This window comes from Carassius gibelio, chromosome B16 (assembly GCF_023724105.1).
Source record: "Carassius gibelio isolate Cgi1373 ecotype wild population from Czech Republic chromosome B16, carGib1.2-hapl.c, whole genome shotgun sequence".
Taxonomy (NCBI): Eukaryota; Metazoa; Chordata; class Actinopteri; order Cypriniformes; family Cyprinidae; genus Carassius; species Carassius gibelio.
In genome coordinates this window covers 16,904,527-17,030,578 of record NC_068411.1, presented here as the reverse complement: position 1 = coordinate 17,030,578, position 126,052 = coordinate 16,904,527, and the positions used below count along the sequence as shown (strand labels likewise).

Below are 126,052 nucleotides of genomic sequence, written 5' to 3'. Positions count from 1 at the left end.
CTCCATCCTAACCTTCCATCCCGTGTATCATGTCTAGACTTCATTTTCTCCAAACCCGGCCTACTTTTGGTGAAAAAGCAATTCCTGATTTCAAATGAAAATTGTTTATTTTATTCTTTAGAATGAGATATTTGTCATCCATGTAGATTGTAATGCATTTTCTATGATGGCAAACATCAACCACCGATTCTTTCAATTCATTATTTAAGGTACAGGCTAGGTCTTTCAGAACCATTGTTGAGAGAGTCGGTGTAAGTGGGCAGCCTTTTCTAAGCTCTTTATATTGGCCAGTGTTTGGGAGCAGGTTTTCCACAATCCTGAAGTCACGTGGAGGTGATGGATGGATGTGCTTCAGTGATTTCAAAGCTTGTTTTAAAAAATCCTTTTTTATTTTTTTTGGCATCTTGCAAAGGCTAATAACAACGAAGAGTTTGTAACTCCTTTTGATTGGTTTAGTTTTAAATGAAGGCTGAAGAAATTTTTCCAATCTCCTAACAAGTATAGTAGCAAGTATAATGTATTCTGCTCTGAAGAGGTGCCTTCCATTTTCTAGCACACTGTCAGTGAAGCCCTCTGGAATTCCTGCTATAACCATTTGGTTAAAAAGCTTTTTAAGTTCTTGTGTTTTTTGCTCTTTGTTAATCTTAAAGGTTTCCATATTGTCCCCAAGTGGGGTTTCATATTCTACAAGAGACATTAAAGCTTTCAATACTTCAGCCTCACTGATTTCACCTGCTGTCCTCGTATAAGGCCTCTTGTGGAAGTCCATATTTCGAAGGCTAGAACATGCCACCGGGTCTGTGGCTGTAGTGCACAAACACAGACTCAGAACTACAGGGAGGTGATCTGAAATATCTCTTTGAACTTTGTATATTTCACAGCTCTCGGCAAGCCACACATCATTTCGTGTCATGAAAACCATGTCTAGTCTTGATGCACCTATCCTCTTTTTCTTCTGACTTGATGTTTTTTGTTTGTTTTGTTGGGATGGTTTCCACGGAAAACGAGTAAATTAATCTCGTTTACAAGAATTCTTAAGTCCCCAGATGTCTACAAGCATTAAAGATGAGATGAATTCCTCCAGATAAGGTCTAAGGGGCTCTGTATGTCCTGTTGGATACTGCCGGTCAAGATCTGTGTTTAGAACTGTATTGAAATCCCCTGCAACTATCAAGACACCTCTGGCAGTCTGACGAAGATATTCAGAAAGACGCTGCAAGACTTTGAGTTCTTTCGCATGGTTATATACATTCACAAGAGTGAAGCATTTACCGTATAATTTACAGATAAGTACAATGTAGCTGCCTGTGGGTTCTATATCATGTTTTATATGCTCAAAATGCAATTCATTTTTTATCAGTATTGCAACACCTTTGCTACGTGGATGATGAACACTGAAAAATGATTTCCAACCATGAATGTCTTCAGCATGGCTCCAATCATTGATGCCTATATGTGTCTCTTGAAGAAATACAACAGATGCTTGTAGTTCATTCAGCCTTTGTAGAATCTTTGTTCTTTTGTCAGGGATATCAGTTGTGTCTCTAATTCCACAAGTGTTCCATGTGATAAGTTTAAAAGATCTGCCCATAGTCTCTACAAGACTGAAAAGATCTGAGGAGGAAAAAAAGTTGAATGATAAAATGTTTTAGGGTCACATGAAGTGGACTATAAGCGGAAATATAGTAGACAGAATTATGAGTTTGTGAACAATATAAACGAATGTCCAGCATAATACCAACATAATGTACTCAAGCTACCCAAAATACTGATTAATTTAAAAACAAAAAGTGAACACTTTAAAGGGGGGGGTGAAATGCTATTTCATGCATACTGAGTTTTTTACACTGTTAAAGAGTTGGATTCCCATGCTAAACATGGACAAAGTTTCAAAAATTAAGTTGTACGTTTGAAGGAGTATTTTTGTTCCCAAAATACTCCTTCCGGTTTGTCACAAGTTTCGGAAAGTTTTTTTCGAGTATGGCTCTGTGTGACGTTAGATGGAGCAGAATTTCCTTATATGGGTCCTGACGCACTTCTGCCGGAAGAGCACGCACTCCCGTATAGCGAGGCTGAGCAGCACAGACATTTGACTGATCAGAGCGATTCAATGATCAGAGCGAGAGCGTCGCGAAAAGTCACAAAAGAAGTGTGTTTTTGGTTGCCAGGGCAAGACAACCCTGCACAGATTACCAAAAAAAAACAGCATTAAGGGACCAGTGGATGGAGTTTATTTTTACAGCGCATCAACGGAGTTGTGCAAGTGTTTTTGTTTGTTCCCTGCATTTCGAAGATGCTTGTTTTACAAACAAGGCCCAGTTTGACGACGGATTTGCGTATCGTTTATTTCTTAAGGATAATGCAGTCCCAACGAAAAAGGGTCACGATCGTGTGTTGGAACCGCAGGCGGTGAGTAAAACTGCTTCAAATATCTCTGCCTCCTTGTTAGTGCGTCCCCTCCCATGCCAGAGACCCGGGTTCGAGCCCCGCTCGGAGCGAGTCGTTGCTGCTGCTGTTTTCGTTCAGTTTCAGCCTCTGGATCTGATTCTGGATCATAAATAAACGGCTGAATCTGACTGTAAGCCATGGTTTGTTTTGGATGATGGGTTTTCCCTCACGGTAATGTCACAGCTTCCACATGCTCTCAACGCAAAAGCTCGGGCGTAGACGTTATCGAATGGTGCATTGTGGGTAACGGCGGCCATTTTAGAGGCATCGCAAAGCAGGTTTGTAATAAGATAATAGCCGGTCTCCAAAAAAAGTTGCCTATACCTATACGGACAAACTTAATAATGAAGCCAAACAACGCTACTTAAAAAAAAACGAGGTTGTAGGCGGAATCGATCCCTATGAACACATGAAAGTTTACCAAGCCTCATTTTCCCTGATAATTTCTCCTACCGGGTCTGTGGAGTGAGCGCTTACACCACCGATCAATTAAAACATTTAAAGTCACTGGAGGCTCACCTGCAGATCACAAATGGATCTGCAAATTAAACGTGGAGAAAACAATCGTTCTCACTAAGGAAATGTTAACATTAACCAAGCATCAGTGGTGACACACACACATACATACATACACACACTTATCAGATTTTGCGAGCTATGAAGCTTGTCTATGCGGGTTTGTTACACTTCAGGAGTAATTACTCACCTATCATACTTGCAAAAATCCACTGTTTTCATCCGGTAGTTCTGTAATCCGGTATAATATTGACGAACATTCACCTCAGACACAACCCACCATTCACCAAAACAAGACGCTTAACTTCTTATTTTGAAGTTCGTTCCAGTTTTTTTATTTATTTTTTTTAAACAAGTTGTTCAAATTTGTTAAATACAGTCAGCACAAAAATATCAAAAAGCGATCAGAGACCATACACAACATGTCTTACCATAACTATGTATTATAATATTATCGAAGGTGATGGTTTCCCTCCGTACAGCGGCGACCCAAGCCATCTGACGCCTCTTGGTGATTTCAGACACCTTGTGTTTTTTTTTCCAAGTAGGAAAATGTTGAAAACCAATATGATTCACGATGCGTTTGCCCTGTCGATCATGAAACCGATTACAGCAGTTCACAATACAGCAATACTGAACCATTTTCCAAAAAATAATCAAAATTAATGACCAAATGAAACAACGTTACCTAATGCCTACTATACAGTACATCTACTTCTGTACCGCGATTCCCACAATGCATTGCGACGTGACGCAACGATCCCGACCTCTATTCGCGCTCGTGATTCTTTAGCTCTGCCCACACTGCACGCCTTCAGTCGGTTGTGTTTTTCCGGGAAAAATCAGTACAGACTATCTTTCTCTTATGAATATAATAAAACTAAAGACTTTTTGGAGTTATGAAGGATGCAGTACTACTCTATATGTACTCAAGATTAACAGGATATTGAGTGAAAACGAGCATTTCACCCCCCTTTAAATACATTTTTAAAAAGCTGTGGGCCACTTAATTTGGTCTGAACAATAAATTCCCCATCCAACAGAGACAATTCAGCAGTTGGATAAAAATATTTAAAAAGTTTCTACAAGATGGAAGGTGTTTTCCTTGCATGGTTACATACATGTGTTTCTATTATTTGATGAAAAGTACAATAAAACTGCCTGTGGAGGGTGTGTTTAACTTATCAGTAAAGTCTATTGCAGCACCTTTGTTAACTACAATTTTTGTAACATTTTCCCCATATGCATCTCTTGAAGTAAAACTGCAACTTATGATTGTAATATAGTAAGTATGATTAGAATCTTTTGTCCTTTTTCTGAGATAAAATTCAGAATGTTTTTTGATCAGTTTCAGGCATTGTCACTATGGTCAGCTAATTTTAAATAAAGAGAATCCTTAAAAAACACCAAAGAGTAAAAGTTGAGATCAGGTCACATCCGCATTTCCAGCATACAATAAAGAATTAATTGCTCTTTTGATTTAAATATAAATGAAAAATAAATACATGACTTTGAACTCTGAAAACATGTAACATTTGCCATCACTGATACCAATTATCTGATTATCTACTATGTATTTTTTTCAGTGCAGTTTTTAGAAGCTCTTGCTCTCAATAAATAAATAAATATTTACATCACTCACCTTTAGTGATTAAAAAAAATACAACAAGATGTTGATGTAATTGATTAAATAACAATCAGATGCACAACCTCTGGAAACATGCGTTGCTGCAAGTATTTTCTCTCTTTTTAAAAGCATTTAAAATAGATGCTCTTAAATGTGATGTGTACAGAAATTTTCCATGCAAATGAGTGTCCATGCCTTTTCCCTTTTTTGGTTCTATAGGTGGAAGACAAACCGGTTGAACTTAATCACAACCACAAAGGTTACTGTCACATGCACGCAAAGGATAAGGTGAGAATCTAAGTGCAGCGATGTTCGTTAGACAAACAATAGACAAATCAACAAAAACAAGACAGAGAACTCATGCACAGGAACACATAACAGTATACATACAGTAAAGCCACAAACAAGAATGAAGGACTGAGTTACAGGAGTAAAAATACAGACCAGAGGACAAAACGCCAATGGGTAACCATAGAAACTAAGAAGTGGTTGTAGTCAAATGAGTGTCCATGTCAACAAACAAGCAAACAGAGAAGCATAGAAACATGAGAAGAACTACAAAATAGGAGCACATGACAGAGAAACGGGAAACCCAGGCAGGGATTGTGAACAAGGCTAGCAATAGTAAGCTAGCATTAAAAGCAAGACCCTCTTCCCTGCATAATCCCTTTCCAAAGCCACACCTCCTTTAAAACACATGAATGCACTCCAGCGAAACAATGATAGATAGCATTAGTGGGGGGGTGAATGCTGTCCTATTACCTCATGTGTCATTCACTGGTGAAAAAAAAAAACATTATAGTACAAAGCACATAATTTTAAAACAATAATGCTTTCCATGGTTGAATAGGTCTGCACTAGCCTGGTAATACCAGACTCTGCTACTTCACTTTGCTTCGTAGACAGAGTCTGGAATGGCATAATAGAGAAGTGTTTTCTCTCTCGCTAGGGGGCGCTTGTCTGAAGTTTAAAATCATTGGTTACCCGTAAGCCAATCAGATACGTTTAGTTATGACGTATGTTATGCGCCTGTACAGCCGCATCGAAGCACAGACATCATGCATCGAACTCAAATCTATGATTGAACTTCCACTGTAAACCTGTTGTAAACACATGATGATGCGAGCGAAATACCGGAGTGAACATGGCTGTAAACGACTTTTGCGGTTTGAAAAAGAGTTGAATGTTCTCCATAACCGAGCGAATTGCATCCCGTGTCTCGTTTTCCATTTCTGCGGTCGTTTCGGTTTTCGATTTCTCTAACCTACAATGTAAAACTCGGCGCTTAGCATCTACGTCACGGCTCTCGGCCCGCCCTCTGTTCGTTGATTGGCCCGGCTGTTTCCAGACTGGTGGCAAACAGAAAGCTCTGACGCTGTATCAGACTGAGTACAGTAGCGAAATGAAATTGAGCGGAAGTAGGAAGTCTGACGTAGTCAGGCTAGGTCTGCACATGTTTCCCTATCATAGGTCACTTCGATGCTGCGGTGACGTCACCACGTATGGGAACACCTCCGGTGTGACGAATGTCTGAAGCCCTATACCATCCCGCCAATCCTATTGGCCAAATGGCGCATAGCACCACCCTACGCATGCGCACGCATGATATACCTGGGTGCAGGGCGCCATTTCGCTCAGATTTCATTCCTTCAGGAATAGCGAATCATCTGTGCCCTATCATCTCGCGTTCTCCAGCGATTTTCTTCGAGCAGTGTTAACTCCTCTTTCGCGGACGCGATGAGTCAACGAAAGGTAAGAGCCGTATATGGGTTTATCACAGGGAGGCACTCATGAGAGATTCGTTTGCAGCCTCTCTCATGTTCTCTCTGTGATAGCCTACGGCTATGGTAAAATAAGAAAGTATCCGCGCTCTGGAGTCTATTTCTTCAGTCGCCTCGCGTCTAACCCCCACCGTTCGCTTCTGCGGTCGCCGAGGCCCCGCACGAGGTGTTGGTTAGGGGCGATATGTGCGGCTTGACTATGAGTACAGTGATGCACTGGAGTTTTCCACTTGCTCGCTCTCCCCTACTCGAGCGCGTTGATCAGATCAGTTTTGCTTTATACTATGTTGTCTAACCGCAGCTTCTACTCAGAGTAGGCTCTGACCTGCATAAGCGGTTCTCTCCCTCCGAGCGGACAGGAGAAACGCGCTTCCCCTTCCTCAGTGTGCTACATGGCGGACTGCTATTATATAGCGATGCCGTTTGACTACCTCTCTAGCCGAACGGATCGCGCCAAACTCCGCCGCGACCTAGTTTCGTCTAGACGTATCGAGTCGTGTCTATTTCGGCAAATTTTATTCTCTTATTACGGTTCTTTACGAGAAGCCTCTTGTTCTTTCCCCACACTCTATCATTGACCGTCTCGCAGCACAAGCACTTCGAGCGTCACTGAACTGAGCTGTTATTTGAGCGCCCCTCAGACACTGCACAATTCAGTCTTCAGAGTTTGAGGGACGGCACAAGAGACTGGCGAATTTGGCCAGTTTATGATGGCTCACACAGCTGCCGCGTTCTCGCTAGCGGCGTGGCCCTATGTTTATCTTGTTGGATTAAATCCTGCCGTGGACACGCTTCAGGATTATACACAACGAAACACAGCGAGTTTGACGCATGCATTTCCTTCTATGTTTGCCGGGGTCTGTGCCCTCCACTGAAGAGTGCTGTTGGACTGCTAATGCACATCCAACCCTCTCACTGCAGTCCCCACGCTCTAACATTGACTGTCTCGCAGCACAAGCACTTCGAGCGTCACTGAACTGAGCTGTTATTTGAGCGCCCCCTCAGACACTCTGCACTATTCAGCCTTCAGAGTCTGAGGGACGCCACAAGAGGCTGGCAAATATGGCCAGTTTATGACGGCTCACACAGCTGCCGCGTTCTCGCTAGCGGCGTGGCCTATTGTTTTCTTGTTGGATTAAATCCTGCCGTGAACACGCTTCAGGATTATATACAACGAAACGCAGCGAGTTTGACGCATGCGCTTTACTTCATGTTTGCCAGGGTCTGTGCCCTCCACTAGAGAGTGCTGTTGGACTGCTAATGCACATCCAACCCTTTCACTGCAGTCCCCACGCTCTAACATTGACTGTCTCGCAGCAAAGGCACCTCGAGCATCATTGGATTGAGCTATCATTTGAGCGCCCCCTCAGACACTCTGCACAATCCAGCCTTCAGAGTCTGAGGGATGCCACGAGAGACTGGCGAATATGGCCAGTTATGACGGCTCACACAGCTGCCGCGTTCTCGCTAGCGGCGTGGCCTAATGTTATCTTGTTGGATTAAATCCTGCCGTGAACACGCTTCAGGATTATACACAACGAAACGCGGCTAGTTTGACGCTTGCGCTTTCCTTCTATGTTTGCCAGGGTCTGTGCCCTCCACTAGAGAGTGCTGTTGGACTGCTAATGCACATCCAACCCTTTCACTGCAGTCCCCACGCTCTAACATTGACTGTCTCGCAGCAAAGCCACCTCGAGCATCATTGGATTGAGCTATCATTTGAGCGCCCCCTCAGACACTCTGCACAATCCAGCCTTCAGAGTTTGAGGGACGGCACAAAAGGCTGGCAGAGATGGCCAGTTTATGACTGCTCATACAGCCGCCACGTTCTCGCAATGGCGACGTGGCCCGATTTTTATCTTGGTGAATTAAATCCTGCCGTGGATACGTTTCAGGATTATACACAACGAAACGCAGCAAGTTTATGCATGCGCTTTACTTCATGTTCGCCAGGGACTGTGCCCTCCACTATAGAGTGCTGTTGGACCGCTAATGCGCATCCAACACTCTCACTGCAGTCCCTACGCTCTAACATTGACTGTCTCGCAGCAAACAGCGCTTCGAGCAGCATTGGATCGGGCTGTAACGCCAGGCGTAAATAATAAATAATAATCCCTCAGACACTGCGCAATCCAGCTTTCAGATCTTGAGGGGCGATTCAAGGGTCTTACAAAACAGACGACCCGTTTATGACGGCTCGCACAGCCGCCGTTTTAGTTAGCGGCAGAGCCTGATGTTCAATTCGTTGGTCTAATTCCTGCCGTGGACACGTTCAGGAATATACACAACGGGACGCAATAGCTCTTATGCATACACTTCCCCTGTGCATGAATGCCGCAGGCTTTTCCGTGCACGGACATTATGTGTATGACAGCGTTGCAGAAAGCGGAAATTTGAGACTGCTAGTATCGTTTTGGGTCGCGTGGAACGCTTGCCCGGCATTTCTCAATGGGTGTTACGCACAATTGTCACGGATACACCAATTCGTTTTTTAGAGGCCCGCCTCTTTCCGCTGAATTCTTTCCACGGTGGTAGACTGATGGTAATAGCAGTGTTGTGACAGGAGATGTCAACTCTGCTGTGCAAAGGGGCTATAGAAGTCGTAGACCCCGTACTTCTCAATGCATGGATGTAGCTCTGGCCCCGTTGTGGCTCCAGGGCGTCCGTCTGTTAACCACTTGGACGATTGGCAGCGGCATTCCCCGTAATTTGTCTGGGGTTACTTCACATGCGCCCTTTTCAGTGAAAAGTGGGCGGAAAGACGGAATATTTCACCCCGTTGTCTTCCACATCCGACGATTTCGGTGACACGGAGTTGTGTGATGTCATTAAAGCTATGGATGCCAACCGAGTTTCTCCTACCGGGGTTCGGCTGGGGATTTGAGCTTTCCCAGAGACCGTCACGACGGATGCGTCTTTGACCGGTTGGGGAGCTGTTTGTCAAGGGCTACCAGCCCATGGAGTGTGGACAGCTGCACAACGCAGTTGGTATATAAACCGGTTGGAATTACTGGCAGTTTTCTGGCTCTCCAGTAATTCGCGAATCTGCTGATCGGCCGTCTTGTGCTGCTCAGATCAGACAACACAGCGTTTGTCTCATACCTGAATCATTAGGAAGGATTACGCTCTCGCCCCCTGTGCAGGCTGGCGAGACATGTTCTTCTCTGGTCTCAGAGAAAATTTCTGTCGATCCGAGTTGTTCATGTCCCCGGACGTTTGAACTTCGGAGCAGATATGCTATCCAGACGGGCTCTGGAACAGGGAGAATGGAGATTATACCTCCAGACGGTGAATCTTTTATGGCGGATATTCGGCAAGCAAAAGTGGATTTATTCGCGTCAAACATGACTACGCATTGCCCGCTATGGTTCTCCCTATGCCCCCCATCGCCCCTGGGCGTGGATGCATTAGCTCACAGCTAGCCCACGACCAGTCTGTATGCTTTTCCTCCGATTCGTTTTATCCCAGCGGTATTATGCAGAATACGGTGGGACAGAGTGGATCAGCTGCTGCTGGTGGCTCCGCGATGGCACACGCAGCCGTGGTTTGCGGATCTGATCAGTCTGCTAGCGGGCTCTCCTTGGAGATTCCCCTCAGACAGGATTTATTATCACAAGCACAGGGGCTGATTTGGCACCCGAGGCCGGATCTGTGGAAACTGTGGGCGTGGCCACTGAGCGGAGTGCATTAGTATGTCCCAGTCTTTCTGTTGAAACCACTGAGACTGTATTGAATTCTAGAGCAGCTTCTACGAGACGCTTATATGCTTTCAAGTGGAGACTGATTACAGCCTGGTGTGGCAATCGTAATGTGGATCCAGTTTACTGCCCAGTGGCTTCAGTGCTGGAGTTCCTCCAGGATTGTTTTTCGGATGGCGTAACACCAGCCACTTTTAGGTTTACGTGGCAGCCATTTCAGCTTACCACGAATACATAGGCGGTGCCTCTATGAGGCGTCATCCACTAGTTTCTCGTTTCGTACAGCGTGCGCGACGGCTGAGGCCTTTCCGCCCTGTGCGAGTTCCTTCATGGGGTTTATCCATTGTGTTGCTAGGTTTATCAGGGCATCCGTTTGAGCCCTTGGAGACCGTATCGGATAAATTCTTGACACTGAAGACACTTCTTCTCATGGCTTTATCCTCCCTCAAGAGAGTTGGGGATTTACAGGCTCTTTCTGTTTCACCCTCATGCATGGAATTTGCACCGGGCTCTGTGAAGGTGCTGCTGCGGCCCAGGCCTAACTATGTTCCTAAGGTCGCATTTAACCTCTTTCGCTTTCAGCAAGTGTTCCTGGAAGCTTTTTCACCTGCTGAGGCTGGATCAGAAGATCTAAGTCTTTGCCCTGTGAGAGCTTTAAAGACTTATGTGGATCGTACAGCCCCTTGGCGTGAATCTGACCAGCTGTTTGTCTGTCTTGGATATAAAAGTAAGGGCCATGCGGTTCCAAAACAGCGCATGTCCCATTGGCTGGTGGAGGCAATTTCTTTGGCCTATGAGGCGCGCGGACTCGCTTCGCCCTTAGGAATTAAGGCTCATTCCACTTGAGCTGTGGCTTCTTCTCAAGCTTTTCTCAGTGGATCTTCTATGGATGATATCTGTGCTGCGGCAGGATGGTCCTCACCGAGCACTTTTATCAAGTCCTACAGTCTGGATGTGAGGATGGCTCCTGGCTCCCGGGTTCTCTCCGCTTGAGCAGATGCTTCCTCGGATCTCAGTTATCAGGTACGTCAGGCGTTTTGGTATATCGTTCCCATACGTGGTGACGTCACCGCAGCATCGAAGTGACCTATGATAGGGAACATCTCGGTTACGTATGTAACCTTGGTTCCCTGAATAGGGAACGAGATGCTGCGGTTCTGGCCGTTCCGTACCTTGATAACTTCTTCATCTTCAGTCATGAAATCTGAGCGAAATGGCGCGCTGCACCCAGGTATATCATGCGTGCGCATGCGTAGGGTGGTGCTATGCGCCATTTGGCCAATAGGATTGGCGGGATGGTATAGGGCTTCAGACATTCGTCACACCGGAGGTGTTCCCATACGTGGTGACGTCACCGCAGCATCTCGTTCCCTATTCAGGGAACCAAGGTTACATACGTAACCGAGATGTTCTCTATACAAAGTACGTAAATTTGGGATTTGCATCCTCTGTAATTCGGTCTTTGCAAGTTTGTCTCGGGAGTGTGAACACTAAATAAATAAATAATACTGCAGATTTGAGTTTTAAACAATAACATTCTCATCTGAAATACTTTTAAAACTAAATTTAATGACACAATAACAGTAATATTTTGAAAGGTATCCAAATAAATGGTGGTTGAAATCCCAATGCTGCGTTAACTCGACCAATTATCATGCTTAGCACCCAAGTCCCACCCACAAATGTTCCAGACCTTTGAAAAAGTACTACCTCACGAGCAGGGACTTTATTTAGATCCTGGTTTCTGCAGTGGAAACACACTGAGTACCAGCCCAAAGTCTATAGTTCCTGGGTAAAGTTCCAGTGGTGAGAACACGGCTTAAGGGATTGCTATCGAGATGTTAACACACTTTCAACCAGCATAACAAAAAATGTTTTTTAACCAAATCACCTACACTTCTTTAAACTAATCTCTTACTATAATCATACTATTTCAAAATAGTATAAAACAGTGAAATAGTTTACCTTTTTCAAAGGTAAAACAACAATATATACCTCAATTTGTATATACAGGTGCTGGTCATTTAATTAGAATATCATCAAAAAGTTGACTTATTTCACTAATTCCATTCAAAAAGTGAAACTTGTATATTATATTCATTCATTACTCACAAACGGATATATTTTAAATGTTATCTCTTTTCATTTTGATGATTATAACTGAAAACGAATAACTTAAGACCAATACAAAGAGAGTATTTTTAGAAATCTTTGCCAACTAAAAAGTATAAAAATGAAAAGTATGAGCATGTACAGCACTCAATACTTAGTTGGGGCTCCTTTTGCCTGTATTACTGCAGCAATGCGGTGTGGCATGGAGTCGATCAGTGTGCTCAGGTGTTATGAGAGCCCAGGTTGCTCTGATAGTGGCCTTCAGTTCTTCTGCATTGTTGGGTCTGGCATATTACTCTGTGAGGGACCGAGAAGCCAAGAACAAGGAACACAAGCGTTGCACAAACAAATGGGTCTTTATTTGAACCCCAAACAAAATAACTTTACACACTTACAACAAAAATAAACAAACAGAAACCGAAATCAAAACAATTGGACAAAAACCAAACAAACAAACTAAAACTGACCTGCTCAAATGAACAAAGCAACAGTTTATAAAGGAAGGGATGGGCCCATTACAAATTAAGAGGGGAAACAATTTAACTTTACATACAACATATAACCTTACATAAATCAAAATCAAATCAAACGGAGATACATTGTAAATAAAGATAAGGAAAGCAAAATGTAATCAAATATCATAAATGTACAACTAAATAAATCAATTAATAAACACATCAACGTTCCTTCCTCCCCCCGGAAACTCCCAGTGAATGGTACGTCCAGACGGAACCAATAAGCTTAAATATGGTGTTCCTGCCGGACTCTTGTTTTTCGTCACACCAGGATGCGGCTGCAACGGACCATGGCTGAAGTTGATCACCGTTAAACTTAAACTCAAAATAGAAACAAATATAAATAACAGATACAACATAACTAATTTGTGTGCACTTCAAATCAGTCACAATGTATTGTGAATGTAAATGTAAACTTATGCAAACCTAACAATAAATAGAGAATGAATGAATGAATTGTGTTTCCTGTGGTTACTTATGCGATCATACTGAAACAAATGAAAATGAATAAGAAGTTTAAATAAAGCTCATTCTGAAACTAATGTCCTTCGTGTAAATATATGTATGCATGTGTGTGTGCGCTGGATACATCCACTTCACCGCTCTTGTGCGGCCACCACTCGGGCCGTCACATACTCCTTTGCCTTGTTCATGTTGAGGGTAAGATTGTTATCACACCATGTCACAAGACTGGCCACCTCACCCCTGTGGTCCGCTTCATCCCCGCCAGTGATCCGTCCTGTCACTGTGGTGTCATCAGTGAACTTTAGTATGATGTCCTCGTGGGAGGCAACACAGTCATGTGTAAAAAAAAGTGTGTAGAGAATGGGACAGAGAACACACCCTTGTGGGGTGCCAATGTTTGTAATGACAGTGTCTGAGGTCCTATTTCCAATCCTAAATCAGGAGCTAGTCACAACGTGTGGGGTGTAGTCCAAGTACAATAATGTTTTGGTTGAGTTTTTGAGGGGTTTGATCCTTTTGAAGGTGGACTTATAATCAATAAAGAGCATCCTGATGTAAGTGTCTTTATCTTCCAGGTTAGAAAGGGAAATATGGAGGGCAGCAGCAATGGCATCTGAGGTGGACCTGTTGGGCCAATATGCGTACTGCAGTAGCCAGGTCTAATATGTCTGGCATACTGCTCTGAATGTGAGTTAGTACCACACTCTCAAAACACTTCATGATGATCGGAGTGAGTGCTTCTGGCCTATAGTCATTCAGGCAGGTCTGGGGGCTCTTCTTGGGAAGGGGGACAATATTTGTGGTCTTGAAACAGGCGGGACGATGCTCTGACTGAGGGAGAGGTTGAAGATGGAAGTGAGTACATCAGCCAGCTCCGTAGCACAGGATCTGAGAGCCCATCCCGGGATGTTGTCTGGCCCTGCTGCTTTGCGGGGGTTGATTTTCCTCAGCTCTTAGAACAAAACAAGAACTTGACCTTGGCCCATTGGTACACCCATATAAAAAACAGGGACAGGGACAATGACTAAAGAGGGTTTTGGAGAGTATTTTTTGAAAGCAATGGGTTAGATTTTGAGATTGTAACTGTTTATAAATCATCGCTGACTTGAAAAAAAAAATGCACCCACAAAATGACATTACAGTGAATGACATGTCGGCTCTTCTGTCATTATAAGTCAGTCAATCACCCATTCAATCAGTTGGTGATTTTCAACATTTCAATAAATGCAGTTTCACTCATGTATGCTGCCTGCTTTTTACAGGGCTATCACACTACAGTTTGTTTGTTTGTTTTGTTTGCAACAAAAAAGTTGCATTCCAACAAGAAACATCTTTTGAACTAAACAGCTTCTGAATTTGTGTTTTTTAAGTACACACAAAAGGGTCTATATTAGGCTCATATTGTTTTTTTCTTATTATTTTCTTTTCTGTTGAACTGTTGCGTAAAACCCAAATTACATTCACACTCCTGGTCATATGATATTGCTTTAACACTGTATATGAGTAGTGTGGAGTGGTACTAAGTGTCAACCAATACTTCATACCACGTGAGTAAGTACAAGAACCAGATAAACTTGTTGTGTCAAAGCAGACTGAGATTATCAACCTTTGAAGGCAATAATAACTGCACATGGACAGGAACGAAATTCCACATAGATGACTGTATTAGAATATTTATTTAGTTTCACTAAATGATACACAAATGATACAGCAAGAAGAACAATAGAGTGGGAGCCGTGTGGTACAAGACACATTCAGGTATTATAGACATAACAGTAATGCAAGCAGTAGTGATACTGTACATACAAAATGAAACCAAATAAATGGCTGTAACGATATTAAAAACTCCATACTCATCGGGAAGAAGGAGGCGGGAACCGGCACACAATCAAAATGAAACTTTAATTATTCAAAATAAACACAAAACAGCGCGTCAGCCCCTCACGGCGACTGACGCGCACAAATAAAAGCCAAAACATAAAATAATGTCCCAGGCCTGGTCCTCTCTCGTCCTTCATGGTCGTCGCTCCAGTTTTATATCCTTCCATCTCCTACGTGGGACTCGATACTGGCGGTGGGGTTCAGGTGCAGCTCATCTCCAATCACTACACCTGGCCTCACTCCTCGTTCCCACGCCTCTCGGCCCCGCCCCACTCGCCACAATGGCCTACTGAACAAGGATCTAAAAGACAACATTGTATTTGTTATGTAAGTAATAATTATACAGTTTTTGGCTTATACTTTTACCAAAATAATATTTCAACTATGTAAAATAATTGTAATTGTATCAAATATACTTGTATTTCATCAAATACATTTTTATACTTATATTTCATCAAATATACAGACAACAGTTAGGTAATAATAGGTGCATTTGAATTTAAATCCAGAATTGCTGTCTTATTACTATTTTTGAGCAGTTGCACAGTTGGATTTTTTTTTAGTTAAAATAGTTAGGTTTAGTTTTTTTTTTTTTTTCATTGTTAATTCAAGAGTCTTAACTAAACTCCTCCCAAATATCATCTGAAGATATTAGTTAATATTAGCACGGAACTGAGAATGGCTCTAGTAAGGGACAATCCTTTTGTAACTCTTTGAGATCTTAAGAAGAATTACTGGTAGTAGGAGAATGTTCTCTAAAAATGGAGAAAACCCAGCCTGGTCATATTGTTTGCACGTAGGTATAAGTGTGTAACACATAAAACATACATTTTTGTATGTTTTCATTGATGCTATAATTTGTACATTTTGAAATATTTAAAAACAAACATCAATATCTATTTAGAGCTAAATAGTAAAATATTTAACAATCATTATATCATTAAAAAAAAGATTTGATTTGATTTGATACACTTTTCTCGATAAAAAGTGATAAAAGTGTACAGCCAGCATATATAAAACATAATAGACCAAAATTTTTAGTAACAATATATCATTTAAAATATATCTTGAATCACTAATCCCACTCCTACTTTTAAACCTAACCATAATCATTTCATAAAAAAATGTACAAGATAAGTGCAATCACAATTTATTTATTGCAAAATGACAAAAGTGGCATTTCTTTCAGCTTTTGAACAAACAAGAACATGTTTGAAGAATGATGACAATCATACACAGTAGACATTGACTTCCATAGTATTTGGGGGTATGTTTGAACAATCAACTGTATAACATAAGGCTGTAAAACAACATCATAAGATACATTTCAGTTAGATTGGTAATCATCGATGGGCCATTGGAATTTGTACCCAATGACTGCAGCTTGCAGCTATATTTATATCTTGTTTATGGATGTACTCAAAATGAGGTTATGTCACATTTAGCTACTTAAAGGAAATCCTTAAAAAAAGGAAATCCTTAAAGTCTATGGCTGATGATAAACAGGGCAATTATTTTTGCAATGTTGCAACTTGCTTGGGCAATTTCCCGTTAAGAAGAGTAACAAATTTATATTTGAATATTCAGATTGTGGGCCCTGTGTCTCACCTGGTTATCTGTTGACAGCAACATTGGTCAACATTGCCCCGTGTATCATCAGCTTGTAATTTTCCTCTTTGCATCTGCTGCAATTTCATATGTACATAGTAGAACAGACTGAGCAAATGCTAAAATTTACTTCATGTGTACTGTGCCAGAGACATAGCAGTCAGCAGGTAACTCAAGAACATTTGGGGTTTGATACTTTAACTTTAGACTTCAAGTTTTTTTTCAAACTTGAGTTTTATACCTGAACATTTCACAAATTTTTCCAACAATTCAAAAATACTGTCAATTTTGAGATTATCCGTATAAATCAGCAGAGTCTGTCTGGTATTGCTGAGACTAGTGTTGCCAGTGCTTTTGCTGGTGTCTATTATGTCATTTTCCAGTCGTTTCAAGGCCAGTATGAGAATGGGAGTGGTGAGTGGGCAGCCTTGACGCAGAGTTCTGTAGTCAGGACCGGAGTGGCTGGACCTGGGGAGGAGATTCTCCAGAATGCTGAAGTCTTTCGGTGGTGTAGGGCTAATATGCTTAAGAGACAAGAGACTTTGATTTAGGAAAGACATCTTGATATGTTGGGGGCATTTTGCAACAGTCACACAAAAGCAAACACCGCGTGCAACCCTTTTTCTTCCCCTAAAAGATGGCGTTAAAAACACCTTAAGGCGTTTGGATAAAATGTTAGTGAAAATCAAATAGACAGCTGTGAAATAATACATATTTTCAGGAGCAGACAATGATTTTACAAAAGAATGAGAAACACGTTTAGACTTCAATATCCTGTTGTATTTTAACTTTAGGAGTTCAGTGTATGGAAGGGCTCTCCTCTTCAAGTGATAGACACTGCGTTTATCAGAAACGTATAGTGTCGAATCATTCAGAGATCTGATAGCATTCAGTATTTCTGCACCATTTATTTTGCCGGCTCTTCTATCTGGATCATCACGGTATTTTAATTTTATTAACTTTGAGGCAACTTCTGGGAATTTACATTCCTGCAGTGATGGGACATTGATATCTAAAACTAGAGGATCATGATCAGAGATTTTCTTCTGTCCAGTTGGAAATTTGGGATTCACACAGTTCATGACATGTTCCTTGTTTTGCATGAAAAACATATCCAACCTTGAGTGACTTTGATTCTGAGATCGTGTGAAGCCTTCTTCCATTGGATGCATTAATGCAAATATATCTTCGAGACTCAGAGATTCTGTGAAATCTTCTAGAATTCTTCTAAGTCTTGAATGGAACGTTTGATCTCCTGCTGATTTCCTGTCAAAAAGTGGGTCCAGTACTGTGTTGAAATCCCCACCAACCACAAGCTCACCTTTAGTGTTAATAGCTGTCAAATAGTCTCTCAATCTGTACAGCATTTGTATATCTTCCTTGTGGTTGTACACATTAACAAGGGTATACAGCTGACCATAGAGATGACAGAAGAGGACAATATACCCTCCACTGTAATCTTCATCATGGCATATGTAATTAAATGTCACTTCATTCTTTATTAAGATCGCGACTCCTTTGCTGCGGGGGTGATAGACAGTGAAGAAACTCCTCCAGCCTTTTATGCTCTCTAGTGCTTCATAAGATTGTGGTCCAATGTGTGTTTCTTGTAAAAAGACAACATCAGCCTTCAGTCTGATGAGTTCGTCCAACACAAGTTGAAGCTTGGAGCTTCTTTCTTTTGTGAACCTAACTCCCATAGTGTTCCAAGAGATGAAACGAAGCAACTGGTGTTTTGGTGGTTCCATTATTTATGATGCTTTAGAGAAGGAATAATAAAAAAAGTCAATTCAGACGATTTCATTTCAATAGCAATGAAATATCATTTTAAGATACTAATACTGTAAATAACTTATAGAGCACTCATTCTATTGTTTAAACTTGTGTAGAAATTATCCATCAAAGTGTATTGAGTTTACATTATACAGCTTTGAAATAGCTTTCATGAAACACATTTTTGTGCATGTTTTCCGTTCCATTAAACGTATATATCAAACTCACCTATTTGTAGCTGGGCCGTTATAAGAATTCCAAGATTACTATATTATCGATACATAGACAAAATACTTTTATTTTTCGGACCCCCTTACTTATTAATATATAATATTACCACCCCAGCAAATAGATAATATTTAAAACTCACTAAAGAGTACAATTTATGAGACAGTATATAAATGCTCTATCAAATGCCAAAAGCAATCAACAGCTGGAGCACATAGTGCTCTCTATGTATTAATAAGACAATAAAATTTTCCTCTAATCTCATAAAATAATTATATTTAAACTGGAGCAAACACTGCAACAAAGTTGTATGTTTAAAAGCTTGTAAATTAAAATAATAATAATAATAATTACAAAGAAACTGCAAGTAACATTGAATTAAACTTTACATTTTTAAGAGTATTTACTTAAAACATACTCTAATAATCTTAATTGTATTTACTTAATTTACAATAATTTTTTAGTCTAATCTATAGTTTGCATAAAGGTACCCACAAAAATTTAATGAAAAGTCAAGTACTTCTCTTGAATACTGAATATCTTTAAATTCTGCATACAATATCGCTATCAATTGCCTATGTATACATACACGCAAAACAACACAATATAACATTTATCAAGCTCACCTTTCTGATGTTGGGTAGTTGTGAGAAACTCAAAATTATTTCTGTAGTATATATATGGTGCTATTGTCAGTTGATGACAGCAGTGAGTGATGATTCAGCCTTTGTAACGACAGGTAAAAGAGGAGGAAGCAATTGCAGGCAATCAGATGATGTTTATTAGAAAGAGAGTCCAGAATGTTGGCAATGGCAAGGAAGGTCTACGGTGGCGTGAGAAGAGCTGGCTGGTGAAGTCGTTGGTGCAGGTGAAGGTGGTCAATGGTTGAAACCAGGAACAGACCGGAACACTGACACGAGGACGACAACACGAACCCAATCCAGCACACGAACACGGAAGACGGTAATCCAACTAGGACACGGAGACATGAGAGAGGATCTGACAACAGAGAGAGAGCGAGGTGAGTATAAGTAGCTGAGGTGTGATGAGGATCAGCTGGAGCGAGACAATCAACACCCAGGTGATGACAATCAACTAAACGAGCACATGGAGACAACGTAAGTACAAAAACAAACACAAAACATGACACGGAGGAAACACTGGATTTCCTACCGTGACAGTACCCTCTCCCCTAGGACGTCACCTGACGTTCCCAGCCTGCTTTACCTGTAGATTGTAATCATCTATAAGGTGGTGATCCAATATGTCCCGAGCAGGAACCCAGCTTCTCTCCTCCGGACCGTAACCTTCCCAATCCACCAAGTACTGAAAACCGCGTCCCCTCCGTCTAGAGTCCAGAATACGATTAACCGAATAGGTGGTTTCCCCATTAACGAGACGAGGCGGGGGGGGAACCGGGGCAGGCGGATTAAGACGGGAAGAAATCACCGATTTAATTTTGGACACATGGAACACGGGGTGAATCCTCCTGTACGCCGGAGGAAGGCTAAGACGCACGGTTACCGGATTAATAATCTTGGTAATAGAAAACGGGCCAATAAATTTGGGAGCAAGTTTGTTAGAAACGGAACGCATAGGAATATTCTGGGTAGAAAGCCACACTCTTTGACCGACGACGTAACGGGGAGGCTTCGACCGGTGGCGATCGGCCTTAGCCTTGGTGCGCGACCTAGCCTGGAGCAGAGCTCTGCGAGCTCTGGTCCAGGTGCGGTGACACCTCTGGACTAGTGCGTGTGCGGAGGGGACCGAAACCTCGGATTCCGTACTGACAAAATTAGGTGGTTGGTACCCTAAACTACACTTAAATGGAGACATGCCCGTAGATGACACTGGCAAAGAATTGTGTGCGTACTCCACAACTGAGAGTTGCTGACACCAGGACGAAGGATTATTGGAAGCCAAACATCGCAAAACCCTCTCGACATCCTGATTGGCTCGCTCGGTTTGACCATTGCTCTGGGGATGGAACCCGGAAGAAAGACTAACAGTCGCTCCTAACAATTTACAAAATTCTCGCCAAAATTTGGACACAAATTGGGGACCCCTGTCAGAAACCACGTCTGTCGGAAGGCCATGTATACGGAAGACGTGGTCAATGACAGCTACCGCTGTTTCCTTGGCTGAAGGTAATTTGGGCAAGGGAATAAAATGAGTCGCCTTCGAGAACCGGTCCACTACGGTTAAAATCACCGTATTGCCTTTAGAGGGCGGGAGGGCGGTAATAAAATCTAGCGAAATGTGGGACCAGGGTCTCGAAGGGACAGACAGCGGTAAGAGTAACCCATCTGGAGGTCGATTGGAAGTCTTACCAATAGCGCAAACTGAACAAGCCAAGACGAAATCGTGGACGTCACGAGCCATACCAGGCCACCAAAATCGTTGCTTGACTAGAAATCTAGTTCTACTAACCCCTGGGTGACAAGCAACACTGGAACAATGACCCCACTGGAGAACGTCTGACCGTAACCCTTCCGGCACAAACAATCGGTTCGGTGGGCAACGAGCCGGGGGCGTTACCCCTTCTAAGGCAGTCAACACCTTCGATTCGACCTCCCATCTGAGCGCGGAGATAATGATGGTCCCCGGTAAAATGGGCTCGGGAGTAGCAGTACGATCGGAACGCTCAAAAAGACGGGATAAAGCATCGGGTTTGATGTTTTTGGAACCCGGCCGGTAAGAAAGTGTAAAATCGAAACGACCGAAAAACAATGCCCACCGAGCCTGCCTGGAGTTAAGTCTTTTGGCGGTTCTAATGTATTCGAGATTCTTATGGTCCGTCCATACAATGAAAGGTACACCCGACCCCTCAAGCCAGTGACGCCATTCTTCCAGTGCAAGTTTGACTGCCAACAACTCTCGATTGCCAATGTCATAATTAACTTCTGCAGGAGATAAACGGTGAGAATAATACGCGCATGGATGCACCTTTCCGTCTGAGGATGCGCGTTGGGATAACACTGCTCCTACCCCCACCTCTGACGCGTCGACCTCCACTATGAATTGACGTGAGCGATCAGGGGTGACGAGAATGGGAGCTGAAACAAAGCAGCTTTTCAGTCTGGCAAACGCAGCCTCAGCTGCGTCTGACCACCTGAACGTCAAACTAGGGGAGGTCAAGGCGGTCAGAGGAGTGGCTAGTTGGCTGAAATTGCGAATGAAACGCCGGTAAAAATTGGCGAACCCCAGAAATCTCTGCAGGGCCTTGAGAGACTCTGGGGATGGCCAATTTACCACAGCCTTAACCTTCTCAGGATCCATGCGAACACCCTCAGTCGAAATGATGTGTCCTAGAAAAGAAACAGACTGTGCATGAAAAACGCATTTCTCCGCCTTGACAAACAATCCATTCTCTAGCAACCGCAGAAGCACTCGTCGTACGTGTTGCACGTGTTCCTGGAGAGACGAAGAAAAAATCAATATGTCATCCAGGTAAACATATATGAACAGATCGACCATGTCTCGCAACACGTCATTAACGAGTGCTTGGAAGACTGCCGGCGAGTTCGTTAGCCCGAACGGCATCACGCAATACTCAAAATGGCCTCTAGGGGTGTTAAAGGCAGTCTTCCACTCATCCCCCTCCCTGATGCGGACCAAATGATAAGCATTACGTAAGTCCAATTTAGTGAAAACGGACGCTCCCTGCAACCTCTCAAAAGCTGAAGACATAAGCGGCAAAGGATAGGTATTCTTTACCGTTATGTTGTTCAGCCCTCGGTAGTCAATGCAAGGTCGCAAGGATCCGTCCTTCTTTCCCACAAAAAAGAACCCCGCCCCCGCTGGAGAAGAGGAAGGGCGGATAAACCCCGTTGCTAGAGAACTGGATATATATTTCTCCATGGCCGCCGTCTCTGGAATAGACAAAGAATATAACTTGCCCTTAGGCGGAGAAGTACCTGGCAATAACTCTATCGCACAGTCATAGGGACGATGAGGAGGAAGAGAATCAGCACGAGACTTACTGAACACCTCCTTCAGGTCGTGGTACTCCGCGGGCACGCTAGCCAAATCCACTGCTTCCCCCTGAAACACAGACTCAGAAACATTAACACCAGCAGACAAAAGACAAGACAAATGACATTCCTCGCTCCAGCTAATCACAGATCCGAGGCGCCAATTGATCCTGGGGTTGTGTTTCTGGAGCCAGGTGTGACCGAGAACAATGGGGGATTGAGGTGAGTCCGTGATGTAAAATGAAATCTCCTCCGTATGGTTGCCAGACGTGATGAGGGAAACAGGTAAAGTGGTCTGTGTGATGACTGGCAGTTTGTGTCCGTTGAGTGCAAAAGGTGCAATGGGGTGTTTGAGGGAGGTGAGAGGAATGTTGAGTTTAGTGGCAAACTTAAAGTCCATGAAACTACCCTCGGCCCCAGAATCCAACAAAGCGTGATGATCGAGTGCGTGGGTGGACCACCGTAGACTCACCGGAAGGAGTGTCGATGTAGATGAGGTCTTCCTGGCAGAGATCCCACCCGATAGTAGCCTCAGTTTTACTATCGGGCTTGGTCTTCTTACCGGACAGCGCTGGATGTGATGATCTTGGCTGCCGCAGTATAAACATAGTCCCAGGGATCTCCGCCTGATCCTCTCCTCCCGGGAGAGCCGAGCTCGCCCCACCTGCATGGGTTCAAGATCTCCCGGTGGGCTGACCGCAACCTCTGAGCGCTGACACTGAGCCTCCGGTCTGTTCGCGAGAACTGCTCTCCCCCTCCGTCTGGCGGCTTGATCGAGTCGGTTGTCAACTCTGATGGTGAGGTCAATCAGGCTATTGAGAGAAGTGGGGAGCTCGACGGCGCGGATCTCCTGTTGGATGCGGTCAGCCAACCCATGCAGGAAGTGATCCCACTGCGCCTCTTCGTTCCACTTACACTCCGCCGCCAGGGTGCGGAACTCAATCGAGTAATCGGATACGGACCTGTCCTCCTGACGTAGGTCCGTGAGAAGTCTAGCCGCTTCCCTCCCGGCGACGGAGCGGTCGAAGACCCGTCTCATCTCCTCCGAAAGGGCGTGGAACGAGGCACAGCAGCTGTCTTGGTTTTCCCACACCGCCGTCCCCCAGAGGGCAGCCCTTCCCGTCAGTAGTGACAAGACGAATGCCACCTTCATTTCCTCGGTGTAGAACGTGCGGGGCTGCAGGGCGAAGTGCAGAGAACAATGAGATAGAAATGATCGACAAAACTCTGGCTCACCCGCATATTTCTCAGGGATGGGGAGGCGTGGTTCGGGCTGGGAAATCCCCCCGGAGACGATCGGCGGTGTGGGTGGCGTGGGAGGCGCAGCGGGTGGCGGTTGTTGTTGGTGTTGAGTCTGGAGAGCGAGCTCGGACACCTTCGTCACCATTGCTTGGAAGGCTCGACCCATCTCATCTATCGCCTTGTCTTGGCGATCCATACGACCCACGGCTCTCTGCAGAAATTCCTCCAGATGAGATGGGGAGCGATCGCCTGCTGCTTCCATGATGGTCAGATCCTACTGTAACGACAGGTAAAAGAGGAGGAAGCAATTGCAGGCAATCAGATGATGTTTATTAGAAAGAGAGTCCAGAATGTTGGCAATGGCAAGGAAGGTCTACGGTGGCGTGAGAAGAGCTGGCTGGTGAAGTCGTTGGTGCAGGTGAAGGTGGTCAATGGTTGAAACCAGGAACAGACCGGAACACTGACACGAGGACGACAACACGAACCCAATCCAGCACACGAACACGGAAGACGGTAATCCAACTAGGACACGGAGACATGAGAGAGGATCTGACAACAGAGAGAGAGCGAGGTGAGTATAAGTAGCTGAGGTGTGATGAGGATCAGCTGGAGCGAGACAATCAACACCCAGGTGATGACAATCAACTAAACGAGCACATGGAGACAACGTAAGTACAAAAACAAACACAAAACATGACACGGAGGAAACACTGGATTTCCTACCGTGACAGCCTTTCATATGAGTATCGTAGAAAATAAGTTGCCACTCCTTAAGGTAAGTTACATGAGGAATAAAGCATAACAGAAATATTTCAGCATGCAGTATGATTCTGATAAAGACAAAAGATAATAATATTTTGTACTTGTACTGATTGATTTTATTTTGTACTTTCTGGACACCCACTTCCGCTCTCATTCCTCCGGAGCTACAGCAAGTAGCTGGCTTTCTCTGCCTCTTCCTCCAGCTACTTCACCTCTTTCCAAATGTTTGCCCCCCGCCATGCCAGACTCACAAAGTACTTGCACCAGTGCTCTATTGATGAAGCCCCAGCATCTGACCTCCACAGGGTAAGCCTTAGTATCCCCGCCTGCCTCCTGGCACTGTGCTGCCAACTTGAAATACTTTAGATGTTTCTTTCCATGGGCTGCTGTGATGATTTCTTCCCACAAAATAGTCAGCTCAATGATAAAGACTCTCTTATTCTCAGCTGAACATATTTCTGGCCGGAGGGTAGTTGTTGTTATTGTTCTTGGGAAATCTGCTGCTTCTTGAGGTCCACCAACATTTGCCACTCCCTCCCGGGTTTAAGGAAATTTACAAATTAGAATGCAAATTAGATACAGTGTACATGGAAACCCCCTCTATTGGCCATTTTACACTTTAAGCAAAATGGTATATCAAATTATTGTTACAACGTTCATAATAGTTGAGAATTATCTTTATACAGTCTGGTAAAAAAATATATATATATTGAAACCAAAAAATGTATTGGTGATTCATTGGTTTCACCATTGCATGTGAATAACATATGTGACCCTGGACAACAAGTGGTCTTAAGTGTCTTTTTTTTTATTATTATTATTGAGATTTACACATCATCTGGAAGTTGATACGCTAAATAAATAAGCCTTCCATTGGTGTATTGTTTGTTAAGGATAAGAAACTATTTGGCGGGGATACAACTATTTGAAAATCTGAGGGTGTAAAAAAATATAAATATTGAGAAAATTGTCTTTAAAGTCATTCAAATAAAGTCCTTAGCAATGCATATTATTAATTACTAGTAAAAGTTTGTATATATTTACAGTAGGAAATTGACAAAATATCTTAATGGAATATGATCTTTAATGTCCTAATAATTTTTGGCATAAAAGAAAATAATATAATTTAATGTATTTTTGGCTATTTCTACAAATACACTTGTGCAATTCAAGACTGGTTTGCAAGTTTTTAAAAGTCCTTTTTACCGAATTATGCATTGCTGCAGTTTCGTCTAACATTTTTAAACACACAATGTGAATTACAGGCTGAGTAGGTGAACACACACAAACTGACAGGCACGACAGCCTGAGACAGCCTGGATAACACAATGTTATGTTATAATAGTTTTGTATTGTGTAAAAATATATTAAACAATAATTATTTAACAAATATTAAATTTGTATACTAAACTGGGGGAACTATTCATTATAGTGGGCGTGCCTGTGCCTGTGCCTGTCAGGCCCATCTGCTGCCTATGCCCCCGGACCAATAATTGTATTTTTAGAAAATCTAAATCATGAAAAAAAAAAAAAAAAAAAGACTGTGTATCTTGGCAAAGTAATTTGAATGAATCAACTGAAATGGAATATTTCTTATTGACAAATAAATTTACAGAAAGAGGCAGGGGCGTAGCCATCTTTTCAGAAGTGAGGGGGACAGAAGTTACACGCACACACACACACATACACACACAAATATATATATATATATATATATATATATATATATATATATATATATATATATATATATATACACACATTACGATATAACATTTCTGTAATCTATATAGCCTACTAGTCAACAGTTTTTTAACAGATTTTTTAAATCTTTTAAAATAGTTTTGAAAGAAGTCTCTTCTGCTCACGAAGCCTTCCTTTATTTCGTCCAAAGTAAAGCAGAAGCAGTAATATTGTGAAATATTTTTACTATTAATAACTGTTTTCTATTTGAATATTTTTTTTATGTAATGTATTCCTGTGATCAGAGGTGTATTTTCAGCATCATTCCTCCAGTCTTCAGTGTCACATTAATCAGAAATCAATCTTAATTTGCTGATTATCAATATTTAAAACAGAGGAGTACATTTTCTTCAGCATTTTTTGATGAATAATTTGAAGGATCCACAGATCAGCATTTATCTCAATTGTTTTTTAGTTTTTTTGTTTTAAATAAATGATAGAAATTAATACTTGTATTTAGCAAGGATTTTTTTTAATTGATCAAAAGTGATGATAAAGACATAATTTTACATGTTCTTCTGAACTGTCTATTCATCAAAGAAAAATTATACTCAGCTGTTTTCAACATTATCATAATACAATTTTTTTCTTTTTTTAGCAGCAAATCAGAATATCAGAATTATTTCAGAATTTTCTCTAATTTCTAGATTTTAATTGGCTTAGAAGATTTCTTCTGAAGATTTCAGTTTCAGTTTAGTTTCAGTTTTCTTGCAAAACTGCTGAACAAAAACAAATAATAATGATTTGTTTATATACTACAAACAATTGTTATCACATAATAAGGCAGAATAGTTTATATACTGCAATAAATGCTATGTCAATTAGCACTGCATTGTTCATATACTTTGTCACCTGCTGGAGATTTTTTTTGGACTTGAAAAAAACAAAACCGAAAACAACTGTTTTCATGCAGCGATAGCTGGACGCTGTTGTCCATATTAGGAGTTTCCTGTGCGCGAGTGTGCCCTCCGGCTTCGAGTATGAATGAAACACACGCGCTCTGTGATGTTCATCTCGCCTTCAGGTCATGCGCAGACTATCCTGTCTCTTTGAGTTTAAATCTATATTTATTCACACCATTTATTGAAAACCTCTATACGAACACATATGCCCGAAAAAGTGCGGGGGACGAATTTCTGTGATGATAAAAGTGGGGGGTGGGGGGGGGACACGTCCCCCGCGTAATCTACGCCCCTGGAGAGAGGTGAAAGGCATTAACATTCAACACTGTAAACCTGAAAACGTGTCACAACATAGCAACAGTTACAATGCAGTGAGACTGAATTATTCAGTTAAATTTATGGTATTGTTCAAAGTATTGCTGAAAAAACAACATGAATAACAGGATATGCACAAACGATAACTTGGTTATTTATTTGTATTTATACCAATAATTATAAATAACCTATAACCCTTACAGAAGGTTTTTTTTTTTTACTTTTAAACCCTGCTTTCCCAAGCAAAGCTTAAACCATGTTTATGCTTCTTTGACTTGTGTGCTGCAAACAAAATTATCAAATCTTTCTATTTATTTCGATTAATTACATATTGATGCTATTTCTAACTATTAATAAATAACTATCCTTATGAATTAAATCGTCTTAAGAACATAAAGATGGTGCTGCTGGTGCAACGCGTCCATGAGCGAGTCGCTTTATGAGAATACACTGCATCGATTCCTGTTACCAGAACGCTGACAAATGTCTAGATGGAGGAACTTTATGGTCTTAGATTAACACTAATGTAATCGCAATTTTAAATGTACAACGTGACTACATCGCACCCGTGAGGCCGGAAACCTCCACTGCATTTCATTAACTGGGGCGCTGACTCTCAGTGAATGAAGATGATGATGTCCGCTTTTTGTAGACTGCTCTCCAGACATCAACATTTGTTTGCATGAACTGAAGCAATACGTAATTTACAAGTCACTTAAAACCTAATTATTTTAACTAGATAGAGCTTTTATCTAACATAATAACTTGGCAGTTGCGGACCTGATGATGTGTTAAAATGGAAAAACCACCCGCAGTTACTCACACTTTTCTCAAAGATACAAAAAACAAGTCATGATTGTTTACAATATAACCAAAATTGATATGAAAAAGAACAATACACTTTGATAGGCTATTGTTTTAATATAAATCTTAAAAACAGCACACAGTTACATTTCTCACTTTTCTACGCACCCAACATAAAGACAGTAGGTCAACACAAACCACAGGCTTTTACAAGAACTATTTCTGATAGTGTAGTTTAGATTCAGTTCCTTCTTAAAAATGTCCTCAGTTGCACGTTTCATTGATTGCCTCTAATACAAAAAATAAGGATGTCTAAGATGTCAGTCATGCCCTTGAGTTGCGCTCCTCCTCCTCATTTTCCAGCTTGTAGGCAGGTTTGTAGCGAGACACCCCTCTCTCGTCCACCACCTTAAGAGATGGATTCCTGCATGTGTTATCCATACTGCCTAAAGAAGTGTATCTATGAGGAAATATAGATAACAGCATAAGCAAACCATGAAGATAATCTAATTTCATGAGTGAGACCGATTGTGAAGAGAAGCACCTCACCCTTTGTCATACAGAATACAGTAGGGCACATACAGGGTTCTGAGGAAAGACCAGATGTCATGATATGTCCATTCCTACAGACAGGGAAAGAGATGGGAATATGAAGCAAACATTCAGAAGTAACAAGGATTCGGGGTCATTTGTTATTCTGAGAACATGCTGTACTGCCGTGTCTTTTACATAAGCGCCACTGATTGGGACGAGGGAGCTGCTGTGTAATGATCCTGGAGAGCCTCATTCATCATCATTCACCATCTCTCGCCTGTTTCTGCTGCCAGCTTACATGAGAGTGAGTGGGAGACATGACAGTGATTTACTGACTGTGGAGTCAGTTTAGACACTACAGGAATGGTGGGAAGATAGGTGGAAACCTGTGTTTTGTTTCTTTGCATCTTTTTTGTTTGTCTCTGTGATTATATGTGTATATACATGTATATGTATATGTATATTTACACATTACACTATACATCTCTTGATGTATTCAAGAGAAACAATATGATAGTATTGTTAGAAGGGAAGTTAAACAAATAATTGTTTTATCATTGATGTTTTAAAGTTTGTGTGGTGAGTTCTGAAATTGATGTTGATTGTACTCCATTTGTAATTTATTCATCCCTTTTTTTAAATACTGGGGACCACAATGGAAATAAGCTGATGGCTTTTTTGTGTATTTTATCTTGAGAGTTTTGAAATGCGAATGAATGAGTCTTTTTGGACTATTTTTGTATCATGTTATAACATTTTGTCAAATAAAACCCAATTTAATTTCTTTTTGTTTTAGATATAATCATCTACAAATAAAAACTAATAAAGTTAAATGTAACCACATCAATCAGAACGAATTTGGCCATTTCCGATTATAAATTAATTTTGGATTGTAAGGGGTGGTTTAAACGTCTTCTAATCCGTTCAATAGGACATGTATACACTTGACCGGATTGAAAACAGAAACTGGAAAGTTGTGTAATGATGCAGAAATGACGTATCGACAAGACATGGCGTAACAACAAGCTGTTGTTGTTGAATCATAAGTGTCAGAAATGTATCATGAATAATGAATGAGAAGTATCAGTCAAAAATTTTTATTCTCCGTATTGTCTGTGGCAGGGCAGTTCTGCTGTCCCAACAGTCCTTTCTCAGACTGCTTGTTTTGGGCAAGGGAAGGACTTTACTGCTTGATAAATATAAGCTGTGCAGTACCAAGCTTCATGTGTTTATCGTCTCCCGAAATATATAAATATTAAGTCTGCTTTTTAAAACAAAGACAAGTAGCAGGAGGATGGCTAGTATGCACTTCTTAAACCAGCAGGAAAACTCTATAAATGTGTGTGTGTGTGTGTCTAAGAATATATATCTAAGTATAAAAAATATATATATTCTTTCCCCCTCACCAGCAGTGGGTTGACCCTCATGTATTCCGGCCAGCCAGGGTCTGTGGGACAGAGGGGTGTCAGTGTGAGCGAGTAAGGGTCGGTCCGTCTCGTTCCCATCAGAACAGCCTGTAGATCTGGCCTCCTTTCCCGGACCTCATGCAGAGCCTGCTGAATACTGCCCTCCACTGAGAACAGCTCCAGGTCATATCTATAGAAGAGAGTGCCAAATAATTACACCTATGAAGCTTTGATGGACACTGATGAATTAATGAGGCCTGGGCCCATGTTCCACTCATCACGGTTAAGGAACAGACTGCAGCTGGTTTGTCAGAGGCTGTTACTGCTTACAGATGGCACATCTCCCTTGAAAGTCTCACTCAAGTGATTTGGTTAAGACATTTCGCTTACTAACTGGTGCCAGATCCCATATCGTATGTGGATAAACAAGCAGGACTGGTGATTCTAACATTTGTGTAACAGTCGTAAAAATGCAATTCAGAAATGTTGTCAAAATAATTGTCTGAATCAGACCTAACTAAATCATATGTTTACATATGCTGGTTTCTGATGCAGGCAAAAAGTTCTGGGAGAAATGCCAGACAATCCAGTCTGTGATTTACCTACTCAAGAGAAGAAAAAAAGCATTCCAGATATTTGTTATCTCCTACTTTAAATAACTGCAGTACTACAATTTTATTAAGGCAACTTGTCTTACCTTTTGATTGTATCCTGCAAAAACCTCTCCATTTCGGGAAAAGGAGAGACAATTCGAATGTAAAGAGCTTTCAATTTGTCTCTACTATCTGGATACCGCCTGAGTGAGAGAGAAAGAGAGAGAGAGAGAGAGAGAGAGAGAGAGAGAGAGAGAGAGAGAGATGGATGTATATGAAACTTCAGGTTGGTGCAAAATAGCATTTATGGTTAAAATGTATATCAAATTGTTTTTTGTTTTGAGAAAAATACAGATCAGATATTGCTAGATAAGACCCTTATTCCTCTACTGGGGTCGTGTAGAACCCTTTTTAAGCTCCTCTGAAATTGCAGTCCACTATTTAGAGAAAAATCTAGCAATGGTTTCCTCAAAAACATTAATTGCTTTCATTGGGACTGAAGAAAGTAAGACATGAACATCTTGGATGACACTGGGGTGAGTAAATCATTAGGAAATTTTTATTCTGGAAGTGAACTTATCTCTCAACTGAATGTGTAACTAGCTTTTGACAACCGGAACTTAAAACAAGCATCTATTCATGTAAAACATTTTTGAAGGTATGCTTGTGCTGTCCTAAAGGGATAGTTCATTTCATTTACTTCCAAACATGGCTTAACTTCTTCTGTGGAACATAAAAGCATTTATTTAGAAAAATGTCTATTTGTTGTCCAAGCGACTAAAGGCAGTGTAGATTTGGTGGAGCCCATGAGGGAAAAAGTTATTTTGTATTCAACAAAATAAAGAAAGCCTTACAGGTTTGTAACAACATGAGGATGACAAATTTTAATTTTTAGAGTAAACTTTACCTTTAAAAACAAATGCCACTTGTTTTGATTACTTCTTTATTAAAAAAAAGAAAGTGAAAGTGACGTGACACTGCCAAGTATGGTGACCCATACCGTGCTCTGCATTTAACCCATCTAAAGTGCACACACAGCAGTGAACACACACAAACCGTGAAAACACACCCGGAGCAGTGGGCATCATTTATGCTGCGGTGCCTGGTGAGCAGTTGAGGGTTCAGTGCCTTGTTCAAGGGCACCTCAGTCGTGGTTTTGCCGGCCCAAGACTCGAACCCATAATCCTAGGGTTAGGAGTCAAACTCTCTAACCACTAGGCCATGACATCCCACTTCCCACAATATTTAAATACATTTAATACGTGTTAACATTTATTCATTATATTAATGCTGGCAACTAAACAGAAGCTGGTGGTCATCGACTTCCATTATTTTATTCCATACTATAGAAGTCAATGGATACCAACAACTGTTCTTTTGTGTTCAACAGAAGCAAGAAACTGGAATAACTAGAGGCTAAGAAACTGATAATAGAATTTTTGAATCCACAATTTTTGGGTGACCTACACCTTTAAAAAAAAGGCATACTATGCAAAATTATGCCAACTGTAATTTAATTTGGTCACATGCTGGCTTTTTGGTTAAGACTTTGTCTTTACTTTAGTCTTCTTACCGTTTCAGAGCAGCATAATATAAATGCAGTAGAGCTGTGCAGTCCTTGCCACCATTGAAGCCAACACAGATTTCATTAGTCGAGTATTTCTCCAGTGCCATCTCAATGGTCCCCAATGCTGCAGCTACTTTCTTCCCCAGCACGGTCTCTGTAATATATTAGGTATACATGCTTAACAAGGAAGCTCTCAACTGATTTAAACTGAGATTTAACGTGGTCAAGATCAAATACATGTAACTGACACCAACAACAGCACTCAAATATGGTTATAAAGAAGCTCACCACTTTTCGAGAGTGCGTACACCTCTTCAGCTGCGACTGACACTGGGTCCGTGACAAGAGGAACCACGGATCCTTCAGGCAGCTCTTCTATCAGTTGAGTTCTTGCCCGTTCCACCTCTTCTGCACTGTCAGAGTCCAAAACCAATCGGACGCGGTGATAATTACTAAGCCAGTCTGGGTAAGAGCCCAGAGAGACGCGCTTGCCCCAACCTGCCTGCAGTTTTGTTAGACACTGGGCGATATCGGTCTCATCCGCATTCACAAACACCTCACGGGTGTGAAAGGTGGTACCAGAACCTGAAAACAGATGGGTAAGGCCACTGAAAGATTTTTCCAGCAGAGAGGGGATGCCGGGAAATATATATACATTGTGGACACTGACTAGTGGGAAGCGATTTCGCTGGCCTGTCTGAGGGTCTATGCCAAAATTGAGTTTGGCAGAAATGGGAACCATGGCCAGCTTCATTTGGGCACTGTTGGAAGTGACCGGGCCAAAGAACCCCTCTACTAGTTTTGTCAGTTCAGGGTGAGCATGCAGGCCTTCGCCAAATGCCAAAGCAACACTCTCGAAAGTGACATCGTCATGGGTGGGACCGATGCCACCGGATGTGATGAGGTGAGTAACAGAGGAGGAAAGCTGTGCCACTTCTTTAGCAATGACTTCCTGGACATCAGGGACCACAGTGATTCGCTCTACGGTGACGCCAAGCTTGCGAAGTCCACGGCACAAGAAGGCACTGTTAGTGTCAACAGTGTGACCCTGCAATGTGAGCACACAAACCAAAAGTTTTTCAAATATTGCGTTCTAATGATTCTAGAAGAGATAATTTATTGCGACCTAGTGGAAACCTCCCTGCATGTGTCAATGGTTGGACAAAAGTTATACAAAATCCAAATAGAGCCATCAATGGTCAGAAAAATATGAACATATACAAGATAAACTGTTAATTGTGACTATAATCAACAGCTTTAGTAAATTACCTTGAGGATCTCATCTCCTATGATGAGAATAGCTGCTGTAACAGCACCGTCTTTCTGCGTGGAGGATGAATTGCAGTTCTGAGCCATTGGGATGATTTGGGCTGCAATTCGCTGAACCCTCTTAGCTACTCTACTAATCCGAGGCAAAGCCTGCTGCATTCAGATCAAAATGATGACACAGGAGAAAGGCAAAGGAAAAAAAAAGGAAGAGACAGATGGAGAGGGTCTGTTGGGAACAAGCACAAAAGTCTGAGCAATAAAACTTTTAAACATCTTTAAATAAAAGTCAACATCTTTATGTGACTTTTAAAACTATAAAAAAAGAGTTTATTTTCAAGACAAATCTAAATTTCTCAATATCTCTAATCTTCTATATACATATATAAACATGAAACCAAAATGTACTTTCAGTTAAAAACAACTCTTTAGGACTCCATGGGTGATCGTAATTAAACCAAAACTGTGAGATGGTTCAATGGCAAAACCCAGTCTAATTAAATAAATACGAGCGCTAAATGTTTCAGGGTTTAGCACGGCATTCATTTACACACAAGCAGTTCATGATCCTGTGTTTCCGGGATCTTGATTCAAGATAAATGTGTTTCACACAATCTCACCTCTGAATGTTTTAGGATTATTTATAACACGCATTTAAAAAGGCAATATGCACCAAACTGTCCAAACTTGCAATAAGAAGTGCTTATAAACAGGCACTTGTCAACAAACAGAGGCTTTGAGACCTGTTTTTTATTTTATTTAAAAATTTTGTAAACATCTGAAAATGAATAAATTAACACCATACATATTAGTGTTGCAATTTTACAGCAGTGATGTCAAATAAAAAATGTAAAGTTTTCTTTAAATAATATTTTTCTAGTGAAATACTGTAACAGCAACATTTCTTGCTGCCTTCATACTTGATTTGATGATAATACATTATTATTTTCATATATTATACACACACACACACACACACACACACATCAGAAAAACTGACCAAACTGTGCAGCCCTACAAACGAGCAAGGTAATACATTCATTGTTAAAAGTCAACAGAACATTTGAGACAATACAAATAACTTATTGCGAAGTTTTAAGAGTCCTGAAAACACATTTTCTAAATTAGTTTATTACGGTCGTTTACAAAGAAACTAAAAGTGCATGACAGTAAAAAAAAAAAGAAGAAAAAAAAACATTCTTGTGTCTGCATATTCATCCAAGTTGATTTATCTTATCTGTTTTAACAAAGCAACTGGATATGCATGGAAATGTCTAATTTATCCTAAGCAAAAACACACGTTTGTTGGCAGAATAGTTTACCTGGAAGGCACGAAACTGAATCCTGCGTTTAGTCCAGATTTCGTTGCCAAATAAATACTATTCAGTGAAGCACTAATCTCATTCTAGAGTAAGTCAGGCAAAACAATGATTAGATTACATGTGGTCAGACTGTACAGTCACCATGATCTCAAGGTACTGACACGAACGAGGTCCCAAGTGTTACGCATGCCCGTGTCGTGAAAGCTATAAGCTATAAGCAAACCAGTCGTAAACATTGATACTAGCTAATGCAAACGCATATATTATACAGAATCGGGATACTATTTTCTAAAAGCTGTCCTCACGGTCGAGAACTCACCCGCCAGTTACATATCAGTAATAACACTTGGTTGCACTCTTCCTTTCACGTGACGTCTCTTGGCCAATCGATACGAGACGTTGCACTGCTTCCTTAATAAACTAACCAATCAGCGTAAAGAGGGCCGGAACTTCCCCGGGATGTGAAAGCAGACTTGCAGATATCCTTTACAAAATATGTTATTTATGTAACACAATTTATCTATGTAAATTGTGTATGCTACATTTAATTGTCTCTTTGAACAAATGATAAACGATTTATGTAAAATCAGCGTGGTTTTCTTCTGCAGTTAGTCATATGACCACTTGAAAGCAGCTTTGACACAAAGCAATATTTCGAATATTTAAATGTGAGTTTTTAATGAAAACGCCATGTGTAATATTATGTTCACTTCGGAAGTCTAAACACAGCATACTAAATACAATATAGTGCTACTGGAAATCCATGATGCAGCATCCGTTGCAAAACTTTTTCACCTTTAACTTAGATCGCCCCCTGAGATCCATATCTTGTCCACAGGAAATCGTGGGATTATGGTCCCACCCAGCACCAGACGTCATTTGGACGTCGTTTTCTGGTCTAAATCAAGTCGGCCCGTCATGGCCATCTTTTAGACCAAAAAGCGACGTTGAAAATTGGTCTTCATTTGGTCCGTCGGATTTGGTCCAAATTAAGCCCAAAAAGCGACGTTGAAAATTGGTCTTCGTTTGGTCCGTCGGATTTGGTCCAAATTAAGCCCAAAAAGCGACATTTAACGTCTTTTTTTTTTTTTTTTTTTTATTTAATTTAGCCCAAAAATAGATGTAAATGTGCTTTAGTCCAAATTTAGCAGAAAAAAAAAACACTTTTATTTCGCACCACAAAGCCATTAACATAAACTAGTGAAGAAATTAGACATCATGTCTGATCGCACTGTTAAATATATTTAAATATATTTTGAAAACACTTGATGGTCACGCGCTGTACTGGAGTCACCATGGAAACGGGGCTCAGCTCAACCGTCAAGCAGCTGAACAGACGCTGTCTCTCATGGTTGTTTTCACTAATTTCAGGTAAGTTTAATCCCTAAATTACACAAATGTTACATAAAAGTGTCCCTGAAACTTTCTTTCAAGTAAATGACACGCTTTCGTTGAAAATGTAGTTTATAGAAATGGTCAGTGTCTTCATGAAAAGTCCGTTAGCATCTCAACTGTAATGCTAACTACAAGAGGTAACTTTATGTGCATTTTTCACAATATATTTCGCCTACATCAGCATGAATCTGTAATTTTCTTATATATGTGTGTGTTTATATAATATTTTCATAATGTGTGTGTGTGTGTGTTTGTTTGCATGTTAGTTATTTTGATGTCCACACTGTAAGAGTATTAATCGATTAGTAAACCTAAAACTTTAAATTCTGTTATTATTCTTTTAATTTTTTTGTATAATCTGTAAATTAATTTTCTTTTCTGCATTTCACCTCTGCTATAGTTTATTTATAATAAACATGGCATTGTATAATAAATATTGTTGGCTTAGACAGATTGACAGAATGACAGATTGTTTATGTTCTAGATTCTTCCATGCTGATGGCCGTGCCTGTATCCAGCTGAAGAACATTTTTAGACATTATGAAACATATAACTAGTAAGTAATACCTCAGACATACACTATTATTCAAACGTTTAAGGGTCAGATTTATCATGTATTTACATTTACATTTATTCATTTAGCAGACTCTTTTTATCCAAAGCGACTTACAGATTAAGACAGTGGAAGCAATCAAAAACAAGAGCAATGATATATAAGCAATGTTATAGTGCTATAACAAGTCTCAGTTAGCTTAACACGGTACACATAGCATGGGATTTTAAATAATATAATAAATAAAGAGAAAACAGAATTAAAAAAAAGAGTAGAACAAGCTAGTTAGAGGTCTTTACTCGTACACACACACATACACACAATTGCATAATAAATGTAAAGAAAATATAATACAAAAAGATTAGAAAGGTAGTTAGATTTTTTTTAAGAATAGAATTAGAATAGTGAGTGTTAAAGTTAGAGGATCAAATAAAGGTGGAAGAGAAATAGAAAATATTATTTAAAAATGTATTTAAAATAAATCTTTTATGCTCACCACTGCTGCATTTATTGGATTAAAATACAGTAAAATAGTAATATTTGAAATTACTAGGGGTGTCCTTGACTAAGGTTTTTCATAGTTGAATCAGAATTTTTGAATCTTGCCGATATTCGACTGATAGTCTAATCATATGTTTGGGGGCAGAATACATTGAGTCAAGTCTGACATTCGACAGTCATAATTACTGATCTTAACACACTGGTAAAATGTGTTATGAACACCTCGCAGATATAAACGGGGTAAATAATAGTTCATCATTGATGGATCTTTTCTATTTCAGAGACTGAAAATCATTGATAAACCACAAGGTAATTGTGAATAAACTTATTGCAAGAGGAATAATAAGAAGAAAAGAAAATGCATGTGTGATTTAATATTGCTTCTTATTTTTCAATGTTGAAAGTTCTTTCTTCTCATCTTTGTGCATTTTCAGATGTTGTGCATATTTATGGATCAAATTATTTAACGTTGTTTAACTTTTTAACATTATAATATTGGTTGTCTTCTCTTTATTCATAATTAAGCTCCAACCCCAGTTAAGCAGACCTGAGCAGCCGATCAAGGATCAGCAGAAACTCTGCAGAACGGTGGTCCTCCAGCCCAGGACTGGACACCAGTGTTGTAAGTCATTCTGTCTCTTTATAGTGAATGTTCAGAACATATTGCAGGAGATCTCAACATTGTCTCACAAGGTCCACTTACATGCAGAGTTTTGCACCAATCTAGTGCAGTGCACCTGAACACATTAATCAAGGTCTTCAGTTTTGCTAACTATAAGTCACAGACAGGTGAGTGTGATCAGGTGTGGACGTAAACACTGGGTGTGTTTCACTCAGGTCCGTTGCTCAGTACTCAGTGGTGAAGGGCTGCCTCAATCACTATTTTCATTTTACGGTGCACTGATAATTCGCTATAAGAAAACACGTAATAGATTTTAAAACACAAACCAATAATATATTTCAGCATAAACATATCACTAGACAGGTAATGTCTAATCTAGTAAACATTTCCAATTAATTTATTAATTAAATCTTGCACATACATGTAATAAAGTATTCATCATAATGTGCTGTAAATAGCATTAAAGTAAGATATCAGTTTTATTGTTGTGCATTAATGTCAGTAGTGATGTTGTACAATGAGGACAGAGATAGTCACCAGTGTATAGTGAGCCACAGTGCTTACCAGTACCTACATTTGTGTACACAATATATTCACAACTTGGCAAACTGTGAAGCTGATTGAGACGTAAACTCTGCATGACAGTGGACCTTAATCCAAGCATATGTCTCTGTACTAAAGTAATGGGAGTTACCAGATCAGGGTGTTTTTAGACCATGATACCTGATTGGCTGACATCATAGTGACGGTAGGTTTAGGGTGGGGTTTAGGTAAGGGGGATCATTTTGATTGCATGATTTAGAAACACCCAGCAGTTTGAAAACACCCACAAAGTCATAAACGCCCACTTTTACTCTGCAGAGACCTAAGTCTCACCTTAATGGCCAGAGCTGACAACCCCTGACATACTGATTAGTTAATAATCCCTCATAAAGAATGAGTACACTTTAATTTGTACATTTTGGACAAACATTGTTTTTTTATTATTAATTTACATTTTAGTTACGGTTTTCTTTCTCACTTTAGATGCTGCAGAAAAAAGAGCGAGGCTAAAGCATTCAAAGTGGAAACATCTGCCGTGGCTCATTAATCCAGAATTGGGATGGAGGAAGGAGCAGAAGAAGCAGAAGATCAGAGATCAGGCAGAGATCTACTGGTGCCCCTGTGGGAACCCCATTTACCTAATGTGTTAGTTTAACCAAAGATTTTCCTCACTCACCTTTATGTTGTTCCAAACCAGACTTTTGTTCATCCTTGAAACATAAATGCGGAACTTTTTAATGAAATCTGAGATTATTTTCTTTATATAAAATAACACATTCACACAAGCACCATGATGCATCAGTGTTGCATTGGCGTGAGAGCTGGCGCTTTTGGTGCTTTTGTGAAAATCCATTGGGGAGTCATAATTTCTGAATAGATTATTTTTGCTGTTGTTATTGTTTGTTTGTTTTTTTTAGTACACAAGGCATCTGTTAAAAAAATATCTTAATTTGTGTTCTGCACAAAAGGGTGTTATGGGTTTGGGGCAACATGAGGGTAAGTAATTAATGACAGAATTAAAATTTTTGGTTGTTCTAATGTGGTTATAATTGGTCATAGTTTATTTGTCTTGAAAAAATATATTTATACAGAAACATGGATTAATTTGATAAGTTTATAGTAAAGCCTTTTAAATTGATTAAAAAAAAAAATCTAAATAAATACTACTCTTTTGCAAGGTCTATTAAAAAAATATGGACAAATGTAATGGTTTCCACAAAATATTTGGCAGCACAACGGTTTTAAACTGATAATAATCAGAAATGTTTCTTGAGCAGCAAATCAGTATATTATAATGATTTCTGAAGATCATGTAATACTGAAGACTGAAGTAATTGTGTTAAAAATTTCAGTTTACAGGCATAAATTACATTCTACAATGCATCCACATAGAAAACAATTATTTCTGTAGTTATATTTCACAATATTACAGTTTTTACGGTCTGTTTAATCAAAAGAAGCTTAAGATGTGATCAAGATTTTACATGAAAGATGTAATGTGTCAATAAATGTGTCAATATACTGTGAATTGTCTTATTTTCACTAATTAGGAATATGACAAATAATTCATGGTTGTAATTAGGTCTGGAAAAGACGTCTTTTCACCGTTCACTTTTCAACCACATTTAAACGTAATTTGGACGTCTATTTATAGACGTCTTTTTGACGACATGAAAAAGACGTCGTTTCACCTTTCACTTTTCAACTAAATTTTAACGTTGTTTAGACGACTGCCAATGACGTCTTTTCGACGTCTTTTCAACGAGTTTTTGCTGGGTGGGGTACGTTTGTATTCCACACCTACCGCGCTTCTTTTTTGTAAAAACAGCTTAGGTACAGCTGTTGAATTCAAGCGTTTTTTTTTTTCAGTTCTGGAGGAAATATCATTTTTGAACTTTTTTTTTAATGTATTGATTTGCAGGGTAGCATTTATGAATTATTTTAAAAGAAATCTATTTTACTTTATTGGTAAAAAAAAAAAAGAAAAAAAAAAGATGTTGAAGCATCCACACTTTTTTCCAACAAATATTAACAACTTCATTACTCCAGTAAGCGGTCACAGGTGGTAAAGTAACAATGTCTTGCTGAAATAGTGACCAGACTGATCTATTATTGTTTTTATAAGGAAAAGCAAAGCACAATTTGCCAACAGAAGTATTAAACCAAACTCAAAGAGACTGGAAGTAGAGATAACATGGCGAAAATTTCAAAGTTTGACTTTTCACACACATTGCCCTGGCACGATCCAGAAAGATGAAACCTGTGGCGGATTGCCCTTCATCGAGAGGGACTGCAGCCAGCATTTTCACCATCTGATTTCACTGTAGCCAAAGGAAAAAAGACGCTTGAATTCAACAGCTGTACAGCTGTTTTTACAAAAAAGAACCGCGGTAGGTGTGGAATACAAACGTACCATAATCCCATGATTTTCTGTGCACGCGCTCCACAAACTCAAGTTTAAAGCCTGAGTTGACAAAGAAAGTTGATGAACAGCATCGTGGTTCCCAAAAAGCTGGATTGGAGAGGTTTAGTTTTATCAACTCAAAACTAATCCTGTAACTTTGAATTTCTTCAGCTACTATCATGGTACAGGTCCCAGCTGTCTAGCAGGAAAAGTTCTGTTTAGTTTGCACCAATCCTGTTTTTTCTTTTTTTTTTTTTTTTAGGTACAATTTAAGTGGCTCGGCTTTCAGCAGCGTTCATTGCCACTTACACAGCACAGCTAACCTGCTCCAGGGCAGGGTAATTATTATAAAGCATTTATTTTAAATGAATATTAATATATACAGATCATATGTAATATACATAAGTGGTAGAAACAATAGAAAATGCTTTAAAAATATATCAACTATATTATGTGATCAACTATATAAACTAACTTCAAAAGTTTCACTTGTGACTGCACTAATAGAGCAAGATAATTTATTTTATTTGTCCTCTTTCGTGAACAAGCACTACAGTGTAAATGCATTTACTATACAGTATATTCCTCATATTCTTTGATCTCTAAACCCTTGGGAAAAGAGTTTTGAATCTTGCTGGCTCTCTTGCGAGAAGTGAATCACACTTGCTCTGTGCTGAAAGGCATGCGATTGGCTGTTTGCCACTGCAGTCACACACTCATGTGCACTTGCTCCACAAACTCAGGTTCAAAGCCTGAGTTGACAAAGAAAAATGATGATCAGCATCATGGTACCAACAAAGCTGGATTGGAGTTGTTTGGGTTTGTCAACTCAAAACTAATCCTGTAACTTTGAATTTACCATCATGGTACAGGCCCCTGGCTAATCAAGCTCTCCATAAAACAAAACAAAAAAAGCCCTACCAACTATACAAGCACCTCATATGTAATTCTATCAGTTGATTTTTTTAATTGCATCAATGGATTAAACTAATAAACTAAAATACTTGTATTATTCGGCAAGCCAAATTTTTTTATGCATGTTCGGATTGAGTTTTTGTTGCATTTACACAGTTCTGACCAGCAGGTGTCACCAGCGTGCGGCGTTTCGAGCGCTTCAGTGGGAATAATGATTCATTTTAGTGATTCGAATCTTTTGAAATATTTGAAAGCATTCAATCACCGATTAGTTTATTGGCTCTTCCTAAAGGTTATGTCAGTAGGGGGCGATTTGAGGGTGACTTATTTGATGTTATGAATCAGTCTTTGAATTCATATGAACTATTTCTTAAAACACAGAAACAGGGCATATTATATTTGTTAAAACAAGCTGGTTTAAAAAAGAGCATTTGAGCGTCATATGTATTTTAACAGACCCCAGTTTCCTAGATCATCCTAGTAAAGCAAAATTTTCTCAATATGTTTACACCTGGCCATGATTTATACCAAGCTATGTTTAGCTAATCTTTAGCATTGTTCAAATAGCCTACTGTTTTTGAACAATGCTGCATTTAATGCATATTGAATTTATATATTGCGCAATATAGTGCAGACCCCTGTAGTAGTGCTGCACATGTACTCCTGTTAAAAAAAACCTCTGACCTAGTTAATTCAGTTTCAGGTATTTGAAAAAAAGTGCTGCTGCGAATATTTTTCAGATTCAAAACACAATGTGCTTATTCCTTCAGTAGATTTAACCAATGAAATGGGTTAAACCTGAGTGAAAGTCCTCATTCAAATTCTGTTTGCTGGAGCTTTACAGGCATGACTTGCCATACAGAGTATGGGCCACTTTTACAACACATTATTTGTGATTTTGAGGCTTGACATATGTGACCCATGACCACAAAACCAGTCATAAGGGTATTTTTCTTTTTGAAAATGAGATTTATACATCATCTGAAAACAAGTTAAATTAATAAGTGTTATGATGTTACAATATTTAGTCGAAATGCAACTAGCCTCTTTGAAAATCTGGAATCTGAGGGTGCAAAAAAATCCAAAAATCGCATTTAGAGTTGTCCAAAAAGTTTTTAACAATGCATATTATTAATCAAAAATTAAGTTTTGATATATTTACAGTAGGAAATTTACAAAATATCTTCATGGAACATGATCTATACTTAATACATTACCCAATATTTTTAGCATAAAAGAAAAATCTATAATTTTAACCTGTATTGTTGGCTATTAATACAAATATACCCATGCTACTTATGACTGGTTTTGTGGTCCGGGGTCACATATTTAGTCACAATTTCTTGTCATTACATGCAAGAAACCAAAATTGACATCCCTTATTTTTGTTTCTTTTTGTTCCACCGAGTAAATAAAGTCATGAGGCTAAATCAGGAGAGAACTTTAATTCTAATATCATCTTGTATCATCTAATAACTGGAGCTTGTAGGTTAATTGGCGTGAATTTAAAACTATTTGCTGTTTATTATAAAAGAAAGAAAGAAAAACTTACACTGTTCTTAAACTCGCTTCATGTTGTTGTTAATGTGATTTAAAACAGTCGCCTGCATGTATGTTTTAGGTATAATTTCAAATAGTTTCCTTGTCAATAAAGTCCATAAATGCCCGGGAAAGTCCATGAATGAGTTCATAATTCCTGTTTAAGAAAAAAAAAATGTTTTTTTTGTTCAATTGTGAATCGCAGAAAAAAAGAAAAACAGGTCAAGGGCGCGCGCTGAGAGAACCAGGTGCGGACGCTCTCGTGGGCGCCAAACCACATGATACAAGCAGCCAGTCATCCGATCGCGGAAGTGCGACTTTTTTTGGACCGTGAAAGGGGAGGGGTGGGGGTAGACTGGGGGAAGAAAGGGAGGCAGAGCCGAAAAGAAAAGTTACATGGTATTACTCGTACTCGACGTGTAAATGAGCCTGGCGAGACCAGTGCTTTATTTGGTGTCTGGACCGTCTTTTGTTCTTCAAATGTGATATTTTCAGCAAGTTGATCTGAACAGTGCTGAGGAGAGCAGGACCGGAATCGAGGGGCCGAGAGGAAGCGATCTGGTAAGTTTAGGCAAAAGTTGACCACAGTCATGACTGTTACGATGCGGGACAGGATTCCATACTGCTCCGCTCTGGAACGCGCTCGCGTGCGTGTGTTTGGTGAAATCAACTGGTTACAGCCTCTCAGGTTTTGAGTCAGACTTGACGATTTGCTTAAGTTTTAGCAGCCTTTCTGTTTTCTACATCGGCCGTTCATGGCATTTTGGCACTGAGCAAAATGTTGTCTCATCATTACCCAGCGTGCACACTGTAGACCACAAAAGAGCTTTTCAAGAATCGAGATGTGTTGTAACTTTTCAAGGCAGTGTAAAGTTTATCTTACATGAAACAAAGTGCGAGCAAGTAGGCTACTTAATAGCCTTTACGCGTATTATGGTATAGAAATCGACAAAATTATGTTTTTTGATGACTTAAACGTGGCCAATAACTGGTATGCAGGACCAAATTAGTTATATTTGTTAATACTGCTTTTCGACACAATATCAATAATCAGTTGATTACAAATATGAAAACAACGCACATTATTAATATTTCAGTAATAATTTGTATCACCATTATTATCGATAATAGCAATTACTGTTTTCTAAATGTATAATTAAATAATAATTATTATTTTAACATCTTACATTTATGTGAAGTATTGTGTTTAACTGATTTATTTAAAATGTATCACCTGAATTAGTTTTAGATTTTTGTCTAGTGTAGATTTGAATCCTTTTGTTAATTGCATAGGTACCATGTGCAATTCTGAGATCGCCATGAAAATAGCCTTGATCTCGGCATGGCGTATTCATATTTATGACTTTTAGCTTGTCTACCTATCTTCTTCACTGTTAGAGACTGCACAAATGGTTTCATTATTGGTACTAATCTTAAAAACACAATTTCTTTTGCTAATTATTACATAAAATTAAGCTGATTCCAAAAGAACCGATTAACCAAATATGTGGAAGTGTTTGTAGAAATGTTTATCAAACTGATTATCAGACTATCTCTATTATGTCGTATGGGGCAAATGTAAATAATCTCTTGTTGTTGGGAGAATCAGTTGTCCTCAACATTTGGGCCATTTATCATGGACTGTTCTCGCCAGCTGCGAATCCTACACCAGCGTGAGCTCTCATCTGCTGCATGAGCAGCTGTCACAGACATTTGGAGCAACTCAGTCCAACATGAGGGACGAGGCTATATGTTCCTCTCCGATTCAGATGTCTGGCTGTGACATTAGACCATAAACTGTACGCTGTCTTTAGATTGTACAGTCATTTATGAAACTATGCCTGTGATGTCAATCTCAGGAAACTGAGTCAGTAGTTTTGTTGCTGATGGAATTGTGTTTAAGATGAGCTTCTTGAGGGCCTCATCTTTCATATTACATGAGTATATCCAAGCCAGCTGGTCTCTTTCCATCATATTTTGTCATGTCCATGTGCTTATGTTGGGAAAAGCTCTTTGAGCGTTTTTAATGTCTAATTTGGGCTTTTCAATTACTTAAAAATTTAGAACAAGTTGATTGTGTTTTTCTCCTTCTTAGATTATTATAATTGTAGAAGAATGATTGACTGTAGTGCCACGACACAGCCAAACAAGATTTATGATGAATTGACAGGCTTGCTTTTTTGTAACTCTCTCTTTTTCTCTTTTCTTCTAAATATGATATCAGGTTCCTGCAGATGACACAAACTGGTGAAGGAAGCTCTAGATCGCTCACAATTTCACCTGATTAGAGGCAGGGCGAACAGAAATTATTACTGCTAAATCGACTCTTTGAGACTGTCTGATATCACAGTGACACACACCTGCTCAGTCTCAGATGAAAAATCGAGTGCTCAGAACAGACATTTTTGTTTCTGAAGTGTATCGATCTGTCTGAGGCGTCCGGCAGGCTTCAGAGCCTGTCAAAACAGAGAAGACTCTTATATTGTCCCTTTTTAGGCCTCTTCCAGACTTGCATTTTGTGAACTTCAGTTGGAAGTCCTTCAAACGATCTTGCTTTTGTGGTAAATAATTACATATTGAATGATGTTTGCCCAGTGGATTGCAATCAGGACGGATTTATCTTAGAATGGATTTTATGAACAATGCATTCTGCGTGTATTTCATAATTACGGCCCGATGCGTGTTTGGTTTTGGTGAAGTTACTGATGTTTTCTGCTGTCTGGCTTCCTCCAATTTATGTCAAGTTTAGAAACATGCCACTTTGAGCTACTATCCCAAACTTCCCATCTAGTCTCTGAGGAGCACTCGACAGGATATCATGTTCCCGTTCTATCAGAATGTCCCGCTGAGTAGTTTGGGTTTTTGATAGGCCAGATGACGCATAATTTTGCTGTCTGGTCAAGTTGACTGCTTAAACACGTTTCCAGATCTAGTCCTTTACCCTGGGCGGAACGTCAAATGGGGTTTTCCATTGGTTTCAGATTCAGCTGTGGCATATCTGAAGCATTTTCACCACTGAAGGCAGCAGTTTGTCCCAGCCTGCCTCCTGTCATGAGGCTCCAGTGTTTTCATCCTGAAGGTTTCTTTAAGATACCTTTGTGCAGACCTTGCCCATTACTAGAACAGCTAGCAGCAGTGACATATAGGTGGTCAACTCTTGAAACAGTCAACAGGATGTTGGTTAGGTTTGCAACAAAGCAAAAAGTTCAGCTGCATGCAGAAGAGCGTGGACAGATAGTGAAGCCACGTGGATGATGTAAAGCGATAATAGAAAAAAAGCTCTGCATGCGGTGGGTAGTTCAAATGTCATGATGCTTTTAGTACACACAGACCACATGCAGCATGCATTGTCTTTTGTTTCTCTCTCTTGCTCTCTTTCTCACCACTTGATTAGTTGACTTGTACCCATAAAAGTGTAGGGAGGGGCATTTCCTGCTCAATTCTGACCATGTTCTGTGTTTCATTTCAAAAGACACAAGCACATACATGCAACATTAGCTTAAATCGTACATTAAAAAAAATAATAATTTTATATATATATATATATATATATATATATATATATATATGTATATGTGTGTGAGTGTGTGTGTATGTGTGTGTGTGTGTATATATATTAGTGCATTCCTGGTCTCTTTGATGCACATCTTGGAAATTTATTTAGTAAATCATCATTATCATCATCAAAGTTTATGTACTGAATTCATCAACTTCAAGTACATGTATGATTTTATTTATTTTTTTCATACATTTTGGAAATTGACTTTGCACCTTTTCAATCAATTTTTGATTCCCTGATTTATGGTTTATTCAAATATTCCCAAATATTCATAAAAATGTGAACCGAAATCAGCTACAGACACAGTATAGATACAGTCACATTCTTTGTTTATAACAGTTTTATCTGGCTCTTTATGAGCCACGCAGGTAGTAAATAGAGCAAAGGTTCTCTCCTGTCTGTCTGTCTCCCTTCATGTCTGGCACCTTAGTCTGCCTGTCTCTTACAGGACATTTTGTCTCCTCACGTTAACACCCTGTCTCTGATTTGTCATTTTTTGTCATGGAGGAAGTGAGGTTTTATTCATTTTTTCCCTAAATTTCTCAAACTGTGAGATGTCGCTTCAGAAAGTGAAGATCAACTGTGTAGGCCTCTAAATCCCTTGCCTTTAAAGAGTATTTCTAATTTGTCACTATTTACACACCCCTATATCATTCCAGCCCTGTATTTTAGATGGTGATTTATATTCTCAAGTTCTAAAAAGTTCATAAAATGCTGCATAATGAGGCCCATTGTTGAAATATGAGACCCACTGATAATCTTCCCCTCTGACACAGCTGTTAAATGTTTTATGAAAGAAAGAAAGAAAATAATACCGGTTCAGAATGACATGTGGATGAATAAATGTTGACTATGTTAATTTTTAAGTGAACTGTCACTTTAAAAGTCAGTCCTAATGTTTTAGTGTGTGAGGAGTGTTACGTGACCTCTGACCTCTTCCAGCGGTGGGATCTTCTCTAAGATCACACACATCCTGCTCCATCCTGGTGAGCTGTTTGTGGTTCCTGTGAACCTTTTACCTCCTGGGATGCTACGGCCTTTTGTCTTGCTCTGACTAAACCCGCACATGGCATACCCACTGCGAGAGACATGCAAGCTGTTTCTCAAATCCTGCACTTGTGTCCCCGACGCCTAGGCATTTGGAAATGCGAGCTCGCAAATGTTTTCCCAAGTTGAGTTTTTGACAAGGATCCAGGGATGATTATGAGTTAAAATGCTGGAGACTTTGACCTACTTTGTGAAATCCGTCTGTATTTTGTTGCTTGTTTTAGCATGTGGTTAGTCTAAGGTCAGTCCCACATAAGTTCTGTCGTAGTGCCACATGATTTCTCCTTGAAGGTTTAATGTCATATATTATGAAAACATTCTTTTGTACTTATTCTTAAGTTTTTCTTGACTGTATATAAATGTATTGGTCGCTCAGAATTTTCAGATTTTTAATGAAAGGTGAAGAGTTGCAGGAAAAAGTCTTTTGTACGGACTTAGATAAAAAGTTCTAGAAATTAAAAGTTTTATTTAGCAAAGACACATCAAATTTAACAAAAGTGGCGTTTATAATGTTACAAAATATTTCTATTTAAAAAAACACGGTTCTTTTTATCTTTCTATTTGTCAAATAATCATGAAAGCCAAATGTATTACCATTTCAGCCAAAATATTAGGCAGCATAACTATTTTCAACATTGATGATCATGATAAGAAAAGTTTCTTAAGCACCAAATCATTTCAATGATTTATGAAGGATTATGTGACACTGAAAATTCAGCTTTCCCATCACAGGAATAAATGACATTTGAAAATATATTAAAGTAGAAAAAGGTTATTTTAAATTGTAATAATAATTTTAAATATGATTGTTTTTACTGTAGTTTTGATCAAATAAATGCAACCTTGGAGAGCATAAGAGACAAACTGACCCAAAGTTCATGCACAGCCTAGTGTATAGTAGAGGTCAACTAATAGATTTAGTAGATTAAATCTAAAAAGCGAGTTGTTATTTATTTCTTTTGATTTTTGAGATATATTTTCTTGCTGCAAGACAGGAAGAGAAAGTGAGAATTGGTGTTCGAGGAAGCGGGCGATGCTGTGTGTTTTAGCTGAATGGACTGCGGTAGTACTTGGAAAAGAGAGAAGGAGGGAGAAACCTAAAATAGAAACCTCACACTTTTATAGTCTAGAAGCCTGAGTGAATGCTAATCTAATGTCCACTCAGAAAAGCCAACGACCGATTCCCACAATTCATGTCAGCATGGCTTGAATCTTGATGTCACGTGGGGATTCGAGTTGATAAATGTGCAGTATTAATCTTGGCAATCGTGCCAGTAACAGTCAGGGGACTATTGCGTGTTTTATGTTTCGTTACTAGTTCTGGTATGTTGCTAGAGCAGCATTTTAGTATTTCATGTTAAGGTTGCTGTATTTGTAGAGCATACAACACCTGTGTGTGTGAAAGGTAGACTTTTTTTTACACGGTGTACATGTCTGAGAGAATCAGAGATCACATAAGACCAATATGAAACCACATGTAAAAGTTTTCTCGGGCCTTTTATGTTGTTTTCCTGCTTCACTTAAAAACCTGCTGGTCTTTAGTTTCTTGTTATCATGATTTGTAGGAGATTCCCCTCGTGGTCCTGCAGAGATCACACCTGGGTGAAAGGACATGTATTGTGTCTGTATGTAGACGGCTGTGTGTCAGATTGATAAAGAGATGTTACCTGCGTCATCATTTCTGACTAACATCTGTGGTTTCAAGGGTATGGGCTGTGTGTCTGAAACATTGCGCTGTAGTGCAGTTCTGCTCAGCTCAGTCCTCCGGTCAATCCTGTTATTATGGGCCGTGCAGAAAAAAAACACGGGCTATGTACGGCCTCTGTCCACTCCCAGAAAGAGAAGTGCAAACACGCACACCTTTCATTAATATCAACAGTCCACCTCAGGCTGATGCAGAACTGTGCACCTGTGGGACTGGCATGACAAGTTGCTTGTCACTGCAATGTTATTATAGAACTTCGAATTTGTTTTATTTTTAGTTTGTCCTTTCAAAACCATTTGGTTTCATTGAGTTTTCATCCTGTGAAAGTTTAGATTTTTCTGTTTTCCATTTGATTACCTGATGTAACTGATTTCAAGGGTGTGTACAATATATTTTGCTCTTTGATGATTTAAGTGTAAAACCGTAATTATTCATGGAAGGATATTGTTTTAATAATTTCATCTTTATTGTTATTGTATGCACTGCTATGCACACAGTGGTACATAAGAAAATAGGGTACAGGTTTTTGTTTCGAGTGAGCTTTTGAGTGCAGATGAATATGATGTTAGGTCATAATTTTTCAGAGAATTCCCTTAGTGACATAAACACTTTCCTCTTCCAAAAAGATGACAAAACAAAAATGATGTCTGTAAATCATTACTTTTGAGAAGGTAATTGTCTTACACTGTTTTATTTTGTGTGTGTGTGACTCATCGATAACAGCTTTACAGTAAATTCAATGTTGTAAAAGCAAATGATGTAATTTTCTACAAATTCCAACCCAACAGCCTAAATTACAAGTCATCATTAATCATTATGAGATTACTGTTGTCAATAAGGTTATTTTTATTTATTTTCTTTGCCAAGAAACCCTCTGTACTAAAGCTTTAATGAAAGCACTTTATGAAATTTGAAACCTTTTAGTTGTATATTCATGAAATTACAATTATTTAATTATTGTCCTACTTGGTTTTGAAATAAATAAAATGTATTTGTTTACCAATTATCAGATTTTCCAATGATATATTTAGCCAACAATGCTTTTGGTATAGCCTAGTTTTTGTTACATAATTATAATACCACTGTGTTACTGGAATTCTGTCACATCACATTAGGACATGGTGTGAACTTTATGTAAACAAAAAGGAAACCGTGATTAGCCAATTAATTTTTTGTCAGTCTGAGTGGGTTGTTATTTCCTAAAATAGTCTGCTCAATAACCAGAAGCCGCTGTGCTACTAATCCTGTACTTATTACAGTATATGAAGATATAATACATTGAAATCAAAGTGCCAGTATAATCCTTTTTTTAGATCAGTTTTTTTGTACACTAATTTAAAGGGGTCATAGGATGCCCATTTTCCACAAGTTGATATGATTCTTAGGGGCTCTTAATGAAAACTCTTTTTTTTTACACTGCCAAAACAGCTCTTTTTCAGAGCAGCAGTTTTTTAGCATTTCTTTAAATGTTTAAATCTCGCTGATCTCAACTGAATCACTTTTTGATCACGTAGTTTAATAAAAGTTAAACAGAAAAAAGACAAAAAGAAGCGCTGCGTGTTTTTATATTTCTTTAAACAGACTGTATAATGATGAAAAACCACAAGCATGACAGGTATAATTAAAAGATGCAAATTTCTTGAGCACACATTTCAGTGCAATGTTTTTGCTGATTTTTTTAAAACCGTGTATACAATATAATTATGTTTAATTAAACTGAGATATAGCACTATAAATTCCTAATTCATTTGCAACAAAATTATAAAGTTTTGATGGAAATGGATGAAGACTTAGGCTTCAAAGCTCGACACTGAATATGTCTGCAATTTTGTCTCGCCCGGGGCAGGGTGCAGCAATATTATCGGATATCGTGATATTTATAAAGGGGATTATCGATAATATATCTTTGACATTTGCCCAGCCTTAATGTAGCATCATATGACCCCTTTAAAATGATTTTTGTTATAGAAAAGTGTTTATTACATTTGAAATATGGATATTTTTCAGACAAAAAAGCATGGATTTGCTAGAGGAGGCCTTTATTTATGCCCCTGAGCCATGTGAGGAACGTTTTATTAAGAATGCACGCTGTTGAACAGAAACACCCTCCCACTACAACGAGAGGGCTTAGAAATGCCAGGACAATTTTTTATATAACTCAGAATGGATTCGTCCTATACACCTATGATGGCTTGAGGGTGAGTAAAACACAGGCTAATTTTTATTATTGGGTGAACTAACCCTTTAAGTTATTATAGTTATACGAGTCTGTCTACCTTTCATCCTCTGCCCACATCTTCACATCTGCTAAAGTGTGAATGTGGGTTCAAAGTGCACCCACAATGCTTTTTGCGATCAGTGCACACTGCAGAGTAGTATCAGTGATAAGCAAAGAACACAATGTTGCCAAAGTAACAAAATGTTCCAGAGGAGTTGCTGTTGGTTACTGACCACAGGAACATTTCTATTCTGGGTGGCTGTTTCAAGAATGTTACCTGCTCTGATCAGCTCCCAGCAGGATGGAATATGTGCGCACTGTCACCCATTCAGTCTGGAGAAATAAGCGAGCTACAGCATACATACCCATTACCCGTCCCGACTGGTCATTCCTTTCATTCCATGGTTTGTCTGAGCACGACCACAGACATGGATGCAGACGTTCTTTAATGTGCCTTTCTCTTTTTCGGGATCTATTTTAATCTTGTACGCACATGCATGCATGCACAATCAAACGATCATTAGGAGCCAGATGGAGTTGTAATGTTTTTTTTTTTTCCCAGGTGCTATGAGGAAAGCTGACTAATTTAGGAAGTCTTGTGTTATAATCCTCCATTGAATCATACATGAATAAATGCATAGCTGAGCCAAAAATGTTTTTATGCCAATAAAACCCTCCCACTTTTTTTTCCCTTTTTCTTTTTCATTTGGATGATTTTGGCCCTCAGGCTTATCAAAGTCTTGCAGTAATTGGTGGCTTTGCTGATGTCATGTTTTTTTCCTTCCTTTTTTGTGTGTGTGTGCTAATATACGTTTACATGCACTTTCTAGGAAAACTGAAAAAAGGCATTTTCCAATTGAGTTTGTGGTAAGCGTTTCGCCAAACACACCTGCCCGTACGTATCCCCAGGCATGGAGGCTGTTCATACATTAGCGAAAAACTTGACCTGACTCACTTTGTCCAGTAAGTGTGGAAGCCAGTAGGCCAACTTATAAACGCACTTAATGCTATTGCATTCGAAGATTTAGTTTAAATTAATGAATTTGTTGGGCGTGCCTTGATTAACTAGCTGTATTACAAGCCTTACACTTAATATGCTTCTCTTTAACTGTGTATTATGTAGTTTATTATTGAAAAAGGCTTTGATTTTATCCTTATTTTTAATTGATGTGAGTCTGGTCCTTGCAGTTACATGGCAACAAAAGTTTTAGTATAGTGAGCTGGGTAAGAAGAGAACATCTAGTGCAGTCTATGAATATCTTTTACTGCTTTTTGCACATGCACGCGCAATGTTCTTTATACACAACATTACGTTTCTTCAGGGAGTTAAAAATGTAGGTCATTAGATTTACCATAATGCTCTGTATCTCTCTGTCTTAGCTCGCTTCCTGTCCTTCCGTTCTGAGATGCTTAAGAGTGTGTGGGTCTCTAGGTGAAACACCTTCATGTTGTCATTTAATGCGAATCATCAACCTCTATGCCTAGGATTACATTTCCAACATGCACCAGGTGATGGGATGGGTGTCTAAACCTTCACTTTGCCACACGTGTATTCCCCTATTCTTTTCTTACTACTTCTTTCTGAGGTGTGGATTTACTTTTTCATTTAATCTCCATGTATTGGAGATCTTGGGTCATGGCATTGTAAATTAAAGTGAGTAGTCTGGGATTTGTTGTCTTTTCTTACCTGCTATGGGTTCCTCTGGGGGTTCTTGGGTTTATCTTGGCATACAGTTTTTCATTTTTGTTTGTACTTATTCTTGGAAACTTGTGTTAGGAATTGAGTCTTGCTATTGCAAGTTGCGTTTATTGTTTTTTTGTTGTTGTTGTTGTTCAATTAAAGGGGTTGTGTATGGGATCAGAATCCTGCCTAAAGTATTGCAATCACGGATTAAAAAAAAATATCAAGTGTGAAACAAAATTGTAAAAACGCAAGTAAAAATATAATGTACAAGATTTAAAAATGAAAGCAAAGTTTATTAGAATAGCAAACAATAGTCACGGATTGAAAACTATTAAGCGTAAATCAAAACATTTAATAACGCATTTTTTAAAGTATTAAGCATGAATCAAAACTTTATGTGAAGGTTATGTGTATAGGCCCAATCCCAAATGGCACCCTAAGCCCTCGTGATCTTCCTCTGAGTCCACTCTTTCATGCCGTAATGACGCTTTGACTGTTGAGTGGAAGTCTGCTGTGGAGCTCACAGAAATGCAGCTCGAGGGCGTATAACGGCCACAAAGGGTGCACCCTTGCGAGTGCTAAATTGACAAATGGGACACCCTACAGTTTCGTGTATAGACCACCCTGAAAACCTGTATTAATTTATTTCTTGTGCTGAGCATAAAAAGAAGATATTTTGAAAAATATGGGTAACCAAGCAGTTGCTGGTCCACATTGAATTTGATGGTAGGAAAAAATAATACTATGTTAGTCGCTGTGGACCATCGACTGTTCACTAATTCACATTCTTCAACATAGCAGAAGAAATAAGCTCAATGGTTTAAAGGAGACATATTAAGCCCCTTTTTACAATATGTAATATAAGTCTCAGGTGTGCCTAGAATGTGTCCGTGAAGTTTCAACTCTAAATACTCCACAGATCATTTATTATATTATTTAGAAAATGTCTATTTTGAGTAGAAGTAGGAACGCGCTGTTTTTTGTGCCTGTCGTTTTAAATGCAAATGAGCTGATGCTCCCCACCCCTTTTCCAGAATAGAACTGTGCCATTACAGCTCAGACCTGCTAAAAACAAACATGTTTTGGTTCTGATTATCATGTTTATCGTGCGTTTTAAAGTATATAAGTTGAAACTTCTGATACACAGTTTTCTGAGTACTAAACTAGTTCTCATTCACACACAAGTTAATGTTAAAAACACACAAGTTACAAAACAGTCTGTTATGTCTGTGAAGCTAAACAGCTGGGAAATAAATCACGTTTATTTTAGATCTGTGTGGCAGCAGCAATATACAATAAATAAATAAATCCTCTGCTCTGTCTCCTCTGAGGCTGGGACTCTAAATAGTATTCTGTGCTCATCTGTGCAGCCAAAGACAGAACAGCTAGCATTTTTTGCTCAAAGTTTCACCATGGCATCAGAACTGGTACACCGTTGATGCTTGTGAAATCAAGGTTGGAGGGCCTGCCACGAGAGGGTGCACTATCAAAACAATAAAAAAGTTTGGTTGGCCCGTACGCTTAAGGAACTGCTTAAAGCAAGCTAGTGGTTTGCTGGGCGCTAGACACTACTTCCGCATTTGTCCACTGTTGTCATGTGGTTTCTATGTCAATAAAGGCGGTAACAAAGGGTAACTAACATCATTGACAGTCGACTGCATTGCCCCGTATCACTGTTTAAAATGGGAATTTTCTCATAATTTACAAGTAGTTGAAAACATTAGAGATATTGTTACTAATCAGCTGGACAAAATATATGACACTAGCTTAGTGGTTTTTGAATATTTTACTGCAAATATCTTACAAATTGTACCTTTAAAACCTAGAAAAGTAAAATTTTCATGATATGTCACCTTTGAAGCAACTTAAAAATAATAAAAATAAAATAAAACACTTTGGGGAATATCAGCCGATAATTAATGCGCATCTCGTCAGTAAAGCCGGTTCTCTAATCAGTGGTAAATTCCATCAGATGTGTGATTTCACATAGAGCAGCTGTCACTACACAGAGCCGTTGTTAACTGACAAGCTACGCAAATCCATGCTTATAACGAGATGCGCATTAATTATCGGTCAATATTTATCGTGCACTCCTAATGACACAGAATCGTGATAAAATCGTGAATTGTGATATAAAAATAAATAAATTAATACAAAATGTTAAAAAAAAAATTGGTGTGTGTGCCAAATTTTTTTTTATGAAATAATTTTAAAATATATATTTTTGCTGAAAAATAAAGGCATAAATGCATTATTTGTTAATATTTTCTAACTATTTATCTCTTTATCAGGCTTCCATCAGGATGCAAAATTTCTAGACAGTACTGATTAATCATTTTGTTTCATGTAATGGCCAATAACTGATTAATAGCTGATATAAAGTTCTGTAGTATGTTGTCTAAAACTAAAACTCTCAAATCAAAAATCAGTTGATTTAGGCATCACAACATTATAATGTACAGTTTGAAAAACGGATATTTGTTTTGAAATATGTTAACGATTACTTTTTTTTACGGTGTTATTAAATGACATGTTTTAAAGATAAACTGATTAGATTCCAGCAAAGGTAATCTAAATGACCTTTACATTTTTTTTTTTTTTTTTTTTTAATTGGCTGATAACCGATACGGTGTAATATATTGTGCACCCCTAACTTTCACCAGTAATTCTTGGATTTTGGTGAAGCCTCATTTATGTCAGAGATCTAAATAACATTATTGTGGTGATGACATATTTACATCAGCACAATTTGCAACAACAATTTCTAATGCTTAAGTTATGCCACACCAATAAATGTAAGATGTATTTGTTTGAGAGAGCGAGTGACTGTTATGTCAATTGGACCAAAACACTTTCACCATCTTTATCATTGAGCCCTGCTGTTTTTGTTTGTCTGATTTCTTAAGTGTGTAATTGAATCTGTTGTCTTTTTGCATTAATTATGTGTTTGTTTGCCCTGTTGTAAATGTTTTTCTGCTGTATTTCCTTCCTATGTGTTTTTCGTATTCTTTCTCTCTCTCCCTCCCCCTCCGCCTGTCTGCTCTGAGTGTGTGTGCTCGCCAGACATGCCATGCCCTGGAGCCAAGGACCATGATGCAACCGTGTTTAAGCTCGAATATTCAATCCCTCCAGACGTTTCGAATGGACATTTCTGCATAGAGAATTGACAAGGAAGAAGCAGTGCAAAAAAAAAAAAAAGAATCGATGCACCTTTGCAGAATAGGCAGTCCCCCGTGTCCTTAGAAAGCATGAACATGGACAGAGTGCACTCTGGGATTTGTAGTTCAGCTGACTTTTCCCCGTAACCCTGAATTCAGGTCACTCGACTGAATGACTCACAAATCAACCCTCTAGTTATTGCATGGTCGGTCTGGATTTGTAAGCGCATATGGCAAGATAACATTGAGGATGCGTCAAATGACATGCATTTTGCTTTTGTCCGGCATTGGCTCTTTGATGTGGTTGAGGATGGTTCAGACAAAAATTACATTTCTGTCATTATTGACTCCGCCTTATGTCATTCCAACTGAATGAGGTTTTTTTTTATACAATGAAAGTCATTGGGGTCCCATTTAGTTTTGTATTGGACTTTTTATATGGATAAAAAGAAATACAGTAAGTCATACAGGTTTAAAACGACACAAGGTGAGCAAATTAATGTCTGAATTTTTATTTCAAGGTGATCTATATCTTTAAGGGTCAGTAATATGACCCCATGTGAATTATATGGAGGATTATGAAATACCAAGAGGAAGTAGACAGAAATGACTATCCCCCAACTTGCTTGCTCTTAAGTTACCATGGGAGGAGCATTGAGGGCAGACTTCATGCACCTCATCCGCTTTTTCCCTCAATCCATTGATGCGCTAACTCTCTCTCTCCTTTGGCACCCATCATAATTGTGTGCATTAGAGTGAGAGATGCTCGGCTGCTTGTGCATGCATGCACACTCTCATAAATGCATAAATGACTGACGCTGCAAGGAGAGAGAGAGCGAGAGAGGAACTGAAGGAGGGGGGCAGGAGTGCAGGGGGAATCAGCGCTAGCATCAGTGTGTGTGAGAGAGAGAGAGAGAGAGCATGATAGACCAGACAGGGAGGAGAGGAGAATAGAGGACAGTTGGCTACATCGCTCCTCACACACAGACGGAGGTGGAGAGAGGAGAGGATGAGAGACTGTGGGGGAAGGAGAGGACAAAAGAAGACCGCTGTGCCACTCATCACGCCGTTCCAAAGAAGTGAGGCTGGACGAGACTGACGCTGAACGAGGGAGCCAGTGTGACTTTGTGATTTTGAAGAGAACACAAGAAAAGGATAAAAGAAAAGAGCGTGTTTTTGTCTTTCAGGGAGGGGACTGAGCCAGAAATCAAGTGAGGGAGAAGGAGGAGGATTGTCTGGCACTGTTTAATTATTTACGTTATTATGATTTTGAACATGGAGGTTGTTCGTTTTTACCTAAAATGTGTCTCTCTCGTTCTCTTTTTAATCCAAGGACTTAGTGGATGAATTATCACTCTTACTTTCTGCAGCAACTAGACCGTGAGGACAAAAAAACCCTTTAAATTCTTTTTTGGATAACTTACAAACTCTTGTATTTTTAATGTACATAGTGATTGATGTATGTTAAAGAAACATTGTTTTTGTTGTTACTTAAGAGTTATGCAGACAGAAATCAGGTTTTTTTTTTTATACAAAACTTTCAAATGTCTTTCTTTGTAGTGTATAAACAGGTGCTTTCATAGCATTTTTAGCTTTAGCTAATTCTGCTGTCTTTAGGCGAAAGTGTACATGAGTCTGTCTTAAGTGTGTATACTCGTGTAATTTTTGATTTTCTCATTTGGACTGGTGCCACGACTGCACTCTGTACATGTGTTCAGATGTGCGTCTGGTTCTTTTTGAGTTTGGATGTCAACACTGATCACCCCTGTAGTGTTTGTGGTGAACTTTCCCGTCGTGTGCCAGGGTTCGCTGCAGAACATTGATTCACGCTGGCTCTGAGCTCTCGTGATTGGACGGGGAGCGAGCCGACAGGTTTTGTGTTGGCGAAACTTGTCGGATTTGGTTTGGGTTGTGTCATGACACTGTCTCGCAAGTTTTTTTCCTCAGTCTGTTACCATGGCAACCATTTCATTGGCATGTTAAGGTCTCACGCTTTGTCTTTCACAACTTCAGTGTGTTGCAGCATCCCAAGTTACGCTTTAAACCGCACTCTACATTCAGTCTCGCCAGTATTAGGTAAGAGTCGTGCCTTCAGACCTTATGAGGGTTCAAGGTTCTTGCTCTGAATCTTTAGTTCATTCGGTCATCTCTAAATCAAGAGTTGCCAACATTGGACTTATTTCTTCACTGACAATCTCAAAATCATTGATTTATGATGTTTTATATTAGAATGGTGTAGTTAAACTCAGGTTTTTCCATCTGTGCTGGGGCTCAACTGCACTAATTCAACATCTGGTTTACTTTTAGGGCAATGAGATTAGCCTTTTCGGCTCACATTATTCTACACCTGTGCTTGAAAATTGTCTCCCTGTGTGGTTGGTTGACTTGCATTTGGTTTCACTTCAGACCAACAAGAACCTCTTGGCCTTTAGACACATCGCAGCCACTGTTGGGCTGACAACTCATTCACTCATGTTTACTGGTTTCTGAAACAACCCATCATATCAAAACAGGGATTTTGGCGCGGTCCTACCCGACAGGTGCTTCACCCAAGCTAGGTTACCCTAGTGCGTTAAACTCTTATTTAAATGTTTATTTTTGTTTGTTTGTTTTAATAGTCAGATTTCTTGTTCTCTGTACAGGTTCTCCTAAACACTGTGCTATTTCTGTGCCATGTTGTTGACGTCAATAAAGTCCATGACACGATGAGCGATTTGGAAATACAGCCAAGTCTGGGACACTTCTGTCTAAGTGCACTGTAAAAAAATAAAATAAAATTACAAGGCTGTTCAGACTATACTGAATACAGTGATCTCTGCCGCACTAAACTTCTGGTTCTGTGCCATGTCGTCATGATACAGTTTACGAACTTTGTCTCGTAACTTATTGCGCATTGTCAGCCAGTTCTGAGTGGTTTTCTTTACAGGTCCTCTTTGGGGGATCTCTCCATAAGAATGGCCCAATGGCACTGCTAACGTGGTGCTTCGTAGATGCAGTGGAGTGCACATAAATTCCTCGGGTCTTGCCGCACTCCAGCCGAGATAATAGGGCCGCTTCGTTGACTGCCAGTCACATCTGTTGGAACAACTTGGGATGTCTCGCATTTGTTCATGCACATCTGAGGCAAGACACTATATCTTTTTGCAGCCCTGAGGATTTTTGTGGTGCTAAAGAGTACAAAAACAATCAGAAACACCTGACTGGACAAAGTAAGCCACAAAAATAGAAGCTCATGGTGTTTTTCTGGTTTCTAATGTAAAATATATGCAGTGAACAACATTGTACATAGAGCAAGACTAGATTTGGTTCAAATCAGCTGGACTTGGCTATAAACTGGCATTCACAGCACCAGTAGAAACTGTTAATGGTCTATAAATGCTAATCACTTGTGAGGACCCTGGTCTGTTAGCTCAGAACTGTTAGAGGTTACAAGACTGTTGCCTCTCTGTCAGAGGTTTTAAAGTGCTTTACAACAGGGATGAGCATTGGTGCGGTTAAATTCAGTGTTTGACTTTGCTAAGTGGCGTTTAGAGGGTAGGTTTTCACTCAGGAAACAGATCTATAAAGAACTTGTCAATTCAAGACTGTTTGTCTGATTTTAGGGTGTCATTTAGGATAATGAGCAACTGATTGATTTTTCAGTTGGCGTCTAATGAGCAGATCTCTGGAGGCGGTACTTCAGATTTGGCCAATCAGGTCTTATTACCGTCACCCTGATTGTGTTTAGGAACATCATAGCTCCCTCGTGGCTGGATTGTCACACTTTAACTTCTTCACAGATCACACCAAACAATCAGTGGTTCTCCAAATGGTGCTCAAACCCATGCTATCTTCTATACAGCCATATTTATCTTTGACTTAACTGTTTCAGGGCTTTCTGAGTCTAGTTTGTCCTTTTGTAAATTATATTTCTACAAACTGTTGTTTATCAGGGTTACTTATCTGTGTGTATAACCGAAAATTAGTTAGTTTGTCCCTGAGCTTTTTGTTTCAGTGAATTATTGCGCAAAGATCGCGCGATCGCAAAGAGGCTCAGGTGTATTTAGGTTTTTTTTTTTTTTAAGGAAAATAGTAGTAGCAGGACAGCCTGGAGAACGGGAAAGAAGACGTTGGAGGGGGTGCGGGGGAGCGAGAGATTATCTGGAAGAAGCGAGCGAGCGTGTTGGAGAGGGAGAGAGAGCTGGAGAGGCAGAAGCTGGAGGAGGAGAGGAGGAACGCTGTTGGATACACGGTGTGGAGGCTGAGGGAGGGATTCCAGGAGAGGAAGGATAGAGAGGAGGATAGACTCAAAGGGACGAGCGCCGAGGGTGCGAAAGTAGCGCAGGCAGAGGTGATCTGGAAAAGACGAGAGGAAGAGGAGGAGAAAGATAGGGATAGAGCTCGGCTTGGCGACAGAGGTCCCAAAATCATTTGGAGGAGGAGGGAAAGGGAGTGACAGGAAAAGATGGTGATGTGTCACCACTAAGCGCTTTCAGATGTGTGACAGGACGGGAGGTGGTAGATTTAGTCTTATGGTCCAAATAAACCTGCATGTACTCAGACTTCATGTAATCTAGGTGCTAGATAGTGTACATCAGGTCCCCTTTTTATAAAGTTTATGAAATTAAGTGTTAAATTTAAGTCTGGCCTATAGTAAAATCTGTATAGTATCATATTAACATATTTAAACATACATGATGCTTAAAAACTCTTAAAATAATTAGGTTTTTTTGTTGTTGAAATGAAACTTTAGTTGCACTTTAGCCTCAGATTTAGCGTAATATTTATATGCATTATTTCATTTTTACCACAAAAATAGGATAGTTTCAGATAAAATGAAAATAAACCGTCCTCCTAGAGGTCAATGTACGCCTTGTTGTGGATCCCTGGTGTACTTTTGTTTTTTTTTAACACCTGGACTAAATTAAGTCTTTAAACCAAACAGTGAGGATTATGTTGATCTGCGCCAGTCTAATCATCACTGAGTGCAGCAGTTTGAATCATCATTAAATGAGCCACATTCACTGGATCAGTACTTTTAGCATTTTCCATCCATCTCTTCCTGCTCTCTTCCTCTCTTGCTCTATATCGATCCGTCTGTCTGACCGAAGCCTCCTCTCTCAAAGTCTCAGCTGCAGCTAATAGGCTTTTGATGGGAGTCTGTCAGACAAGAGCTAGTAGAGTGGAACCCAGCACATGCAAAGAAAAATGAACACGCGCGTAAACACTCGCATGCATATAAAACCTAATAGTACTCTCTTTCACACATCTACCAAGCCAGATTGTGTTTGGAGCACTTATATATGACTATACCAATAACTTCATGACAATCATACTATATTTAGTAATTCACAGTGTCCTGAGAAGCTCTATGCAGACTTAAGATCTGATGCAAAACCTACACGCAGTGTATGACAGCAGCTGAAAACTTTAGTACTTTTTTTGCATATGTCTTTTCATCTCTTTTCACATCCTGTTTTTGATACTCTCCCAGACTGAACAGTCAGCACACTGTCCTCTCTCTTGTGCGATGATGAAGGAATCAGTAGATGCAGAAAAAAAGACAAGGGAAGACAAGTTACCGATTGTGATAGAGCAACGTGGAGAGACAATTAAGGACATTTAGTGGACACTGAGACGGCTGAGACACCAATGGAGCTCGTCCCAAAAACCAAATACACGCCCTTCAGGAGCGACTCCTTCAGCTCAACAGATGAGACGGCATCCAATCCTTCTCTGCCTTCTTCTGCTCCTCTCACCCCACTCACCCCTCCTGGTATCCCTTCTTCTCTCTCCTCCTCTTCCCTCACTCCCATTCTCCCCCCTTCGTCTCCACGGCAGGCTGAAAACAGCCCCACCACCCTCTGCTCCTTCTTCCCTAGGATGGGAGCCCTGCGGCTGGGTGTGTCTTCCACTCTGCTCCCAGGCCTGAAGGCCTCCAGCAAGCCGGCTAATGTGCCAGGTGGTCAGGGAGGTTTGGGAGAGTCTCCGAAAGACACTGGGACTTCCGCCACCAACTCTTCTCCTCCTCCCACTTCATCTCTTTCTCTCCTTTCTCTAACAGCCCCATCTCCTCCTCCTCGTCCCCCACAGGATATGAACCGACTGGGCGGGGCCTCAAGGCGGGCCCGTGTGGAAGGGGGCCAGCTCGGCGGAGATGAGTGGACACGACAAGGCTCCTTCGTCAACAAGCCCACCCGAGGTTGGCTGCACTCGGACAATGTGGTCAGCACCACTGGGGTCTCCTACACTGTCAGGGTAAGATGCATGGGTCTGTCCATCTAGGGCTGCGTTTCTCAAAAACATGAAACCAATAGAGCTATGATCAACTTGGGCTTACAGCATTTTTTGGGAAACGTAGCATAGTTTTGTTTCTTCTTCCCAGCCCTGGTTTTCATTTCTTTTTACCATTGTTTGACAAGATATGCAACAATCACATGTGCCCGATGAAACAGTCTATAACAGTATAACGGGTCGTTTCAGACACAGCCCAAAACAATATTACAATAGTAATTGTTTTAGTCAATACAATAATATACACAAAGAATATCAGCCGATATATTGGTATAACACCCCCCCCCCAATAAATAAATAAAAAAATAATAAAAAAAATAAAATAAATAAACATCCATCGGGCACTAATGATTATACTGATGTGTGAACACCCATATACTATTTCTGTTGGGAGTAGAGTTTGGGTGAAACATTAATTTGAAAATGAAAAACATTGCTTCTGCGTAGTCCATTTTATTTCAAGTCCATTTTATCTACTTAATGGATTGTTTTCTTTAATGTGTGGTGTTTTCTATGGGCAGGAACTACATTGAGAACTGCTTTATTTGATTAGTGCTTCATAATTTGAGCATCAGTTCTCATAAAACAAATACACGCACTTAACCACATGCACGACAGCTGCCTGGCCAACTCAATAATCTTGACACAAGGCAACTGTGCAACACAACCATATTCTGTGCTCTCAATTGTGGTTGGAGGGCTAGCACAGGAAGTGCCGTGACTGAAGGTTTGTCTTCTTTCTTTGTTGCTGCAGTATATGGGCTGTGTGGAGGTGCTACAGTCAATGAGAGCACTGGACTTCAACACCAGAACTCAGGTTACCAGGTAACACACACACATTCACTCTTGCTTGCACTTCCTCTCATATTCGCTCAAATGTCCAGTGTATGTATATCCACAGCATCCCACAGGATTGATTTAATCATACATTCTCTCCACATCCTCATGCACATGTGCACGAACATATATTCTCTTGCAAGGGTCTGGTTAAAAACCCCTCCTCTGATGAAAAATTCATGTTGCTCTTGCATAGAGTGTGACAGAGAGAGAACACAAGGGAGACATACTAAAATAATGAACAAATATAACCATCTTCTCATTCTCACACCCATTCGGTCTCTTCCTTTCTCACACTTTTTTGAATAATATGCATGTAGATGTGCACACATATAAAGTATTATGAAAGCGAAGGACTATAAAACTGCAGAATACTTCCCGTATTAAACCACATTATTTGCAAAAAGCAACACTCTACACTGAAATGCTGTGCTTTTGTATGTAAGAGAGAACAGGGAAGAAGGAAGGCGTTCTAATGGCATCAGCCCTGCTGTGTAACCATGAAGTCTTATAATAGAATCCTCTGGAACCCTTGCGGTTTCCACCCTTTTCTTCCCTGTTTGTGTGCATGTTTGTTAATGGATGCAAAACACATTTGCTTCTCAATATTGACAGTAACAGCTGCTCGATAAACTGTTTTCATGCATAATCCTCAGTTTCACTGGAGGGTGAAATCCATTCAAGAAAAAACATTAGGGGGGCGTGCATTAGTGTGGTTTAGAAAACTTGACAATTTTTTTGTGTTTTTTTCTATATTTGAAATGTAATTTTCACCTTTTTTTTAAATCAAAATATACACAAAAATAAATAGTTTTTACTTTTATTTATATATCTATTATATATATATATATATATATATATATATATATATATATATATATATATATATATATATATATATATATATATATATATATATATATATAATTTTTTTTTTTTTTTTTTTTTAAGTAGGGCCTTCATATGCCCTTATATTTAGAGGCCAAGTACCAAAAGTGCCTAGGCGCCTGTTGTATCCATAGGGCGTTCTTCTTTTTTTTTCTTCTTCTTCCGTTTTTTTTTTCACTTTCTTCTTGCGGGAAAGTTGTCAAATTTGGTATATTGATAGAAAAGCCTCAACATTAACCACAGAAAATTTGGAGTCTATCTCAAACTCTCTAGCACCACCACTTGTCCAAATTTTCACTCTTGTTTATGCTAATTCAAAAATTGCAAAGTTTAGTTTTTTTAATTGTTAAAAGATCGCGGAATCCAGTCATAAAAACGGAATTTAGAGTTTAACGCGGAATGGCACAGAATTTGGCAAATTTTTAATGAATAAATAAAAAATAGGTCATTGCACTTACATCAAATCACGATATGGACTAATATCTGTAAATATTAAGCCGGAACAGTCTATTTAAATTAGGGTGACCAGATGTCCCGAAAAATTCGGGACAGTCCCGACATCTAAACTGTTTTCCCGAATCCTGAGTCTGGCCCTAATTGTCCCGAAAATTATACTAAAGCAAAATCTTGAGTAGTTATTGTCTGAAAAACATAAAAAAAAACTGTCTGCGGAGGTTGAGTCATCCTGCAACTAGCCCCCGCCGGCTGCTCATTGGCTGCAGCATCTTTTTTGTAAGTTCTAAAAAAAATACCATAGGTGGCTTTTTGTTTTAAGCCTTTTTTGAAGAGAGCCCAAGTTGCTGCAGCAGCGAGGAGGACAGTGATGCATGCGTAAGGGAGTGATTGATATCCGGGGCACTGTGTACAAAAAAAATACTTCACTACACAATTATTTCGTTATTTTCATTTAAACTTATTAGCGTTATGTTATACAGAAAGGTCTGATTTATGCACTGTTACTTACAACAGTCATTGTTTTTTTTTCACAGTTACATTTGAGTTCATGATTTTAATGTTGTTTTTTTGTGGCAGATTAAAAGACTATTGACAGACTGTTGATCTTTGAATAAAAACATGTTTGGTTCAGGTTCGAAATTCATTATCTTTTATTATAGGCTACACAGCATAATTTCATAGAAAGCCCCCCCATCCCGATTTTCAGCCAATCTCATCTGGTCACCCTAATTTAAATATAAATCCTGCATGTTCTGCGCGTCTCTGTTAATGAATGGAGCAGAAGTGCGACTTCCTTTATTACAGACACGGAAGCGCGCGTGACGCTCCCCATCGCGGTGATTTCAGCTTCTATTGTCTCACTAAATAATGATGTGAACACATAAACAACATCTCCAGAACTGCTCTGACAGTCACTTCATGAGCATTTGACCGTTTGATTTAAGTAAAACTAGCATCACATCACACACACAGAACTGTAAAGGTACGTTAACCTGTCAAAATAAAAGTCCGGTGTCATGACATTTTATCCTGCCCGTCAGATTTTCCTACCCGGGTTTACTGCGCATGTGCACATCAAATGCGCAAAACACATTTTATCCGATTAATCGATGGGATTTTTGGTAGAATCCTCGATTACTAATATATTCGATAGCTACAGCTGTGGCTGCCATCGAGTCGATAGCATCGCCACCTATTGGTCAAAAAGGATAAGCCACTAATTCATACTACTAAAAGTTGTGTTCAAATCATCCTAAACTTGCTTTAATTACTCCTTGTTGCAGTTGGTCTGATGCTCCATGCCATGCATAGCTCCTAATTTTGCATTTGGAGTTGGACCCTTAATTGCTGCTTGCAGCTATATTACATATTTGTGGTTAACCCAAAACCCAAACTAATTATTTTCATATTGTGGTCAGTAACCAAAAAAAAAAAAAAAAAAGCAATATAATATTTCTAGACTTTTATTTATATAAATAAGTAAATAAAAGTTAAAACACTAAAAAGCATAAATTTTATATGCTGCCATTTAGTCATCACAAGTCTGCAATTTCATTAAATAAATAAATGTTGAACATGTTTCAGAGTAAAGCGTTTTAGCTTTATTCCCCAAATTGTGCAGCCCTACAACAGTGTTGAGTGTTTAAAGATGACACCTTTGTGGAAACAATAAAGAACAAACCTGTTTTGCTAATGACAACACATTAAAAATAAGCAAAAAAGTGTAATTTAAGTTCTTTTCAGGGTTATCAGGAGAAAATGCCACATAAAGCGTTTACGCGTTAATCGACTCCAAAGCATTAACCACGCAGTGATTGTGAGTCAAAAAAGCTTTTTGTTTAATTAGGGAGTTTTGTATGACAGAAACATTTATAGTCTAAAGTAAGACTTCAGATGTAGATCAGACCATTCAGTTAATCAGATTTAGAATTAATCAAACCATTAATTGAAATAATTATGTTTTTTGTATATATTTTGGTGAATATTTATAGTTTGAGTCTATTCTTCTCTCTTGTACATTTATTTTTTATCGATTTATTTATTTATTTTAAATAGTTTTTGTCTTTATAATAGTTTTTTGTTAACAGTAGCAGTCGTAGTGTTTTGTTGTGTGTATGCCTGCTTGCATGTGTGAGATGACAGGAAGTTTAATGACTGGAGCATGTGTCTAATCTAATAATCCCTCAGCCATATGAAATTTAGGAATGCGTGAAAAGGAGTTTGATGGAAACTCATCTTGCAATCTGATTATGTTCTCCTCGCAATCTCCACCCAGCATGTGTGTACATTTATAAGCGTTTGGTTTGTATTTCAGGGAGGCAATATCAGTGGTGTGTGAGGCAGTACCAGGTGCCAAAGGAGCTCAGCGAAGAAGAAAGGTATTCAACACTTTATCTTATCTTACTTTCTCAGACACAGACTTTCAGCCGCGCAATATATTTGCACTTTTGTTAGTTACAGGTACAGCTCACAAAACTCACTGTGTTCTAGGAAGGCCTGACCAGTTTCCAGTAAACATACTGCTGTGTTAAATGTAACACACATTCACACGTTTGCTCAAAGTGTTGTGTCTCAGCTGGTCAGACTGTGGTATTTGGTTTATGGCTGGTTTCAGAGGTTATGCAGTGCAATACCTCTTTCGATTTGCTCATAGGGTGTGTGTGTGTGTGTGTGTGTGTGTGTGTGTGTGTGTGTGTGTGTGTGTGTGTGTGTGTGTGTGTGAGGAGCCAAAGTCTGCCCTGGTCACGATCAACACAGGTCTGTTTCACAAAGCACAGATGAAAAGTGGAGCATCAGTGTAACTGCAGCAGCCGGCTTGAGTTGACAGCATTGCTGCAGTGGCTCTACACAGAAAATAAAATGATTTCTGGGTTATCATGTTGAGTTTTTCCTTTAATAATGGCTTTTAATTCAGAATTATTATTGGTAGTAGTATAAAACTTTAAGTCTATTCTATTTAGTTGTATTTACACACAATTTAAACCAAACCACAAAGTGTAAACCGTCTGGATTCAGGCAGAATGACTGAATAGTAAGTGTTTGTTGCTGTTACTGCATGTGAAACTAGTTTATTCTGGTATTTCATGTTGCGTCATAAAAGCCTATGTTGCAAATTTTTATTTTTTTTGTAGGTTAACGGCAAAAAAGTGCTTAGCACAGATCCCTAATTAAAAGCTCCACTACTCATCAAAAGTTTTTGAATGTAGTCTCTTATACTCAACAAAGCTGTGTTTATTTGATCAGAAATGCAGAAAAAACATTAATAGTGTAAAATACTATTTCGACCCGGAGCACAATAAACCCTTGAACCCTAATGAACCCTTGCTGAATAAAAGTATTAATTAAAAATAAATAAAAAATCGGACCCTAAAACTTTTGGATGGTAGTGTAAAATTGAGATTGACTAAACCTGACGTGATGATAATAGGCACTGAATGTGAGGTCAAACAAACCTCAGACAGACCAGACCTTTTAAAATGTTCGCTATTTCCCATTGAAATCTCTTTTCATAAAATATTTAGGCTTAATCTTTTTTATCATAAAATATTTAGCTTTTTACTTTTTTTGGTCTGGTGTAATTAATGAAGTCTCTTTATTTCTGTCTCCTTGCAGCCCTCTTCTCGTAGTCTCTCCTCCATCTTAGGGAAGAGTAATCTCCAGTTTGCCGGAATGACAATCAGCCTCACCGTGTCGACCAGCAGTCTGAACCTACTGGCGATCGACTGCAAGCAGGTTAGGCGTCACACATGCACACAAACATGAATACAGTGCCGTCTTTGCTGTGTGAAATTCACTGTTACCCGCAGCTAATGACGCCCTTCACAGCAGGATGGGATGGACTGAATTATGCCATCTCTTCCTCTGAATAAAACATTTCTCAGTATGTCTGAAAAAAAGTGAAGTTTGCCATTTTTCTATGTTTAAAATACTTTCTCATATCCGAGTTGTGCTATGTGTAGAAACCGCTAGAAGCAAGCTTTTTAAAGTAGGTTCATTTCCCCTTTAAAAGTGTAAACTGGTATAAACTGGTTGGCTGATCACACATTGTTAGTGCTAAATAAGCTGACAAGATCTTCTACACTCATCATTCATACACTGCATGAATTAATCCTATGATTCATTATAATTTAATTCGTTCATACTTAGTCCAAACCTAATAACATATTTACTGACATATCACTCAAAACTTATTGATAGAAAAATTATAATAAAACTTTATTTGGAGGAGTACTAGTGCACAATGCACATTTCTTAATATTAAGACTAAAATGTGTTTGTTTAATATCACTATTGATGAGGATTGTATGATCTTTGAATAATATCAGTCTTTAAATACAAGATTTTCAAAGTGTACCTTAAGTATAGTTGCAATGGTTCCACTTTAGCACTAATAAATATACTTCAGTATATCTTTATTTGGACTGCAGCTATAAAAAAAAAAAAAATGTGCATTTCAAATTTGAAGTATATTAAAGTAGCCTGCATTGGGTCTTTCAAGGGGCTGATCAGATATTTGTCGACGTTTAACTAAGTAAGTTGATATGTTAACCAGCGGTTGGATTGTGTAAAGTTGGCGTAGTGGGCAGGAGCAGAGCAGATTTCCTCTGGCTTGTTTACAACTGCACCACAGGACGTTTTTCCTCACTTCTAATTCTTCAGTTATATGTCAGTGTGTTTCACATTAGCGCAGTGAGGTTTATCAGCAGGCAGCTGACTGGAGCCCAGAATAAGGCCTGGAGTAATTGCCCTGCTGTTGTGTGTTTATCTTAATGAATCTAAACCATGCAGAGTTACTGCAGACAACTGCTCTGTTCCTCTCTTAGACCACAGTCTCACCACATCATTTCTTCCTTTTTCTCCCTCTCTGTCCATCCTTTGCTTTCACTCGCTTCCATGTTTGTTCATTCTTCATCTCATGCCCACTGCACCTTTTTTTGTCACATTGTCCTCTTCTCCATCCCTCTCTCCCTACAGATTATCGCCAACCATCACATGCAGTCCATCTCTTTTGCATCAGGAGGAGATCCAGTGAGTCGCGTCCTGTCTCTCAATATCTCTTTCTACTTCTTCTTTCTCTTTTTACCTTTTTACCTTTTTCTTTTTATCATTGTTTACTTCTCAGATTAAGTTTTTTATTTGTTAATTTAATGAACTGCAGCACAAATCTGTTTTGTACCTAGCCAAGTTGATGGTCATGGAAAGCTAGTCCACAACAGCCATGTGCCCTCGGATCACCTTTACAAATGAAATGGCTCCGTGTAGTCATTTGTTGGAGCTTCTCTCTTCAAATAATGATTGCATTCACTTCAAGGACCTTGAAAGCATATTGAAGTACAAAGTGGCATCAGTAGGGATGTGCAAAACTACATATTTTCAGAAATCAATTAGTTGGTGGGTTGCCTGAGCAACTAGTTGACTAATGTCTGAATTAGTAAGTAGTGAATTAGTAATTATAAAAAAACTTAAATATCACTAAAAAAAAACAAAAAATTACATTTAAATTTAAACTTATATACTATTTATTTATTGAATCATTAATAGAAAATTATATATATATATATATATATATATAAATTCATATTTTCTAATTAATTTATTCACTAATTGTTCAAAACAAATTATAGATAGATAGATAGATATATAGATAGATGGATAGATCAATGTAATATTTGAACTAATAAAACAAATAATTTAGAAAATAATTAATTAAAATGTATATGCTAATTATTTTAAATATTTATAGATAATATATTATTTAATTATTGATTTAAACAATTTCATTTAATATTGCATAAAAATACATTCCGATTTTATATTCTAATTATTAGATAAATAAATATGTACATTTCATCGATCAGTTATTGGATACATCCCTACATACATTTCATTTCCTGGTTTTCATCTTGCTCTTGGTTCTGTCAGCTTTACTCCCATTCCGTCATTCCTTGTTCATTCGTCTCATTCATCTGTCCTGCTGTCTTTAGTCATCTGCCACCCCCCCCCCCCCCCACACTGTTTCCTCTTCTGTTTCCTGCCCTTTAGTGAATAGACTGCCTCAACTAAATTACTTTTACTATCTTCTGCTTGTCCCTCTGATCTTTGTGTCTACGCTCTGATTTCTCTTCATGTCCTCCTGTTCATTCTTCCTTTCTTCTTCTCCATCCCTTTCTTTCTGTTTCTCCCCAGGATACAGCAGAGTATGTTGCCTACGTCGCCAAAGACCCTGTCAATCAGAGAGGTAAAAATATGACAAGACATTTTCACACTGAGTAAATGTAAATGACTGCTTTTCATGCTTCATTTATTTGAACTGATGTTTAATACTAGATTACTTAATTATATGCAGGATTATTTATTCTGGCTTTGAAGGGATCCTGAAAGATTTGGAATGACATGATTCATTTTTGTGTGAACGGTCCCTTTAAGGAATGTCTTGTTCTTGCCTATGACTTGTGTCTTCTATATAATATATTTGATGGTCACTTCCTGCATTGTAGCATGTCATATCCTGGAATGCTCAGAGGGCTTGGCTCAGGAGGTCATCAGCACCATCGGCCAGGCGTTTGAGCTCCGCTTTAAACAGTACCTGAAGAACCCCCCCAAACTGGTCACCCCTCATGATCGGTGAGAGCGTTTATGTGCCTGTTCAAACAAGTACTGCAAACATTTACATCATGTCAGTGTGTTTACACGAGTGTTTGTACATTGTTTAATGATGGTACCTCCCTAGGATCTTTGGAAACCCCCAGTATGTCCTGTATGTCTGTTTACAGATTTTGTGTGCATTGTGTCTATTTGCACTGCGCACTCGCATCGTCTCACTCACTGAGAAACATCTTATTACGGAGTACTTTTTGCCTTATTTCTGACAGATAATCCAAATATACTTTTATATTCAACACACAATCTATGAAAACAAGTATTAATGTACTGTATTGAAGTACTACTTGAAGTACAGTACTATAGCTAAAATTATTACAAATGTTTTTTTTTCTCCAACTGAAATAAGTTTGATATAATTATATTTCAAAACTTAAGCTGAAGCTAAAATGTATTGAAACTTAATAGAAATATAATACAACTTATACAACTGAAAAAAGCACATAAGAATGACTTAAACTAAACTGTAAATAAGTATATATGAAATATATATATCAATTTAAAAAGTTGTTTTTGGAGCATATTTTATTTGTTTACTGTTCCTACTTCCTTTTTATTGAGCGTGTGTCTGTTCCTACTAGTTGTTTCCTCCTGGTTTCAAACAAAGCAATACAAATCATCGGCCATCCCTTAAACAGCATGTAAATAATACATCTCCATGTAAATGTAATGTTTATCTTTATACTATCTTTTATTTCCCTTTTAGGATGGCTCCTTTCGATGGGTCGGCCTGGGAGGAAGAGGAAGAGGACCTGCCTCCACCCCCAGAGGTTCCGTATTACAATAACTTCCCCGGTAAACAGCCTCCACCCGGAGGCTTGGTTGACATGAGGAGCCGTCCTGGACACAGTACAGGAGCCACGCTGGTGAGACACACGTTTGTACGAGCATGAGCATTGCACGAGCATTGGCCTTGGGGGTTTTAAGTCTTTTGCATTTGTTCATGATCACAAAGTTTTTATGTGTTATGAGTGAATCATGAAATAACTTTTACGTGTTAAAAAGAGCTGATTAGTTAGCAGTTGAAACAAGTCGTCTTTTCCTTTATTCAAATTTGTATGGCTTAAAATCTACAAAGAGAATTCAGTTAAGTGTTTTAAAGGTCATGAAACCCCCTGTTTCGGCACAGGTTAGATCTCACCACAGTTAAAAAAAAGAAAACGCTAATGTGTGCGTGGTGCACTGCAGAGCGGAGGAGACCGACAACACACACAGCTTTGGGTTTAGACAGTTTCAATTCACTCTCAACGAGTTAAACACACAAATAAATGCACAGCCATTTGCACTTTGTATCAAAAACATGTATATGAATGCGCTGTTGCTACTCTGCTGACTTTTAAGTCTTATTCTGCAGCGTTTATATAAGCCTTTTGACGGGTCGTGTCACGAAGCTGTTAAAACGGTTAAGCTCACTAAGTGAACGAACTGCATTTGTGCCAAACTCTTATTACAAAACAAAAACAAACACTCTTCTTCAATCCATGAACGTTTCTCTCGGTTTATGTACACAATCTCACAGTCTGAAGCTTGTCATAGCAAATGAACTCATGCTGTTGTGAATAATTAAGTGAAGAGTCTTCTCATTGGATAAGAACATGCAGTCTCATGAATAATTTAATAACGGGTCATCGATGGACTAAAGTCCTTTGTGTTGACGTCAAAAGTTTGTGACGTGGCAATGTAGATTTCAAACCCGGAAGTTGAAAATGGCACAAAAATGCTTAAAATGAACCATTTTTCTCCAACATAAAAAATTATTGGATGCTAAAACTATGATGTGCAACACAAAATGTCAGAAAAGTCTGGGGTTTCATGACCCTTTAAGCATCATAAGCATTTCCTTACAAATGGCAACAAAGAAGATCTTTCATTTTTCCTCCATTGTGTGAACTGCTAAGCATGAGTAAGCATTTGTCAAGCTACACAATAAAGACACAGGAAACACTTATTGGCGGTCAAACGTTTGGAATAATGAACCTTTTTTTTTTCATGTTTTAAGTCTCTAATGTGCACCAAGATTTGACTTGTTTGATCAAAACAAGCTTTTAATATTGTAATATTGAAACTGGAATAGTATAAAATATTATAACACTTTACAATAACCATTTTTCGTAAAATATAATTTATCCCTACATTTTTCAGAAATTTCAGCAGAAATTTAACTGGCACATGGTCCTTCAGAAATAATTCTACTATGCAGACTTAATTCTCAAATTTCTTTTTATTTTTTAAATATAATTATCAGCAGTAGAAAGCTTTTGCTGCTTAATATTTTTATGGAAAACATGATGCACTACCATTCAAAGGTTTCTAGTAAGTACGGTAAAAAAAACTAATATTTTTATTCAGCAAAGATGCATTAAATCAGTGTTTCGTAGTAAAATCATTCCATTTCAAATAAATGCTCTTCATTGAAGTTCCTGTTCATTAAAGTATATATATATATATATATATATATATATATATATATATATATATATATATATATATATATATATATAATTTAAATGTATTATTTAATTAATTATTGTTAAAACAATAATAATTAATTTATACATTTATACATTCATTATTTATTTTTTACTTTTATTTAAACAAATGCTTTTGGCTCATGTCATAGTCAGTCTTAACAGGCTAGAAAAGCCACCAAAGCAGTCACTCAGTTCAAACTAAGGCTCACTGTCTTCAGAAAACAATAAAGATGATTCAGTGTATAGAAGTGAATTAGAATGATTCGTTAAGTAACAACACTCCACTCTAATGCAATTGTGTCCCCACAGCCCTATGGACAGCCCAGCCAGAACGACATTCACAAGCAGCCTCTGCCTCCTCTACCAGGTCAGGTTTGCTCAAGCTCCCCTGCCCTCTTCCTTTCGTAGTGCCACATAGTATTTTTCACTCTTATGTTGTCGCACTTCCCTTCATTTAATTTTTCTCTCAGCTGAGGCTGTCATTCTGCAGAGTGAGTCAGCGCTTTTTCTATTTTTTTTCACTGTTCGTTGCTTTCTGTTGGACGCTGCCCAAACCTATTACTCAGCTCCTTTGAGAGGTGGCTTTTGGATCGCCGGCCTTGCTGACAATACGACTCAGAATGGCAGCGCTTAAGTGCACTTCACCTCTCAGTCCTCTGTTTCTCTCTCTTTCAGTGGGTGTTAAGGAGGGAGGCTTCCTTGATGACCCTTCATACGTCAATGTGGATAAATCCCGCCTCCCAGCAGCAGCAGCCAATGGAAATGCTCACAAAGATGCGTTCGACATGAGTGAGTAACTAATGCTAGACAACTTTGTTGGAAAAATATCTGTGTCTATGATGCATGTCTTGATATTCATGTATTCGTGCTTTAACTTGTTTCCATTATCAGAGTAACAATCTGTAAAAATGTACTGAATCATCATTAAAGCATGTACTCCACTTTATTTTTCACTACATTAACACAAGGAAGATTTTTTTTTCTGTGCATTTATATAACAATAGCATACAGTACAGATCTGTTTAAAATCAGTGAAAGCATTATTAACTGTTTTAGACTTTTTTTTATTTCAATTTTAAAACTTAATTTTTATTATTTTCATTGATATGCTAAAATGTAACTATTCATATTTTAATATATTTTACATTGATATTTACATAAAGGGCATTCAAAAGCTTGAGGTCTGTAAGAGTAAAAAAAAAAAAGCTTTTAAATGTGATCTTTAATACCCACAAAAGCTGCATTTATTTGATAAAAATATAATTAGGAACGGTGATATTGTGAAATATTATTACAATATAAAATGACGGTTCTCGATTTTTAATATTTTAAGATGTCGAAGGTGTCACATGATGCTTTAGAAATTATTCACATATGCTGATTTGCTGCTCAAGAAACATTAATTGTTAATTGTAAGTAATTTAAGTGTTTTTATTACAACTTTTTTAAGGATTTTTTTTATGGAAACATTATTATCTGTAATGAAATTTTCTTTGCAATGCAAAAAGTCTTTACTGTGACTTGGATCAATTTAATTCATCCTTGGTAAATGAAATTATTTAATATCTGATGAAAAAAAGTGAGGAAAAAAGTATTTTCATTTAGTTCCTTTGAAAATAAAATGATGGTGCTCTCTATCTTTTAGAGCCGTTCGATGCTGCTTTAGGTGTGTCAGGTGCTGTGGCGCCCCCTCTGGCTGAGCAGCTGCAGAACGAGCCCTGGTTCCACGGACCTCTAAGTCGCAGGCAGGCCGAAAGACTCCTGACCAAGGATGGAGACTTCCTGGTGCGGGAGTCAGGCACCACACCAGGCCAGTACGTCCTCACTGGACAGCAGGGCGGCCAAGCCAAACACCTGCTTCTGGTGGATCCAGAGGGAGTGGTGAGTGATATGATCAAATATATCACACTGTCAGTATTTTCCCCTTATCAAAACATAATTCTTTAACCTATGTTTAACTGTCATAGGTGCGCACCAAAGACCACCGCTTCGAGAGCGTCAGTCACTTGATTAGCTATCACATGGACAACCGGCTGCCAATCATCTCGGCAGGAAGTGAGGTGTGTCTACAGCAGCCAGTTGATCGCCGGGCTTGAGAAGAAAAAATGTTCTCCACCACACATTTAAGAGAAAAAACTCCTCCCTTTCCTACTTTTTTTGCCAGACTCTATTAGAGAAAAAAACAGATTTTCCAACTGGGAGTGTAAGCTAATCATATCTTTACAGAAACCGCATCAACCACCTCAATCATTCTACTCAAGGACTAAACGACATGTCGCCTGAAACACGCGATTACAAAAAGCCAAACACAGATGCGTAATGGATGTGACATCACTTCCTAAACACGACATCATATCTTGAACCTGTAACCATGGCAACAGGCCCGGGCATTCTTCGAGGCGAGAGCTGATGTGAATGTACTGCAATTGCAGAACCTTTGTAGCATTCTAAAGATTCACATCTGGTGCAGTGGGCCAAATCCAAAGACTCGAGCTTCTTAGTGATCATAGAGCTTTTTGTTGCGGTCGTTTGGAAATCTTGCAAGACTGTTCGATGAATATGCAAAACTTTAAAGAGAATACAGAGCTAATTCTCCAATCACAGACATCGCCTTTCACAGCGTATACACAATTCCCACCGGAATCACTTTCCCAATTTTCACAAACCACACAAAATGTGTCTCTTATTCACACCCTCACAATACCCTTTACAGAATTCCGAGCGTGAATACCGCCCCCCACCCCCCACCTAAATAAAAATTGGGAATTTTGGTCATTTGGAAAGAGCCCTGAACATATGTGAAAGCTTTAGCATCACGGATGCTGTGTGGATTTTTCCTTATGCAAATGAGCAGAAGGTAAGGGGCACTTATGCTGTCCGTTATGAGAGACTACAAAAAAGGGAACGTTCCCTTTTCACATAACATAATATATCAGCTTGGGACAAAAGGGACGATAAAAAAAGGGGCAATCAGTGGACATGGGAATAGGACTGAAGGTCTGAGGTTTGAAACTGATTGAAGCCTTCTTATGATGTAATTTTAACTAAGAACTCTATATTTGTCCCAGTGATGTCATCTTGATCAGCTGACGACATCATCGGGATGGTTTTATTCTGGGAAATGGAGGCTCTATTTTTCTTTATCTTTTTCTTGTGGACATCTGTTGGCATTGACAATCGATCTTCACGTGTATCGAGGTGTCAGCTGCTTCTGTACGTTTGGAGACTTGAGTTATAAGAGAAAGCGTAAGGGGGAGGATACAATGTGTATTATAATACATGCATCCTTTTTAGAGGTTCACTTTAATCACTTTGAATTTGAACAACACGCCACCAGAAAGAGGAAAAGCACTCCGAATGAATTCTGAAGTTCAGTTTCTGTTGAAGCCACAAACAGGAAACCACCTTTTTCATCTTTGTTTGCTTTAAAATTGATTGTGCCTTTTTTTACCGAACACAGACACAGAGAGAGAAAAAAAAACTAAAACAAAAAAACACAGTCACCTTTTGTGATTCTATAGGTAATCATAACACTTTCTTTCCTGGAAAAGACACAACTGAAAATATAATCAACTGCAAAAACGACACAAGTATAGTCCGGCTCAGTGCAGGTTTTGGGAAAGCAGTCTTCGTTTTCTTTGGCATGTTAATTCTGCTATGCTGTTCTTGTTGTGCTTAGTTTAGTTCTGGTCTGTGGGTATCCCATTATGTTGCTTAGACACTTTCTTCTATCTCTCATTTAGAAACCGACATTAGATGCCCTGTAAAAGAGCATGTAAATAAGCTTTGCCTGTGCTCATAGCTCAACACTCGGTGGATCTGTGTCAAATGGGAATTTGCAAGCTCACAGGACTGTACTGGGTGAGAAAACATAAAGGTGTAAGATTTGACATGCTCTTCTGAAGACAATGCAATCACTTGGTGTTTATCACACAAATCTATGTAAATGACTGAGGATTTGCTTAGATGTCCAAAGACCCTTATCTGGATGCATTATGAATCTGAAATGGGCAACGGTTTTATTTTTAGTCTTTTTAATGGATGTAACTTGTGGATTTTGAGTCAGTGGTCAACATTCATTTCACATTATAAATCCAGATGGATCCCAGCTGCAACTGTATGCGACCAGCCTCATGCTAATGTGAGTTTTAGCCTGTTGTAATTCAAATTAATGCATTGAATGGGTTTTTCTAATCATTTGACGTCAGACGTTTTATGTGCTGATAGCATCACGGATCTGGCCCCTAACTGCTAATGGAGTTTAAACAAAGTGTGTTTATGAGTCTGTGTGTGTGGATGCATACATACGCAGGGCTGGAATGGTCTGGAACAATCTGGCTTTTACAACTCTCACTCGCCACTAAACTGTTTGCTCATTTTCATATTTCACAGCGGCCTTTTGTTGCATGGAAACACTTCCTGTTATTGTGGTAATGATGACTTTTGTGTTGTGGTTGGTTGGTTGCTATTTTCTAAGCCAAAGGCTTTATTCTTGTTTGCCTTTATATATGTTGCTTCTTTTTTTTAAATACATGTCTTTTATTATTTTAATTATTCTTTTTATGTTGTTGTTCTTTGGGTAAAACATAATGTTTACACCTGTATCAAATGATAGATTACATATATAAATACATATATCATTCACCTTGGTGCGTTTCATTTCGCCTATTACTGTTTTTTTTTTTTTTTTTTTAATCTAGATCAGTTTTAAGTTAATTAATAAGCACAAATCTATTGCTCAAGGGGTTTGTGGACCCAGATCTCAGAATTTTATTGCTGTGATTGTTCTTGAAGATTAATTCACACTCATAATATTATAACAGAAAAATGTGTATTTGTTTGCACACTGTGCATGAATATTTTGACAGTTATTCAGGTCCTTTCACTCCACATTAGAGGAATTAGAGATGAACAATAGGTAGATGAGAGATGTTGTGAGGCCATTGTGCAATAGGAGGTGAACAGTTAGCTGGCATTTTCCAGAGCTGAATAAAATCCGTTTTACAGGGGGCACTGGGTTTGTGTATCCCACAACACACAGGAGTCAGTTCGCTCCAGGGTTTCATCTGAAGAGACGTTACGGTTGAAGGCAAAAGTGGAGACCCACAACGCGCAGCGGCAAACAAGGACCTGGCCTGGTCTCTTCCAGTTCCTCCCTTCGAGTATCGCTCGCGCTCTCCAGTCGACCGTGGAGCGGTGGCGTGAGATGCACCCACAGCGTCCGCTGCCCCAGGCCATGCCCCCCTCACTGGGCCAAAACCTGAGAGATGCAGCTCTGAGGATGGGCCATGGCAAGAACCTGCTGGGAAGGAATGTGGCTTATGGAGTTATCCAGTCTCTTAAAGAGTGCCTCTACTTCCTGCTCTGCTGCTGGTGCATCAAAGAGATCCTGGACTAAGAAAAAGGTAAAACATATCTTTATAAATTTATAATAAAAAAAATATATATATATATATATATATATATGTGTGTATATATACACATTGGTTTTATTTCAGTTATTGAAAAAGATTTTTAATCATTTTAATTTGATTTAAGTAAACGATAACTATCTAATAAACTTTTTCTAAAATATATGAGGTTAATGTTTAAAAATACTCGAATGGCAATTCATGTAGATTATTTAAGAAGGCTCACCACATTTAGCCTCGACCTCGAGTAAGTGTGTGCAATCTAGTGATGTTACCATTAGAGGTCGCCCTATGCAACTGAAAAAAATCTGAATCTTTTTTGAAGCCTGAATACATTTCATATTACTAAATTAGTGGGTTAATCGTCAGGTGATATTTCAAACAGCTGTACAGTGATATTTATGATTTTTCTTTTTTCAGTGCTTTTAAGCTGGTGGATGATTCATCACAGATGTGTTGATGCTTTGGCCTGAATCCAGATCTCTTCACACATGCACACTCATGCCTCACAAATATTAGAGGCTGCTGTAGCAATGCAGTTTAAAGCAGCACATCACCCAGGCTTCATAGGAGGAATATAGACCACGTCCCTGTCAACATTCTGGTGGTATTCAAACATGTTTTAAATGATACTGTTTGAGAAAATTGTACAATAAAAATAAAATATTGTGCGATTCTTTTTAAATGGCTCACAAAAAAAGGTCTCGAGGATTTTTAATTGGTTTAAAACTTAAGGTACAAACTATGATTGTATAATGTGTGGGCCTAATAGTTTGTGTAAAGACATTACTGCACTACCAAGAAGTACATTTGTGAATACAAATGCAACAGATGCCATAAATATGTGTTAGAATACATATCAAACATTTTACACAAATGTATACAAATTGTTATAATACATGCTGAAAACAGATAGCATATCAGATGATCTATGCAAATAAATATTGTAAACTGATGCATTACACTAAACGCCAGTTTAGAGTCACTTATCTATAGAGTTTGGGTGGGGGGGTGGATAGGTTATGCTTGCTCATGCAAACCTATTCACCGCAGTGCTAGTGTGTTTTGGGTGGTGGATATGCCATTTTATACAGCTGCCAATTTTGTGGTTTTATGTTATGCCGATTGGTTTTCAAAGTGTTTGCTTACTGATCCATGATAAAAAGTTATAAGCATAAAACAGGGGTCCATGAATGTGGCTCAGGTCACACTTTTTAAAAGTCTAGGCTCATTTTAGATTATATTATGATTACAACTACTAAAAAATTATTGTAAGTTTTTTTATTATTAATTAAAAAAATACAAAAGTTCAATAAGAAACAACAACTGGAATAAGGATACATTAGTAACTATAATTAAAGAGCATCACAAACACAATTTCCTGTTTTTAGGATGTTCTGCTCTTGAAACTGAAAATTTTCAAATAACAACAAAGCACACAAATGATACTACTGTATATTAAAGTCTTTCTTAAAGAACACCCTCTCCATCTTATCAAGTCTAATACATATGGATGGAGGTTTGTTGGAATCCTTTTCCCATTTGTTTGAGCACATGCTCCTCATTTTCATGTCACCTGCGTTTGTCAGTTTTGTTAGGATCCTTTTCCCATTTGTTTGAGCACATGCTGCTCATTTTCATGTCACCTGCGTTTGTCAGTCACAAAACAAAAGTGTGCTTTGAAGGGCGGAAGATAAAGTATGCTGTCATTGGTGGAGAACGGAGCATGTGGGCGGGACATAGCTCAACGGCAAGCACTGATTGGTGAAAAACTTTCGAGCTCGAACGCCTGTCAACAAAACTGCACACTTGAGTTTGCAACTTTGGACAAGACACGAGAGAGTCGTGGAAAATTAAAGCGTTGTTGAAGACGAAAGGTCCTTCAGCGTTACCAGGTATGCTTCTCTTTTAATACTTTTTCCTATTTAACCAAACTCACATGGCATACATGAAGCTTGTGCTTGTTTCTTCTATATTTCCGGTATGTGTATGTAAAGTGCGACTTCGACATTTGCCTGTGGGTTTTATTGAACACTCCCCTTCTGACTTTGTCTGCTTAAAATGTACACAGACGTCTAGAATCCGTGTAACATAGAAACAGACAGAGAACATGCGATATATGACGCATGGAAATCATAATTATGCTGATATTCTCATGACGTGAGATGTGTCCTTGTATGGGCATTTTGTGTCGGAGGAGATGATGATGGGAGAGATAAGAGAGGCACAGAGGACCTAATGAAGCTTTTCCTTTTTTATAAAACAAAAACTGGACTCAACTGGTTCAACAATTTAAAAAATGCACCATTGTAATCAGTCATAATTTCCCCCAAACCAACATACAGTTATTGTTGCTTCTGTAAAATAAGCAATAATTTATATGATCGTGTATAATACAATAAGTATTTCTAAAAAGTTCTTAATTGTATTACGTTAATATGGAACATCTTCCAACCTCATAAAGCTTTCAAAAATTATTTTTTTTAAGCAAGTAGTTGCAGCTACAGTTTTGTCAGTATTTTAGGCAGCTTAATAAAGCTAAGCTCTTGTCTGTGAACTAAAAGTGTGATAAAGTTAAATAAAATAACTTGAATAAACATTTATCATTATTTTTATTTGAATGTATTTAATCAGTATTTTCAGTTTTTGTAATAGAATCGTCCTGGATAATACCTTATTGGTGCACTTCTTTCTGTGTTATTTATAGCGTTATCTATTTCAGACATTCTTCTATATCCCCAAGTCTCATGGCTACATTGAAGAAAAACTCTCATGGGAGCCACATTATTAGCAGACCCAAATTACTGCGAAAGGAAAAAGATCCTTATTAAAGAGTGAAGTGTGTCACAAAGTGGTATGTCGTGATTAGGCCTCTTTCATTTTTGCAATTCTCATGGAAGATTCACTATTTCAGCTTAACAGGATCCCATTCTTGCTCTGTTTATGCCAGACCTATTTAATATTACGATCTACTTTATATTCAAAAGATTTAGCACAAATGTAAGAATGTTTGAATATGGTGCTGTAATTCATCGAAATGGCTACTAGTCTTTGACCCACTTGGAAAAGTAGCTCACGTCTTTCTCGGTTTTCTGGTAGTTAGCTCTGTAGGTCCATTGCTTTGTTTTATCAGTGCTGTCTGTATGTGTATAACTCCACCATTCTCTCCTGCATTAATGCCTTCTGGGCTGTTTCACTTGACATCCTTAGTTACACAGTTCTTTGCAAAAATATTTGCCAGCCATGGAGCTGTTGGTGTAACTAATGGGACAACACAAGGATAATACTAATGGAGCTCCAACTTTTCCAGCATATGTGATGTATGCAAATTAGGGGTGTGACGAGACACTTATCCCACGAGACGAGACGAGACACGAGACTGGGTCAACGAGAATGAGACGACAAGATTTTTAGACTTTTTTTAAAAATAAATTCTCGATGAAATATATAGGGGAAAATTGTCTTTTATTCAACTGAAAAACACAAAATCAATTTGTACTTTTGAAATTAAACATCTATTTTTAATAATTGTTATGCAGTAACAAACAACATGTAAACACTGCAGAAGGTTCTGCCACAAAGTCAGCTGACAGGCAAGTAATTGCACAAAAATTATAAATAATCAATGAAAATAATAATAATAATAATAAATAAACAACACAAATATCCCTTTAAAGTGGAAGTGAAGCAATCAGTCAAGTTTATTATTTAGTAAACTGATTTCCACTTTAATAAAAAATATTTATATAATAAACACAATTAATGTATCAATTTAAACGCATAAAGCAGTGGTTCCCAAACTGGGGGTGCAGCCAGGCTGAGGGATGAAATCCATTAGATTTTTTCCTAAATTGTGTTTAAAAATTATTCTTTTTTTTTATTTTTAATTTTTCTCAACTCCTTTTTAATAATTAAATTAAATTGTATTAATTAAAAGTGTTCTATGACTTTTTTGAGAGTCTAGATGGTGACTATTTTGTGGAATTGATGGACATTGAAAGTATATAGACAAGTATGTTATTGCTGTATTATTATTATTTTTTTATTATTATTTTAGTATATTTATGTATTTATTTTTAAGGTTATTGTTGAGTTCACTTACGTATTACTATTTTTATTTATTTTATTATTATTATTATTATTATTTATGTATATATAGGTAATATGTGTGTCATAATGAAAAATTTAACTCTTGTCTTAATCTGTATGTAAATCTTTGAAAATAAAATGAAATTAAATGAAAATTAATAAAAAATAATGTCTAATTCATTAAAATCATCAAATTCTGTTTTAGCATGTCTAATTGTTTGAATGTATAAACAACTTATGAATGTTTCCCTCAGATATTTTGTGTCGTGTATTTACATTTTTCTGGTCATCAAATGAAGGCATAAAACATTATTTTCATTTATCATGTATCTTTTAATTATTGAAAATTAAGCAAACTTTATTTAATGGTGAACAAAGTGGATTTACTATTCAAATTAAAACATTGAAGAAATGTTGTATGATTAATCCTTAAAAAAGAATGTATGTTTTTATTTTAGTAGTAGCAGACGTAGTAATAGGCTGTGTACATTCTGCAAAAAAATTTGACGGATTGCCACTAATACCTTTACAGTTCTGTGTATTTGATATGTCTCTAGTTTTACTCAAATCAAATGGGAAAATGATCATGAAGTGACTCTCAGAGTAGTTCTGGAGATGTTGTTCTTGTGTTTATGTCCTCATGTAGTAAGACGACAGACGCTGAAATCACCGCGAGCGTCACACAGGCTTCTGTGTGTAGTAAATTAAATGGACGTCTGCGCCATTCATTAACAGAGACACAGAAAACATGCAGGATTCACTTTAAATCGACTTTTGCGGCTTCATATTTACATATAAGGTACATATCGTGATTTGATTTAAGTGTAAAGACCTACTTTTGATTGATTAATCAGTTCAAAATTTGACAAATTCCGTGACATTCCGCGTTAAACTGTGAATTCTGTTTTTATGACTGGATAAAGACTACACTGTGTCATTTTCCCGTTTATCATGTGCTCGCTTGCCTGATGTGAACATAACATCTTACATACCACCACTGGTGAAAGGGCAAGTGTAATGCAAATATATTTTTAAGGTCTGTGCAAGGGGATCGTCGTCACACCCCTAATGCAAATACATTAGTTCTGTACGTGCTCATGGTCCTTTACATATCCTTTACTTCTCTACATTTTAACATTTTGGACTCATGCAATGAAACTCAACCCACAATAAAGATGACTCTTAAATGTTGTTGTTTAATGTGCTGGTGTTTTTCAGTTGCTGGACGGAGCCACTAGGGGGCAATGTCTGAAACCAGCAGCAGTGCCAATGGCAACAGCTGGACTCTTCTTACTCCGGAGGTAAAGGTGTGTTTCAGCGTCAGAGGCCTGGGTAAAAGTCTTTATATACAGGCGTCAATGACATTACATTCTATCTGTCAATTTGTTCAAACCTAATATGCAAATTCATACATGCAGTGACTTGAATACACATCTTTTGTTTATATGGGTGTGGTATTTATGAATAATTAATGGAGGCGTAGTATTCATGTAGTATAATCAAGTAATCATTATATTTGTAATAATAATAGTAATATATACACTCATATGGGGAAAATGGTATTAATTGATGTCCTGATATCATAATGAAAAAACAAAGTCTTAGTGTGGTAAAACTTCAGAAAACCATCATTCATGAATCTAATGATTAATTATATTTGTAGTAATTGTAGTAATATAATAATAATAATTACAATATTATTTTTTAATAATAATATTATTCTTACATAATACATAACCTTTTTGAGTGATTCAGAAGCATACATTCACATGTGGAAAATTACTTGGTGGTGACATTTTTATGAGATATTTATTTTGAAATTATTATGAAAATCCTTCAACATTGTTAAAAATCCTTCACATTTTTAAAGTATATTTTTAAGCTTGTTTAATACTCACTTTGTAGGATATTGTGCCAAAACAATCCTCAAATGATGTACGAGATTAGGTCTGTTTGACAGAGGCACTTTTCTTGTGCAGGAGTCTGGAGTTGAGAATGTGGGTCATGTAGCCGAATGTCTTAAGCTCGAGGGGCAGATGTCAAAAGCACCTGAGCCCTCACCGGAGGCCCACAGTGTCCCGGAGAAGCACTCCTCTGAAGCATCTGCTCACCAGCTGGAGACAGAGACATCCACACAGATGCAGTCTGACCCAGCTCTCACCCACGAGTCCAAGCCTCCAGAGCTATCTCAGGTGTTCTTCCTCAAATAAACGCTTCAGATGATCTAAAACCCTGATGGCCATAACCTATTTTACTATATGACGTTTAGGTCAGCCAAAAAAATGAAATTGTCATTCAGTCATCCTTTTTTAATGTAAAATAGTAACTAAATCTACCAAAATGTTAAGCAGGGAACGTCTCCAGAGACGAGTGAGGGTCGGGCCCAGCTGAATGCAGAACATTTCAGTGAAGAGCCCAGCTCTGTCGGTGCCACTGTTGAGGACATCAGCTCCTGGACCCCTGACCGTGAGAAACAAGGTCTTTCAGAGAGCCCAGTTACTTCCACTGCTGATGTCGATTCATTCTCGGACTCTTACACTCACATAAGTCCTACCTCTGGATCAAGTCCACATCCTGCTTCAGTTGGTCAGGAAAGAGACTGGTTTCAATCGGATGAAGGTGAGAGATCATGTCACATACTTTGTTGCCTTTTATATCTATTTTTCTGTTCATTTGATTTTGAGCGAGTTTGTTTTTGATATTTGTTGTCTGTATGTATCTGTGTTTAAATTGTGTATATATCTTTAAAGTGTTGGTGGGGGTCAACACGGAGCTTAACTGCAGCTGGCAGGTCTGTGATGGAATAATGATGGACTTGCATGATAACTGGTGGCAGCTTGACAGCTTGATTTTCTGTTTATTGTTTTGAATGTATATATAAATACAGTGTGTCCGATCTGATTACATTTCAGATGCATCATTCTCTCTTGTTTTTCGCTCTTTTTCTTAAGATGAAAATTTGCTTGTACCTGCATCATGAAAACACTACAGATTTGTACGGTGTAAAATTGTGTGTCAGTGTTTGTCATTTGGAAATGTATGCTCTTTTATGTAATTTGAAGAAAGACATGAGGCTACAGCAGAATCAAAGGAAGACTTTGGCCCTGGTACTTTTAGTAGCTTGTGTGACACATCAGCATACACTACAATTCAAAAGATTATGCTCAGTAAGAATATTAAATGTTTTTTTTAAATAACAGCTAGTCTCTTACACTCACCAAGGCTGCATTTATTTGGTCAAAAATACAGAAAAAAGTGGCATCCTAAAATATTCATATTTCATTATATTACACTGTTTTCTATTTTAATCTAATTTGAAGTGTTCGTTTTTCCTGTGATACCAAAACTGAATTTTTAGCAGCCATTAACACAGTTTTCAGTGTCACATGATCATTCCAAAATATGATGATTTTGAGTTAAAAAATCATCTCTTATTATTATCGATGTTGAAAAAAGTTGTAGTGCTTAGTATTTTTGTAAAAACTGTGATTTGTTTCAGAATTGTTTGATTAGATTAGAAGATTTGAAGAATGACACATTTATTTGAACACATTTATTTGAAATGTGAATCTTTTGTAACATTATAAATGTCACTTTTGTTTAAATGAATGTTTCCTTGCTGAATAAATGTATTAATTTATTTTCTAAAATCTTTCTGACCCCAAGCATTTGAATGGTTTTGTAAATGTTTGATCATTTAGCTTGGAGATGCTACAGTGTGGCATGTTTTAGTCGTCTTGAGAAGAGTTTAATGCTGGATCAGTGAAGCTGCAGACCAGACTGATGACGGGACCGTGGGGAGTTCCAGAAATAGAGCCTCAGTCTCAGTACACGAGCGTGGCCTTGATTCTCCAGACAACCCTAACCCTACAATCAGAGAATAGTGAATGCTTGAAAATAAGGATGTTCATGTCCTACTCTTGCAAATAATGTTAGCTATTATATGAAGCATCCATAAAAGCCACTTTAAACTATTTAAAAACAAAACAGCAATTTGACTGCTGCACTAACCAGCTGGAAAAAAGTTTGCTTGTTTTTGTCAGTTGCAATGCAGTTGTGTATTTGTCTAATACTTACTGAATACCTCCCAATAATCATGTGCCCCTTTTCTGTTTAGAGTCTAAAGAAGTGTTGGAAACAAACGGGAAGGAGGGGGATGGTTTACGAAAGAGAAAAATCTCCCACCTGGGCTCTTTGGACAAGACTGAGGCAGAAGATGATGAAGATGGGGAGGAGGAGGATTTTCAGCCCCCTCAAAGAGAAGAGGAAACGGTCTTTTCTTTGAACAAGTGCATCATTGCAGCTGTAATTCTTCTTGGACTAGGGACCATTTTCTTCTCTGGTGAGCATCAGGCTGCTAGTTTTCACACTCTTGAATTAAATCAAATGAAAAACAGTTTGCTGTATTCAAGAAATCCAGATCTTAGCATATTCAAATAATGAAATAATAAATGTCACTTTTTAATAATTATTCCCAAATATACTTAATTATCATATTCAGCATATATATATACCACTGGGGTTCAGTGGTAGAGCATTGCTTTAGTTGCGCAAAAGGTTGTGGGTTTGATTCCCAGGGTACACGTTAGGTTAAAAAATTGTTAGCCTGAATGCACTGTAAGTTGCTTTGGATAAAAGTGTCTGGTAAATGTAATAAAAAAAATAAAAATAAAAAAAAATAATATATATATATATATATATATATATATATATATATGTCAGTACTAATAGTATAATGTCAACATAATGGTTTGAGTTATTTATTTTTATTTATGTTTTTCAAAATTCTAAAACTTTCCATGTTTAAATTTACATTTTTTGAATTTTGAATCCATTTTTTTCCGTTTGATTTCATAAATTGGATCAAGACAATGCTCTTAGGCCATCGTTTTAGGTTGTGATTCACTAGAGACGTCTACATGAACTACATATTCAGAATGTGTGATGAACATTTATGAGATAATCAACTTTTCTAAGACTCTTTGACAAAGTGGTATTGAATATGGTGTGTCATAAAATGGTGCATGTGACCAAAAGAACCTATGCAGTGGCCCATATCATAGAGTGAATTTGAATATGTTCCTGTGTCTGAGACTGAGGTGTATTGTTCCACAGGTATGCTCATGGACCCAGATGATGGTAGGAAGAGTGAGAGTGTTTGTGTCTCTGTGTGAGTTTGAATGGAGCAATGAAAAGCTTAAGCTCAATGTAATTTGCTGGTGAATGGATGCTGCAGTTGTAAATATGCATGTGCTTTTGCATATGTGCTGGATATGAACCACTGGTTCTCAGCCTTTGGACTCTGATGCCCCTCATTGTCCACAACAACATTCAAATGATCCATGACCTTTCCATTTAGGATAGGATAAGAATAACAAAAAAATAAATAAATGTGTGTGTCTATATATACTTATTCAAAGTTTCTCCTTGATAAAATATTTTAGAGCTTTGCTAATCTGTAAAATGCATATTCATAAAATGTATTAAAATGCCCATGGCATTTCAGTGTCTAGACTGGTTGTTCAAGAAAAAAACACACACATACAATTTTTAATATGATTAATAATTTTTTTAAGTTTATTATTTATTATTATTTAAATATGTTAAATAATGCTTGTTAAATACTATATGTAATTAAAGGGATATTTAAGCCAAAAATGAAAATGCTTTTATCAAGTAGTTTTAAACCTGTATGAGTTTTTTTCTTCTGTTGAACATTAAAAATATATTTTGATGAATGCTAGTAACCAAACAGCTGTTGCTCCCCATTGACTTTCATAGTATGGAAAATAAAAACACTATGGAAGTCAGTGGAGCCCAGAAACTGTTTGGTTACTAGCATGTATTAAAAGACCATTTTGTGTTCATCAGAAGAAAGTCAGTCATACAGGAATGGATCAATTTAAGGGTGTTTAAATGATGAGAGACTTTTAATTTTTGGGTGCGAGTTGCAGTTTTCAGGGCGCTGGCTAAATTATGTTTGAGCTAAGCTTTGTGATGCAGAGTAACTCATGACAGTTGCATTTGAAATGGTGTGTGCAGTATGTTTAACTTCCTGTGATGTTACAGAGGTTTAACCACTCTGAACAACTGGGAAACATCGAAACACCACATCAGATATGGTGACACAACCGTGAGATGAATAATGCATACATCTAGGAAATTAATCCGATTTAATCTGGAACATTGCATGTTATATTTAAGTCACTGCTGGAACCGCATGCTTTCTGTGTGATCTCTCAGTCCCAGTTACGTTGTGTTATAGCTCCATATTAGCTTCCTCATCTTCATCACATTGGCCAATGATCGATATGTGATTGTGATTGTTGTCATGTTATTCTTCTCGATTTGCTTGATCCTCCTGCGTTTTCCTCTCAGAAGCAGACATGGATGTTGCAGAGCTGAAGGACCCAACAAATCAGGTCAGTTCATTTGCTCTTCTTTTTTATATGATTTTACACACTTGAAATGTATATTTTGCAAGTATGTCATGTGTTGGTTATCTGTTTGTAATAGGAGTGGCTGAATCCTGAGATCCCCAAAGACACACCTGTTGGTCTTCAGCCTCCAGATACTTTGAGCAAACAGGCAAAAGAAGATCAGCAAATATTGGTACTACAGGAACAGCTTCAGGTACAGACATGTGCAGACCTGTATTAAATGAAGCCAAGAGTTTAAGAGAGGGAAACACAATTACAAGTAAATAGGCTGGTTCTGCTAGCGAACCTTTAAAAGTGGATATGTAAATGATCTTTAATACTGTTCCTCAAGGTTTCTAGGACCAAGCGCTGTTGTAATTTACTTTTGCATGATTGTTTTATTAAATTAGCCTAATTCTGATTTTACATCGTTTTCTCTTTTTTTGTGACAAAAAAGCATGGATATGGTCAGTTTCTGGGGTTTCTGTTGTTCAGTTTTAATTTTTGCCCTGTTTTTAAACTCAGCAACATCAAGTTGAACTGAAAGCAGCGCAACTTCAGGCAGAGGAGGGAGAGAAAGAGCGTATGAGGAGAGAAGAGCTGGAGAAGGAGTATGAGAGGATAAAAGGAGAACTAGATCAAGTACCTGCTCTTCAGAAGGAGCTGGAGCAAGAGAACGAGAGAATGAAAGAAGAAAGTGCGAGAGCAAAGAAAGAGCTGGATGCCCTGCCATCACTACAGAGTGAACTGGAGCATCTGAGAGCTAAAGTTTCACAGCTCACACAGAGCACAGGTGCAGTAAACACACGCACACACACTGACAGCAGTCATCCATCGGTGAAACACATGTTTTATAAAATAAAAACATGCATTTCCTACATTTTGTTTTAAAATGCAAAGCACATGAAAAATTGTATTATAAATGGTTAATATGTTATATGTATATGTGAGAATTTATTTATGATTTTGTATTGTTTTCTGTGGGTTAAAAAAAATAAAAATAAAATATATATATATATATATGTTTACAAAATTTAAACTTCATCTTAACTCTCCTCTCCTCTAGGAAGAGCAGAATCTGTTCCTCCCATTGCAGCTTCTCAGATGCCCTCTGCTGGAGACAAAAGTGATGTACCACTGACGGAAAAACAAGACATGAAGCCCAGAACGACATGGGACAAAAAGAGTGAGGAGAAGGAACAAAGCAAGGGAGACAAAGAATGGAAAAAGAAGAAAGGTGGAAAAAAGGTAAATGACGAAGAAAGTAAGGAGAGAGTGACTGAGGGAAAACATACTATGGAAAAGAAAGACTGGAAAAAAGATAAAAGCCACCAAGAGGCAGGTAAAGCAGAGAAGGGAAAAGAAGAGAGAAAAGAGTGGAAAAAGGACAAAAAACAAGATTATGATAAAATGGGCAAAGAAAGTGTAGACAAGAAAGATTTTAAGGAGTGGGAAGAGAAAAAAGAATGGAAGGAAGATAAAAAGGGGAAGAAAGACAAACATGTAGGACAGGATGAGAGGAGGAGAGACAAGAAAGACTGGAAGGATACTGGGAACAAGAAAGAGAAAGAAGAAAATGAATGGAAACAACAGAGAGGGGAGCGGAAAGAGGACAAAGACTGGAAAAGCGATAAACGGAGTGGTGGGAAGGACCATAAAGAATGGAAAGAGAAAAGGAAAGATGAATGGAAAGGTGAAAAAGAGTGGAGAAAGGAAAAGAGTGAGGGAAAACACAGTGATAAGACAGAGAAGAAATGGAAAAGAGACAAAGAATTTCCAAAAGAGTATAATGAAAAGGAGGAGAAGAAACAAAGAGAGTCACAAGATAGAGAATGGTCAAGAGAGGGAATAAAGGAGGAGAAAAAAAAGAAGATAAAATATAGTCCCAATGAAAAGGCGAAACAACACAAGGAGAAACTTAGGCATGGAGCACCAGACGAGACCTTCTCCCATCACCATTACGACCATGAGAACCACTGGACCAAACAGAGAGAGCGCATTCAGCGGGAGACGTGCAGCGGTGTGACAGACTGTGCTCAGGTCGAGGGTCTCTCTCCCGTCAGCCTGCAGGACTTCCAGACCCTTCTCCAGTCCTACCTGAACAAGCTCCAGGACCAGGACCAGGCCTCCAGGAAGGAGGAGCTCAGTAAGCTGGTGAAGGAGTTCTTCACGGATGGAGTGTTCGCTCATGATCGGATGCCGTTCAGGGAGTTCGTGGAAGACGTGGGGGACATTTTGGAGGACATGGCTGAAGGAGAAGACAGCGACAGCGAGGGAGAGGAGAGCGAGGAAGATGACGATGATGAGATGGAAGAATTTGAAAGGGAGGCAATGGAGAAATTTGCTCTTCCAGAGAAAGTGAGGAAGGTTGAGAAGAAGGGAGAGCAGAAGAAAGAGAGCAGAAGAGTGAAAGTTTGAAGGTTCCTCATTGGGATTTAGAGGTTTAAAGAAAAGGTACATCCGCAAACAGTTGGGCCAGATTTTCTGCTTACTAATGTAATGTGTCATTTAAAAGAGCTTATTCATTTTGATCAGTATGGCTTTGCTTTTTCTTTTCATGGATAAAGCATTACTGTAAAACCTCAGTGATGGTTTCCTTCCTTCCTATCATTTTTCATTACTTTCATTACTTTTACTTGAAAATTTTATACAACGTCAAATAAAGACTCATTGAGAGTCCCTTGTTCATTCATTTAAAGCTCTGGGGCTGGATTCATGAAATGTGGTTAAGAAATTTTTTTTTATTATTATTTTATTAAAATTTTATTTTATTCTTATTTGTTATTTTAAGAAATGTATAGAATATTGTTTCTTTGTGACAAGAATTCTTAAGGTTTTTATTATTATTATTATTTTTAAGATTGTTCTTAAAATAGCTGTAAGAGAATTAACATTTTTCAAAAATCTTCAAAATAATTCTAAAATATATTTTACCTGACTACACAGATGATTAATAAATTAATTGGACCGTTACAATGTTAAAATAAAAACATTTCAACATTATAATACTAGCTAAATATAATGCATATTATTACTACTGCATTTTAATTTTTAATACACCGGATGTATAATTATTAGGCACATGATATTCTGATGATATTTTTTTTTTCAAACTAATTTGACCAATTCCAAACCAAATCAGTCGTAATAACTACTATTGATTTAGTATTTAATAGTTTAGAAGTAATATATGATTGTCCATGGAGGCTGGAAGAGTAAAACTCCTTATATTCAGGTGTGCAAAATTATTAAGCATATTTTCTTTTACATATAAAATGATCCAATTAAATCCCCATGAGAAATATTCAAAACTAATACAATATAGAAAATGTTTTTAATATTTCTCATGGGGATCTAATCATTTTTAAAGTAAGAGGTAAACCTCTTTTTTAAACTTTTTTTTTTTTTGGCTCATTTTATCTTTAAAAGGAAACCTGCCTAATAATTCTGCTCACCTGAATATAAGGAGTTTTTACTTCCAGCCTTCATGGACAATTATATATTACTTATAAATGATCAAATACAAAATCAATATTAGTTATTATTAAGGTTGATGTGGTTTGAAATTGGTAAAATGTGCTTGGAAAAAAATATCAGAATAATAATGTGCCTAATAATTCTGCATGTGGTGTATAATGTTGCATACTCATAGGTTTGTCGAATGTATATTCAAGATTAGAAATACCGTGGGTTATTAGACAAGTTGCAATTAGACAAAAAAAAAAGTTTATAGATGAATAAACTAACTGTTAATATTTACCAAGTATTAAGTAAATTGTTGTGATATAAAACAACTTTAACCTTAGTATACAATCAGCAAGTCAAATGTTATCATTATTTTATTCTTACAAAAGAAAAAGATTATTCCTAAAAAAATAAATGTGTTCTTAAGACAATATCTGAGATGTATTTTAATAATTTCACTTAAACTTCTCATTTATCTTTAGAACATTCTTAATTTTGTTTTGTTAAGAAGATATTCATAAATCTAGCTCCAGAAAAGACGGCAACAGTGTCGAGAACTGAAGGAGTTTTCTTGGAACTGATCTACTGTTACACAAAATGTCACAAATATGATATTTGTGTGGGAATATTCATCAGAAGAATGTAGTTAAGTGTTGAATGTGAGAGTCATTTGTAATCTTTTACAGTCACTTAACGATCTGTGTTCATTTTGGATCATATCTAGCTTATACAGTGTGTAAAGATATTAGACTGTTTGAGTTTTATTAATGTGTATCATTTTGGTTCTGCTTTTTTAAATTCTTTAAATTATTTTGTTTGTCTTTAGGGTCTCCTGACCCAATGTTTTTGGTTTGTTTCAGAGGTTCACTAGTATTTATAACATTTTATGGAGGATATCGTTAGTAAGTAATATGCTTGTATTGTCTGGAGCTTAGTAATCATAAAAAAATATATATAAGCAAAACATTGAAGAATAGTACAGGCCATCTTAGTTGTATTTGCTGCAGTAAGGGGAGTTCAGTAAGTTTTGTAATTTAAAGGTGTAATATTTTTTTTTTTTTTAGTTTTTTTTTTTTTAGTTTTTTTTTTCCACTTTTGTCAAATTATACACTGTCAGGCAAAGCTGCTTGCACCTTACAGTCTGGCTTCCACAGATGCTATACTGGGTGTACAGTCAAATTCAAAAACTTGAGTATTGTACACTTAACTACTTAAATGTAGCATGTATACATTTTTCACAGACTGCTAAATTGTAACAAAAAATGCAAGACTGATAAGTGTAATTTGTTTTTTTAATTGTTAATTGCAGAAGTTCAGATGGTTGTGGTTGTGGAAATATGTTTGCTGTTAAACTTCACAGAATAAACCGATGCATACGGTTATGCATGATGTGTTGCTTTAGTTATTTGCTGTTAGATTTAAGCATTTTTAGGAAAACTTCTATAAAAAAAGGCCTGCATTGGTGGCTGTGATACCTTATCTCTTCATCACAACATCACTAGTTCCTGAACAGAAACCGTAAAATAGAAAAAGGGTTTTTCAGTTCCTCTTGTGCTGCACTGTTTTTGAACTTATTTGGCCCGCATTTCTGCATGAATGTCTCGAATGAACTGTGAAGTGATTGTTCTTGCTGCTGTTTTTTGCACATGCAGCAATTTACAATGTTAAAACTTTATTTAACAGGGTTAAACTATCCAAGTCATGTAATGGAATAAAGCTAATCATAAAAAAAGCTGATCCACCAAGTTTGTGGAATGACCTCCCAATCTCAATTCGTACAGCTGAGTCTTTACTCATTTTCAAGAAACATCTAAAGACGTTTCTTTTTTTCGCCAGCACTTAACCAACTTATACTAGCACTTTTCTTGTCTTTCATATATATATATATATATATATATATATATATATATATATATATATATATATATAAACGCCTATGCGTTTTGTACTAGACTGAGACCATGGCACTTGTATACTGTTATTCTCTTTTTGATCTGATTGCTTCTATTGTTCTCATTTGTAAGTCGCTTTGGATAAAAGCATCTGCTAAATGATTAAATGTAAATAGCATACTCCAAAAAAAAATTATCCTTCTGTGTTAATATACATATTTAATTCATAGTAATTCTGAAGAAAATCACATATCCCACGTATCCTCATTGAATATTTGGAGTGAGATCATCTGTATTTTACCTTTCCTTCAGTTAGACTGATGTAAAAAAAAAAATGGTTCGGTGAGAAAACGGTTATACAGCAAAGAGGCCGGGCCTAAGATTTCTAAAAAGAAAACCAGTGCTTTTTTATAGTAAAAGAGGAAGTGAGGAGAATAGTCTGAACAAGTGCAGTGTGAGGTTAAATGCAAATAAAAATCTTCTGGAGAGTGAAGGCAGAGTAGATTCGTCTAGAGTCTCTACAATGGCTGTGTATGACTCCAATTCCTTGTGCTTCTGGTGGAGATTTACACTGGTTTTAAGTATCTGCAATGTCGTTTTTACCATTATACATAAACGCTGCTTAACCATCGAGGAACATCTCCTAAGAGAAATGCCCAAGACTCCAAACTGCTACCGTTATCCAGGAAAGGGTCTTTACGCAGACTGCAATATCATAAACCTGCGCACTGATCTGTCAGAGGTAGGCCTTGGAGTTAGATCCCTTTGTATTGTCGGTGATATTTCAAGCATTCCTGCTGATGCCTTTTCACACTTACCTTCTTTGGAGGTCCTTCAGATAGATGGGGCAAGACTGAAGAGGGTTCAATCTGGTGCCTTTTCAGGACTCCCCAATCTGAAGCATTTGTCATTGTTTTTCAGTGATGCAGTTTGTAGGTCTGTGACCATGGACGCGCTCGCATTCGCTGGTTTGTCTAATTTGGAGGAGTTGACACTGAGAGGTCTTAAGTTAATCAATGTATCCAGCAGTATATTTGATCCTTTGGTTAGTATAACCAGACTAGATATTAGCAGAACTTGTGCGCAGGACCTTAGTGATATTTTCTGTTACCTTCCGGATGGAATGTCCCATCTGAAGAACCTGAGTGTGAAAGACAGTGGGATTTCAACGATTGAGACCAAAGGATGTCCAGGGGGATCCAAGACATGGCCTGTGACTGTCCTCTCTGGGATTCAAAACCTTTATCTAATAGGGAACAGTATCACAAACATTCAAGCTAACTCTCTAGTTGTGTTTCAGAACCTCTCCAGCCTTTTTTTGGAGTTCAAAGGCAAGTCGTTGGACAGTATTTGGGAGTCTGGGATTGGAAAAGTCAATGAGCTGAGTTTGACAGGAACTGTAATGAAAAAATATTCAACAAACTTCAAAGATTTGTGTCATCTGGTCACCCACCTTCATATTCAATCCCTCAGCCTCATTTTAACATTAACAGACAGATTGGTTGCAGAGGACTTAAAACAGTGTGGGACAACTTTGACAAAGTTATTCATCAAAATATCAGAAGTAGGCCACCTGGACTTTAGTTTCTGGACAGGTCATATAGGGTTTCAAGCACTGGAAATGTCCTTTATGAAATTGACAGATGTTCCATTCTGTGTTGCTGTGAATGGGACTGTCTGGTCCTTAAACTTGCTGAACCTCAACGGAAACTCGATTTCACAAATCGGCAGAGACCAGTTTGCTTGTATGCCTCTTCTCGAGCAGCTCTTTCTCAGCTATAATACCATAAGAACCCTACAGCTGCATGCATTTCGTGGTTTGCGTCACCTCAAAATTCTCAAAATCGATTCGAATAAGATCTCACAGCTAACTGCAATGGATTTTAGATATCTTAAAGCTTTGGAGGTCCTGCATATCAATAACAACCTCATTGAGACCATTGAGGACGGAACATTTCAGGATCAGCAGAAGCTTCGCGAGCTGACACTGGGTAAACTGGAGTATATTTACGAGTTGCATCTAAATAGGATTTTTAACGTATTCCCACCAAAAATACAGCGACTGAGTATTGACGCACATTATGGAACTACTTTCTACCTGGGACGAACATCACAGCCTGAGGGAACGTTTGTTTTGGAGCTAAATGGAGACAGACTGGATTTTGCGGACTGTAATACTACAGTCTTTACAGCAGTTAGAGAGCTGAACGTGGTTTGCACCCTTTTCATATGCAAGAATGACTTCATGGCACCTTATTTCCCAAACCTGGAGTCTTTCGAGATCTCAGGGGGAGCTGAACGAGCGCCTCTCATTAACACTAAAATCAGTACTCTGCACCGCCTCAAGCGTCTCAAGCTCATCAACCTGAGCTTTTCTAACTATACAGACTCTGGAAGGGTCTTCTGGAACCTAACAAGACTCCAGATTCTAGTGCTGGTGAACTGCCGCCTGAGCTTCCTGACCGAGAGTATGTTTAAAGACCTGTCGTCTCTGCAGCTGCTGCGCCTCTACAGCGACAGTCCTCTGGTCCTGATTGATGGCATGTTCGAAGCTCTTCCAGCCCTGACAGCGTTCGTTCTTGATAAAGTGGATTTCCACTGCAGTTGTGAAAACGGCTGGATTCTAGACTGGGCGGAAAGCACGGAAACGGTGCAGGTGATCTACTTGCAGATGCAGAAGTGTGTCTGGCGCTATCAGAAACTCAACTTCTTGGCGACCATGGAGAAGCTGTGTCAGACTGACGAGCAGTACATCTGCTATCTAGCCACAGCTGGAAGTGTTTGTCTTCTTCTGTCGGCAGCTGTTGGATACCGCTTTGCACGCTGGCCTTCTGTAGTCCTCTTCTTCCACCTGAGAGGATGGGTGGAGAGGAGGTTTGGTAGGCAGTGGCACAGGAGGAGGAGACGCGTCGAGGGGGCTGATGGGGAGATAGAGGAGATGCGGTACGATGCCTTTGTGTCTTTCTGTAGCCGTGATGAGGCCTGGGTCATGGGGGAGATGGCTCCTCGGCTGGAGGGACAAGGGAACCCGAGACTGAGGCTGTGTTTGCACCACAGGGACTTTGAGGTGAGGTTGAAATGAAGTACTATTTGATCTTCTGAATACAAATTAGTTGAAGTAGTTGTTGTTTTCATAAGTGTTATCCACCAAGATGTAGTCTCACTGTAAAAAACAAAACAAAACAAAAAAAAAAAAGATTCTTGTGAAACCTCTTTTAGGTGGGTAAAGATATCGTGGACAACATCACTGAGAGTATCTACAGCAGTCAGTGCACCGTTTGCCTGATCAGTCGGCGGTATCTGCGCAGTAACTGGTGCAGTCTGGAGATGAAAGTGGCCACACACCGGCAGCTGGAAGAACAGAAACACCGTCTTATCCTCATCTTCCTCGAACACATCTCTCCTTTTGAGCTTTCTGCTTTTCATCGGTAATTAGGGCAAGATGGCTGAAGATGGTCCACTTAAGAACAATGTGTGTTTACTGTGAAACTGAAATGATGAGTTTAGGAAGTACATGATGACAATAGATTTCTGAAGGATCATGTGACATTGATAACTGGAGGAACAGAGATTCAGCTTTGCCATCATAGGAGTACGTTACTTTTAAAATATATTAACATTAAAAAAGTTATTTATCTGAAATGATACTGTTACTTTTAACTGTATTTTTGATCTAGTAAATGCAGCTTTAGTGCGCATAAGACTTATCTTACCAAGCTTTTAAACAATATTGTATTATTAGTGTAAACTTCATGTACTTTTTCTCATTTTATAAACAGTGTAAGTACTTTTATCATTCCTTTCCATAGTTTGGTCAAACTGGTGAGATCACGTACATATCTGGACTGGCCCGAGGATGAAGGGGACAGAGTGCATTTCTGGGATCGTCTAAGGAGGAACATTGCAGAGGAAGACTCGGTGAGTACAGAGAAGCAGCAGGACACTGGCAGAAGTCTGAATGACACTGAGGCAAAAGCTCAAGCATCTAAACTGATGCTTCATCAAGAATCATGTTACAGCTGTTCAATTTGAAATAATATCTGAATTGTTTTACAGGAAGCTGCTTGAAACTACACCTGGTGCAGTCCTGCTTGAACACAAGGACAGCTGTCAAAGAGCAATAGAAAACAATCTGATTACTTATCTTATCATTTTCAAACAATTCTTGTTACACTTAGAAATGTTATGAGTATCAGTGTTAATTCGTGAGAATGGAGTAACTAGTTGATCCCATATTTTCATGCTTTTTAAAATTGGTCTCTGTATGATATTTAATCCACATTATTAAACTTAATTATACCAATTCATAAAATGAATAAATTGTACTCAGCACATTTTTTTCTAAAACAATGTTGGAACATAAATTTACAATGTGCTACACCGATTGCATATGTAAAACACTCAAACATAAAAGCAAACAGCCCTCCATTGGTGATTCATTTTTAAAATACTATCAGTTCCCACTATGAATGTTTATTTATATCTTCATTTCTACTCTACCGCTAACATGTTTCAATTCTTGAAGATAGTTTTGTAGACAAACAGAAGTTATATGTATGAATTTCTTTACAAACTTAAAATTCCTCCTCCTGTTACCTTCTGTTGATGGGCTCTGTTTTACTGTAATATCTTAGCAAGAACATAATAATAATAATAATAAAAATAATGTATAAGTTCTATACCATGCTGGTGTTTGTACAAACTACTGTATTGACAGCTTGCAAGAATTTGGGTTTTGGATGTAAATCTGGCAATGCATTAATATGAAGCACTAGAGGGCGCTGTTACACAGAGGGGCTTATTTTCTCTCTCTCTCTCTCTCTCTCTCTCTCTCTCTCTCTCTCTCTCTCTCATTCATGGTCAAATAAACTATAACCTCATTAAACACTATGAACCAGAATGTTTACACAGGGAGTTTATAGTGTAAATCTATACTCCAGTGATATTTTTGACGAAATTCACAAAACCATGATTAAAACATCATCAGCTGTCTTTGTTTAATTTGTCATAAATACCATTTGACTGAAGAATCTTTGCTGCTCATAACACAAACAAGATTATTCCAAGTTGTTTAGAGCCTTCCAAAAATGTGCATTGGCAAAACTACTATAAATCAATGGATTTTTGTAAAAAATAAAATAATAATAATTTCCAACATACAGTAATACCAGCGGGGTAGGCTCGTAGTTTAATTTTGTCAGCCAATCAATTAATCCATGTCATGATGTAATCTATAAAGATGATTTGAAATACAGTTCTAAAACCAAATCTTTCAAGAAGCGCTTCTCACATCTGCTCTTGCGCAATACATTTTCTGGCATGGAAACATCAGAAGTTACACCTATGAAGTTGAGCAATGTTCTTTAAAACTTTGAAAACTGGGAGAAAATATTAAGTTAACAACTGCCTAATAAAATATATTAGATTACATAAACGTTTTTTATTAAAATGTATTAACATGTGATGTTGTATAATTATTATGTTTTTATAATTAGGCCTATGTGATGCAGGAACTAGAGGTATTAAGATTTAGACTCAGATTGGAGGTGCGTCCTGTTTCACAACATGTGCTAATCATGGTTTTAACATTGTTTGCTTGATATAATGTGCTAGATTTTACATCCAGAACAATATTCTATTCCTGTCAAGACATATCTTGGTCCCAAAATACTACCCATGGTGGCTACCCATGTTTTTAAATAGTCTACTAAGACAGTAGTTAGCCGTAAATCCTAATATGTGTTTTCTGATCATGCTATCCATGTTATATGAATGACCTCATATTCTAAACAAAACAAACAAATCAGTAAATAAAAAATGTAATAAAACAAGGAAAGGAAGGAAGTGGGTGGGGGTCCTCGGCAGGTCAGACAGATTGAGCCAGTAGAGCGCCTAAACAGAATATTTACATTAACTTGTAAAAGAAAACATTTTATTTGACCTATTTATTTGTTTAGGTTTGACTTTATAAACCGTTTTTTGATTCGTGATAAAAGTTTTAATGGCACTTACAGCCAGAAATTATGTTTCTTTGTCTGGCAATAATTATGATGGCAAACAAACCCTACATTAATGTTGCATGATAGTACCAACCAAACACGGAGACTGTGGGCTTAGTGAACAGTGTGGAGGAGAATCACTGGACTGTGAGGGTTTTGTCTTGGTAAGTGGAAAGCACATGTTCCTGATAATTGTGTTCTGGTATGTTGTGCGCCCCGCAGCACACAGATTTCTCACTCACATAGCTGCATTCTTTCTCTCTTCCGCCCTCACGTATGCACAAATAACTTCATGCTGCAGAAAGAATGTTACACAGAAAAGAAAACTTTTAAAACTTCTATTTTGATCAATGTGGCAAAGCATCTTGGCTAGAAACTCGGAAAACGTATCTGACTAAGCTCTCAAGGTGTGGCTGGATGATGATCTCACTAGTCTAACAAAGGCTTTGTGCAACAATCAAACGGCATGCTCTTACTTGTGACTGGCACACACTGACTCACAGGTCATTCAGACAAGAACCATGCAGGCACAGAACTCACTGCAATAAATCAGAGAGCAGAAAATGGCTGTAGATGTTTAGTAGAAAAACAGTTGAACTGGTGTTATCCACTTCTTAAATCTCACCTCTCACCTCATTTTTCCAAACGTGGTTATGACAGTATGCTTTCAGAGGAGTTATGTCCGCACAACACCTCTCTTGAGTAATATATCCTGTTTTCCCCACCCATAAAGTTCTAGGTATACGCCCAGTGATTTGATGGGAAAAAAGCAACTTGGGAAGATTGGAATTCACAGAAGAGGCATTTTTAGGCATTGTACTGGGTTAAATTAGAAGAGGCAAGAATCAGCAGAAGACAAGTTTCCTTACAAAACTAGGTAAGCAGTCCAATTTGATCCTAAGAGGTTTGTAGAACAACCCTATTGTTTATTTGATTAGATTTTTCGGTTAAGAATAAAATAAGATGTTTTCTTCTGGATATTTCAATTTTGCCCAGGTTTTTCTGTGTTTAAGGATATTCATCATTTATCTTGTTTTGTTTCGTAATCCCTGCTGAAAAAGACATTTTCTGATCTCTGTTTGCTGTTTTTTTTTTTTGTTTTTTGAAAGCTGAGAGCACTTTTCAGCTGGTCAAACTGGTCTGTTAGCTGGTTTTAATTAGCTTGAACTGTGGAACATAGAACTTTGGCATGGGTTCTATAAGCTTTCGTGCCCAATGCAGATGTGCCACTTTCTGTTTATTCCCACTCCCTGCGTGAATATCTCAGCCCTAACGCGCGAGTGTATGCTCACTTGTCCAGTGACTACAAGTAGCCGATGTAACGCAAGCCCTTCTCCCTTTACAACAAAGAAGAAATCAGAAACCTGGTATTTATTAATTCACAGCGTGTTCTCGGAGGGCGCGCGCGCAAATCCTCCGTGTGAGGTGAATAGATTCGCTTCTTATTATGCGCCGTTTGCTGTGAGCCCTGCAGTCGACATAACGGGAGTTTGGGGGGAATGCACTCGATCCTTAAGCGGACGAAGCACGACCTCAATGTGTCACCGGCGACACGGCCACCAGAACGACATTAATTATGAATAGGCTACAGAGATAAGACAGCAACGGTGGGAGCTGTCTGATAACCAAATGAACTCGAGACAACTTGTTCACCGTTGCCTTCAAGTGCTGACATCTTGGTACAAGCTAAGGAAATGATTCACCCCTCATGAAGAGACAGAGAACAAGCTTCTTATTCTACGTTTACATAGTCTACATACACTGTAACACTGAAAAAACGAACACCGCCACTAAATAAAAAAATAGTCTTAAAGGGGCAGTCCACTCCCAAAATTAAATTGCGTCATCATTTACTCACCGTCACGTTGTTCCAAATGTGTCACTCTGTCGTCATTCACTTCACTGTAGAAAAAAATGGTTGATTTTACATATTATTAAAATTAATAAATTCTACAAAATGAGTAGGGTAATGAGTACATTTAATTATGTATATCTGTATTTAACTATTGAAAGGATATCTAATAGTCTAAATGAAATACCAGTTATTTTAAATAGGCCTATTTGATAATTTGGTCGTGCTAGGGCAATGAGTTGTGAGACTGTGAGAGCTGTAAGTAAAGTAGCTATGATCTTGTGGGAACAAGAACATATGAAAGAAATAAGAGCTGGGCACCACCTGTCCTCACAAGTGCAACGGTTTATTTGATAGCTGAACACGAGAAATGCGACAAAGCCTTATTCTTTAAGCCACGTTCTTAACCTCATTCTTTACATTTTCATCCAGTGATGGTTGCAATTTTGACATTTTTCAGTAACATGATAACATCAGGAATCAAGGGCAAACCACAAGTAGCCTGGAGGGACATCTACAGGAGCAAGAATGGAATGCAGTTCATTGAAGAAAACTGAGGAGAGCACACTAATAGATGTGATTTCGCTACTATTGCGTTTTTATTTGCCCTGTGATCAGAAAAATCATCCAGATGACCTTGTTTAGGGTGAACACCATAGGTTGTATTCACAGTTTTTAGTGAGAATGTATTTATTTATTTGGGAAGCTACCGAACTTGCCATACTACAAGCTTAATAATTTCAAATAGCTACTGTATAGTCAAGCTACAGTTTTGAACTGCAAACAGTTAAGGGGGAAATTAAAATCATTAAAAAAAAAATTGCCCTATTAGCTCTTTGCAGTACACTTTCAAAATAGTAGAATGCAGTGTAGCTTCTTCAGAATACTGAAGTAGGCTATCCTTCAAGAATTACCCTATTTTCCAGACTATAAGTCACACTTTTTTTCATAGTTTGGCTGGTCCTGCGACTTATAGTCAGGTGCGACTTATTTATCAAAATTAATTTGACATGAACTAAAAGAAATGAACTAACAGAAAACATTACCGTCTACAGCCGCGAGAGGGCGCCCTATGCTACCAGAGATGCTGTTCTTGTAGCCTACACTGAGCAGCATATAGCGCCCCCTCGAGGCTGTAGACGGTAATGTTTTCTCTTGGTTCTTGGTTCTAAATAAATGCGACTATACTCAGGTGCGACTTATAGTTCGAAAAATACGGTATATAGCTAGCTACTAAATATGGAACAGACACAATGAGTCATTTTGACTGAATGAACACTTGTTGGGTACAATTAACAGTATTAAACCTGAACAGGTCAATTTTAGAACAGAAAAAGAACAGCATATTTTACACAAGTAAGTCAAACTATGTATATTTTGGGGACTCAAATAAGTTATTCATTTTTAAAAACTGTTCATGAACCATGAACAGTGAATGAACTGCTTCAGTAGAATTTAATGGACAAGGTAACACCAGAAATAATGGTACATTTACATGACAACTAAACAGAAAAGTTTTTCCTTTGCATTTTTTTTAAGTTGTAGAGTAAAGTTGTCAAAATGATCCTGTTCACCCAGATCCACTAAAATGACTAAAAATGATGTTCTATTCATTCCAGGTCAGTAGTTGGCGAAGTCACTTTGTTAAGAAACACGTGCACATACTAATAGACTGTACATGTATTATGCATGAATTTGTCATCACCGTTTCAAATTTGCATGTTTAGTTTACAAGATAACGCAGTGGTCTTAAACTCAATTCCTGGAGGTCCACAGTTTTGCAGAATTTAGTTCCAACCAGGACCTGCTTGGAAGTTTCTAGTAATCCTGAAGCGCCTAATTAGCTGGATCAGGTGTGTTTGATTAGAGTTGGAGCTAAAGGCTGTTTCTCAAATGGAAGGCTGCATCCTCTAGAGGTCGCATTTGCAGGCTGCATATGTCACCAAGCCTGGTTTATTACAGTTAACTGAGTATTATAATCACGAGTCATAAGTCATATATATATATATATATATATATATATATATATATATATATATATATATATATATTAAACTCTCTTCCCCCCATCTGGTGTGTGCAACTATATATGAACATGATTAAAGGTGTGTTGCACAAATATGTAGGGTGCAGTTTAGTTGTTCACTGTAGCTACATTGTGGGTAGGGCAGAAACGGGTTGCAGTATGTATGTATCATATGTTCATAGTATGTTATAGTATGTCATAGTATGTTATGTTATTCGTATAAAACAGCATATATCATATTGTATATGTCCAATACAAACTTCCATTAGGACACTAAAGTTTATCTGATCTTTAATATTACAACAATTTACGCTTAACTAAGAATATCAGTCAAATTTGTAACTCTTAATATTCTAAAATAAGATCTTCTTTATGACATATGCAGCCTACAAATGCGACCTTGGAAAGATGCATCCTTCCGTTTGAGAAACGGCCAAAATGTGCAGAGCTTTGGCCCTGCAGTAATTGAGTTTGCGACCAATGCGATAACTGTATCATTTTAAAAACATGCACTTGAAAACTTGTTTTCAAGTTTTTATTTTCATGACCCCAATATGCTATTGTTATGTATCTAAATGTCCAAAATGCATAAAACTTTTTCAGTTTTTAGTTGAAAATGGTTATGTGAAAGAGAGAGGCAGTTGTTTAAGATGAGTCAATTTACAATAAAGAATCAGACTTTCCAACAATATGAGATGGGACTATTCACTAAAATAAACTGCACTTTTCAGCACTACAAATAAAAGAGGGGAGCATTTTGGACAAATCAATTCACTATAATATTTAAGACTTTCCAGTGATATTTGGTTGAGGTGAGTGCATTTGTTTATTCCTTCAGCTCAGCATTTAGTCGTGTTACAATGCTACTTTTAGTGTAAACTAACTAATTACTGGAAAAGCATATCAGGCCTATAAAATCCTCTGAACTTCACGCTGATGGAAATAAAAGTAACAAGTTCAGCTACTATTGTCACTACTTTGTTAATTGCTCTCCAGCACTTGGAGCTGTTTTGTTTCGAATTGTGGCATCAATCGCAGTGCCTTTCTGTGTGGTTTCAGTGCTTGTTTCCATTTGGCAGCTGGCATGTTCTGCTAAGGTTCATGGGTTTGTTGGCTTCTGAATTTCACAGCATCTCATTACATGACAGTTTGTTTGGGTCTCTTGGGACTAATCACTAGGAGCACCTATCAATCAGCCTGTCTGATGCTTTTGCCTTTGTCTGACCAGGTCTGAGCTTGAGTAACACCTAATGAGCACATCTCATTTAGAACAATGACAACATCTTTAAGACAAAGACGGCAAACACAAGCCTCTCAAAGCTAAACACATGACTTCATTCTAAATAAAATCTGTCTTGCTAAAAATAGTAATTCAAAACCACACTGGTTTCTCATAAGAGAGAGGATTAATAACCATGATTATCAGTAAATGTCAGCAGCTCTCCCTCCTGTAGTTTTCACCCAAGCCCTGTCCAGGCTTTCTCTAATTAGGTTAATAGAGGGCCATCAGTAATTGGGAGGACGGCAGAGCAGTGGTGTAGTGTACCAATGTTAGTGGTGTAGTGTAAGTAGTCAGGTGTGACGTCTGTTAGATGGAAGATTTGCCTGAAAACGGTGGCCTATAGAATTACCCATACGTCACACGCACATTAAAATCAAATAATTTAGTGTGTGCTTGTGAGTGTTGCAACTCATCTCAAGGGAAAATTAAGGCCTATTTTTTTAAATACACAAACTAGTATAGAATATTGAATATCAGCCATTCATCAATATTGTCCAAAACTATTTTTTTTTTTTGTTGTATGTATCATACGTGCATTGTATGTATGACTTGCCGTTTCCTTGTTATTATTTGTGAAACTGACCTTCAGAATATGAATGAAAAAAGTTTTGAAGTAAATCCTACGCCTTTTTTTCAGTGTATACTTTATGTATTTTGTGGAATTGTGGCCTTCATTGTTATTTCTTTTTTTTTTTTTTTTTTTTTTCAACTGTACCTTGTGTTTGTTATGGATAAGCTTGTTAAATGTCACTGGAAGGACACCCAAATTAGATCATTAATTATTTGTTAGTGTCAAATAGGAGATAGGATCTACAGTACAAGAATATGAAATGCAGTAGGCTACACTTTATTGCTTTACTTTGTGTGTTGGTAGGGAAGTCAAAAAGGGGTATTGATGCAAGAGGAAAGGCCTGTGTGAACAGGCATCCTTCAAAGAGTGTGTATGGGCTTTTGTGTTTATATGTTGTTGGATGAGAGAGAGAGTGTAACAGACATGTAGCAGGCAACCCCAGCAGTAATGTGAGCCTGTGGCCTGAGTGGATCGAATGTCTGTTAAAGATCACAGGTTCCATTGTCTTCTGGTATACACTCTACAGCTCTGCACACTCCTCCTCTGCTCCTCCTTTCTCCTCCCTCCGTCGTGCTCTTTAATTATTCTAGCATCATCCCTCTCCTCAGGTCACTCATTTTCCAGTGCCTGACCTTCCTTTAGTCATCCCGCTGCTAAAATGTCACTTACCCCATCCTAAAAATAGATATTGCAGTAAAAATTGAACCCAACCGCTGGTTCAAAACAACCCTGAAATTTTGTGTTTAGTCTTTCTTTGTAATTATTAGTTTACCTGCAATCTTGACGTGAAAATCAAAGAAAACTCATGTTTTGTGGTATAGTGACAGGATGAAATATGAATCTTTGTTTTTATATAATGTATGTTCTTCTCTCCTTTATACAGTTACAGATATGGAAGGTGCCATTAAAACAGTTGTTACGCAGTTCCTGTCCTCAGCACGGGGAAAAGAGAGCTTGGGTGGGAAGAACTTCCAAAAGTTAGTCCAGAGTCAGCTGGGAAACATCCTGAGTGTAAGTAACAAATCTTTCATTTTGCTCCATTTAGTTGACACATAACATGTCCATGGACTACAAGATGAAGATTCTAGCCTCAATGTATACATGTATACGTGAATATATTTGTAAAATAATTGTTTAATCACCCTTTTGCCTTCATTGGTTTATTTTAGGGTCCTGTCATGTGGTAATTAAATGAAAAGTACAAATGTTTCATAATCTCTCAATTAATATGAGGTCATATGTGCTGCATGCATAATAATTATAAAATAATTAGCAAAATTAATTAAAAGTAAAAGTAGTTTTAGATTAAGTATAGTATGCCGCACTACAGAACAAAAAAAAAAAAAAGACTGCACTTCATTGGCTGTCTGTTTTTTTTTTGGTTTGTTTTTGGACAAAGCTTGATTGGGCAATGCTAAATTGTTAAGGGTTTCACACTCTCTCTGTCTCTCTCAGGACACTGACAGCTCTTCAGCAGTGAAGGATATGATGAAAGGCCTGGATGACAACCAGGACGGGAAGGTCAGCTTCCAGGAGTACCTGACGCTGGTGGGCTACCTGGCCAACTCACTAAGTGAGCAGAAAGCACAGAGCAGCGCAGCCGGTGGACCATAAGAAGCCCAAAAAGCATTGATGACACTGACAATCATTTGTAATGCTGGAGTCTTGCACCAGTAATGAGAGACTGGGGCTAGTTTTTTACATTTTTTAATTATTAAAAACAAAAAGCACACTGTATTAATAAACTGTGTAAAATTATCATAAATTTGCATAGATAACAAAACACAACTCCTTGGCCCTTGTGACTTCCTGTTGTAACGACTAGCCCAGGTCTCCATTGCAATTTAAAACCTGCAATGATCTAAAAACACTTTTAAAGTCTCTGATATTACAATGAAATTATTAATCTGTTTACATGTACTCGCATTAATGAATTTATAAAACAATGTCTGACCCGTGGCCATGGACAAGTGCTAAATCAAGTAACTTTTTGTTACATAAGTGTTTGCTTTTTTTTTTCTTTTGCTATTTTTGCTTTCCATATAAACAGGTTTTTATTTCTAAGCTCACATGTTTTTATATACGGTTTAATTGTTTTACTGGGAACAAAATATGCTTGATAAGTGCTTAAAACGAGGCATAACTGAAGAAAGCAAGCCATCAAATATACTAAAAACAGAGTCAATGTCAGTGTTGTAGATTTGTCAGTTTTGCCCATTTAAAAAAAGTGAAATTTCACACAACTGGAGAAATGTTTTTTGTATAACCTTTCAATTAAAATATGGAAATAATGACAAAATTGTAGTCAGTCTTTAACTTTCATACGCAATACAAGCTAAAGATCCTGGTGTTCTGGGTACAGGCTGTGCCCTGGCAGGAACACATGTTTTTATGTGTACACATTTTGTGTGTTTGTCAGTGTCCTTTGAATTTGGCCATTCATGTGTATTGGTGTGTGCGTGTGTGTGTGTGTGTGTGTGTGTTTTCAGTCCCAAGCCTTGGCTGGCATATGTGTATGGACACCGTTTTCTTAATGATGAATTAACACCTGTGCAGCAGTATCAGGTGTGACAGGACCACTTGTAGTCAGATCCTCACTCAACACACACACACACACACACCTGAGAGATAATCAGCACCTCTAAAGACCCTTGGGTTGCTAGTAACTACATTTGTGCCATATAACCTTATTTAGCCTGTAACATAATCAGTCCTCAGACACCTGACCCCATTTCATCTTGTGGCTGATGTGCCATTATGCTAATAATTGTAGAAAAGTGCATCAAGAAATGAATTACTATTATCTAGACTCATACACTTACGTATATAAATGTGTAGGATAAATAGAGATAGATAGAATTACACTATTAAGAAGCTTGACCAATCGCTAATTATATTATATAACCTTTAACTGCATAACTTAAATAAAATAGACATTAAAATATGTGTAAAAAAATACATTTCTTTATATGTATAATAGCTGGTAATGTAGTACTTCTATAGCTCGGCTGATTTTCATATAGTGATGTTTTTGTCTAAGTTACAAGTACAGCAGATAAATCATTTAGTCTGGGATGCTGAACTATCACCTCTCTAAAAGTTTAATGTGACAAGAACCAGTACATATAACTAACCTTTAGGATCAAACATATCTATTTACCCATAAGCTCTTCTTTCAGGTAAGTCCGGGTCTTCAAAGCATGTTTATTTATATACGTGAATGTCATGTTGTATCATTAGATAAGCTTAAAAAACATGATTGGTAACATATAATAAAGCAATGAAGTCCACTACATGTACATTTTATACATTTTGTTCAAATTTATCCATTCATATCTTGTTGATGCATGTAGTCGCATATATATATATATTCATGATTCACAAACTGAGTTAACGGAGTGTCGATCAATAAAACAAAACATTGATTACGTGGCTTGTTTTCATTTGCTCAAGTTACCGTCTTACTCAGAGAGCTTTCTCTCTTTCAATTAAGACGATCAACATCACATTTACCTCTTTGTATAACACTGTTTTCATGTTTATTCTTGCATCGTGAATGTGTAAACAGAGAGGACAAGAGGTGGGAAATAGGTGGACAGAGACAAATGAAGGATGGATGGAGGAAGGGAGGAGGAGTGTAAGGTATGATGGGAGGAGGACCAAGTAGGTATATAAGATGCTGGCCATCGCCTCCCGTCTTCACCAGCATTCATCTCTCCTCAAGGAACAGAAGAGCAACAACCTTCTAGCAACAAGGTAAGAGAAAGAAAAGGATGGATGGAAGAAGAGACAGTAATTGTGAATTTGTTTAGCGTTCTCATGTGTGCTGTTTCTGAGCTTCTGGACATGACATGCTTGGTCAGATCATGTGTTAAAGAAAACTGTGATGTAGTGAGCTGCTATTGGACAAAATTCTTTAATGTGGCTCTCCACAAGTTCTGTGTGGCTTGTGGCTCATCTCTGTAAAGCATCTGAGGAGGCTTTTCTTCTCCACTGAAGTTATTTTTGCCAACACAACCCAGTATGTTTATCAGTTCATCCATCAGGACAGGGCTAAGCTCAAACCATGGGCAGTACTTGGTTAAATGTGTGTGGTGAGTTTTGGGCACTGAGATTGGCTCGGATTACACTTGGCCGAGTAACTTCCTACCCAGGTTCACAGTGTTTCTCCAGTTTAGGATTTCACTCTTATCAGACGAGTCACATTTCCCTTCTGTAGTTAAGTTAAGCCCCTTGTAGGATGGTCAAAGCATGTTGAGCTCAGAATATATTACTGCTTCTTTTGCACTGTTTTTACTGTTGTGGTCTGAAGAAAATAAGTCTGCCTTGTGGTTTGAAATATTTAAAAATGACCCAGAAATACTCCCCCTAAAGAAAACCTTTAGTGCATCCTTGTGTGCATTTATAATCTAAATACAGACGCTACAATGACCAATAAATCTTTCTTTCCAGAATGTCTGTTCTAAACTCAGAGAATGCCTCCACTCTGGAGAATGCCATGCAGCTGATGATCCAGACGTTCCACAAGTACTCTGGAAATGAGGGCGACAAATACACCCTCAGCAGGCAGGAACTCAAAGAGATGCTATCGCAGGAGCTGGGCAACTACCTTGGGGTAAGGAGAAAACAGGGTTTGGATTTCTTTGTGAAAGTCAGATGTTTCTGAATAACTTTTTGTCTCGCTTGAGTCACAGAGTGCACAGGATAAGGATGCAGTCGATAAAGTTATGGGAGACCTGGATTCAAACAACGACGGTGAGGTGGACTTCACAGAGTTTGTCATCCTCGTTGGTGCCCTCACTGTCGCCTGCAACGACTTCTTCCTTGAGTATCATGAAAAGGATGGAAAGAAGGTTGAAAAGAAAGAGTAGAGCTGCATTTCTCCGAACAAAAGCCAACACATGACCAGCGAATGATGATGAGGGGGAAATGAGGGGAGGGGAATATATGTGTGTGTGTGTGTGTGTTTGTATGAATCTTCCTTACTGATACTTCAAAAGTTTCACATCATCTCTGCTTCCACATCCTGCATCCATGCAATCCTGGGTACACAAAATGTTCCATGAGGCATAACAGGTTTCCAACCCCTGAACCTATTAGACGCATTACAAATTGTAAATTGTGACATGGTTTTTGTTGAATATGTGAATATGTGTTTCTTCTTTTCTTTTGTTATTTTTAACAATTGGAGTTAATTGTTAATTTTAAAATTATCTCTCCATAATAATAAACAGCAGATTTAAAAAGAAATAAATGCAGTTGGTGTGCTTTTTTTTTTTTTTGCAGCAAGTGCAGTAGCAGGGTGTCTTTTAATGAACTGTTTTGTATTTTGAGTAGCAGCTAGCTAGCTAGTTAGTCTAATTAGCATGCCCATACCTTTCATTTCAATTATGCAATACAGTGGAAAATTACATTCTTAAACTTAATTATTTCATTTTATGTATGCTAGATTATAGTCCTAGTCATGGTCTTTTTCATAAGACATTTAGACACTTGGTGCCATTAACAGACACTTTGGTGAATTAAAAGCAAGCAGTAATGTAACTGAAGTTAAAACAACATTAAAGAATCTTACATTTATTTTAAAGTAAATAAAGAAAATTTAAATGAGCAGTTAACTCAAACAAAAACAATCCATGTGTCAGTGTTGCCAGTTAAGATCTTCTAAAAAAGGCTATTTCAAAATATTACATAAACTTCATGGGCTTAACTTGCGATTTTTACCTCTATATTGTTTTTTTTTTTTTTTCTCCTCTTCTTTGTGGTGATTCCTGCCGTGTGCCCCTGATAAAACATTTTTTCACAATTGTTTTAGAAACAAACTCCAGGGTTTTCAACCCTGGAGTTTCATGCCTTAGGCTAGCTTTTTTTTTTTACTGGCCTTTTTAGTGCCACCTCTGCGCTTTCTATTAACCATTTTCTGTTATTTTTGGCTCGCATATCTCCAACAACTGACTTTTTTTGTTGTTGTTGTTTATTTTACTTTTAAGAAAAGTAAAACACTCGGACACCATTTTGGCAATGCCTCCGGGCAGCTATTTCAGACTAAAAAGACCAGGCTCCAATCTAAATGAATGGGAAAGGAGTGTCAGAACTGCACTTTCACTGGTCACCGGGACATACAAACTGCATGTATAGAGACATCAGTAAAATATGATAAAAATTGCACAAAATTTTTTATGGCCTCGCCCCAAAATAAGGTTTAAACCGCCTTTTTCCCACAGGTTATACTTTTACTACGCATGTGCAAGGGTTCCTTAACTGTGCGTATATGTCAGTGGAACCAGACGATAGGCTTAAATGTTTCCCAGCTTGGCTGTTAAAAGAAGATCATTGGCTTTCCAGCGGGAGGGGCAGGACATGTACATACAACCGCCATCTTTGCCGTTGCGGATTTTCCTTAGTTGTAAGGAGGATTGAGGAAGTGGCATGTCTCTTACAATATATATAGATGTCACGTGAGCAACCTGTCTGACAATTGTAAATCTTCTAATAGCTGTGCCAAGAGAAATCTGAATCACCCACCGAATCTTGCAGAGAAGGCGAGCGTGAACAGGAGCAAATTTTGGTAAGTATTCTGATTAATTATCTCCCTTGACTTTATGCCTCCACGTCCCCCCGATTGCCTCATAGACAGTAAAAGATTGCCTGCGAGCTTCTCCTCCTGTCCATACGGTAATTTCTCTACTGTGCGACAGAGAGTCGCAGGTAATGACGCTTCTACGGGGCCATAACATAAGATACAAGGTAATGAAGCCTTAAATACATTTTCTTGTTTCTTTAGAAATAATGAATGGTCAAATTTAGTCTTTAAATGCCTGAGATGTTAAGTTATTCGCCGTCAAAGTGACATCAAAATGAATGGGAGTCAATGGAACGCTAACAGCAGGTGGGGGTCCGCTAGCAAATGGCGGCGCCCAGGGGTGCTTCAATAAAATATGAAACCCTGTCCCCCTGGTTTCAAGGCACTTGAGGGGATTATGGGTAGAATTGGTTATGATGCGCTATATTACGTTTTTGCTAATAACTCTGGAACCATTATAGTTACAATCAAAATTCACAATCAAAATTATTCTGATTACTTCAGTGTCCACAAATCAGCTGAGTGACTATTTTTGCAAAAAGAATTGCTAAGATATCAGCAATGGTCTTTTTCCCAGCTTATGTTTATCCGCTGAATGCAATGTGCATGTTTAACAAAACTGGACAAAGAATTAACAAATCCATTAAGTTACAAATTGGCATGCACCTTCTATGTAGGATGTCCGTGTCCTCTAACATATTCTCTAATATGACTCAGTCACTCCAAAAAAAATTATCATATACTTTATTATATTTTTTTCTTACAAGGTTTTCTTATAAATTCAATTATCTTTCAAATATTAATCTAATTATCAAATTATACTTAACTTATAAACTTCTACACTTATATAATACACTTATAAACTTATCTTATACACTTAAAATGTCTACACTTTTCTACCTTATACACTTATAATCTTATACACTAAAACACTTGTCTATCTTACTTGTCTTATCTTACTTATCTCAACACTTATGCCTTACAATTTTTTTTAAGAAGTACACAAAAATGTAAAGACTATGCAAATAACTATTACAAGCATTGCTGCTTCATTTCGAGGAGGCAGACAATGTCGGGAGATGCCGGCTTTCACAAGACGCTAAGTGGAGAAATGGAGAGGCCACTCATATCATCCCGCCAGATGTAAAGCTGACCCAAGATCGAAAACTACAGGTTGGCCATGACAGGAGATATCTTCTTAGACTTTTCATGTCTTACTCCATGACCTGATTAAAAAATAAATAAATCAGCATTAATTGTCGATTAAAATTTGAATTTGGCAAACCAAACTAAAAATGTAAAAAAAAATATCTCATTTTAGTCTTAGTACCTTAAACCAGTCATGGATCTGCATCTTCTCCAGATCGATCCTCTGCTGTGGATCAGACTGCAGACATGAAGAAATCATCTGGCAGCATTTTGTCCAAAAAGACGAGAGACGTTTGATTTTATTAGCTCATTCTTTACACCTGCTCTCTTTCTAGCTATGGGTCTTTTTTGTTTGTTTTAGAAAACAGATTGTTCTTTGTTCTTCTTTGATGAAGATCTTACCTTGTGACAGGCCAGGTCTGGTCCAGCTCCTCTTACTGATCAGATCCAGGTCGTATTCTGTGGGATAATGTCCACACACCATCATGAACAGAAGGATCCCCAGCGACCACACTGTTGTTGGCTTTGCATGGTATTTGCCGTTCACGATGACCTCTGGTGGACAATACGCTTTTGTGCCTGGAGAAAAGACAGTTTGTCAGTTCAACACATTTCCACATCATGTTGACTATTATAGGATGCAGTTCTGTGAGATAATTAACAGAGCAGTTCATAACACATACCACTGAAGACTTCATAGCCAAATCTCTTCATTTGCACACCGCACCCGAAGTCAATGAGTTTCACCTCCATGGTGTCCTGGTTTAACAGCAGGTTCTCCATTTTTATGTCCCGATGAAAGACGCCACGCTTGATGCAAACATTAGCGGCTTCGGTGACCTGCTGCATGACCTTTCGTGCTGTCTCCTCATCGAGACGCTCTCCGTGGAGCTTTACGAAATTTCTTAAATCGATGCAGGGCATGGGACGCTCCATGACCATAATGAAGTGGTCTTCGTTGTCCTCTCAGTCCAGAATTCTTATGATCTCAGGAGCTCTGGGGCTTTTATTGGCCATTAGTGTCAGTCCAATTTCCATTGGGATGCATTGGGGATGACCAGGCTAGAGAAAAGGAAATACAATGTTTTGATGAAGATGTTTCCCAAATAATGACTTGGCTCACAAATCAGAACAGTTTGCATACTGAGAAATCATTTTAATCTGGGATTAATATTAATAAAATATCTTATAAATTGAAAACAGTGACTGAGAAACAGTAATGTAGAGAGTGCAGCCTACTCACCACTCTGATATATGGCATGTTTGGTGACTTCACTGAAAATTTCACAGCCACCTGATCAACAAAACAGAAAATAACAATTAGCATGTGCACAGAGGTCATATCAGTCTAGCCATTAATTCTGAAGAGATATACAAAGTTTTGTAAGTAAAACAAATTGAAACCTCAAGTTTATCCTTGCAGCGAGTCCCTTCGTAGACAAAACCAAATCCTCCTTGACCCAGTTTTGAGCCGATTTTATAATGGCTGCGGAAGTGGCCTAATAAAAGATAAACAATTGCAGTTAATATGAAATACAACTTCATATATAAATTTTAATTATTGTAAAAAAAAAAAAAAAAAAGTACAATGAACTTTAGGTGTTTGTCACTTAAACATTAAATTACATTAAAATGAGTTGAATCTTGTATTACATAAGAAGCTGAAAGTTGCTTATTTTCATGAGTTAATGTAAAAACAGTTTACAGTTGTTTACATTGTTTACAGTGTTTAGAATTCATAATAATAACATTTTATAATTCTTATGTGTTTATTATTCTTACCTTTGCCTGGGACATTCTGCTCCAGCTGTTCCTCAACAGGGTGGACTATTATATGAATCAAATCAAATAATTCAGTAAAATATCATACTCAAATTAGTGTTGTTCTTCATTTAGGGGCACATTCGACTTGATATATTAAAATTAAACTTCTCTCAACAATGATTTAATCAATGTTTAAGCTCTAAAGCTCTAACCTAATACAGCTATTCTCAGATCATAGACTACTTTAAACAAAAAACATTAATTTCATTTTTTTACTGTCACTGTAAATTTTGGTGTGATAATGACAGTAGTGCTTTGGGAAAGTGATTCTTAATTTAAAAAGTAAGAAGAACAGAAGAATGGTAATTGAATAATCAGCCTAAAATCAAACCATGACATGTTGATGTGATTGTACCATCGCTAAATGTCCGATATGATCCGGCATCAGCCTGGTGCTTATTCTCAGCTTTAGCCAGATCATATTTAGTGGCTCTCCTGTGAGGAAAGCGGAGCGCTGGCCACCTCCAGAAGCTCTTCTTTTTCTTTTTGTCCTCTCTTTCTACATCCTCTCCTCCATCAAAACCACCAGCAACAACAAGAGCCTCATCAGGCCAATGAGGAGGATGGTTCTCTGGGTTAGAGGTGTGTTTAAGAAGAACACATGGTTCTTGTACACACTCCTTCTCAATCATTTGTTTCAATCTTGAAAATTATTTCATGATAACAATATCTGTCACTCGATAAAAGTCAGATAGCAATCAGTCGATCAATCTATACTCCGAAACTTCAACCCACAAAATGAGCAAGTTCTAAACCTAGGCGAGACGTTCTAAATGTGACGTCATAACAGCTTGCATAGAGGAACTGAGATTATATGTTATTATATTATATATAGACGAGAGAAAAAAAAATAATTTAAAAAATGCATCAAGTGGTCTGGTCTTTTGGGTGTAGCCCTACTAATCGGCCAGAATTCAAGTCCAAGTTCACACAGCAGCAGAATAAATATAGGTTGACCGTCCGAGTCCTTCATATGCTTACGTTCACACAGGACGGTTATTTACCGGTGTTTTTTCGGTGATTTTCGGTGAGATTTTCGGTGACGCTGGGCGGAGCATACGTGAATGAATATTCATGAGTTTCCTGTTTCGCGTTAAAGCGACTCTGAAAATATTAGTATTTTGTCACCGGATCACATAAACTGGTCAACACGGTAGTTTAATTACGTTTCAGCTTTGAATGAAGATAAGCAAACGTAGAATATAATTGTTCGTTTGTGCACTAAATGTTATTAATTGTTTGCTTATTTGCCAGAGGCATCTGCCCATCGTTAGAATACGCTACAAGTAAATGGACCAGTAGCTGTTAAACATTTAATCATATTCCTCTGTTTTGCTTTTAAAAATATCTCATTTGATAAGTATGTCGTTTGAGGTTGGTGGCACAAACTTTTTTTTCTCCTTAAAAAAGGTGTCAAATGGAAGTAGGCTACATGAAAAAGCCTGCAGTTTATGTGAAGAAGCTGTTTGTTTGCAATTAATATATCTGAGTTTGATACACTTCTGCCTGTTATTTTTTTTCCTATGTGTGTACTTTAGTTTAATAATTAAACAAATCATATGCAAAAAAAATAAAATAAAAATAAAATTGTATAGCTTACTATTTGATACAAATGTTGTATTGTTTAACCAGTTTTAAAGTTTTACTACAATTTGTTCCTGAAATCCACACTTTTGAAATCAAGATCAATCAAAGGTAATCAAACCAAGCACAACCTAATAAAACAAGTTTCATGGATAAAGGGCTTTGTAAAAAAAGATCATGTTTGTGGATATTCTACTAATATTAAAAACACGTGGGTCATTCTTGAAAGGCTTATTCTGCAATGGGTATAAAAAATCTGGTCCCATTGATTTGGAAACATGTGTCTTCTCCCAACATTTAGACTGATTTATTTAAATTTGTTCATGGTGTTTAAATCTCCATTTGCCATTTGTTGTTCATGTAGGAATTTACTTTAATAATGTATTTAATAATTTACTTACAACACCAATCCTATAAAATGTGCTTGCTTGTGTGGATCAGTAGGCCTGTCCCTAAACACATATACAAGTAAACCCTTGTGTATCTTTGACCTGTTTTTTTTTTTTTTTTTTTTTTTTTTTTTTAAACATGTATTTTATACAGGTGTGTAGTAAATGTAATTTATGTAATGCCTTCACCTCATCTGTCAATAAAACTTTTAACACAGAATCAGTTGAAGTCTTTATTCAGCAAAAGCAATCTAGTTTTATCTTTGGAATGAAAACATGCACATTACTGTACGTTTTGATATAGCCATTTGTTATTAAACTACAAAACATTGTAATTGTTATAAGTTTTTAGAAAATAAGCAAAACATTGTTAAAGTACGACAAGGTTGTGGATTTCAAAACTTGACCAATACACATTTGAGTCAAAATGATTTTCAAGTGTACCACAATGCAGTTTATGATTAAAGACATTTTTTTAATTTACTTTAATTATATAGGCCTAGTGCATTTTATCTACTAAATTTCTAAATTGTGGGGCAAATAAATAAATAAAAATACAGAGATTAAGCATGTTTATATTCGAGTTCATATGTGCATAAAAAAAACATCCAGCTTTCACTTTTGTTATTAAAAACATTTTTTTGAATGACTGAGTAAACGATTAGGAATGACACAGAATAATCATCATACATTTTATTATGGCACAACAGATACATTTTGGCAAAGTTATTTAAGGACACATTTTATGTCAAATAAGAATATTATGAAACTGCTTCATTGTAGGCTCATTTGGAGCATATAGTTCAGGTAAATCATTACGAAAATCACTAACCATGACACAATCATATTATGAATAGTATTAAAAACAACAATAAACTAAGCATAATGTAATTCTACGCTAAAACATACATTTTTTTTAAATAGTTAATGTTTCAGTGACAACGTACTAATATTTTCAGAGTCGCTTTAAAGCTGCAGTAGGGAACTTTTGACGCTCTAGCGGTTAGTAAACAGAACTGCTTGCGTCTTGCGGAAAAACATTGTAGCCGGAGCTACTTCTCTCTGTATATTTCTATGAAGAATCACAAAGGTACTGGGTTACTCCGCCACGGTATCCCCGAAGCAATCTAAAATAGTCCGAATATAAACACTTATTATAGGTGTACCCTAGTGATTCAGGACAAGCTAAAAACACGGTTTGGAAAATGGATTCATGGTGTACTCGCTTATTATGTTCATTTTTCTCACATTTTGAACACAAACAAAGTTACGGACCGCAGTTCTGATTGGTTGTTTTTTTACCGGGAGCGCATGACTTTCTGCAAATGGCAATAGGACCACTGGGAGGAGCCAGAGGAGCTTGATTTTTTTCACAGATTATCTGTCTCATATTCTACTGTCAGGACATAATGACAGGTTTAATAAATATGTAAAAAAAATATTTTTTTACAAAAGTTCCCTACAGCACCTTTAACGCGAAACAGGAAATTCATGAATATTCACGTATGCTCCCGCCCAGCGTCACCGAAAATCTCAGAAACCGAATATTTCACAACACCGGCTTGACGACAGCATTCACACACATATAAAAAGAACAGTGCTGGACAGCTCGGCCACATCATACAGTGCGATAGAAAGTCGCTCTGCTTCACAATTGCGCGTCTACCGTGTGTGTTTTCATGTGTGGTTTCGGTAACTTACAGACAGTGATGGAGAAATGGGTCCTGTGTCATCTGTGTTGGATCCAATTTTTCTCCAGCTCTTAAACGCAGGTATTGTGTTCTACATGTGACTCAAATGCTCTCCTTCATAATATTACTGTTTGTTGGTTAATTAAAATTTGACGGAGAACTTGAGTCTCGATTGGACTTGTTGTGTCAAAAAGTAATAAGACTTCAGTTTTGGACGTCGCCATCTTTAACTGAGGCTATGGTTATTGGTAAGGAACATGGACACAAAAATTGTACCTAAATATAAAGAAAAATATTGCATAATAAATAAAAAAAATAATAAATTGTACGAAAAGTTGTGCTATAGATGATAATGGAATAGAATAGAGTGAGATGCATGGAGGTGGTAACAAATAAATTAAGGAAATTGCAAATTTTTATTGCATAAGTGGGGAACATTTAACTGTTCGTGAGGTAGATTTCCTGGGGGAAGAAACCGAAGAGTTTGGTTCCAAAGGTTTTGATTTTCAAAAATTTATTATAAAATGTTATTATTTTTTCCCCCAAAATGGAATAAATCCATGATAATTTGAATCAATATGAAAGTTATTTTTCATATTGAAACTGATGAAGATACACAAAATGGTAAGTTGATCAACATATGACAGCCTCTGAACTTGGTCAATACTAATCTTATGTACTGGCGCTGAACTAAAAATAAATTAATCAGTCATCGCTTCCAACATGATTTCAATGGGTCATCTTGTTAATGCTATAAATTAATTAAAGCAATAAAATAAAATTTAATCATGAGCAAGAACATGAACAACAGCACATTACCACAGAAATTCCAAAATGACATTTCTTTACATTCTACTTCCGAAAAGTGCATTCATCTTTGCCATGTTACATTCATTTAGTTGTCTAGTGCTATGTGCTGTATTAACATAACATGGCATTAATAAAAACAGTCCAGTGGTGGACAGTAACGGAGTAGCTTTACTTCGTTACTGTACTTAAGTACATTTTTCAAGTATCTGTACTTTACTGGAGTAGTTTTATTTTGAGCAACTTTTACTTTTACTTCACTACATTCCAAAGCATAAAATCGTACTTTTTACTTCACTACATTTCATAAAACATATCGTTACTCCCTATAATATATCACGTGCTCCGACACGCAGAAGCGGTGTCTGATTCATCATGAACGAACTGAGTCTTTTCAAAATAAACTTTTAAATCGGATCGTGAATCGCACCAAATGATTCATTTAGGAATTAGAATGATCCGATGGCAGCTGTTCTGGAGTCGACCGCTCACTGATTCAAATGAACCGTTTAGTGCGAGTCTCCAGAAGTAAGAACCGGGAGATCTTGTGAGCGCGCGCGCGTCTGATGTTGCTAAAAGTAAGTTATTAATGTCGAAATTTAGGATTAATTATTGTAACTGAAAATCATATTTAGGTCAAAATTGTCAGTTGTTTGGGAACTAAATCCGTTGTAAAGAGTGATCTGTTTAAGCCCACTGAAATGCTCGAGTGCAGACGCATCAATTTTAGGTAAAAAAAAAAAAAAAAAAAAACTTTAAATAACACAGATTAAATACAATAACTCATGCACGTTCAAATTCCCCGCTGCCCTAATGTTAAACAGTTTTATTAAAATGTCCTATGTGACGTCTGTTTTTATATTGTTTATCAACAGTAACGTTATACATATGTATATTGTTTGGATTAACTAGAAGAGTAGACAGTAATGTAGTAATGTCCAAATATTTTTATTCAACCACCTATATATATATATATATATATATATATATATATATATATATATATATATATATATATATATATATATATATATATATATGTATATATATATATGTAGATTACACCTGGGTAGAAAAGAAAGGATGTGATGTTCAGAACATGGTAACTACAGTAATTATCAAAGTGGGAAGAGATGCACCCCGTTTGGCCAGGGGTGTTTTTAAACCACAGACAAGGTTTGAGAAAGAAAAAATCATTATGAAAATATAATTATATTTTCCTTAATGTTCTTCCTAACTTCAGGCCTTATTATCATGTCATATATAAAGTTACAGTACAGACCAAAAGTTTGGACACACCTTCTCATTCAAAGAGTTTTCTTTATTTTCATGACTATGAAAATTGTAGATTCACACTGAAGGCATCAAAACTATGAATTAACACATGTGGAATTATATACATAACAAAAAAGTGTGAAACAACTGAAAATATGTCATATTGTAGGTTATTCAAAGTAGCCACCTTTTGCTTTGATTACTGCTTTGCACACTCTTGGCATTCTCTTGATGAGCTTCAAGAGGTAGTCACCTGAAATGGTCTTCAACAGTCTTGAAGGAGTTCCCCGAGAGATGCTTAGCACTTGTTGGTTCTTTTGCCTTCTGTCTGCGGTCCAGCTCACCCCTAAACCATCTGGATTTGGTTCAGGTCCGGTGACTGTGGAGGCCAGGTCATCTGGCGCAGCACCCCATCACTCTCCTTCTTGGTCAGATAGCCCTTGATGCCTTCAGTGTGAATCTACAATTTTCATAGTCATGAAAATAAAGAAACCTCTTTGAATGAGAAGGTGTGTCCAAACTTTTGGTCTGTACTGTAACTTTGATGTTCTGTAAAACAACAAACTTTAAAATACTTTGTTCTTACTGGTGAAAATCAGATGGTCATCTCTGTTTTCTCTCAGGTAAATCACAGTGTAAGCTTCACAGTTAACATCACTCTCATCAGCGTAGTCCATATCAACAACAAAAATATATCTTGACTCCATATAGTGGTTATTTTGGAAAACCCCCCGGGTATTTTGAGCAGTAGGATTATAAAAAAGAATATGTGCTAATATAAAATTAAATTAAGTAGCCTATATAAAATTGCAAACATCTATCTTTCAGTACTTTTTTACTTAAGTACATAAAAAATCGAGTACTTTTGTACTTTCACTTGAGTAAGATAGAAAAAGGAGTACTTTTACTCTTACTGGAGTAATATTTTATTATATGTATCTGTACTTTTACTCAAGTACTTGACTTGTGTACTTCGTCCACCACTGAAAAACACTAACTGACAAGCTACACAATATTTCAATTATGGACGCGATTCATCTAATGAACGCAATATAAAGTAGCTTGTCAGTGATCTACGGCTCTGTGTATTAAATGTTGCTCCATCTGAAAGCACGTGATGTAGATTTACTGGTACTGTTATTCACAGAACCGGCTTCACTGACGAGATGCGGATGACAATCACATGCGATTTATCGTAAAGCCCTTGTTTGTTAATCACAAAGTACAAAGTAGAGGAGTAAAACTAAGATGCGGAGTGTATTTAAAGTTGCACCATTACCGTCTAGAGCAGTGGTTACATTTACATTTATTCATTTATCAGACGCTTTTATCCAAAGCAACCGAACCTCGTTCCTGGAGGCCCCCCGACACTGCACATTTTGCATCTTTGCAACCATTTCAGGTCTTGGAGTCTCTACTAATGACCTGATGATCTGAATCAGTTATGTTTGATTAAGGAGACATTGGGGGATCTCTAGGAAAGTGGTTGTGAACCACTGGTCTAGAGTGCATGGAATGGTGTGCTTTGATTTGTTGTTACAGTCTACAGTGCATGGAATGGTGCACTGTGATTGGTTGAGTGGGTATATCGCATTCTGCAAAAAAAGGGAGACTGGCGCTTTTCACGGTTTGGAAAAAAGGGAGAAAACATGACCTAATAACTCTGCGAATATCCAATTTTGCATCTAGTTAAAAATTTACTTTTCAACATCAACTAGAAGCAATACTAATTTTAGCGGAAACTCCAAAAAAAAAAAAGGTGTTTATCGCATTTTGGAACCAAACTCTGTTCTTGTGCCTGGCCGTCCTGGTGTTTGCGGCTCTGAAGCACTGGCCAGATGGTTCAAAAAGTTCAAAAAGAGGATAACTTGGATGTGAAGGATCCAGAGTGATTTTCTGAGCCCTTTTCCTCACTATGGATGTATACAGTTCTTGAAGGTTGGGCAGGGGAGCACCAATAATCCTTTCAGCAGTCCGAACCATTCTCTGTAGTCTTCTCGTGTCTGATTTTGTAGCTGAACCAAACCAGATAGTTATTAAAGTGCACAGGACAGACTCAATAATGGCTGAGTAGAACTGTTTTAGCAGCTCCTGTGGCAGGTTAAACTTTTTCAGCTGGCGAAGGAAGGACCTTTGTTGGGCCTTTTTAACAGTGGAGTCATTGTGATTGTCCCACTTCAGGTACTGAGAGATTGTTGTTTTCAGGAATCTGAATGGCTCCACTGCTGCCACAGTTATGTCAGTGATGGTGAGTGTGCGGAGTGCGGGGGGTTTCCCCTGAAGTCCACTATAATCTCCACTGTTTTGAGCGTGTTCAGCTCCAGGTTGTTAAGACTGCACCAGACAGCCAGCTGCTCAACCTCTTGTCTGTAAGCACACTTGTCACCATCCTGGATGAGACTGATGACTGTGGTGTCATCTGCAAACTTTGGGAGCTTGACAGAGGGGAATTTAGAGGTGCAGTCATTGGTGTACAGGGAGAAGAGAAGTGGGGATAGAACACATCCGTGAGGGGCACCAGTGTTGGTGGAGCGGCTGTTTGACATGAATTTCCCCAGTCTCAGTAGCTGTTGCCTATCTGTCAGAAAGCTGGTGATTCATCGACAGATAAAGCTAGGAACAGAGAGCTGGGTCGGTTTGTTCTGGAGTGCTGTTGGGATGATGGTGTTGAAAGCCAAACTAAAATCCACAAACAGGATCCTCACATAAGTCCCTGTTTTGTCCAGATGTTGTGGGATGAAGTTTAGTCCTATGTTTACTGCATCATCCATAGACCTGTTTTAACGGTAAGCCAACTGCAGGGGGTCCAGTAAAGGTCCAGTGATGTCCTTCAGATAGGCCAGAACCAGTTTTTCAAATGACTTCATGATGACAGATGTTAGAGCCACAGGTCTGTAGTCGTTAATTCCTGTTATTTTGGGTTTCTTTTGCCGCGTTTCCAGCGAAATTACCTGGAACATTTTCCCCCGATACCTGTTGCTTTCTGCGTTTCCACAGCGGTGTAAAGTACCGGGAAGATTAGACAAAAAGACTGGTGACGTAGATCTGCGCGCGTTTCTCAATACAAAGTACGCTGATTTTGGATGTGTGTCCTCTTCGGTAGTTCAGACTTTGTGCATTCGTCTCGGGAGTATGATGTCTGCGGCGAGCAAGTCCGTTAAATCTGCAAACAGCAGCGTACTTGATAACTTCAGTCAGCTGACCATGGCTACTGCAATTTCCCTCTCTGTATAT

At 38.1% G+C, this 126,052-nt stretch overlaps 7 protein-coding genes, 1 long non-coding RNA gene and 1 pseudogene across 23 annotated transcripts; 7 read left to right on the top strand and 2 right to left on the bottom strand.

The window, feature by feature from the left end:
• Positions 1–28,491: 28,491 nt before the first annotated feature.
• Positions 28,492–43,825, bottom strand: flad1 (flavin adenine dinucleotide synthetase 1). Of its 7 annotated transcripts, XM_052579065.1 has the most exons (9): positions 35,402–35,445; positions 35,083–35,165; positions 33,764–33,916; positions 32,783–33,542; positions 32,501–32,648; positions 31,032–31,130; positions 30,335–30,524; positions 28,944–29,017; positions 28,492–28,854 (listed from the first exon to the last, which is right to left on the bottom strand). In XM_052579065.1, exons 3-9 carry the CDS (start codon positions 33,848–33,850, stop codon positions 28,719–28,721), a joined length of 1,494 nt encoding a protein of 497 aa, XP_052435025.1. In that variant the 5' UTR covers positions 33,851–33,916; positions 35,083–35,165; positions 35,402–35,445; the 3' UTR covers positions 28,492–28,718. The 7 variants fall into 7 exon arrangements, with proteins under 7 accessions (XP_052435025.1, XP_052435022.1, XP_052435026.1 ...); XM_052579062.1 differs by lacking the exons at positions 35,083–35,165; positions 35,402–35,445 and adding an exon at positions 43,568–43,825 and having other exon boundaries at positions 33,764–33,989; XM_052579066.1 differs by lacking the exons at positions 35,083–35,165; positions 35,402–35,445 and adding an exon at positions 43,568–43,824.
• Positions 36,210–40,218, top strand: LOC127975205 (uncharacterized). Its single transcript, XR_008157451.1, has 6 exons — positions 36,210–36,453; positions 36,546–36,614; positions 36,962–37,033; positions 37,813–37,840; positions 38,057–38,153; positions 39,180–40,218. It is a non-coding gene; the product is annotated as an uncharacterized LOC127975205 (long non-coding RNA).
• A 56-nt stretch (positions 43,826–43,881) lies between the features above and the next one.
• Positions 43,882–79,154, top strand: shc1 (SHC (Src homology 2 domain containing) transforming protein 1). 4 transcript variants are annotated; one of them, XM_052579058.1, is made up of 13 exons: positions 43,882–44,115; positions 62,998–63,162; positions 63,953–64,023; positions 67,694–67,757; positions 68,992–69,111; positions 70,354–70,407; positions 71,566–71,617; positions 71,877–72,003; positions 72,746–72,905; positions 74,820–74,877; positions 75,186–75,299; positions 76,156–76,391; positions 76,478–79,154. In XM_052579058.1, the coding sequence occupies exons 2-13, from the start codon at positions 63,001–63,003 to the stop codon at positions 76,604–76,606; spliced, it is 1,347 nt and encodes a 448-aa protein (XP_052435018.1). In that variant the 5' UTR covers positions 43,882–44,115; positions 62,998–63,000; the 3' UTR covers positions 76,607–79,154. The 4 variants fall into 4 exon arrangements, with proteins under 4 accessions (XP_052435018.1, XP_052435016.1, XP_052435017.1 ...); XM_052579056.1 differs by having other exon boundaries at positions 43,899–44,115; positions 62,399–63,162; XM_052579057.1 differs by having other exon boundaries at positions 43,902–44,115; positions 62,969–63,162.
• A 140-nt stretch (positions 79,155–79,294) lies between these two features.
• LOC127975204 (lens epithelial cell protein LEP503-like) lies at positions 79,295–80,585 on the top strand. The gene is made up of 2 exons (XM_052579072.1): positions 79,295–79,915; positions 80,342–80,585. Exon 1 carries the CDS (start codon positions 79,717–79,719, stop codon positions 79,906–79,908), a length of 192 nt encoding a protein of 63 aa, XP_052435032.1. The 5' UTR covers positions 79,295–79,716; the 3' UTR covers positions 79,909–79,915; positions 80,342–80,585.
• Positions 80,586–81,671: 1,086 nt separating this feature from the next.
• LOC127974718 (pre-B-cell leukemia transcription factor-interacting protein 1) lies at positions 81,672–95,276 on the top strand. Of its 7 annotated transcripts, none has more exons than XM_052578193.1 (10): positions 81,672–81,816; positions 85,229–85,311; positions 85,990–86,202; positions 86,359–86,629; positions 88,128–88,352; positions 89,126–89,149; positions 90,389–90,432; positions 90,527–90,643; positions 90,955–91,222; positions 91,496–95,276. In XM_052578193.1, the coding sequence occupies exons 2-10, from the start codon at positions 85,255–85,257 to the stop codon at positions 92,845–92,847; spliced, it is 2,571 nt and encodes an 856-aa protein (XP_052434153.1). In that variant the 5' UTR covers positions 81,672–81,816; positions 85,229–85,254; the 3' UTR covers positions 92,848–95,276. The 7 variants fall into 7 exon arrangements, with proteins under 7 accessions (XP_052434153.1, XP_052434151.1, XP_052434152.1 ...); XM_052578191.1 differs by having other exon boundaries at positions 85,229–85,317; positions 86,362–86,629; XM_052578192.1 differs by having other exon boundaries at positions 85,229–85,317; positions 90,392–90,432.
• Positions 95,277–95,814: 538 nt separating this feature from the next.
• LOC127974717 (toll-like receptor 13) lies at positions 95,815–100,787 on the top strand. Its single transcript, XM_052578189.1, has 4 exons — positions 95,815–98,853; positions 99,006–99,214; positions 99,596–99,704; positions 99,843–100,787. The coding sequence occupies exons 1-4, from the start codon at positions 96,310–96,312 to the stop codon at positions 99,852–99,854; spliced, it is 2,874 nt and encodes a 957-aa protein (XP_052434149.1). The 5' UTR covers positions 95,815–96,309; the 3' UTR covers positions 99,855–100,787.
• A 1,724-nt stretch (positions 100,788–102,511) lies between these two features.
• On the top strand, positions 102,512–109,815 carry LOC127974374 (protein S100-A16). Its single transcript, XM_052577583.1, has 3 exons — positions 102,512–102,662; positions 108,400–108,527; positions 108,972–109,815. Exons 2-3 carry the CDS (start codon positions 108,408–108,410, stop codon positions 109,128–109,130), a joined length of 279 nt encoding a protein of 92 aa, XP_052433543.1. The 5' UTR covers positions 102,512–102,662; positions 108,400–108,407; the 3' UTR covers positions 109,131–109,815.
• A 1,289-nt stretch (positions 109,816–111,104) lies between these two features.
• Positions 111,105–112,756, top strand: LOC127975206 (protein S100-A1-like). Its single transcript, XM_052579073.1, has 3 exons — positions 111,105–111,272; positions 111,969–112,131; positions 112,211–112,756. The coding sequence occupies exons 1-3, from the start codon at positions 111,193–111,195 to the stop codon at positions 112,385–112,387; spliced, it is 420 nt and encodes a 139-aa protein (XP_052435033.1). The 5' UTR covers positions 111,105–111,192; the 3' UTR covers positions 112,388–112,756.
• Positions 112,757–114,945: 2,189 nt separating this feature from the next.
• On the bottom strand, positions 114,946–117,612 carry LOC127975411 (serine/threonine-protein kinase pim-2-like; annotated as a pseudogene).
• Positions 117,613–126,052: the final 8,440 nt, after the last annotated feature.

Excerpts from the sequence above, each read along its gene's own strand:
- shc1 (XM_052579056.1), top strand. The coding sequence starts at position 62,557 with ATGGAGCTCGTCCCAAAAACCAAATACACGCCCTTCAGGAGCGACTCC. Across the intron at positions 63,163-63,952 it reads GGGTCTCCTACACTGTCAGG|TATATGGGCTGTGTGGAGGT; the intron begins GTAAGATGCATG and ends TTGTTGCTGCAG. Across the intron at positions 74,878-75,185 it reads GCCTCTGCCTCCTCTACCAG|TGGGTGTTAAGGAGGGAGGC; the intron begins GTCAGGTTTGCT and ends TCTCTCTTTCAG.
- LOC127974374 (XM_052577583.1), top strand. The coding sequence starts at position 108,408 with ATGGAAGGTGCCATTAAAACAGTTGTTACGCAGTTCCTGTCCTCAGCA. Across the intron at positions 108,528-108,971 it reads AGCTGGGAAACATCCTGAGT|GACACTGACAGCTCTTCAGC; the intron begins GTAAGTAACAAA and ends TGTCTCTCTCAG.
- flad1 (XM_052579062.1), bottom strand. The coding sequence starts at position 33,922 with ATGCAGCAGGCTTTGCCTCGGATTAGTAGAGTAGCTAAGAGGGTTCAG. Across the intron at positions 32,649-32,782 it reads GTACGCACTCTCGAAAAGTG|AGACCGTGCTGGGGAAGAAA; the intron begins GTGAGCTTCTTT and ends AATATATTACAG. Across the intron at positions 30,525-31,031 it reads TTGCAGGATACAATCAAAAG|ATATGACCTGGAGCTGTTCT; the intron begins GTAAGACAAGTT and ends TCTCTTCTATAG.
- LOC127974718 (XM_052578190.1), top strand. The coding sequence starts at position 85,255 with ATGTCTGAAACCAGCAGCAGTGCCAATGGCAACAGCTGGACTCTTCTT. Across the intron at positions 90,644-90,954 it reads TACTACAGGAACAGCTTCAG|CAACATCAAGTTGAACTGAA; the intron begins GTACAGACATGT and ends TTTTAAACTCAG. Across the intron at positions 91,223-91,495 it reads ACAGCTCACACAGAGCACAG|GAAGAGCAGAATCTGTTCCT; the intron begins GTGCAGTAAACA and ends CCTCTCCTCTAG.
- LOC127974717 (XM_052578189.1), top strand. The coding sequence starts at position 96,310 with ATGGCTGTGTATGACTCCAATTCCTTGTGCTTCTGGTGGAGATTTACA. Across the intron at positions 98,854-99,005 it reads TGCACCACAGGGACTTTGAG|GTGGGTAAAGATATCGTGGA; the intron begins GTGAGGTTGAAA and ends AACCTCTTTTAG. Across the intron at positions 99,215-99,595 it reads GAGCTTTCTGCTTTTCATCG|TTTGGTCAAACTGGTGAGAT; the intron begins GTAATTAGGGCA and ends TCCTTTCCATAG.
- LOC127975204 (XM_052579072.1), top strand. The coding sequence starts at position 79,717 with ATGCACCCACAGCGTCCGCTGCCCCAGGCCATGCCCCCCTCACTGGGC.
- LOC127975206 (XM_052579073.1), top strand. The coding sequence starts at position 111,193 with ATGCTGGCCATCGCCTCCCGTCTTCACCAGCATTCATCTCTCCTCAAG. Across the intron at positions 111,273-111,968 it reads AACAACCTTCTAGCAACAAG|AATGTCTGTTCTAAACTCAG; the intron begins GTAAGAGAAAGA and ends CTTTCTTTCCAG. Across the intron at positions 112,132-112,210 it reads AGCTGGGCAACTACCTTGGG|AGTGCACAGGATAAGGATGC; the intron begins GTAAGGAGAAAA and ends CTTGAGTCACAG.